The sequence below is a fragment of the Aquarana catesbeiana genome, linkage group LG13, assembly GCF_042186555.1.
Source record: "Aquarana catesbeiana isolate 2022-GZ linkage group LG13, ASM4218655v1, whole genome shotgun sequence".
Classification (NCBI taxonomy): domain Eukaryota; kingdom Metazoa; phylum Chordata; class Amphibia; order Anura; family Ranidae; genus Aquarana; species Aquarana catesbeiana.
This window is the reverse complement of record NC_133336.1, coordinates 236,162,906-236,293,608: the sequence shown is the minus strand read 5'-3', so window position 1 is coordinate 236,293,608 and position 130,703 is coordinate 236,162,906. Positions and strand designations below refer to the sequence as shown.

Genomic DNA, 130,703 nt, shown 5'->3' with positions numbered 1-130,703 from the left:
TTTCCCTCCACTTCACAATTATGTGCCACTTTGTGTTGGTCTATCACATAAAATCCCAATAAAAGACATTTACGTTTTGGGTTGTAACATGACAAAATGTGGAAAATTTCAAGGGGTATGAATACTTTTTCAAGGCACTGTAAATACCAGGCAAGGAATGGGTGGTAATAGCATGAAAACAATTTGTGTTTCTTAAAGCTGCCTGCCCACTAACATGCCAAAAAAACATAAATACCAATCCAGGAATGGGTGGTGATAACATGAAAACGTTTCATGTTTCTTGAAGCTGTCTGCCCACCAGCATGAAGAAATATACATAAAATATGGTCCAGGAATGGGGTGACGGTGGCGGTGATGGTATGACAACATTATTGTCTGCCCACCAGTATGTAAAAATAGACAAATACTGGTCAGAGAAGGCAGGTAGCAGTTGTGGTAATAGCATGAAAATAATTTGTACTTCCAGAAGCTGTCTGCCCACCAACATGCAGAAATACATATACAGTAAATACTGGGCATAGAAGGGGGTGGTGATGGCATGAAAAAATGTTTGGATTCTAGCAGCTGTCTGCTCACTGGCATGCAGAAAAACACATAAATACTGGGCAAGAAAGCTGGTGGTGATAACATGAAAACATTTTGTGTTTCTTGAAGCTGTCTGCCCATCAACATGCAGGAATAGACATAAATACTGGGCAAGTAGGGGTGGTGGCCAGTGCTGGGACAGGTTACCTCAGCACCCAGGGCAAAGATGCACAACTGTGCCCTCTTTACGCTTGGCATAGATAGGAGGGTACTGCCCTGTGTGCTGTGCTCAGGATGGCCACTCCTCCCTGCCCTGTGTGTTGTGCTCGGGGGGCGACTGCCCCCCCTGCCCTGTGTGCCGTGCTCGGGGCGCCCTCCCCTCCCTGCCTTGTGTGCTGTGCTCAGGATGGCCACTCCTCCCTGCCCTGTGTGCTGTGCTCGGGGTGGCCACTCCTCCCTGCCCTGTGTGCTGTGCTCGGGGTGCCCGCCCCTCCCTGCCCTGTGGTGTGGTGCCCCTCCCTGCCCTGTGGTGTGCTGCCCCTCCCTGCCCTGTGTGCCCTGTGTGCTGTGCTCGGGGCGCCCGCCCCTCCCTGCCCTGTGGTGTGGTGCCCCTCCCTGCCCTGTGTGCCCTGTGTGCTGTGCACGGGGTGCCCGCCCCTCCCTGCCCTGTGTGCTGCCCCTCGCTGCCCTGTGTGCTGTGCTCGGGTTTGCCCGCCCCTCCCTGCCCTGTGTGCTGCCCCTCGCTGCCCTGTGTGCTGTGCTCGGGTTTGCCCGCCCCTCCCTGCCCTCTGTGCTGCCCCTCCCTGCCCTGTGTGCTGTGCTTGGGGCAGCTGCCCCTCCCTGCCCTGTGTGCTGTGCTTGGGGCAGCTGCCCCTCCCTGCCCTGTGTGCTGTGCTTGGGGCGACTGCCCCGTGTGCTGCCCCTCCCTGCCCCATGTGCTGCCCCTCCCTGCCCTGTGTGCTGTGCTTGGGGCGGCTGCCCCTCACTGCCCTGTGTGCTGTGCTTGGGGCGACTGCCCCGTGTGCTGCCCCTCCCTGCCCCGTGTGCTGCCCCTCCCTGCCCCGTGTGCTGCCCCTCCCTGCCCTGTGTGCTGTGCCTTCCTGACCTGTGTACTGCCCCTCCCTGCCCTGTGTGCTGCCCCTCCCTGCCCTATGTGCCCTGTGTGCTGTGCACGGGGTGCCTGCCCCTCCCTGCCCTGTGTGCTGTGCTCGGGTTCGCCCGCCCCTCCCTGCCCTCTGTGCTGCCCCTCCCTGCCCTGTGTGCAGTGCTTGGGGCGACTGCCCCGTGTGCTTCCCCTCCCTGCCCTGTGTGCTGTGCTTGGGGCAGCTGCCCCTCCCTGCCCTGTGTGCTGTGCTTGGGGCGACTGCCCCGTGTGCTTCCCCTCCCTGCCCTGTGTGCTGTGCCTTCCTGCCCTGTGTACTGCCCCTCTCTGCCCTGTGTGCTGTGCTCGGGGCACCTGCCCCACCCTGCCCTGTGTACATGCTGTGCCTGGGGCGGCCGTCCCTACTGCCCCACCCTCCCTTTGCCAGGCCTCAGTGCTGGTTCTGGTGATGATGACATGAAAACATTTAATCTCACTAAAAGCTGCATTCCCATTGACATGCACCATAGAAGGAGGGGGCCGGCGGGGGGGGGTTACGGCTTGCTACATTACAGTGAGTGATAACATGAAAACCTGCACCATTCATTATACAAGAGGGGGGTCATTAGACGGATGTAAATGTCACGAATCCCGTTTCTCAGGCAAAATAATTGACATTTGCCATAGGTGGGCCGCGGCAAAATCATTTTCTTTCTTTTTTTTTTTTCTTCTTCTTCTACAGAACCGCCAAGACTGATGAGCCTATTATTGTGCCGCCCTCCCGGGGGGCAAAGCTGCTCGGCCGCTCGCTTGAACGCACCGCGCTCTATTTTCTAGGTGAAAGGGCGCGCTTCTCCTGTTTTCACGCTGGCTCCCAGCTCCCTGGTGCTCCTGGCCGAATGCCGGGGGGGTGACCGACCTTGTGTACCGGAGGAAGGTGGGGGGGGCCACTGGAGGAAGAAGGGGGGGTGGTAATAACAGGCCGATGGGGTTTCCATGGAGACTAAGTCCTCGCAGCTCTGTGGGCCAACAACGGATCTGGACTTGGAGTGAGGAATCAAGTTGACAAGACGAAGGCGCTGACCCCCCCGCGACCTCCAACCGCGAACGCAGATAGACGCCACTTAACCAATTAGGTGCGCGATTGGCTGGTGGCGCTCCGCTGATAAAGAGCCGTTAACCCCGCGTGACCCGCTTACTCAGTCACCTCCGCCGTCAGCTGGGATCTGTCTCCGTAACGTCACCCCCCCCAGATTCTTTACGGGATGGCGGCAAAAAAAAAAAAGCGCTCAAGGTCTTCCCGTAAGACCGCCTTTACCAGAACGGCGAGCGATTCCTCAGTTCCGTAGAGCAGTTTCCAAGACGGAATTACTTATAAAGACTTAAACAATCCCCCCCCCCAATACGGGTCAGACAACGCAATCAGCATTCTTGATGAACGGCTGGAAATCACTTCCAGGAAAGTCACCTGGAGATTTTGTGATGGGGATCAGCAGCCAGGCAATCCACCCGACTCTACCGATCGATTTTATATATAAAACTGCTGGTCCACACCACAAAAACGCACTCTAGATCCATTCCGGATGCGTTTCTGCATGCGCGTTTTTAACGCATTTTTGGCGCATTTTTGAAGCTTTTTTTCTTAATTTTCTCCTGTTTTTTTTTTTTCATTGTGCTGGGGTCTGGTGCATTTTTGGTGCGTTTTGATGCGTTCCAATACATTCCACTACGAGAAAAATGCAGCATGTTCTAGACATGTGCACTGACGAAAAATGTGTTCAATTTAGTTTCATTCGTTTTTTTGATTTTTGTTTTTTTGTTTTACGGGTCATTCGTTATGATCGTAAATTTGTAAAATTGTAAGTTTGTAAAATTCGAAAATGCAAAAATAAGAAAGAATATCCGAAAATTCGAAAGAGCGAAAATCTGAACATAAGAACGAAAATCTGAAAATTTGAAATAATAACTAACTAATAATAACTATTACTAAATTATTAAATTATAGGTATTGGAATTTTCTTTCAAAATTGGCTGTTAGTGAACGTAACGAATACGAATTTATCTGAAGTTACGAATTATCCGAAATAAGGAATGTCGCATCTAAACAAATGGAACGGAACAAATTAATAATAAATAATAATAAAAAGTTTTTATTATTATAATTGTTATTTATTATTATTAATTTGTTACATTTCATTCGTTCCATTCGTAATTTACTCGTTATTAATAGTTATTATTAGTTAGTTATTTAGTAATTATCAGATTTTCGTTCTTGTGTTCGGATTTTCGCTCTTTTGAATTTTCGGATTTTCGTTCTTGTGTTCGGATTTTCGCTCTTTTGAATTTTCGTTCTTTCGGATTTCCGAATTTTTGGATTTTCACATTTTTGGATGTTCGAATAAGTTATTATTTCGGATTTTCGAATTTTCGGATTTTCGTGTTTACTTTTGGATTTTCTAATTTTTGGATTTTCGTATTTTTGTTCTTATTTTCAAATTTTCGTTCTTACTTTCGTATTTTTGGATGTTCGAATTAGTTACTTTTGAAAGGAAAATTTGAAAGAAAATTCCAATACCTATTATTTAATAGTTAGTAATAGTTATTATTAGTTAGTTATTATTTTGGAATGATCAGATTTTCGTTCTTATGTTTGGATTTTCGCTCTTTTGAATTTTCGGATTTTCGTTCTTATTCTGGATTTTCACATTTTTTGGATTTTCGGGTTTTCATTCTTATTTTTGGATTTTTGCTCTTTTGAATTTTCGTTCTTACTTTCGGATTTCCGAATTTTTGGATTTTCACATTTTTGGATGTTCGAATTAGTTATTATTTCAGACTTTCGAATTATCAGATTTTCGTTCTTGTGTTCGGATTTTCGAATTTTTGGATTTTCACATTTTTGGATGTTCGACTTAATTAGTTATTATTTTGGATTTTCGAATTTTCAGATTTTCGTTCTTGTGTTCGGATTTTCGCTCTTTTGAATTTTCGTTCTTACTTTCGGATTTCCAAATTTTTGGATTTTCACATTTTTGGATGTTCAAATTAGTTGATATTATTTCGGATTTTCGAATTTTCGGATTTTCGTATTTACTTTTGGATTTTCTAATTTTTGGATTTTCATATTTTTGTTCTTACTTTCGTATTCTTTGTATTTTTGGATGTTCAAATTAGTTACTTTTGAAAGGAAAATTTGAAAGATAATTCCAATACCTATAATTTAATAGTTAGTAATAGTTATTATTAGTTAGTTATTATTTTGAAATGATCAGATTTTCGTTCTTATGTTCGGATTTTCGCTCTTTTGAATTTTCGGATTTTCGTTCTTATTCTGGATCTTCAAATTTTTGGATTTTCCGAATTTTTGGATTTTCACATTTTTGGATGTTCGAATTAGTTATTATTTCGGATTTTCGAATTTTCAGATTTTCGCTCTTTTGGATTTTCGGATTTTCTAATTTTTTTGGATTTTCGGATTTTCGTTCCTATTTTCAGATTTTCATTCTTTAGAATTTTCGGGTTTTCGTTCTTGTTTTTCAATATTTCCACATGAATGAATTTGTCGAATTTTCGTTCGAAAAATGAATTCGTAACTAATCGAATTGCGCCATGTGTAGAGCCGGATATCAGAGCTCATGTTGGGCTTGGATCTTGCATCTCTTTGCCTGACAAATCTGGGACAGCTTAGTAAAAAGCGTGACCGTCCTGACAAATCTGGGGCAGCTTAGTAAAAAGCGTGACCGTCCTGACAAATCTGGGGCAGCTTAGTAAAAAGTGTGACCGTCCTGGCAAATCTGGGACAGCTTAGTAAAAAGCGCGGCCATCCTGGCAAATCCGGGACAGCTTAGTAAAAAGCGCGGCCGTCCTGGCAAATCCGGGACAGCTTAGTAAAAAGCGCGGCCGTCCTGGCAAATCCGGGACAGCTTAGTAAAAAGTGCGGCCCTCCTGGCAAATCCGGGACAGCTTAGTAAAAAGCGCGGCCGTCCTGGCAAATCCGGGACAGCTTAGTAAAAAGCACGGCCGTCCTGGCAAATCTGGGACAGCTTAGTAAAAAGCGTGACTGTCCTGACAAATCCGGGACAGCTTAGTAAAAAAGTGCGGCCGTCCTGGTAAATCTGGGACAGCTTAGTAAAAAGCGTGACCGTCCTGGCAAATCCAGGACAGCTTAGTAAAAAGCGCGACTGTCTTGGCAAATCCGGGACAGCTTAGTAAAAAGTGTGACCGTCCTGACGAATCCGGGACAGCTTAGTAAAAAGCGTGACCGTCCTGACAAATCCGGGACAGCTTAGTAAAAAGCGCGGCCGTCCTGGCAAATCCGGGACAGCTTAGTAAAAAGCGCGGCCGTCCTGGTAAATCTGGGACAGCTTAGTAAAAAGCGTGACCGTCCTGGCAAATCCAGGACAGCTTAGTAAAAAGCGCGACTGTCTTGGCAAATCCGGGACAGCTTAGTAAAAAGCGTGACCGTCCTGACGAATCCGGGACAGCTTAGTAAAAAGCGTGACCGTCCTGACAAATCCGGGACAGCTTAGTAAAAAGCGCGGCCGTCCTGGTAAATCTGGGACAGCTTAGTAAAAAGCGTGACCGTCCTGGCAAATCCAGGACAGCTTAGTAAAAAGCGCGACTGTCTTGGCAAATCCGGGACAGCTTAGTAAAAAGCGTGACCGTCCTGACAAATCCGGGACAGCTTAGTAAAAAGAGTGACTGTCCTGACACTTGCACAAGGTCACAACCTAAGCCTTAGGGCCGGTTCGCACCAAACCGCGGTGCAGGAAACCGCAGGTGAACTTGCTGCCTTTGCGAGTGCATGTGGGTGCCAAGAAATTGTGAATTACGCCCCAAATGGTGAACGCAAACGCAGCCCGTTCACGTGCACTAAGTTGAGCTGTACAATGTGGTTTGGTAGAGCGTGACCTGCTTGCACTACTTTTTCCGTGTTCCGGTGCGCTTCGCACACCATTAAAATAAACTGGCTGCAAAACCGGACCGCGCAGCAACATGCACATTCTAAAGTCCGCCAGCCCTTTATCCTTTTGTTATTTGTATTAAGTTTTGTTTTATTGCAGTACAAATTGGAAACTTTACAGCCACCCCTATATAATGTATGCATGTATATACAGGAGATAGTGTACATATATGTGAAGCTATGCAGAAAGCTTTTAAAGCACACGCACAGGACAAATCATATCCACCCCTCTGCTCCCATTTAAATCATTTATCTTGCTACATTGTATACATTTGGTATACATTGTATATACTTTGTCTCAGGGCTCTGTCCTTCTTCCAGCAGCTGCTGTTCCATGTCCTATAACAAAGCTTTATTTGGCCAGCGGGCATTGTCCCCGTCCGTACACGGCTACGCTCTGCCAAGCTAAACAGACCCATAAGCCCCGGGAGCAGACTGTTCTCTCCATAGAAATCCAGATGGCAGAACTGCGGGTCCTTCCTGGGGGCGACCACCGAGCTCTGCGGGGGGAAACAAGATCACTTAGCTGAGGACGGCCGGGTCACCCAGGACTGGGGACGGGCCCAGCCAATTCGGCAAAATTTGATTTTGCCGACCAGAAATTCTTCATTTCGCTCGCCGACCTGCCTCATCTGCGTCATTTGATTGAAAGAAAACATATACACTGTGTATATATATATATAGATAGATAGATATGGAATGAATAGATAGATAGATATGGAATGAATAGATAGATAGATATGGAATGAATAGATAGATAGATAGATAGATAGATAGATAGATAGATAGATAGATAGATAGATAGGAAGATAGATAGATAGATAGATATAGATAGATAGATAGATAGATAGATAGATATGGAATGAATAGATAGATAGATAGATAGATAGATAGATAGATAGATAGATAGATAGATAGATAGATAGATAGATAGATAGATAGATAGATATGGAATGAATAGATAGATAGATAGATAGATAGATAGATATGGAATGAATAGATAGATAGATAGATAGATAGATAGATAGATAGATAGATAGATAGATAGATAGATATGGAATGAATAGATGAATAGATAGATAGATAGATAGATAGATAGATAGATAGATAGATAGATAGATAGATATGGAATGAATAGATAGATAGATAGATAGATAGATAGATAGATAGATAGATAGATAGATAGATATGGAATGAATAGATAGATAGATAGATAGATAGATAGATATGGAATGAATAGATAGATAGATAGATAGATAGATAGATAGATAGATAGATAGATAGATAGATATGGAATGAATAGATAGATAGATAGATAGATAGATATGGAATGAATAGATGAATAGATAGATAGATAGATAGATAGATAGATAGATAGATAGATAGATAGATAGATAGATATGGAATGAATAGATAGATAGATAGATAGATAGATAGATAGATAGATAGATAGATAGATATGGAATGAATAGATAGATAGATAGATAGATAGATAGATATGGAATGAATAGATGAATAGATAGATAGATAGATAGATAGATAGATAGATAGATAGATATGGAATGAATAGATAGATAGATAGATAGATAGATAGATAGATAAATAGATAGATAGATAGTATTCGGTGACCCTCCTTAGTCTGGGATGAATGGGTGGACGGGGGTTGGATGAGGTTGGGAGTTGTTCAGACTGTAGAACAAGTGAAGTCATTGTTCCGGGACACACATCTAGAACTCTGAGGACGGGGTCGCAGTCAGATTGACCTCCGGGGAACAACACAGTCTATGTACATCTCTCCCAGCACAGAATTCTCTAGAAAGGTTACAGATCTGTGAGCTCCCCACACTACAGACAAGAGATCCATCCAGCCAGGGAATGACAGTGCTGTCCAGGAAGTGCTGCAGCTGCGGTAAAGTCAGGAAATCCACCATTATTCAGCAGGACTTTTACTGCTCCGCTAATCAGGACTGCCACCTCCGGTCTAATGATCCTGCTGTGAGTGTGGGGCGTGGCTCAAGGAGTGGGCGGTGCCGGAAGCCCTGGAACACTCGGATAGGCTGACCTCGTCTTGCCTTTTATTGTGTAAAGTGCAGCTTTGGGGATCACTAAACAAGAAGGTGCAGAATGTAGTTACCCCGACCAATCAGGTGTAAGTATAATAAAGTGAAAGGGTGAATGGTGAAATCTGGTTGGCTGCGGTAGTTTATCGCGCTTGCATCCTGCTGGAGATAAAAAAAAGGTGACTCTGCGATCTTAGGGTGGGTTTCCAGCCTGCGAGGGGTTAACCATCAGGACCCCCCAGCGAGGCGCCCGGACGGGGGGGGTTATTTTTTTTTTTCTCTGTTTTTTTTCCCGCGTTTGACACACCTGATTGGACATCTATGCCGGCATCTGGGTCCTTCCGCCTCATTAGCCGGCGGGATGCTGGCTTACATAACGCAGGTTCTCACAGATGCCGCCAGCTGATGCCAAAATGCGCGGGGCAACCGCGCCGGACGCGGCCATTGATATCCGGCCGGAATGAGCGCCGTCCTTTATGTCCCGTCCAAGGCGATTTCAGCCAATGACCTTTTTTTCGGCGAAGTACTTGGCAGACGAGAAACTGCCAAACGCAGAATTAAAAATTGAAATCTCTGACAGTTAGTGGGATTTCGGACATTGCCGTCACTTTTTAGCGAAAAAAGTGGTTCAGGTCGCAAAATGGCCGTCGCGGTGATGTCATCGGTCCCTTGCGGTTGCAGTGTGTGGTTTAAAAATTCCGACTGGCCAATGTGCATTTGTTTTAAGTCTATAAACCTCTTCGGTCAGCAGTCCTGACTGTTTATTGTTACCCCCCCCCCCCCCCCCGGGAGAAAAAATTCCTTTCCCCACCTCTGTCCCGCGCTTTTGTTTGTCAACCTTCCTCCACGCTGAGACGTTCAGCTGTGTCAACGCAACGCCGCGCCACGGCCTCCCCACCTGCCGATTCCCAGCGGAAAGCCTGTTCTGTCCTAATCACTCCGGAAACATCAAAAAGTTGGCCGCGACCTGAGCGAGCAAAGGGGTCGCCGAGTCACCGCGGGGAATCCCAGCCCAACGCCAATTAAAACTCACAGAGAACAACAAAAAAAAAAGAGGCAAAAAAGGGAAAAGAGCCCGGCGGATTAAATAAGACGAAAATTCATTAAAAACAGATTTTATGTCCTGACTGAGCACCGGAGACAGCGAGAAATATAGAAGATAGATAGATAGATAGATAGATAGATAGATAGATAGATAGATAGATAGATAGATAGATAGATAGATAGATAGATAGATATGATATAGATTATATATAGATACATAAATAGATAAACATGATATAGATCAGTGGTTGGTAACTTATGAGCTAAAGGAGGCCTCAAATGTGGCCCCTGACATCACCGAAGGGCCGCATATAATGATCAGTATATGTATTGCTGGAGAGGAGTTCAGGCACTGGAGACTTGATAGAGGAGATGAGGGTCAGAGAGTGAAAACGGGATAGAGGAGATGAGGGTCAGAGAGTGAGTACAGGATAGAGGAGATGAGGGTCAGAGAGTGAGGACTGGATAGAGGAGATGAGGGTCAGAGAGTGAGGATGGGATAGAGGAGATGAGGGTCAGAGAGTGAGGACGGGATAGAGGAGATGAGGGTCAGAGAGTGAGGACAGGATAGAGGAGATGAGGGTCAGAGAGTGAGGACAGGATAGAGGAGATAAGGGTTTAGAGAGTGAGGAGAGGATAGAGGAGATGAAGGTCAGAGAGAGGAAAGGATAGAGGAGATGAGGGTTAGAGAGTGAGTATGGGATAGAGGAGATGAAGGTTAGAGAGTGAGGACCTGATAGAGGAGATGAGGGTCAGAGAGTGAGGACCTGATAGAGGAGATGAGGGTCAGAGAGTGAGGACAGGATAGAGGAGATGAGGGTCAAAGAGTGAGGACAAGATAGAGGAGATGATGGTCAGTAGGGGTGCAACGGATCAAAAAACTCACGGTTTGGATCGTTCCTCGGATCAGGAGTCACGGTTCGGATCATTTTCGGATCAACAAAAAAACATCTCCCCTACTGCAATAATATCCACAATCTCCCCCACTGCTGTAATATCCAGGTCATCTCCCCCACTGTAATAATATCCACATCTCCCCCACTAATATCCACATCTCCCCACTGTAATAATATCCACATCTCCCCACTGTAATAATATCCACAATCTCCCCCACTAATATCCACATCTCCCCACTGTAATAATATCCACATCTCCCCACTGTAATAATATCCACATCTCCCCACTGTAATAATATCCACATCTCCCAATAGAAGCCGGCCGCCAAGCCGGACAGATCAGATCCACGATGGGGGGTTAAGGGGTGATGACGTTAGAGCGCGCCGCCGCTGGGTGTACCAAGATGGCCGGAGCTAGGCCAAAGCCGTGGCCTTTCCTAAGCCCGAGGCAGCGGCACGCTCCGCGGAGCACATGTGTACTGATCCGAACAGCGTGAACCGTTCGGATCACAGATCGCTGAAGATCCGTTGCACCCCTAATGGTCAGAGAGTGAGGACCTGATAAAGAAGATGAGGGTCAGAGAGTGAGGACCTGATAGAGGAGATGATGGTCAGAGAGTGAGGACAAGATAGAGGAGATGATGGTCAGAGAGTGAGGACAAGATAGAGGAGATGATGGTCAGAGAGTGAGGACAAGATAGAGGAGATGATGGTCAGAGAGTGAGGACAAGATAGAGGAGATGAGGGTCAGAGAGTGAGGACCTGATAGAGGAGCTGAGAGTCAGAGAGTAAGGACAGGATAGAGGAGATGAGGGTCAGAGAGTGAGGACCTGATAGAGCAGATGAGGGTCAGAGAGTAAGGACAGGATAGAGGAGATGAGGGTCAGAGAGTGAGGACCTGATAGAGCAGATGAGGGTCAGAGAGTGAGGACCTGATAGAGCAGATGAGGGTCAGAGAGTGAGGACCTGATAGAGCAGATGAGGGTCAGAGAGTGAGGACCTGATAGAGGAGATGAGGGTCAGAGAGTGAGGACCTGATAGTGGAGATGAGGTTCAGAGAGTAAGGACAGGATAGAGGAGATGAGGGTCAGAGAGTGAGGACCTAATAAAGGAGATGAGGGTCAGAGAGTGAGGAAAGGATAGAGGAGATGAGGGTCAGAGAGTGAGGACCTGATAGAGGAGATGAGGGTCAGAGAGAGAGGACCTGATAGAGGAGATGAGGGTCAGAGAGTGAGGACCTGATTGAGGTGATGAGGGTCAGAGGCTGCAGACCTGAAAGAGGAGATGAGGGTCAGAGAGTGAGGACCTGATAGAGGAGAGGACGGTCAGAGACTGCAGACCTGATAGAGGAGATGAGGGTCAGAGAGTGAGGACAGGATAGAGGAGATGAGCGTCAGAGAGTGAGGACCTGATAGAGGAGATGAGGGTCAGAGAGTGAGGACCTGATAGAGGAGATGAGGGTCAGAGAGTGAGGACCTGATAGAGGAGATGAGGGTCAGAGAGTGAGGACCTGATAGAGGAGATGAGGGTCAGAGAGTGAGGACCTGATAGAGGAGATGAGGGTCAGAGGCTGCAGACCTGAAAGAGGAGATGAGGGTCAGAGAGTGAGGACCTGATAGAGGAGAGGATGGTCAGAGAGCGAGGACCTGATAGAGGAGATGAGGGTCAGAGAGTGAGGACCTGATAGAGGAGATGAGGGTCAGAGAGTGAGGACCTGATAGAGGAGATGAGGGTCAGAGAGTGAGGACCTGATAGAGGAGAGGACGGTCAGAGAGTGAGGACCTGATAGAGGAGATGAGGGTCAGAGAGTGAGGACCTGATAGAGGAGATGAGGGTCAGAGAGTGAGGACCTGATAGAGGAGATGAGGGTCAGAGGCTGCAGACCTGAAAGAGGAGATGAGGGTCAGAGAGTGAGGACCTGATAGAGGAGAGGATGGTCAGAGAGCGAGGACCTGATAGAGGAGATGAGGGTCAGAGAGTGAGGACCTGATAGAGGAGATGAGGGTCAGAGAGTGAGGACCTGATAGAGGAGATGAGGGTCAGAGGCTGCAGACCTGAAAGAGGAGATGAGGGTCAGAGAGTGAGGACCTGATAGAGGAGAGGATGGTCAGAGAGCGAGGACCTGATAGAGGAGATGAGGGTCAGAGAGTGAGGACCTGATAGAGGAGATGAGGGTCAGAGAGTGAGGACCTGATAGAGGAGAGGACGGTCAGAGAGTGAGGACCTGATAGAGGAGATGAGGGTCAGAGAGTGAGGACCTGATAGAGGAGAGGATGGTCAGAGAGTGAGGACCTGATAGAGGAGAGGACGGTCAGAGAGTGAGGACCTGATAGAGGAGATGAGGGTCAGAGAGAGAGGACAGGATACATTGTTGGTGGGAAGATGCTGCAGAAGACGATATGAATCTGGGAAGATGTTACATGAGGCTGGTAGAGATCGATGCTATTACCCCAACCAATGTTCCCACTACAGACTGCCGAGGGCCGCACATCATATACCAATACCAAAGAGCCACAGGTTGGGCACCAGGGATATAGATATATGGATAGAAAGATAGATAGATAGATAGATAGATAGATAGATAGATAGATAGATAGATAGATAGATAGATAGATAGATAGATAGATAGATAGATAGATAGATAGATAGATAGATAGATAGATAGACAATCCTGGTCACGGTGTCATCTGTACTATGTATAGTCTCCGGTGGATTTTGGTTCATTCTGAACACCGGTGTTGATGATAAATAGGTCGGGAGTCGCTCGGAGCGATTCTATAATGGGCAGAAATGTCACAATGGGTTCTTCTCGGGGGAGACGTGTTATCAGATCATTATCAACCTCCCACCAATCATCATCACCCTCATCATCCTCCGATCTGTGTGTGTAATTGGAGATGTGGGATAAGTAGTACCGGAGTACGGCACAGCTGGGGGTGTAATGTTAATCATTGATTGGAGATGTGAGTTACAGTGCTTTGAAAAAGTATTCATACCCCTTGAAAATTTCCACATTTTGTCATGTTACCACCAAAAACATAAATGTATTTTATTTGGATTTTATGTGATAGACCAACACAAAGTGGCACATAATTGTGAAGTGGAAGGAAAATGATAAATGGTTTTCCAATATCGTCTACAAATAAATATGTGAAAAGTGTGGGGGGTACATTTGTATCCAGCCCCCCTTTACTCTGATACCCCTAACTAAAATCTAGAGGAACCAACTGCCTTCAGAAGTCTCCTAATTAGTAAATAAAGTCCACCTGTGTGTAATGTAATCTCGGTATAAATGCAGCTGTTCCGTGAAGCCCTCAGAGGTTTGTTAGAGAACCTTAGTGAACAAACGGCATCATTAAGTCCAAGGAGGCCAAGGAACACACCTGACAGGTCAGGGATAAAGTTGTGGAGAAGTATAAAGCAGGGTTAGGTTATAAAAAAAATATCCCAAGTTTTGAACATCTCACGGAGCTCTGTTCAATCTATCATCTGAAATTGGATAGAGTATGGCACAACTGCAAACCTACCAAGACATGGCCGTCCACCTAAACTGACCGGCCGGACAAGGAGAACATTCATCAGAGAAGAGCCAAGAGGTCCATGGTAACTCTGGAGGAGCTGCAGAGATCCACAGCTCAGGTGGGAGAATCTGTCCACAGGACAACTATTATGCCGCGTGCACACGGTCGGACTTTTCGACCAGACTTGTCCGACGGACGCCGACGGACCAAATCCGGCGGACAATCCGATCGTGTGTGGGCTTCATCGGACCTTCAGCGGACTTTTCCAGTCGCAAATCCGATGGACTTTAGATTTGGAACATGCTTCAAATCTTTACGTCGTAACTCCGCCGGACCCAGAAATCCACTCGTCTGTATGCTAGTCCGACGGACAAAAACCCATGCTAGGGCAGCTATTGGCTACTGGCTATGAACTTCCTTATTTTAGTCCGGTGTACATCATCACGTACGAATCCGTCGGACTTTGGTGTGATTGTCCGTTCATTAGAAAGTCCGTCGGAAGTCCGCTGGAAAGTCTGTCGGACCCGTCCGGTCGAAAAGTCCGACCGTGTGTACGCGGCATTAGTTGTGCTCTCCACAAATCTGACCTTTATGGAAGAGTGACAAGAAGAAAGACATTGGTGAAAGAAATCCATAAGAAGTCCTGTTTGCAGTTTGGGAGAAGCCATGTTGAGGACACAGCAAACATGTGGAAGAAGGTGATCTGGTCAGATGAGACCAAAATTGAACTTTTTGGCTTAAAAGCAAAACGCTATGTGTGGAGGAAAACTAACACTGCACATCACCCTGAACACACCATCCCCACTGTGAAACATGGTGGTGGCAGCATCATGTGGTGGGGATGCTTTTCTTCAGCAGGGACAGGGAAGCTGGTCAGAGTTGATGGGAAGATGGATGGAGCCAAATACAGGGAAATCTTAGAAGAAAACCTGTTAGAGTCTACAAAAGACTTGAGACTGGGGCGGAGGTTCACCTTCCAGCAGGACAACGACCTGAAACATACAGCCAGAGCTACAATGGAATGGTTTAGATCAAAGCATATTCATGTGTTATGCCGCGTACACACGGTCGGACTTTTCGTCTACAAAAGTCCAACGGACGCTGACGGACTAAAGCTGGCTGGTAATCCGTTCGTGTGTGGGCTTCTCCGGACTTTCAACTGACTTTTTTAGCCTCAAATCCGATGGACTTTAGATTTGAAACATGCTTCAAATCTTTACGTCGTAAGTACGATGGACCCCGAAATCCGCTCGTCTGTGTGCTAGTCCGACGGACAAAAACCCATGCTAGGGCAGCTATTGGCTACTGGCTATGAACTTCCTTATTTTAGTCCGGTGTACGTCATCACGTACGAATCCGTCGGACTTTTGTGTGGTCGTGTGTAGGCAAGTCCGTTCGTAAGAAAGTCTGCCGCAAGTCCGCCGAAGGTACGTCGGAAGTATGTCGGACAGGCTGTCGGACTTTTGTAGACGAAAAGTCCGACCGTGTGTACGCGGCATTAGAATGGCCCAGTCAAAGTCCAGACCTAAATCACATTGAGAATCTGTGGCAAGACTTGAAAATTGGTGTTCACAGACGTTCTCCATCCAATCTGACCGAGCTTGAGATATTCTACAAAGAAGAATGGGCAGAAATGTCCCTCTCTAGATGTGCAAAGCTGGTAGAGACATCCCCAAAAAGACTTGAGGCTGGGGGTGGAATGTGGCATCAGCTGGCATTCTGCACCTAATTCCGCCGCCGTCACCTCCCATCTATCGGAGATGTTGCGTCTTCTGCGCTGCAGACAAGACATAATGGAGGAAGAATGAAGTTGGCGGCTCGGTGATGAGCGTCTGCCCTCCGCACCTGACTCACCTCTCTATTCACTGATTGGGAGAGGAAGAACTTTGTAGACTGGATACACACCTGGCACCTTTTATATCAACAGATCGGAAATCTTTTACAAGGATGAACTTGCCTCGGAAGCTTGCAATCTAATTTGGGGTTCTTGTGCACAGGCTACAAAAAGGGGCATTTATCCTGCATTTGTGACACCCACCGAGTGCCCACAAGTGTCTGCATAGAGGCAATACAATGTGCCCACTGTCACCAGAAGAGGAAGTCAGGGGAAAGGTTCCAGTGGGGACACACCTGTCTAGAAGGCCCTCCCCAATTTCGGAGAATTTCCTCTCACTTCCTGCCGTGTCACTGGGACAGGAAGTGAAGGCCGATCCCCCTCATATGACACACGCAGGAGAAAAAAAACCTGACAGAGGTTCAACTTCTAACTATGCTCTTCTCCAGGGGTCTCCAAACTTCTCAGTGCAAGGGTCACATCATAATTTTTACTCATTTTCATGGGCTGACACAATTCTTACATCAGGGTCCCCATCAGAGTCCCCCCTTACATCCAGGCCCTATCAGAGTCCCCCCTTATATCCAGGCCCCATCAGAGTCCCCCCCTTACATCCAGGCCCCGTCAGAGTCCCCCCTTACATCCGGGCCCCGTCAAAGTCCCCACTTACATCCAGGCCCCATCAGAGTCCCCACTTACATCCAGGCCCCATCAGAGTCCCCACTTACATCCAGGCCCCATCAGAGTCCCCCCTTATATCAGGGTCCCCATCAGAGTACCCGCTTACATCCAGGCCCCATCAGAGTCCCCCCTTACATCCAGGCCCCATCAAAGTACCCCCTTACATCCAGGTCCCATCAGAGTCCCCCCTTACATCCAGGTCCCATCAGAGTCCCCCTTACATCCAGGCCCCATCAGAGTCCTCTTCTTACATCCAGGCCCCATCAGAAACCCCACCTACATCCAGGCCCCATCAGAGTCTCCCCTACATCCAGGGTCCCCATCAGAGTCCCCCCTACATCCAGGCCCCATCAGAGTCCCCCCCTACATCCAGGGTCCCTATCAGAGTCCCCCCTACATCCAGGGTCCCTATCAGAGTCCCCCCTACATCTAGGCCCCATCAGAGTCCCCCCTACATCCAAGCCCCATCAGAGTCCCCCCTACATCCAGGCCCCATCAGAAACCCCACCTACATCCAGGGTCCCTATCAGAGTCCCCCCTACATCCAGGCCCCATCAGAGTCCCCCCCTACATCCAGGGTCCCTATCAGAGTCCCCCCTACATCTAGGCCCCATCAGACTCCCCCCTACATCCAGGCCCCATCAGAGTCCCACCTACATCCAGGCCACATCAGAGTCCCCCCTACATCCAGGGTCCCTATCAGAGTCCACCCTACATCCAGGGTCCCTATCAGAGTCTCCCCTACATCTAGGCCCCATCAGAGTCCCCACTACATCCAGGGTCCCTATCAGAGTCCCCCCTACATCCAGGCCCCATCAGAGTCCCCCCTACATCCAGGCCCCATCAGAAACCCCACCTACATCCAGGCCACATCAGAGTCCCCCCTACATCCAGGGTCCCTATCAGAGTCCCCCTACATCCAGGCCCCATCAGAGTCCCCCCTACATCCAGACCCCATCAGAGTCCCCCCTACATCCAGGCCACATCAGAGTCCCCCCTACATCCAGGCCCCATCAGAGTCCCCCCTACATCCAGGCTACATCAGAGTCCCCCCTACATCCAGGCCCCATCAGAGTCCCCCCTACATCCAGGCCCCATCAGAAACCCCACCTACATCCAGGCCACGTCAGAGTCCCCCCTACATCCAGGCCACGTCAGAGTCCCCCCTACATCCAGGCCCCATCAGAGTCCCCCCTACATCCAGGCCACATCAGAGTCCCCCCTACATCCAGGGTCCCTATCAGAGTCCCCCCTACATCTAGGCCCCATCAGAGTCCTCCCTACATCCAGGTTCCATCAGATTTCCCCTTTACATCAATGTCTCCTGTAGAGTTCTCTTTACATCAGAGTCCCCCTTATATCCAGGTTCTCAGTAGTTTGGAAGCCCCTGCTCTATGCTATCTGAGCTAAAAATAGTGCTGGCTACAGATTTAATCTGACCTCCGGCCTTCCCTTCAGTCTTGCACACTTTTACCGGCTCCTCTCCTGGACTGAAACGGCTTCCTCTGATTTCACCGCACACTGTGAGCTTCTCACCATGTGCATTAGAAGCTGCAGCAAGTCAAATAAAGCCCCGCCTCATTTCCAGGTTGGCGGACGTCCAGCATCATCTAGATTTCCCCCCTCCCCAGCTTGTCTGTCCCTGGCATTCATTGGATTTCAGTTCTTTCAATTACGGAGACTCAGCATCAGATGTGGGCGATTATATGTAAATTTATTTGCATAACTCCTCCCACTGCTTGCATCAGGGCTGTGGGCTCTGGAGAGGAGTACTGAGGATGTTTTCAGGAAGCTCTGTACAGCCCCCTGCTGGCCCCTCCCACCAGCCATGATCTGCCTGCATTGCATAGAGAAGCACAGAGACCCAGTGATGACATCATCTGGTCTAAAATAAGATCTGTAATGGAAACAGAAGGGTTAATATTGTTATCATATTGAAGATGGGAGGCGGGGGGGGACCAGAGAAGGCAAAATATATGTATTTATATTGTATGGCGGGTATATATGTGTGTTGTATGGCGGGTATATATATATATATATATATATATGTGTGTGTGTTGTATGCAGGGTATATAAGTGTGTTGTATGGCGGGTATATACTGTCTATGGTATGTATATGGCTCCTTTATATGTGTTATGTGTTTGGCCGGAGTGGCCCTTTATGGGCGCTGGCCCCGTGTGTCTCCGGTACGTCTCCTCACATGAATTCTGGGTAATATGTGTTACATGATGAACTGCCAGGAACTGAACTCGGGCTGGGTGATCACCTCCCCCGTCCTGCCCCGGGGCACCTTCAGCTGGTAGGCGCTGGGATGATGCGTCACCTTTGGCTTGCGGTGGGCCGGCTGCCCGGGAACACAGGAACCTTCCTGATGCTATTCTGGTAATGTCAGAGGTCAGTGCAGGGCAGAGTTACACTGAGATCTCCTCCATACACTGCCAGAGATCAGGGTGCACCTGCCGGGATCAGCATTTTACCTCCCGTGTGCGGCCATTCCCCCCACATACTGAAGATAAACACAACAAATCAGATCCCATAATGCAGTGGGAGCCTGCACTCCACTTACTGACACATTGAATATCTATCTATCTATCTATCTATCTATCATCCATTTATCCCATTCATCTAATTTTCTCCATCAAGTCTATCTATCTATCGATCAATTGATCTATTGGTCTATCTATCAATCTATTGATTGAGTGGTCTACCCATCTATCTATCTATTGATCGATAGATAGGTAGATAGATGGATAAACAGACAGATCTATCGATCAATAGATAGATCTCGATCAATAGATAGATAGACCACTCGATCGATAGATTATCGATCAATTGATCTATTGATCTATTGATCTATCTATCTATCTATCTATCTATCTATCTATCTATCGAACAATAGATAGATAGACCACTTGATCGATAGATTGATAGATAGACCAATAGATCAATTGATCGATAGATAGATGGATAGACTTGATTGAGAAAATGATAGATGAATGGGATAAATGGATGATAGATAGATAGACAGACAGCTCTATCTATCTATCGATCAATAGATAAATATTAATCAATAGTTAGATCTGTTTGTCTATCTATCTATCTATTGATTGATAGATCTGTCTGTCTATCTATCTATCGATCTACTGATCAATAGATGGGTATCGATCAATAGATAGATAGATGGATAGACCACTCGATTGATAGATAGACCAATAGATCAATTGATCGATAGATAGATGGATAGACTTGATAATAATTGATGAATGGCATAAATGGATGATAGACAGACAGATCTATCCATCGATCAATAGAGGGATATTGATCAATAGATCTATCTATCTATCTATCTATCTATCTATCTATTTATCTATCTATCTATCTATCTCTCTATCTCTCTATCTCTCTATCTATCTATCTATCTCCTCTCTGTCATTCATCTATTTAATCCATTCATGCACTGAATCTCTCTCTCTCTCCCCCTCCCCCCCCCCCCCCCTCTCTCTCTCTCCCGGTAGATCTATAAATATGTATGCTGGGTATACATGTATATAAAGTAATGATATGGCCCCGGGTGGTGGGTGAGTCGGGCTCCTATTACAGGGGGGTTTGGTGGTTGTGTTCGATGCGAGGGACGGGCCTTCAGAATATTAAATGTAAAATTGGCAGCCGGTAGGAATCCCGTCACCCCATCCTCAGCCTCCAGTCCAAGCCGACTACAGCCGGCGAGAGCAGCAGCTGGTCCGGTGGAGGCGGCGAGACAGTCCCGGATCCACAGACTGCCAGATCTCATCTCGTCACGGCGAGACGCCACGCCGCGCAGACCGCCGCAGTCCACGCCGAGCTCCCCTCCAAATACATAGCGACTCTGATATTAAAGTAGATGTAAACCCTCACTGGTTTGCTCTGTGTATCATAAACAATTGCCATTTATATAATAAAATTCCAGCGTTCACCTTTTTTTTTTTTCACCCTTTGTTCCATCTCAGTGCTGCTGATCCCCTGCAGCCTATTTGCAGCCACTTCCTGTCTACAAGCTCTCCAGCAGTGGCTGTATGGCATTTCTCAGGGCGGGTTTCCTGATAGTGACAGCAGTGGGCCATGCCTGTGTAATTGAAATGGACGATCGTGGTCTCCATCAGGAACCTGTAGGACAGGGTGACAACGCAGAAGTACAATTGGGAGATCACCAGAGAGTGTTGTCACTGGATAACAGGAAGTGCCTTCACATGGATCTTCATGGCAGGATCCTCAGGGATTATTTTAATAAAAGCTTCAGATTTAGAGGTATTTAAAGTGAGCTTTAAAAACTGGTGCTGCAAGAGCACAAGTGCTATACAATAATACAAATAATAATAATTATCATTCATAATTATTACTATTTTTATTATTTTTATTATTATTATTATTATTATTATTATTATTATTATTATTATTAATAATAATTATTAATATAATTTTTTTATCTATTAATTAATAATACATAATAATAATGCATACATAGTTGCTAGTTGCACAGTCAGGTTGAAAAAACCCTTCTGATTCATCCAAAAAAAAATATAAAAAAATACAATCCCATAAACACAATCCTTCACCCACAGATGATCCAGAGGAAGGTGAAAAACCCCAGCAAAGCATGATCCAATTTTCTACAGCAGGGGAAAAAATTCCTTCCTGATCCCCCAAGAAGCAATTGGAACCAACTTTACTTTTAATTAATTAAAAAATTAATTAAATTTGATATAATTTTAAAATATGTTATTATTATTATCATTATTATTATTATTATTATTATTATTATTATTATTATTATTATGTTATGTTAGTGCTACTATAATAAACTATAAACTATAATACAATGTAATATATATATATATATATATACATTTTAATTTAATTTAATTTTTTACATTTTATTATAGTAATAACATAATAATAATAGTAACAAAAAAATATATATATATATATACAATATCTCACAAAAGTGAGTATACCTCTCTCACATTTTTGTAAATTTTTACATTTTTGTAAAATTTTGTAAATATTTTATTCTATCTTTTCATGTGACAACACTGAAGAAATGACACTTGTCTACAATGTAAAGTAGTGAGTGTACAGCTTGTATAACAGTGTCAATTTGCTGTCCCCTCAAAATAACTCAACACACAGCCATTAATGTCTAAACCGCTGGCAACAAAAGTGAGTACACCCCTAAGTGAAAGTGTCCAAATTGGGCCCAATTAGCCATTTTCCCTCCAGGTGTCATGTGACTCGTTAGTGTTACAAGGTCTCGGGTGTGAATGGGGAGCAGGTGTGTTAAATTTGGTGTTATCGCTCTCACTCTCTCATACTGGTCACTGGAAGTTCAACATGGCACCTCATGGTAAAGAACTCTCTGAGGATCTGAAAAAAAGAATTGTTGCTCTACATAAAGATGGCCTAGGCTATAAGAAGATTGCCAAGACACTGAAACTGAGCTGCAGCACGGTGGCCAAGACCATACAGAGGTATAACAGGACAGGTTCCACTCAGAACAGGCCTCGCCATTGTTGACCAAAGAAGTTGAGGTCACGTGCTCAGCGACATATCCAGAGGTTGTCTTTGGGAAATAGACGTATGAGTGCTGCCAGCATTGCTCCAGGAGTTGTAGGGGTGGGGGGTCAGCCTGTCAGTGCTCAGACCATACGCCACACACTGCATCAAATAGGTCTGCACGGCTGTCGTCCCAGAAGGAAGCCTCTTCTAAAGATGATACACAAGAAAACCTGCAAACAGTTTGCTGAAGACAAGCAGACTAAGGACATAATGGATTACTGGAACCATGTCCTGTGGTCTGATGAGACCAAGATAAACTTATTTGGTTCAGATGGTGTGAAGCGTGTGTGGGGGCAACCAGGCGAGGAGAACAAAGACAAGTGTGTCTTGTCTACAGTCAAGCATGGTGGTGGGAGTGTCATGGTCTGGGGCTGCATGAGTGCTGCCAGCACTGGGGATCTACAGTTCATTGAGGGAACCATGAATGCCAACATGTACTGTGATATACTGAAGCAGAGCATGATCCCCTCCCTTCAGAGACTGGGCCGCAGGGCAGTATTCCAACATGATAACTACCCCAAACACACCTCCAAGACAACCACTGCCTTGCTAAAGAAGCTGAGGGTAAAGGTGATGGACTGGCCAAGTATGTCTCCAGACCTAAACCCTATTGATCATCTGTGGGGAATCCTCAAAGGGAAGGTGGAGGAGCGCAAGGTCTCTAACATCCACCAGCTCTGTGATGTCATCTAATATATTATTATTATTGTTACTATTATTATTATTATTATTATTATTATATTATGTTATTTCAATGTTGCAAAACAAAGATCGGAAGCTCTGCCTCCCCAGAATGATTTTGCCCCCTTTACATTTCCATTATATAGAATTTTCTATAATTTGTTCCATAGATAGTTCCCATTGACATCTTTGTGGTGCGTTAACGCTCGTATGATGCATTTTGCGTGTTGTAGCATGGACGCTGGGGTGTGCGCTGTGAAGACGATGCGTTGTAATGACTCATTGCACTATTTCCTTTTTTTTTTCAACATTATTGGCATTGTCACATTCAATTTTATAGACGGTAGCGCGTTATGATTTTGGCGTCGTGCATCACTTGTGGCGCTGACAAAAAGTACAGCATGTCCTACTTTTTACAGATTACACCAATGCATGCTGTGAACTGAACTTGAGGCAAATTGCCTTGTATATGCCCAGGGCAATTCAACGGATATATTGTAAATGAGCCCTCAAAGTTAGAACACCCCCTCTGGTCAGTGACTGGAGACAGCTCTCAGCCAAAGAGCTGACAATCAAACCCTTTTTACTGCAGCCCATAGATGTAATCGGGCTGTTAATGATCCAACACCTTCCTCTGGTTAGTGACTAAGGCTGGGGAGCTGAGAGTTAAACCCTTCCATGCTAGAACAAAACATAGACCTAATGGGCCCTTAAGGATCCAACACCCCCCTCTTGTCTGTGACTGGAGCCAGCTCTGGGCCAAGGAGCTGACAATCAAACCCTTCCATGTTATCGCAATGCAGATATAAATGTACCCTTAAAGATTTAACATTTCCCTCTGGTCAATGACTGGAGGCAGCTCTGGGCTGAGGAGCTGACAATCACACCCTTCCATGTTACTGCAACATATAGATGTAAATAAGCCCTTAAAGATCCAACACTCCCCTCTGGTCAATGACTGGAGCCAACTCTGAGCCAAGGAGCTGACAATCAAACCCTTCCATGTTGCTGAAACAAGAGATGTAAATGGACTCAACACCTGCCTTTGGCCAGTGACTGGAGGCAGCTCTGGGACAAGGAGCTGACAATCAAACCCTTCCATGTTACTGAAATGCATAGATAAATGGGTCCTTAAAGATCACCCCACTCTGGTCTGTGACTGGATCCAACTGTAGGCTGAGGAGCTCACAATCAAACCCTTCCATGTTACCTCAACACATAGATGCAAATGGGCACTTAATGATCCAACACATGCTCTGGTCAGTTACTGCAGCCAGCTCTAGGCTGAGGAGCTGACAATCAAACCCTTCCATGTTACTGAAATGCTTAGATAAATGGGTCCTTAAAGATCCAACACCCCCCTCTGGTGGGGGTGTTGGGCTGGAGCCAACTCTAGGCTGAGGAGCTCACAATCAAACCCTTCCATGTTACTACAATGCATAGATGTTAATGGGCCCTTAATAACCAACACCCCTTCTAGTCAGTTACTGCAGTGAACTCTGGGCCAAGGAGTTGACAATCAAACCCTTCCATGTTACTGAAACGCATAGATAAATGGGTTCTTAAAGATCCAACACCCCCTCTGGTCAATGACTGGAACCAACTCTAGGCTGAGGAGCTCACAATCAAACCCGTCCATGTTACCGCAACACATAGATGCAAATGGGCCCTTAATGATCCACCACATGCTCTGGCCAGTTATTGCAGCTAGCTCTAGGCTGAGGAGCTGACAATCAAACCCTTCCATGTTACTGAAATGCATGGATAAATGTGTCTTTAAAGATCTAACACCCTCCTCTGGTCTGTGACTGGAGCCAACTCTAGGAGGAGGAGCTGACAATCAAATCCTTCCATGTTGCCACAATAAATAGATGTAAATGGGTCCTTAAAGATCCAACATCTCCCTCTGGTCAGTGACTGGAGCCAACTCTGGGCCAAGGAGCTGACAATCAAACCAGGGGCGTAACTACCACCATAGCGACCCATGCGGGCGCTATGGGGCCCGCAGCCGAGTGGGGCCCAGTGAGGATGAGAGCACCGCCGGTACAGTCTCCCAGCCAGGGGAAGAGAGAGGAAAGGAAGAGGCGAGCTGTCCGCATCAGCAGAGAGCTGAATTGCCCGATGCAAGAGCTTTCATTAGAACTTCCAGTGTTCCCGGGGCTCACGTCACATAGCCCCACCTTTTGGCCCGGTGCCTTTGATAGACAGAACGCCGATCCAATGCGGGACATGTGACGTCATCAAAAGCGTCGGGCCATGAGGTGGGGCTATGTGACGATGAGCCCCGGGAAGACAGGAAATTCAAATGAAAGCTATTACAGCGGGCAATCCCGCTCTCTGCTGATCCGGGTGGCTTGCCTCTTCCTCTGCATAGGTGGGGCTGTATGGGGCACAGGTCACGCTGTATGGGGCACAGGTCACGCTGTATGGGGCACAGGTCACGCTGTATGGGGCACAGGTCACGCTGTATGGGGCACAGGTCACGCTGTATTGGGCACAGGTCACGCTGCATTGACACTAGGGCAGCTGTGGGGGGGGGGGGGGGGGGGGCTGTTTGCAGGGGGGCCCCATACAACATTTTGCTATGGGGCCCTGCTATTTCTAGTTACGCCCCTGAATCAAACCCTTCCATGTTGCTGAAACACGAGATGTAAATAGACTCAACACCTGCCAGTAACTGGAGGCAGCTCTGGGAAAGGAGCTGACAATCAAACCCTTCCATATTACTGAAATGCATAGATAAATGGGTCCTTAAAGATCCAACACCGCCCTCTGGTCTGTGACTGGAGCCAACTCTAGGCTGAGAAGCTTACAATCAAACCCTTCCATGTTACTGCAATGCATAGATGTTAATGGGCCCTTAATGACCAACACCCCTTCTAGTCAGTTACTGCAGTCAACTTTGGGCCAAGGAGCTGACAATCAAACCCTTCCATGTTACTTAAACACATAGATCAATGGGTCCTTAAAGATCCAACACCCCCCTCTGATCAATGACTGGAACCAACTCTAGGCTGAGGAGCTCACAATCAAACCCGTCCATGTTACCGCAATGCACAGATGCATATGGGCCCTTAATGATCCACCACATGCTCTGGTCAGTTACTGCAGCTAGCTCTAGGCTGGGGAGCTGACAATCAAACCCTTCAATGTTACTGAAATGCATTGATAAATGGGTCCTTAAAGATCCAACACCCCCCTCTGGTCAATGACTGGAACCAACTCTATGCTGAGGAGCTCACAATCAAACCCGTTCATGTTACCACAACGCATAGATGCAAATGGGCCCTTAATGATCCACCACATGCTCTGGTCAGTTACCGCAGGTAGCTCTAGGCTGAGGATCTGACAATGAAACCCTTCTATGTTCCTGAAATCCATGGATAAATGGGTATTCAAAGATCCAACACCCCCCTCTGGTCTGTGACTGGAGCCAACTAAAGGCTGAGCTCACAATCAAACCCTTCCATGTTACTGCAATGCATGGATGTAAATGGGCCCTTAAGGACCAACACCCCTTCTAGTCAGTTACTGCAGTCAACTCTGGGCCGAGAGGCTTACAATCAAACCTGTCCATGTTACCGCAATGCATAGATGTAAACGGGCCCTTAATGATCCAACACGTTCTCTGGGCAGTTACTGCAGCCAACTTCGGGTCGAGGAGCTGACAATCAAACCCTTCCATGTTACTGAAACGTCTAGATAAATGGGTCCTTAAAGACCCAACACCATCCTCTGGTCTGTGGCTGGAGCCATTTCTGGCCCAAGGAGCTGACAATTAAACCCTTCCATATGACCGCAATGCATAGATGTAAATGGGCCCTTAATGATCCAACACCCCCTCTTTTCAGTGACTGCAGCCAACTCTAGGCCGAGGAGCTGACAATCAAACCCTTCTATGTTAGGTAGGCACTTCTATTTCCGCACAACGTCTCTCTGGCCCGAACAGCTGGCATTGCAAACCTTGCCCGTCACATAGATTGCTGCCGCCAATAACGCAGAGATAAAACGGTTCTGAGATTGCAGCTTCAAAGGCAACATGCCATTACTAATACACTCTGCTTAGAAATAAATAACGCATTAAAGATCTTTTTTTCCTGGAGGGGATAAAGGAGTTTTTGTTTTTCTTGTTTCAGGAGGATGTGTTGGAATGTATTAATGTTGTTTACGCAGCTGTGTGCAGCATCACCAGGTCCGTCCTCTCTACATCTGTGCAAGGTCTGGAAGGCCAAGGAAGATGGGGTCAGTGGGGGGCTGGGGGGGGGCTCCCCAGATGGGGGGAGGGTAAAATTTCATGGATCTTGAGGGTCCTACAAGCAGATCCAAATCTCATGTATGAAATTGCACATTAGTAAACTGGATTTTTAAGGTGGACCTGTCACCTGTAGTGGTGACTGTAAGGGGACAGTTGTCACCAGAACTGGTAACCTTATCAGAAGATTTCCCCACACTTCCTGCTCTGGTGACAAACTGCAACATTTTAAAATTCCCATTACTTTCTATCTCGGTGATGATGGTCACCAGAATTAATAGGAAGGGAGAATTCCCCCAGCTGGGATACAAAGAGCCATAATGCTGACAGGGGTTCTAACCATTCCCTACTCCATCCCAAACTAAAAATAAAGTTTTGGCTTAAGGTTCACCTAACAACTAGAGCAGCCTTTCTCAACATTTTTACCCCAGAGGAACCCTTAAAAAAATTTCTAATCTTGGGGAACCCCCCTCAAAATCAAATATATGGTAGTCAGTGGGAAAATTGTCTTTACAATAGTTGCCAGTAGGAAGAATGCCCCTTTACAGTGGTGATCACCAGGAAGAATGCCAATCCTACATTGGTGCTTACATTGGTGGTCACTGGGACAAATGCCTCTTACATTGGTGGTCAGTAGGAAGAATGCCCCCCTTACAATTTTGGTCAGTGGGAAGAATGTCCCTTACATTGGTAGTCAATGGGAAGAATGGCCCTCTTACATTGGTGGTTGGTAGGCGGAATGCCCTCCCTGCGGTGGTGGTCAGTAGAAAGTTTTCCCCCCTTACAGTGGAGGGTCCGTAGGAAGAATGCCTTCATACAGTGCCGATCAAAACATCACCCTTACAGACATCTAAAAAAAGAATTGGGCTAATGCAAATGGCTCTGTCAACTGGCATTGACCTTAGAACCATGAAGGCACCATCAAACGCAAGTTCAATTTGCCACAGCTCAAGCAACTTCTAGAGGAACCTTATTGTTTCATGAAGCAAGAGTTGATAATGGCTGGCCTCCAGAAACCAGCAGCGAGGTCTTCATGTTTTGAGCTCCTGAGTCTGTAAATATGCTAATACAAGAGGATCCCACTCTTCTCACAGTGGTGGTTGGTAGGCAGAATGCCCTCCTTGCAGTGAGGGTCAGTAGAAAGGTTTCTCCTCTTACAGTGGAGGTCCGTAGGAAGAATGTCCTCCTTACAGTGGTGGTCAAAACACCACCTTTACAGACATGTAAAAAGATAATTGGGCTCATGCAAATGGCTCTGTCAACTGGCATTGACCTTAGAACCATGAAGGCACCATCAAACGCAAGTTTAATTAGCTACAGCTCAAGCAACTTCTAGAGGAACCCTATTGTTTCATGACAGAGTTGGCAATGGCTGGCCTCAAGAAACCATGCTCTTGTTACATTGGTGGTCAGTAGGAAGAATGCCCTCTTACATTGTTGGTCAGTGGGAAGAGTGTCCCTTACATTGGTAGTCAATTGGAAGAATGCCCTTCTTACATTGGTTTTTAGGCAGAATGCCCTCCTTGCGGTGGTGGTCAGTAGAAATGTTTCCCCTCTGGGGGTCTGTAGGAAGAATGCCCTCCTTACAGTGGTGGTCAGAACACTACCTTTATAGACAGCTAAAACGATAATTGGGCTCATGCAACTGACTCTGTCAAGTGGCATTGACTTTAGAACCATGGAGGCACCATCGATTGCAAGCTCAAGCAACCTCTGGAAGAACCCTATGGTTCCATGAAACAAGGGTTGAGAATGGCAACGGTTGGCCTCAAGAAACCAGCGGTGAGGTCTCTATGTTTTGAGCTTCTGAGTCTGAAAACCTGCTAATACAAGGGGATCTCACTCTTCTTACAGTGCGGGTTAGTAGGAAGAATGCCTTCTTACATTGGTGGTCAGTTGAAAAAATGTACCTTACATTGGAATCAATGGGAAGAATGCCCCTCTTACATTGGTGGTTGGTAGGCAGAATGCCCTCCTTGCAGGGGTTGTCAGTAGAAAAGTTTCCCCTCTTAGAGTGTAGGTCCATAGAAAGAATGCCCTCTTTACAGTGGTGGTCAAAACACCACCTTTACAGAGTCTGGAAACCTGCTAAGACAAGGATATCCCACTCTTCTTACAGTGGTGGTCAGTAGGAAGAATGCCCCCTTTCATTGGTAGTCAGTGGGAAGAAAGCCCCCCCTTATATTGGTGATCATTGGGAAGAATTCTCATCCTACATTGTTGGTCAGTAGGAAGAATGCCCCCTTATATTGGTAGTCAATGGGAAGAATGCCCCTTACATTGGTGGTTGGTAGACAGAATGCCTTCCTTGCAGTGGTGGTCAGTAGAAAGGTTTCCCCTCTTACAGTGGAGGTCCATAGGAAGAATGTCCTCCTTACAGTGGTGGTCAGAACACCACCTTTACAGGCAGCTAAAAAGATAATTGGGCTCATGCAACTGGCTCTGCCAAGTGGCGTTGATTTTAGAACCACGGAAGCACCATCAACTACAAGGTCAATCAGCCACAGTTCAAGCATCCTTTGGAGGAGCCCTCTGGTTCCATGAAACAAGGGATGAGAATGGTTGGCCTCAAGAAACCCACGGTGAGGTCTCCGTGTTTTGAGCTCCCGAGTCTGCAAACCTGCTAATACAAGGGGATCCCACTCTTCCTCTTCTTATTCTATCGAAAATGCAACAAGAAGAATAAGACTACCCCAAGGTAGGTGGGGAACAGAATTGAGAACTATGGCAGGGAGACCTCCATACTATTAGATTTATATGAAGATTTGGTGGATGTCTGTGACCAACATACTCCAGCTCCAACCCCAATATCCCTTTTTGGGGGGTTGACTGGAAGTTTTTTGGGCCCCCTTAGATCCCCTCCTCAGGCAATATACAATTGGATAAACCCTGAAAAAGAGATTTAAGGAGTTCCGAAAATTTGCATCTTTAAAAACCTTGAATTAGCCATCAAAAGCAATCACTTCACTTCAAACTTTCTGCATTGATCGCTAACACAGTGCAACACTCCACTACCACTCAAAACAGGCGGCAAATTGGAAAAAAATGCGGCGAAAAAACTTCTTTAATTCTCTTCTTAAACGCAGAACTTCTGAGGAGCGTAGAACGCGCTGGGCTCCAGTCGCCCCTCCCCGCCGTGTCTCGCTGCATTACACACAAAATAATCTCTACGTCCGATGACAAAACATTTTCTGCCCTGTCCGTTCGCTGTTCCAGGGAGATTGACATCCGGTCGAATGATTTTGTTGGAAGAAGTTCAATTGGATAAAAGAAGAAAAATGTATTTGGGTTCATTCCACGGAACAGTGCGGGGGACAGAATATGACAAGATGATGTGCAAAGGGCAGAAGATGATAATGTCCAATCGTGTTTACATTCGTTGAACTGCAACGATAAAATGTGAATTATAACAGGAAAAGAGAGATAGATTGAAGGATGGATGGATGGATAGATAGAAAGATAGATATAACGATTGATGATTGATAGATAGATAGATATGGAGTAGATAGATAGATAGATAGATGATAGATTTACATCATACATGTACATACATTACATTTATGCAAGCGCATCATTTATGTTTTTGGGAAGAAGAGGAAAGGGAGAACAATGGAGAACAGTTCTTTGGGTGCAAAAATGCAGAAGAAAACGCTTGTGTTGTGCGTTCTGCAATCAGACGTAGAGCGGAGTAATAAGGCATAGAGTGGAGTAATAAGGCGTAGAACAGAGTAGCAAATTATAGAGTGGAGTAGTAAGGCACAGAGCAGAGTAGTAAGGTGTAGAGCGGAGTAGTAAGACGTAGAAAAGAGTAGTAAAACGTAGAGCAGAGTAGTAAGACGTAGAGCAGAGTATTAAGGCATAGAGCGGAGTAATAAGGCGTAGAGTGGGGTGGGAAGGCGTAGAGCAGAGTAGTAAGGCGTAGAGCAGAGTAGTAAGGCGTAGAGCGGAGTGGGAAGGCGTAGAGTGGGGTGGGAATGTGTAGAGCGGAGTAGAAAGGCATAAAGCAGAGTAGTAAGGCGTAGAGCAGAGTGGGAAGGCATAGAGTGGAGTAGTAAGGCGTAGAGCGGAGCAGGAAGGCGTAGAGTGGAGTGGGAAGGCGTAGAACGGAGTAGGAAGGGTAGAGCGGGGTAGGAAATAGCAGAGCGGAGTAGTAAGGCGTAGAGCGGAGTGGGAATGTTTAGAGCGGAGTAGTAAGTCGTAGAGTGGAGTAGGAAGGCGTAGAGCAGGGTAGGAAGGCATAGAGCGGAGTAGGAAAGCATAGAGTGGGGTAGGAAGGCATAGAGCGGAGTAGTAAGGCATAGAGCGGAGTAGTAAGGTGTAGATTGGAGTAGTAGCGTGTAGAGAGGAGTGGGAAGGCGTGAAGTGGGAAGTCATAGAGCGGACTAGGAAGATGTAGAGCAGAGTAGGAAGGGGTAGAGCGGAGTAGTAAGGCGTAGAGCGGAGTAGTAAGGCATAGAGCGGATTGGGAAGGTGTAGAGCGGGGTGGGAAGGCGTAGAGCGGATTAGTAAGGCGTGGAGCAGAGTAGTAAGACGTAGAGCGGAGTAGTAAGGTGAAGAGCAGAGTAGTAAGGCGTAGAGCGGAGTAGTAAGGCGTAGAGCGGAGTAGTAAGGCGTAGAGCGGAGTGGGAAGGCGTAGAGTGGAGTAGTAAGACGTAGAGCGGAGTAGTAAGGCGTAGAGCAGAGTAGTAAGGCGTAGAGCGGAGTGGGAAGGCGTAGAGTGGAGTAGTAAGGCGTAGAATGGAGCAGGAAGGCGTAGAGCGGAGTAGGAAGGCGTAGAGCAGAGTGGGAAGGCATAGAGCAGAGTGAGAAGGTGTAGATCGGAGTAGTAAGGCATAGAGCGGAGTAGTAAGGCATAGAGCAGAGTGGGAAGGCGTAGAGTGGAGTAGTAAGGCGTAGAGTGGGGTGGGAAGGCGTAGAGCAGAGTAAGAAGGCGTAGAGCTGAGTAGGAAGGCATAGAGCGGAGTGGGAAGGCATAGAGTGGAGTAGTAAGGCGTAGAGCGGGGTGGGAAGGCGTAGAGCAGAGTAGTAAGGCGTAGAGCGGAGTAGAAAGGCATAGAGCAGGTTAGGAAGGCATAGAGTGGAGTAGTAAAGCGTAGAGTGGAGCAGGAAGGCGTAGAGCGGGGTAGGAAGGCATAGAGCAGAGTGAGAAGGCGTAGAGCGGAGTAGTAAGGCGTAGAGAGGAGTAGTAAGGTGTAGAGCAGAGTAGTAAGGCGTAGAGCAGAGTAGTAAGGCGTAGAACAGAGTAGTAAGGCGTAGAGTGGAGTAGTAAGGCATGGAGCGGATTAGGAAGGCGTAGAGCGGAGTAGTAAGGCGTAGAGCGGGGTGGGAAGGCGTAGAGCTGACTAGGAAGGCATAGAGCGCAGTAGTAAGGCGTAGAGCGGAGTAGAAAGGCATAGAGCAGGTTAGGAAGGCGAAGAGCGGAGTAGTAAGGTGTAGAGTGGAGTAGGAAGGTGTAGAGTGGAGTAGTAAGGCGTAGAGCGGAGTGGGAAGGCGTGGAGCAGATTAGTAAGATGTAGAGTAAGTTAGTAAGGCGTAGAGCGGAGTCGTAAGGCGTAGAGCGGATTAGGAAGGCGTAGAGTGGAGTAGTAAGGCGTAGATCGGAGTGGTAAGGCGTAGAGCAGAGTAGGAGGGTGTAGAGAGGAGTAGTAAGGCCTAGAGAGGAGTAGTAAGGTGTACAGCGGAGTAGTAAGGTGTAGAGTAAGTTAGTAAGGTGTAGAGCAGAGTAGTAAGGCGTAGAGCGGAGTGGGAAGGCATAGAGCGGCGTAGGAAGGCGTAGAGTGGAGTAGTAAGGTGTAGAGTAAGTTTGTAAGGTGTAGAGTAAGTTAGTAAGGTGTAGAGCGGAGTAGTAAGGCGTAGAGCGGAGTGGGAAGGCATAGAGCGGAGTAGGAAGGCGTAGAGCAGAGTAGTAAGGCGTAGAGTGGAGTAGTAAGGCAAAGAGCGGAGTGGGAAGGGATAGAGCAGAGTAGTAAGGTGTAGAATGGAGTATTAAGGCATTGAGCGGAGTGGGAAGGCATAGAATGGAGTGGGAAGGCGTAGAGTGGAGTAGTAGGCGTAGAGCGGAGTAGTAGGGCGTAGAGCAGAGTAGTAAGGCGTAGAGCAGAGTAGTAAGGTGTAGAACAGAGTAGTAAGGCGTAGAGCGGAGTAGTAAGGTGTAGAGCGGATTAGGAAGGCGTAGAGCGGAGTAGTAAGGCATAGAGCGGGGTGGGAAGGCGTAGAGCAGAGTAGGAAGGCGTAGAGCTGAGTAGGAAGGCATAGAGCGGAGTAGTAAGGCGTAAAGCGGAGTAGAAAGGCATAGAGCAGGTTAGGAAGGCATAGAGCGGAGTAGTAAGGCGTAGAGCGAAGTGGGAAGGCGTGGGAAGGCGTAGAGTGGAGTAGTAAGGTGTAGAGTGGAGTCGGAAGGCGTGGAGCAGAGTAGTAAGGTGTAGAGTAAGTTAGTAAGGCGTAGAGCGGAGTAGTAAAGCGTAGAGCGGATTAGGAAGGCGTAGAGAGGAGTAGTAAGGCGTAGAGCGGAGTAGTAAGGTGTAGAGTAAGTTAGTAAGGTGTAGAGCAGAGTAAGGCGTAGAGCGGAGTGGGAAGGCATAGAGCGGAGTAGGAAGGCGTAGAGCGGAGTAGTAAGGCGTAGAGTGGAGTAGTAAGGTGTAGAGTACGTTAGTAAGGTGTAGAGCGGAGTAGTAAGGCGTAGAGTGGAGTAGTAAGGTGTAGAGTAAGTTAGTAAGGTGTAGAGCGGAGTAGTAAGGCATAGAGCGGAGTAGTAAGGCGTAGAGCGGAGTAGTAAGGTGTAGTGTAAGTCAGTAAGGTGTAGAGAGGAGTAGTAAGGTGTAGAGCGGAGTAGGAAGGTGTAGAGCGGAGTAGTAAGGCGTAGATCGGAGTAGTAAGGCGTAGAGCAGAGTAGGAGGGTGTAGAGAGGAGTAGTAAGGCCTAGAGAGGAGTAGTAAGGCGTAGAGCGGAGTAGTAAGGTGTAGAGTAAGTTAGTAAGGTGTAGAGCAGGGTAGTAAGGCGTAGAGCGGAGTGGGAAGGCATAGAGCGGAGTAGGAAGGCGTAGAGTGGAGTAGTAAGGTGTAGAGTAAGTTAGTAAGGTGTAGAGCGGAGTAGTAAGGCATAGAGCGGAGTGGGAAGGCATAGAGCGGAGTAGGAAGGCGTAGAGCAGAGTAGTAAGGCGTAGAGTGGAGTAGTAAGGCAAAGAGCGGAGTGGGAAGGGGTAGAGCAGAGTAGTAAGGTGTAGAGTGGAGTAGTAAGGCATTGAGCGGAGTGGGAAGGCATAGAATGGAGTGGGAAGGCGTAGAGTGGAGTAGTAGGCATAGAGCGGAGTAGTAGGCATAGAGCGGAGTAGTAATGCGTAGAGCAGAGTAGTAAGGCGTAGAGCAGAGTAGTAAGGTGTAGAACAGAGTAGTAAGGCGTAGCGCGGAGTAGTAAGGTGTAGAGCGGATTAGGAAGGCGTAGAGCGGAGTAGTAAGGAGTAGAGCGGGGTGGGAAGGCGTAGAGCAGAGTAGGAAGGCGTAGAGCTGAGTAGGAAGGCATAGAGCGGAGTAGTAAGGCGTAAAGCGGAGTAGAAAGGCATAGAGCAGGTTAGGAAGGCATAGAGCGGAGTAGTAAGGCATAGAGCGAAGTGGGAAGGCGTGGGAAGGCGTAGAGTGGAGTAGTAAGGCGTAGAGTGGAGTCGGAAGGCGTGGAGCAGAGTAGTAAGGTGTAGAGTAAGTTAGTAAGGCGTAGAGCGGAGTAGTAAGGCGTAGAGCGGATTAGGAAGGCGTAGAGAGGAGTAGTAAGGCGTAGAGCGGAGTAGTAAGGTGTAGAGTAAGTTAGTAAGGTGTAGAGCAGAGTAAGGCGTAGAGCGGAGTGGGAAGGCATAGAGCGGAGTAGGAAGGCGTAGAGCGGAGTAGTAAGGCGTAGAGTGGAGTAGTAAGGTGTAGAGTACGTTAGTAAGGTGTAGAGCGGAGTAGTAAGGCGTAGAGTGGAGTAGTAAGGTGTAGAGTAAGTTAGTAAGGTGTAGAGCGGAGTAGTAAGGCATAGAGCGGAGTAGTAAGGCGTAGAGCGGAGTAGTAAGGTGTAGAGTAAGTTAGTAAGGTGTAGAGAGGAGTAGTAAGGTGTAGAGCGGAGTAGGAAGGTGTAGAGCGGAGTAGTAAGGCGTAGATCAGAGTAGGAAGGCATAGAGCGGGGTAGGAAGGCATAGAGTGGGGTAGGAAGGCGTAGAGCAGGATAGGAAGGCGTAGAGCGGAGTGGGAAGGCTTAGAGCGGAGTAGTAAGGCGTAGAGTGGAGTGGGAAGGCGTAGAGCGGAGTAGTAAGGTGTAGAGCAGAGTAGGAAGGCATAGAGCGGGGTAGGAAGGCATAGAGCGGGGTAGGAAGGCGTAGAGCGGGATAGGAAGGCGTAGAGTGGAGTGGGAAGGCGTAGAGCGGAGTAGGAAGGCGCGGAGCGGAGTGGGAAGGCGTAGAGCGGGGTAGGAAGGCATAGAGCGGGGTAGGAAGGCATAGAGCGGGATAGAAAGGCATAGAGCGGAGTGGGAAGGCGTAGAGTGGAGTAGGAAGGCGTAGAGCGGAGTAGTAAGGAGTAGAGCGGAGTAGTAAGGAGTAGAGTGGAGTAGGAAGGCGTGGAGTGGGAAGGCATAGAGCAGAGTAGGAAGGCATAGAGTGGAGTAGTAAGGCATAGAGCGGAGTAGGAAGGCATAGAGCGGAGTAGGAAGGCATGGAGCAGAGTTGGAAAGACATAGAGCAGAGTATTAGGGCGTAGAGCGGTGTAATAGGGCGTAGAGCGGAGTAGTAAGGCGTAGAGCGGAGTACTAAGGCATAGAGCGGAGTAGTAAGGCGTAGAGAGGAGTAGTAAGGCGTAGAGCGGAGTAGTAAGACGTAGAGCGGAGTAGTAAGGTGTAGAGTAAGTTAGTAAGGTGTACAGCGGAGTAGTAAAGCGTAGAGCAGAGTAGTAAGGCGTAGAGCGGAGTAGTAAGGTGTAGAGTAAGTTAGTAAGGTGTAGAGCGGAGTAGTAAGGCATAGAGCGGAGTAGTAAGGCGTAGAGCGGAGTAGTAAGGTGTAGAGTAAGTTAGTAAGGTGTAGAGCGGAGTAGTAAGGTGTAGAGCGGAGTAGTAAGGTGTAGAGTAAGTTAGTAAGGCGTAGAGCGGAGTAGTAAGGTGTAGAGTAAGTTAGTAAGGTGTAGAGCGGAGTAGTAAGGCGTAGAGCGGAGTAGTAAGGTGTAGAGTAAGTTAGTAAGGTGTAGAACATGCTCATCTTGCTCAGGGGATTTTCTCCCAGCTTAGTGAATGTGGTGAGAAGTCCCTTTGCACAGAACAGCCAATCACGTGTCCAGATAATTACAAAACTGGGATTTTTGCTGGCCTGTGATTGGATGAATGAAGTCGGCACAGTTTCACCTCATGCACTAAGCTAAGGGAAAATTCTCTCTGCACAATGAACACGCTCTACTCCTTTAACCCCATAACATTCTCACACATGGAAAATAGATACATGACAACACCCTTCTGGGCAACAATGTTGCAAAATCTCCCCCGGAGAGAAATGCGTCGCAGATTTTCGCGAATTCGCCAAGGAAATGTGGGAATGGCGATTATTGTGAAGAATGGAGAGAGAAGAGTAATTAATTGCAGGAAAGCGAATGATGGACAGAGATGAGGAGAAGTGAGGGGAGAGGAGAGGGGGGACATGTATAGAAGATAAATTTAGAAATAAGGGCAGAGAGAGAAGAGGAGAGGAGAGGAGAGAAGAGGAGAGGAGAGGAGAGGAGAGGAGAGGAGAGGAGGAGGAAAGGAGAAGAGGAGGAATTGGAAGTGACAGACGGAGAGGAGGGAGACAAACACTCACAGGGACAACAAGGGACAAGGGGGGGACCAGGAGGAGGGGGCTGTTTTTTTGGAAATCTTCCGCCAAACTTTTTCCAGTTGGCATTGGGACTGCAGGGGGGTAGAAGGAGGTCCTGAGTCCCCCCAGAGAGGGAGGAGATTGTCTTCAACAAGTGATCCTCTTCTCCCCCCAGAACAATCATCCGCCTGCTACTCCCAAATCTTCCCGAGTCACTCCATCCCAGGGACCCCTGAGAACAGAGCACTGAGGGGCCACACCATGGGCAGAGGGGTGAGTCCAACATCCCATCATTTCTATTTACATGAACGGAGAGATTGTGTGTGTTATATATGTGTGTGTGTGTGTGTATGTGTGTGTGTATGTGTTATATGTGTATGTGTGTGTATATGTGTTATATGTGTGTGTGTATGTGTTATATGTGTGTATGTGTTATATGTGTGTGTGTATGTGTTATATGTGTGTATGTGTTATATTGTGTTTTATGCGTGTGAGTATGTGTTATATATGTGTGTCAGAGTATGTGTTTTTTATGTGTGTGTTATATGTGTATGTGTATGTTATGTGTGTGTTTGTATATTATATGTGTGTGTGTGTTATTTATGTGTGTGTGTGTTATATGTGTATGTTATTTATGTATAGGTGTGTTATGTGTGTATGTTATGTGTGTGTGTTATATGTTTATAAGTGTGTTATGTGTGTGTCTGTGAGATGTGTTATATGTGTGTATATGGTGTATGTATTTGTGTATGTGTGTGTGTTATATGTGTGTGTATGTGTTATATTGTGTGTGTGAGCATGTGTTTTATGTGTGTGTTATGTTGTGTGTGTATGTTGTGTGTGTATGTGTTATATTGTGTGTTTTATATGTGTGTGTGTATGTGTTATATGTGTGTGTGTGAGTATGTGTTTTATGTGTGTGTTATATTGTGTGTTATATGTGTATGTGTGTGTATGTTATGTGTGTACATTATATGTGTGTGCGTGTTATATATGTGTATGTTATATGTGTGTGTGTGTTATATGTGTATGTTATTTATGTATAGGTGTATTATGTGTGCATGTTATGTGTGTGTGTTATATGTGTGTGTTTGTGTGTGTTATGTGTTTATAAGTGTGTTATGTGTGTGTGTCTGAGATGTGTTATATGTGTGTATATCTGTGTGTATGTGGTGTATGTATTTATATGTGTGTGTATTTGTGTATGTGTGTGGTGTGTGTGTGTGTCTAAGGTATAGGATGTATGTTGTTGTATGTGGTGTGTGAGTTATGTGTGTGTGTGAAGGCTCCAGGGAAGGAGAAGAGAGTGAAGATGTAATGAGTGGAGTGCGGAGGAGAGTGGGGGGGACCGCCGCTGGCACTTTGAGAAGCACTACTACAAGGAGGTTATAGGATGGGGGAGGGAGAAATATCTATCTATCTATCTATCTATCTATCTATCTATCTATCTGTCTGTCTGTCTGTCTGTCTGTCTGTCTATCATCTGTCTATCTATCTATCTATCTATCTATCTATCTATCTATCTATCTATCTATCTATCTATCTATCTATCTATCCCTATAAACAATATCTCAATGTTGGTAAATACTGGATTTTAAAGCACCTCTAATGGCCTCTAATATCTCTCCATCTGTCAGAACTCTACATTTACTATCTATGTGTATTCACACTCCCAGTCTTTGTTTTATTCTCTATAATACGATCGGTTGTAGGGTGTGTGTACACCATCTAGCATTTATTGAGTACAACAATAAAAACAAACAGAATTCCCATACAGCTGATCACAGAGCCTTTTACAATGTAAATACAGATAAAGAGTAAAAAAAAAAAACAACAATAAATGAAGACTTCACAGCTAGGACAGCAATATACATGATCCCCAAAATACACCCTCCGGGGACCCCGGATCTATAAATAGAACATCAAATGTTTACACGATATCAGTGATGGCTATAAATACCCACACACAATGTTTACACAAATGATGGTGAATATTTCTATCCAGTGCTATCCTCCAATACACCAACCGTTCTATAGGGGTTGCAACAAGAGGAGTGAGACCATCCCATGGTGGGTCAAGAACAGAGCTATATATATTATCTCTAGGACAAGACCGGAAATATAAAGATCTATCTATCTATCTATCTATCTATCTATCTATCTATCTATCTATCTATCTATCTATCTATCTAAGGCTGGCCATACATTATACAATTTTCTTGTACAACTTTCCTTTAGATTTACCAAAACCATCTAATATGAGGTCACATCTAAACACTTTCTATTTGTATCCAATCAGGGAGGCCCTTCCATTACATAGCTGAAGGTAAATCTAAAGGAAATTGAAAAAGAAAATTGTATAATGTATGGCCAGCTTTACTATTGGCATATTATCTATCTATCTTTCTATTTGGCCATGATCTATCTAACTATTAATATATTATCTATCTATCTATTGATTTATAATCTATCTATCTATCTATCTATCTATCTATTTGGCCAGTATCTATCTGTCTAACTATTGATATTATTATTATCTATTATTATTACATTATCTATCAACATAATAACTATCTATCTATCTATATATCTATTTATCTTTTTATTTGGCCATTATCTATTCGTCTATCTATCTATCTATCTATTGACATTTTATCTATCTATCTATCTATCTATCTATCTATCTATCTATCTATCTATCTGTCTAACTATTGATATTATTATTACATTATCTATCTATTGACATAATAACTATCTATCTAGTTATCTTTTTATTTGGCCAATATCTATTTGTCTATCTATCTGTATAACTATTGATATGTTATCTATCTATCTATCTATCTATCTATCTACCTACCTATCTATACAGAGCTTTGAAAAAGTATTTATACCCCTTGAAATTTTCTACATCTATCTATCTATCTATCTATCTATCTATCTATCTATCTATCTATCTATCTATCTATCTATCTATCTATCTATCTATCTATCTATTTGGCCATTATCTATCTGTTTAAATATTGATATTATTTTCTATTATTGATAGTATTATTGATATTATTATTACATCATTTATTTATCTATTTACATAATATCTATCTATCTATCTATCTATCTTTTTATTTGGCCAATATCTATTTGTCTATCTATCTGTTTAACTATTGATATATTATCTATCTATTTATTTATCTATCTATCTATTGACATCATATCTATCTATCTATCTATCTATCTATCTGTCTGTCTGTCTGTCTGTCTGTCTGTCTGTCTGTCTGTCTATCTATCTATCTATCTATCGATATTTCTATACTCTCAGCCCACTTGGGAGATATAAGTAGCTTAGAGGGAAGAATTGAATCTCCATTTCGGACCCGACATCCAATCATCAGCTGTATTTCTTTGGTCCCTATATAACCTCCCTGCTGATGAAATCTTATATTTGGTGTAGTGCGCGGTGTCATGGCTCCTCTCTCTTTTATTCCAATCTCTGGACGGATCGGACGCTTTGCTGGCCTCTAATAACGGAATGTTGTTCCCAAGAGAAGAGCGTCGGGACCCGCAGCAGTTCGCTGATCAGAGAGAGTGGTGTGTCTGAACAAATATATAAAGCAGCAAATGATGGATTCATTCCCTAAATTCAGACCGGCAGCTAACTAAAAAAGTTGGAGTAGATAAATAGGAATTGTTTTACCTAGAAAAATATTTTTTTAAACTCTGTCTGGCCAGTATTGTGATCCAGACACCCCTACCAGAAAGCACAGTCAGGAAGATCACTGATCTACAGCCTCCTTAGAAAGGATGCAAGCCATTGTCCAATCAGCAGGCTCCGGGGGTGGAGCGGTGACACGGGAAGCTACGTTCCCCAGTTTGGGAATATATCAGTCGTCTGCCTGGCTGTGCAGTGTAGCTGAAGTGTATGAATCACAATACTGGCTGAACAGTATAAAAAAAAGTGTTTTGCAGATAAAACAGTAAATGTGTGCTTCAGCTTTGGAATTAGCCTTTGACTGGAGTTATCCTTAAAGGTGACCTTTGACTCCAGGATTGGGGATTGTGTCCAGCGTCTTGGCCCTCCGTCCCGCTGACGGGTCGTTCCTCAGGATCACAGCATTGACCTTAATTGAGTGGGCAGTTCCCGCAGGAAGTGCATGCCCAGCATGGCAGGAACTGTTTTCGTTTTGGTGAAGGGTTAGGATCCCTATCAGGTTTTTACTGCTATCCTGTGCTCCGTTGGGAAGATTTCCCCATTATTTCCTGTCAGGGCCGGGACAAGGGGTGGGCAGGAGGGACGGCTGCCTTGGGCACTGTGGTATTATGTTAGGTGGGGGGCACCATGAGGAGATTGAGGGGAGGGGATTCGCGTTGGCAGGGAGAATATGAGCGGTGGCAGGGGGTAGAAATCGTTTTAAGAGGGAAAATTTGGGGAGGTGTTCTAGGAGTCAGGGCCAGGACAAGGAGTGGGCAGGAGGGACGGCTGCCCTGGGCACTGTGGTATCATGTGAGGTGGGGGGGCACCATGAGGAGATTGGAGGGGAGGAGAAATTTTCTGGGGGGGGGGTGGCAGGGAGTAAGAATTGTCCTAGGAGGGGAAATTTTGGGGTGCGTGCTAGGAGTGGTGATTTGGGGGGATTAGTGCTAAAAAAAAAGGTGATATGGTGGGGGGGGGGGGATTTGTGCTAGGAGGGGAAATTTTGTTGGAAGGAAATTAGTGCTAGTAGGGATAAATAGGGGGTATTTGTTCAGGGAGGGGAAATGTGGAGGGTGGGGGATCTGTGCCCATTATGAGGGGTTCCCACCATCCCTGTGCTGAGTTCCCAGGTCTGTACACCTGCTGTGCCCATTATGAGGGGTTCCTACCATCCCTGTGCTGAGTTCCCAGGTCTGTAACCTGCTGTGCCCATTATGAGGGGTTCCCACCACCCCTGTGCTGAGTTCCCGGGTCTGTACATCTGCTGTGCCCATTATGAGGGGTTCCCACCATCCCTGTACCGAGTTCCCAGGTCTGTACACCTGCTGTGCCCATTATGAGGGGTTCCCACCATCCCTGTGCTGAGTTTCGTGGTCTGTACATCTGCTGTGCCCATTATGAGGGGTTCCCACCATCCCTGTGCTGAGTTTCGTGGTCTGTACATCTGCTGTGCCCATTATGAGGGGTTCCCACCATCCCTGTGCAGGGTTTCTGAGAGTCTGTTGACCTGCTGTACCAGGGCGACAGTTTGGGTCTGCAATTTTCCACCCTTCCCCCATACAACTTTAGATGGAACATTTGGAATCCTCATCTATGATGTAGGTGTTTGTTGGCTTCCCACGAACGATACAACAACCTTGGCCATTCCTCGGTCCCAGAATAGCTGCGTTCTCACAGAATGAGATGTCCTGGAGGAATTAAGGGTGAAGTGTGTGGGGGGATAGGCTGAGCTCGGGGCAGGATGCAGAAGGTGGGTCAGGGGAGCTAAGAGAGCCACCCAACCGAATGATTTCCCATCAGATATGGCCGAGATTTCATCCCGGGACACAGAAATCACAATATGTTCTTTCCATTAAAACAGCACAATAATGAAGAAAAAAACATACTTGGATACATTGTTACATAATTATGGAAAGTCTATCTATCTATCTATCTATCTATCTATCTATCTATCTATCTATCTATCTATCTATCTATCTATCTATCTATCTATCTATCTATCTATCTATCTATCTATACTATATTGGCAAAAGTATGGAGACACCTGCCTTTACACACATATGAACCTTAATGACATCCCAGTCTTAGTCTGTAGGGTTCAATATTGAGTTGGCCCACCCTTTGCAGCTATACCAGCTTCAACTCTTCTGGGAAGGCTGTCCACAAGGTTTAGGAGTGTGTCTATGGGAATGTTTGACCATTCTTCCAGAAGCGCATTTGTGAGCTCAGGCAATGATGTTGGACGAGAAGGCCTGGCTTGCAGTCTCCACTCTAATTCACCCCAAAAGGTGTTCTATCTTGTTGAGGTCAGGACTCTGTGCAGGACAGTCAAGTTCCTCCCACCCCAAACTCGCTCATCCATGACTTTATGGACCTTGCTTTGTACACTGGTGCGCAGTCATGTTGGAACAGAAAGGGGTCATCAAATTGTTGGGAGTTGGGAGCATCAAATTGTCCAAAATGTCTTGGTATGCTGACGCCTTAAAGGGGTTGTAAAGGTTTGTGTTTTTCACCTTAATGCATCCTATGCATTAAGGTGAAAAAAAAACCTGGCAGTCACCGGCCCCCCCAGCGCCCCCCCCCCCCCCATTTTACTTACCTGAGCCCTAGAATTTCACCTGCGCTCCTCCTTTTCCTGGGGTTCCCGGCTCTTGATTGGATAGATTGATAGCAGCGCAGCTATTGGCTCTCGCTGCTGTCAATTAAATCCAATGAAGCGGCCGCTGGGGGGGCGGGGCCGAGTCCGGCATTCGTGTCTATGGACGCAAATGATGGACTCGGGAGCGCGCCCACAAGGTGACCCCCTCGGGACAGCGCTTCTCCTAGGGAGGTTATCTGATAAGAGGAGGAGCCGCGAGAGCAGCCGGGGGACCCCAGAAATGGATGATCGGGGCCCACTCTGTGCAAAACAAGCTGCACAGTGGAGGTAAGTATGACACGTTTGTTATTTAGGAAAAAAAAAAACGCAAATCTTTACAATCACTTTAAGAGTTCCCTTTACTGGAACTAAGGGGCCAAGTCCAACCCCTGAAAAACAACCCCCACACCGTAATCCCCCCTCCACCAAATGATTTGGACCAGCACAAAGTAAAGTCCATCACGTATGCATAGCACTTTCAAGGAAGGGAGGCACGCCCCGCCAGCACGCCGCTTCTGCTGCCATTAGTCATAGCAGAAGGCGATCAGCGGCTGCCGGCCAATGGATGCAAAACAAAATCAAAGAAATTCCTGGTAAATTCCCGGCTCAACTTACCGACCAGCCCCGCGAACCAACCGAATTGTCCTGTTTAACAGCCTGCGCTAACCACTTGCTTACCGGGGACTTAAACCCCCCTCCTGCCCAGACCAATTTTTAGCTTTCAGTGCTGTCACACTTTGAATGACAATTGCGCGGTCATACAACACTGTACACAAACTACATTTTTATCATTTTTTTTCACACAAATAGAGCTTTCTTTTGGTGATATTTAATCACCTCTGTGGTTTTTATTTTTTGCTAAACAAACAAAAAAAAAAACTGAAATTTTTGAAAAGAAAAAAAAACATTTTTCATAGTTTGTTATAAAATTTTGGGTAATTTTTCTCCTTCATGATATTCACTGATAAGGCAGCACTGATGGGCACTGATGGGGTGCACTGATAGGCACAGATAAGGCGTCACTGATGGGCACTGATAAGACGGCACTGATGGGCCCTGATGGGTGGCACTGATGGGCACTGATAGATGTCACTGATGGGCACTTATAGCTGGCACTGATGGGCACTGATAGGTGGCACTGATGCGCACAGGTAGGTGGCACTGATGGGCACTGGTAGGTGGTATTGATAGGCAGCACTGGTGATAAGGCACTGATTGCTGACATTTATAGGTGGCATTGTGGGCAATGATAGGTGACACTGTGGGCACTGATGGGTGATACTGTTGGGCACTGGTAGGTGGCCCTGGTGGGCACTGGTAGGAGGCACTGTTGTGCACTGGTAGGTGGCACAGGTGGGCACAAAAGGCGACACTGATGGGCACTGATAAGGCGACACTGATTGGCCCTGATTGGTGGCGCTGATGGATGGTACTGATGAGTGGCACTAATGGTCACTGGTAGGTGGCACTGATGGGCACTGATAGGTGGCACTGATGGGCACTGGTAGGTGGTATTGATAGGCAGCACTGGTGATAAGGCACTGATTGGTGACATTTATAGGTGGCATTGTGGGCAATGATAGGTGACACTGTGGGCACTGATGGGTGATACTGTGGGCACTGGTAGGTGGCCCTGGTGGGCACTGGTAGGCAGCACTGTTGTGCACTGGTAGGTGGCACAGGTGGGCACAGAAGGCGACACTGATGGGCACTGATAAGGCGACACTGATTGGCCCTGATTGGTGGCGCTGATGGATGGTACTGATGAGTGGCACTGATGGGCACTGGTAGGTGGCACTGATAGGTGGCACTGATGGGCACTGGTAGGTGGTATTGATAGGCAGCACTGGTGATAAGGCACTGATTGGTGACATTTATAGGTGGCACTGTGGGCACTGATAGGTGACACTGTGGGCACTGATGGGTGGTACTGTGGGCACTGGTAGGTGGCGCTGGTGGGCACTGGTAGGTGGCACAGAAGCCTCTGCAGAGGCTCTCCACGATCGGGGCTGATGTCCCTCTCACAGCCGCCGGTGATCGTTTTTTTTTTTTTCTCGTGAGGAGAAAAAATAGCTGATTACCGGCTCTGTTTACATCACATGAACAGCTGTCATTGGTTGACAACTGATCACGTGGTAAGGGGTCGGGATCATAGACTGGCTGATCACAGAGTGCGCCGGGCGAGCACGGGAGAATGTCTATGGACCCCCCCGGCAAAGTAGGTCCGCGCTGCAGCCGGCGGACGGGAAGAGGTTGGAAACGGGTTTAGTTTGCATACATTTGCAAATAAATGCGTAAGCTACGGAGCCCCATCAAGGCACCCCGATGGATGTCCGCCGGCCCCCCGCCGATCATCGAGGAGAGACCCAGGACCGAGCTCTGTCTATGTAAACAATGCAGAGCTCCGTCCTGACAGCGGGGGATGGGCTGGATTTTCTTTCCCTGCGAAGCGCATCCCTTCGTGAAATCGCCTCACACAGCGCACAAAAAACACCGGCTAGGCACACATTTAACCCTTTGATCGCCCCTTTCCCAGTACAGTGACAGTGCATATTTTTAGCACTGATCACTGTCTTGGTGTCACTGGTTCCCATAAAGTGTCAGCTAGTGTCCGATCTGTCCGCTGCAAAATATGGCAGACTCGCTATAGGCTATTCGCCGACATTACTAGTGTAAACGAAATAAAAATTCCATAAATCTATCCCATAGTTTGTAGACACGATGAAATTTTGCCTAAACCAATCAATAGGCACTTAATGGGATTTTTTATTTATTTTTTTACCAAAAATATGTAGAAAAATACATATTGACCTAAATTGATGAAGAAATTGGATTGTTTGTACATTTATTGGATATTTATTATAGCAGAAAGTAAAAAATGGTGTTTTTGTTTTTGAAACTGTCGCTCTTTTTTTGTTTATAGCGCAAAACATAAAAAACACAGAGGTGATGAAATACCACAAAAAGAAAACTATTTGTGGTGGAAAAAAGGGACATAAATTTTGTTTGGGTACAGCGTCGCACGACCGCGCAATTGTCAGTTAAAGTGACGCAGTGCCGAATCGCAAAAAATAGCCTGGTCATGAAGGGGGGGGGGGGTCAAGTAGTTGATTTTTTCGTGCCAGTTCTTTTAAAAAATAAAATAATAAAATATTGAGTTATTTTCAGTGACTGGTTCTCTTTAATATTTTCATGTCAGTTATTTTTAGTGACTGGTTCCCTTTAATATTTTCATGTCAGTTATTTTTAGTGATTGGTTCCCTTTAATATTTTCATGTCAGTTATTTTTAGTGACTGGTTCCCTTTAATATTTTTGGGTCAGTTATTTTCAGTGACTGGTTCTTTAGTGTTTTGTGCCAGTTCGTTTTAGCTTATAAAAAATTAAATAAAAAAATATTGAGTTATTTTTAATGACTGGTTCTCTTTAATATTTTTCTGTCAGTTATTTTTAGTGACTGGGTCCCTTTAATAATTTTGTGTCAGTTATTTTCAGTGACTTGTTCTCTTTAATAATTTTGTGTCAGTTATTTTCAGTGACTGGTTCTCTAATGTTTTGTGCCAGTTCTTTTTAGCTTATAAAAAAATAAAATAAAAAAATAAAATAAATAAATATTGAGTTATTTTCAGTGACTGGTTCTCTTTAATATTTTCATGTCAGTTACCATTATTTTTAGTGACTGGGTCCCTTTAATATTTTTGTGCCAGTTATTTTAAGTGACTGGTTCCTTTAGTATTTTTCTGTTACATAGTTAGTCAGGTTGAAAAAAGACCCAAGTCTATCCATTTCAACCTCAACCTGTTAGTTATTTTTAGTGACCGGTTCTCTTTAAAATTTTTGTGTCAGTTATTTTCATTGACTGGTTCCCTTTATTATTTTTGTGTCAGTTATTTTCAGTGACTGGTTCCCGTTAATATTTTTGTGTCAGTTATTTTCAGTGACTGGGTCCCTTTAACATTTTTGTGTCAGTTATTTTAAGTGACTGGTTCCTTTAATATTTTTCTGTCAGTTATTTTTTGTGACTGGTTCCCTTTAATATTTTTGTGTCAGTTATTTTCAGTGACTGCTTCTCTTTAATAATTTTGTGTCATTTATTTTCAGTGACTGGTTCCCGTTAATATTTTTGTGTCATTTATTTTCAGTAACTGGTTCCCGTTAATATTTTTGTGTCATTTATTTTCAGAGACTGGTTCTCTAGTGTTTTGTGCCAGGTTTTTTAGCTTATAAAAAATAAAATAAAAAAATATTGAGTTAGTTTCAGTGACTGTTTCTCTTTAATATTTTTATGTCAGTTGTTTTTAGTGATTGGGTCCCTTTAATATTTTGGTGTCAGTTATTTTCAGTGACTGGTTCTCTTTAGTGTTTTGTGACAGTTATTTTTGGCTGATCAATACAAAAGAAATATTGATACAGAATAAAAAAAACATACACATAATAGGTACTGTATACCTTTTGAAAACCAACCACTTCAGAGATCCAACACTTCTTAATGTAAATTAGGAATATCCCAGTTTACACAAATCCCAGAACACCCCTTTCAAAACTGTATGTGGGATATACTGTATGCATCAAAAATGTATGGGGTATATACTGTATATAAAAAAATATAGGGTGTTCCTTTCCACATTAAAGAGATCTGGGCCTCCTAAGTAAATGACTATAATATCCAGGTCCAGGCCACTCTGGATGCATATACAGTATAATTCAAATATAGAAAGGGGGTGAACACTTTGTATTTCTAAGGTGGCTTTCTCCATATTCAGCTTTGCATCACAGATAGTTGATTCCTATTTATTGGAATCCACCAACCTTCACCGCCAAAAAAACCTGAGCGTTGGCATTGTAAGAGCAAATCAAGGTTAAAGTGCCAGTAGTAGTGCCAGGGTAGTGAACGGGGTAATTAGGATCATATAATATCTCTTCAAAATGGTAGAGAGTCGAAAAGTCTCAATTCTCTAGCAGTATTCAACCTGTACCACGGAGGATAAGGCCCCAACATGTAATGTACATACAGGGACCACCAAGAATCAGCATCCAAGGTATTCAATCACTTATAAATTGCAGGGAACCACAAAGATGGAGACAAGCATCAGCATCATGGATTAGCTATAAAACTAAAGTCAAGGCAGATCCCTCACTGCACCGTCCAACCTTGACGTTAGGGATATCTATAGAATGTGAGAAGCATCTCCAAATTGTAAGGAGGACCTAATGAGAGGTGGATTGGAGGCCTGACTGGTTTCAATGGGAAAACCCAACTTCATCAGAGGCTCTCCAGAAGTTGTTTGTTCCCGACGAAACATCCAAGGTACTCAACCAACCATAGGTAGCAGGGAACACATAAAGATGGAAACAAGCTTCAGCATCATGGATTAGCTGTAAAGATAAAGTATAGGCAGATCCCTCACTGCACCATCCAGCCTTGAAGTTAAGAATATCCACAGGAAATGAGAAAGATCTCCAAATTGTAAAGAGGCACCATTACAGGATCCCAGGAGAGGAGAGGTGGATTAAGATGTCTGAATGGTTTCCTTGGGAACACGCAACTTCTTCAGAAGCTCACCAAGAGAACCTACGATGAAGCTGGGTGTTCCCAATAAAACCAGGATCCAGTCTCTAATTATCTCTAATTATCTATCTATCTATCTATCTATCTATCGATCTATCTACAGTGGGGATCGAAAGTTTGGGAACCCCAGGTAAAAATGTGTATTAATGTGCATAACGAAGCCAAGGAAAGATGGAAAAATCTCCAAATGGCATCAAATTACAGATTAGACATTCTTATAATATGTCAAAAAAAGTTAGATTTTATTTCCATCATTTACACTTTCAAAATTACAGAAAACAAAAAAATGGCGTCTGCAAAAGTTTGGGCACCCTGCAGAGTTAATATCTTGTACTGCCCCCTTTGGCAAGTATCACAGCTTGTAAACGCTTTTTGTAGCCAGCCAAGAGTCTTTCAATTCCTGTTTGAGGTATCTTTGCCCATTATTCCTTACAAAAGTCTTCTAGTTCTTTGAGATTTCGGGGCTGTCTGTCACGCACTGCTCTTTTAAGGTCTATCCATAGATTTTCAATAATGTTGAGGTCAGGAGATTGTGAAGACCATGACAAAACCTTCAGTTTACGCCTCTTGATGTAATCCCCCGTGGATTTTGAGGTGTGTTTAGGATAATTATCAATTTGTAGAAGCCATCCTCTCTTTAACTTCAGCTTTTTCACAGATGGTATCAAGTTACCATCCAAAATTTGCTGAAATTTTATTGAATCCATTTTTCCTTCTACTCATGAAATGTTTCATGTGCCACTGGCTGCAATACAACCCCAAAGCATGATTGATCCACCCCCATGCTTAACAGTTGGACAGAGGTTCTTTTCATTAAATTCTGTGCCCTTTCTTCTCCAAACGTACCTTTGCTCATTCCGGCCAAAAAGTTCTATTTTAACCTCATCGGTCCACAGAACTTGTTTCCAAAATGCCTCAGGCTTGTCTATATGTTCATTTGCAAAGTTCAAACGCTGATTTTTGTGGTGAGGACGTAGAAGAGGTTTTCTTCTGATAACTCTTCCATGAAGACCATATTTGTACAAGTATCTCTTTATAGTGGAATAGTGTACCACAACTCCAGTGTCTGCCAGAGCTTTCTGGAGGGATCGTGCAGTCAAACGTGGGTTTTGAATTGCTTTTCTCACAATCCTGCGAGCTGTTCTGTCTGATATTTTTCTTGGTCTTCCAGATCTTGCTTTAACTTCCACTGTTCCTGATGACTGCCATTTCTTAATTACATTCCGAACAGAGGATATTGACATCTGAAAACGCTTTGCTATCTTCTTATAGCCTTCTCCAGCTTTGTGAGCGTCAACTATTTTCAGTTTCAGTTTTCTAGACAACTGCTTAGAAGAACCCATGGTGCTGATTGTTGGGGCAAGGTCAGATGAGTCTGGCCATTTAAAACCTTTGAGATTGACATCACCTGGTCTTCCCAGACGATGATTGAGAACAATCCATGACACTGGCAGGTCTCGGCTTTGCAAAGGGAGCAGTGCATGCTATAAATTCTGCAGGGTGCCCAAACTTTTGCAGACGCCATTTTTTTGTTTTGTGTAATTTTGAAAGTGTAAATGATGAAAATAAAATCTAACTTTTTTTGACATATTATAAGAATGTCTAATCTGTAATTTGATGCCATTTGGAGATTTTTCCATCTTTCCTTGGCTTCGTTATGCACATTAATACACATTTTTACCTGGGGTGCCCAAACTTTCGATCCCCACTGTATCTATCTATCTATCTATCTATCTATCTATCTATCTATCTATCTATCAATCTATCTACTGTATCTTTCTAATTCTCTATCTATTTAGTTATCTACTTATTTTTCTCTATCTATCCATCTGTTTATCTACAGTGCCTTGAAAAAGTATTCACACCCCTTGCAATTTTCCACATTTTCTCATGTTACAACCAAAAACGTAAATGTATTTTATTGGGATTTTATGTGATAGACCAACACAAAGTGGCACATAATTGTGAAGTGGAAAGAAAATAATAAATGGTTTACAATTTTTTTTTTACAAACAAATATGTGAAAAGTGTGGGGGGCATTTGTATTCAGCCCCCCAAGTCAATACTTTGTAGAACCTCCTTTTGATGCAATTACAGCTACAAGTCTTTTTGGGGATGTCTCTACTAGCTTTGCACATCTAGAGAGGGACAGTTTTGCCCATTCTTCTTTGTAGAATATCTCAATCTCTGTCAGATTGGATGGAGAGCGTCTGTGAACAGAAATTTTCAAGTCTTGCCACAGATTCTCAATTGGATTTAGGTCTGGACTGTGACTGGGCCATTCTAACACATGAATATGCTTTGATCTAAACCATTCCATTGTAGCTCTGGCTGTATGTTTAGGGTCGTTGTCCTGCTGGAAGTTGAACCTCCACCCCAGTCTCAAGTCTTTTGCAGACTTTAACAGGTTTTCTTCTAAGATTGTCCTGTATTTGGCTCCATCCATCTTCCCATCAACTCTGACCAGCTTCCCTGTCCCTGCTGAAGAAAAGCATCCCCACCACATGATGCTGTCACCACCATGTTTCACGTGGGGATGGTGTGTTCAGGGCGATGTGCAGTGTTAGTTTTCCGCCACACATAGCATTTTACTTTTAGGCTAAAAAGTTCAACTTTGGTCTCATCTGACCAGAGCACCTTCTTCCACATGTCTGCTGTGTCCTCCACATGGCTTCTCACAAGCTGAAGACAGGACTTCTTATGGTTTTCTTTCACCAATGTCTTTCTTCTTGTCACTCTTCCATAAAGGTCAGATTTGTGGAGAACACAACTAATAGTTGTCCTGTGGACAGATTCTCCCACCTGAGCTGTGGATCCCTGAAGCTCCTCCAGAGTTACCATTGGCCTCTTGGCTCTTCTCTGATGAATGTTCTCCTTGCCCGGCCGGTCAGTTTAGGTGGACGGCCATGTCTTGGTAGGTTTGCAGTTGTGCCATACTCTTTCCATTTTCAGATGATGGATTGAACAGAGCTCTGTGAGATGTTCAAAGCTTGGGAGATTTTTTTATAACCTAACCCTGCTTTATACTTCTCCACAACTTTATCCCTGACCTGTCTGGTGTGTTCCTTGGCCTTCATGACGCTGTGTGTTCACTAAGGTTCTGTACCAAACCTCTGAGGGCTTCACAGAACAGCTGTATTTATACTGAGATTAAATGACACATAGGTGGGCTCTATTTACTAATTAGGTGTCTTCTGAAGGCAATTGGTTCTTCTAGATTTTAGTTAGGGGTATCAGAGTGAAGGGGGGCTGAATACAAATACCCCCCACAATTTTCACATATTTATTTGTAAAGAATTTTGAAAACCATTTATCATTTTCCTTCCACTTCACAATAATGTGCCACTTTGTGTTGGTCTATCACATAAAATCCCAATAAAATAAATTTACATTTTTGGTTGTAACAAAATGTAGAAAATGTCAAGGTGTATGAATACTTTTTCAAGGCATACCTATCCCATATCTATCTATCTATCTATCTATCTATCTATCTATCTATCTATCTATCTATTTCTCTCTCTCCGTCATCTTGGTGAACACTAGTCATCTCTCTAGCTCCATGTGACATGGTGTCTGACCCAGTTTCTGTGCGGCGTTCTATGTCAGGGCATCTACAGAGAAATACTTTATAGTAAAGATCTTCCAATATCGGTTTGTGGAAGAAGATCTTTGCAGTTGCTAAGATATCTGACATGTATACCATCCGGCTGTTCTTTGTTCTATGGTCAGCGCTGGTCACAGTTGGGTTTATGTAAAAAGAATTCTAAAGCTAAATTCCCAATTCTACTTACAGAGGATCTATGACTCCCCCACCCCCCTTTCCACCACACATAAACCTTATTTATTATTATCGATCTATGTATCAATATAAGGTAGGTTGACTGATGCGGACTCTGGAGCTGGGAGTTAGGAGCGTGAGGCCTCCTGAGTTCTCACAGCTGCTACCCCAACACATGCCGTCTTCCGACTCTTAAGTCTACATAACTGTATTACACACAGAGCCCTGCGATGGTTTATATTCCTGTAGTAGTGGAGGAATCTGCTTTGTCGGGCTGGTATGCACACTCAGGAGACGGGGGGAGTCCTATCACCGTGATAGCAGCTAGAAAACTGCACAATCAACAATGATAGGAAACAATACAATAGAATGAATACGTAAAATAAGTCAATCGTTCAATTATAAGTAGCCAAAAAAAATGTTTGTTTTTGGAGGGATAAAAAAAAGGTGGAGCGGTTTTCTCCATGTTAACCAAAATTTCTCCCGTTCTGCAGGAGGGCCGAGAGTACTCGCCGGCGGCGACCAACGCCGACAACGGCGGGGGGAAGAAGAAGATGAAGGAGAGAGAGATGGATGAGCTGAAGAAGGAAGTGACCATGGTGAGCATAAGGAACAGTCTAATTAAAGAAAAACAAAAAACTGCTGAAATAAAAACAATTAACCAGGCCCAGCCTCCCCTTTGTTCAGCAGGCTGGTAAACTTACTAAATGAAGAACAGTACCGGGCCAAGCTGGCCACACATATTGCAATCTAATTGTACAATCTCCTTTGGATCTATAGACAACTATGTAATGCAAAGGCCCGCTTGATTGGATTGTTACAAATTGATACAAATGTTTCCTCCTGTCTTTAGGTTACAATCGTTAAATGGGTGTGTGGACAAGGGATTATAGCGGTGCTAGGGTCAGGAAGATTAGAGAAGAAAAGATAAAACAAAAAATACTAAAATTACAAATTTTATTAATAGTCTATCATAAATACAATGTACATTATAAACAATTCATACAATAATTATACAAATTTTGTGGATACATGTACTGTAAGTGACCCTAAGAATGGTCAAGTGGGCCAGATGGCAAGTGGCCGTTGAAGGAGGGGGGGCTCATTTTCCTACATGTTTCGCCAAAACATTGGCTTCTTCAGGGAACAGGAGCTCATAGGGTGGATATATATAAAAAATTCTGTGTGGTGGACATAAAAACACATGTTAGAAATATTAATTTGACCAAACACTGCATAGTAAAAACAATAACACATTGTAACTGTGGCTGGACATTCATGCAACCCTAAGCTCCACACCACTAAACGGAACTGCGGACATACCTGGGGCGTCAGTGCCCAAGACGGGAGGGAAGAGAGGGAGAGGGGGAACACAGCCACCCAAGGGGATCCCCACAGGGGAGCAGGCAGACCGCGCCGTAAATTATGCCTGCAGGGGGCATACAGTAGACCTGGCAAAGGAATGTAAAGATAGTCATGTGTCATAATGCACTGTGGTAGTTATTCCAGGAATAGAGGGTTGCGCATATGTGCATTGTATTAAAAAGAGAACAAAAAATATATGTATATAAATAGGTATAAATGTATCTATATCTCTGGAAAAGGTGCGGACTTACATGTATATCTAAAAGCTGTAGAGAGGCAAGGTCAGGAAGTGCCTATGATATATGTATGCACACAGCAAGGAAAGGACATCAAGGTTGAACCATATCTGCAGACCACTTAAAGCAGGCCTAATTGGAAAAATGGGTAGTGTTAGGGGTCTTGCTGTTGTTAACTGGGGCCAGATATGGTAGTTTATGCCTATACTTACTTGATGGTATCTGCTGTAAGAAAAGATTCTCATAGCGGTACATTCACAGGTATATAGTACCGGTGCTGGGATGAAAAAGGGATAAAAATAACAGTGGATCCTATATGAAATATAAAGGAAAAAAGGAGGATCAGAAAGGTAGGGAAATGGAAGCTTTAAAATGTACTTGGGCACAGGTGAGGCTAGTGAAAAGGAATCTATTACCTAATTCATCATGAAGCACACCGTGTTGCTTGAGAAAATCAGTGTTAACCACCAGAGTAAGAGGCCGGTCCAAAGTAAGTTCTAAAAGGTATATAAAGGAGTAATAAATAATTCATGTAAACAACATGAAGTCAGGGTGTTTTGAAAGACAGAAGTTTACCTTGTAGCTGTGTGCAGAGCGAATGCAGGCACGTCCCTCGTCCATGGGAACTGAGGGACTGGCCGGTTACTCATATACCCCCCACACCTGAACAGATGATGATCAGGTGTGCGGACGCTAAACGAGGGGTAGCCACGGCTGTGCACTGCACGGTGCCTAGGAACTACGAGTTCCATCATGCAACGCGCGCACATGCTCAGATCTCACGGACCGTGTGGCGATTGGAGAGGCGAACACCCCTGGAATGGGAAGTACCAAGGTGTCATCTCACCCAATCTGCCGATGGAATAAAGGACCAGAGGGTCCTTGTCGTACTGGGACCCAGTGGTTCTCTATGCACACTGCACACATTGTGGCTGGATGTCGTGTGCTGACACACAGTAATTCCCACCCTCCCCAGTGGCCCCTGTGGATCGTTGGGCAACCTTTGGGATATCCTCCCATCCTGTGTCTCGGCGCACTACACTTCGTGCCCCTTTGTTCCCCGCCACTGGACTGCGGTTGTCCCTGGTGCCTTGGCTAGCCCCACGACTGGGGGGATTATCTGTGGCGTGGGTGGTGGGCGGCGGCTCCGCGGGCTCTCCCGGTTTGGGGGTGACATGGCTAGCGCTGTCTTTGCCTGTACGGACGCCAAGGCGCAGACAACTGTCTGCCCCTGGGTGCCCACGTCTGTTCTCAGACCCTCTGGTCCTTTATTCCATCGGCAGATTGGGTGAGATGACACCTTGGTACTTCCCATTCCAGGGGTGTTCGCCTCTCCAATCGCCACACGGTCCATGAGATCTGAGCATGTGCGCGCGTTGCATGATGGAACTCGTAGTTCCTAGGCACCGTGCAGTGCACAGCCGTGGCTACCCCTCGTTTAGCGTCCGCACACCTGATCATCATCTGATCAGGTGTGGGGGGTATATGAGTAACCGGCCAGTCCCTCAGTTCCCATGGACGAGGGACGTGCCTGCACTCGCTCTGCACACAGCTACAAGGTAAACTTCTGTCTTTCAAAACACCCTGACTTCATGTTGTTTACATGAATTATTTATTATTCCTTTACATACTTTTTAGAACTTACTTTGGACCGGCCTCTTACTCTGGTGGTTAACACTGATTTTCTCAAGCAACACGGTGTGCTTCATGATGAATTAGGTAATAGATTCCTTTTCACTAGCCTCACCTGTGCCCAAGTACATTTTAAAGCTTCCATTTCCCTACCTTTCTGATCCTCCTTTTTTCCTTTATATTTCATATAGGATCCACTGTTATTTTTATCCCTTTTTCATCCCAGCACCGGTACTATATACCTGTGAATGTACCGCTATGAGAATCTTTTCTTACAGCAGATACCATCAAGTAAGTATAGGCATAAACTACCATATCTGGCCCCAGTTAACAACAGCAAGACCCCTAACACTATCCATTTTTCCAACTAGGCCTGCTTTAAGTGGTCTGCAGATATGGTTCAACCTTGATGTCCTTTCCTTGCTGTGTGCATACATATATCATAGGCACTTCCTGACCTTGCCTCTCTACAGCTTTTAGATATACATGTAAGTCCGCACCTTTTCCAGAGATATAGATACATTTATACCTATTTATATACATATATTTTTTGTTCTCTTTTTAATACAATGCACATATGCGCAACCCTCTATTCCCGGAATAACTACCACAGTGCATTATGACACATGACTATCTTTACATTCCTTTGCCAGGTCTACTGTATGCCCCCTGCAGGCATAATTTACGGCGCGGTCTGCCTGCTCCCCTGTGGGGATCCCCTTGGGTGGCTGTGTTCCCCCTCTCCCTCTCTTCCCTCCCGTCTTGGGCACTGACGCCCCAGGTATGTCCGCAGTTCCGTTTAGTGGTGTGGAGCTTAGGGTTGCATGAATGTCCAGCCACAGTTACAATGTGTTATTGTTTTTACTATGCAGTGTTTGGTCAAATTAATATTTCTAACATGTGTTTTTATGTCCACCACACAGAATTTTTTATATATATCCACCCTATGAGCTCCTGTTCCCTGAAGAAGCCAATGTTTTGGCGAAACATGTAGGAAAATGAGCCCCCCCTCCTTCAACGGCCACTTGCCATCTGGCCCACTTGACCATTCTTAGGGTCACTTACAGTACATGTATCCACAAAATTTGTATAATTATTGTATGAATTGTTTATAATGTACATTGTATTTATGATAGACTATTAATAAAATTTGTAATTTTAGTATTTTTTGTTTTATCTTTTCTTCTCTAATCTTCCTGACCCTAGCACCGCTATAATCCCTTGTCCACACACCCATTTAACGTTTGATTATTTAGGGGATGAGGTGCTGTATCCTCTGGTACCATCTAGCCATCTTTACTTTCTTTAGGTTACAATGTTTCAGTTAATCTAAGGAAATTGTATAAGCAGTGGTCTGCAAACTGCGGCCCGGGGGCCAGATGCGGCCCTTTGCTTGCTGTTGCCCAGCCCTTGGGGCACTATTTCATCCACTGACACCAATGAAGGGGCACAATTCTTCCCAATGACACCAATGATGGGGCACAATTGCTACCAATAACACCAACCATGGGGCACATTTACACCCAATGACACCAACAGTGGGGCCCAATGACACTAATGATAGGGCACAGCTCCTCCCAGTGATACCAACAATGGGGTCCAAAGACACTAACAATGGGGCACAGTTCCTCCCAGTGACACCAACAATCGGTCCCAAAGACGCTAATGATGGGGCACAGCTCCTCCCAGTGACACCATCAATGGGGCCCAATGACACTAATGATGGGGCACAGCTCCTCCCAGTGATACCAACAATGGGGTCAAAAGACACTAATGATGGGGCACAGTTCCTCCCAGTGACAACAACAATGGGGCCCAATGACACTAATGATGGGGCACAGTTCCTCCCAGTGACACCAACAATGGGACCCAATGACACTAATGATGGGGCACAGCTCCTCCCAGTGATACCAACAATGGGGTCAAAAGACACTAATGATGGGGCACAGTTCCTCCCAGTGACAACAACAATGGGGCCCAATGACACTAATGATGGGGCACAGTTCCTCCCAGTGACATTATCAATAGGGCCCAATGACACTAATAATGGGGCACAGTTCCTCCCAGTAACACCAACAATGGGGCCCAATGACAATAATGATGGGGCACAGTTCCTCCCAGTGACAACAACAATGGGTCCCAATGACACTAATGATGGGGCATAGTTCCTCGCAGTGACACCAACAATCGGACCCTATGACACTAATGATGGGGCACAGCTCCTCCCAGTAACACCAACAATGGGGCCCAATGACACTAATGATGGGGCACAGTTCCTCCCAGTGACAACAACAATGGGGCCCAATGACACTAATGATGGGGCACAGCTCCTCCCAGTAACACCAACAATGGGGCCCAATGACACTAATGATGGAGCACAATTCCTCCCAGTGACACCAACAATGGGGCCCAATGACACTAATGATGGAGAACAGTTCCTCCCAGTGACATTAACAAGGGGGCCCAATGAAACTAATGATGGGGCACAGTTCCCCCTAGTGTCACATCAACAAGGGGGCCCAATGATACTAATGGTGGGGCACAATTCCTCCCAGTGACACCAACAATGGGACCCAAAGACACTAATCATGGGGCACAATTCCTCCCAGTGACACCAACAATAGGGCCCAATGTCACTCATGATGGGGCACAATTCCTCCCACTGGCACCAACGATGGGGCATTATTTACTTCCACTGATCCCGGGACATTTTCTACCCCCGATAGCCACAGTCCAGGCCCCTTAAAGTTTACAGGAGAGTAAACTGGCCCTTTGTTTAAAAAGTTTGGAGACCCCTGGTATTGACCATGTACCAATAGATTTTAACATGTTATGGCCAATTTAAAGGAGACTGCACAATCAGATTGTAATGCGTAATTTACCACCAATTTAGGAGTTTTTGAAGCCCACCATTGAAGATTATGGACAAGTTGACAAAGTTATTTCGTTTTTTTCCCTTCCCCAGGAAGATCACAAGCTCTCCCTGGACGACCTGGTGAAAAAATACGGCACGGATCTTTCCAAGGTAAGCCATGAAGCCCCCCCCCCCCCATTTAAAATTGCGACCGACCCTCATCAGAAATGTTGGGTTGTGTCAACCATGTTGTCCTGTATCTTTTTATGTTCCCACGCAATCATGTCCCCATTTTTTTTTTTTTTGCACGACAGGGTTTGACAAACACCCGCGCCAGCGAGATCCTGGCCCAAGAAGGACCCAACGCCCTCACCCCTCCGCCCACCACCCCCGAGTGGGTGAAGTTTTGCCGCCAGCTCTTTGGCGGCTTCTCCATCTTGCTGTGGATCGGCGCCACCCTCTGCTTCCTGGCTTACGGGATTCAGATCGCCATGGAGGACGAGCCGATCAACGACAACGTCAGTATGATGCATGAAGAATATCTGATCTTACCATCATTTCATTCATGGTTAACCCCGCCCACGGTCTGCCCACTGACTGGGTGTCCCCTCCCACTTGCCAGAGTAGTCCCACCTCAGGGACCGCCCACTTGTGGCCTCCAAACCCCATAATGAATGCCTTATTGAGTTGGTGTGCAGTAACTGAAATGAGGGTGAGATTGTGATCCCGGGACACTGCCCTGGACACAGAAAAAGGACTGAGGTCCAAGAAAAAGGACTGATCCTCCAAATCTGGGATAATTGGCATCTATGAACTATGGCTATACTCATAATCATAGGTGTGTGGAGCCTATTGCATTAGGGTGTACACCCCAAAGCTCAAACACACATGAACTCCACCTGCTGTCACAGGGAGGAGACTCTGGTGGTGGGAGACAGTTGATTGGGAACATATTATGTTACACCCTACATACGTGTTCCTAAAATTGAACCTAGCCTTTATTATAATGGGGGCATTTACACTGGTCACTGGCACCCCCAACCTCTCACCTGGTGCAACCCCCTGGATAATGTTAATGCACATGGGGTTCTTAGGGTGTGCCCGGGTACATCCGGCACACCCTGTGCGCATACCTATGCTCATAATGATCCCATACCTTCCAACCTTTTGAGATGGGAACGTGGGAAACCTATCAGTGAAAATATGTAGGCATAGGACACACACCCTGCCATGTCACCTTAAAGGAGAATTATACAAAAAAAATCAATAGTTAAACCCACACGTGCTTTTTTTTTAACCACTACGTTCCCTTTATACTGACTTTTGACATTTACAAATGCAGCAATTTAGAAATTGGGTGAAAGGTTTAGCAAAAGTGAGTTTTATCTGGCTCCACCCCTCCCCCCGCAGAAGTTGGGGGGTGGCATTATGAAGATCCCTAAGGATTCTGCTAATCTTTCTTTTCTCTGACTACTCCTTTAGAGGAGTTTTTAGCCATAAAAAAGAAAATGTGTACTGCCAAAGCAGTTGAGGATTTATATACTTTGCATTGCAGCAAAGTGTCATTTCTTCAGTGTTGGCACAATGGAAAAGGTATATTAAAATATTTGCAAAAATGTGAGGGGTGTACTCACTTTTGTGAGATACTCTATATGCTCTCTCTCTCTCTATATATATAATATTTATAATATATATATATATATATATATATATATATATATATATATACACCGTATATATATATATACTTTACACATACATACTGTACATACATATACACACACGCACGCGTTTGAGCTTTGAGGTGCACACCCTAATGCAATAGGCTGCGCACACCAATGGGTCCCTCTATTGAAGGAATTAGAGGAGAGGTCGGGCTGTGATCAGTTCACTCATTAAACGGGCTCTACATTCAGCCAGGTCCTCATACAGCAGCAGTGTCGCACAGTAATTGAAAAAAAGATGACAATGGTCCTGATTCATAAATCTTCAATGGCACTTTAAAGGGTTCTCAGTAGCACTTAAGGCGTGCTAAAATGACAGAATGACCAAAGGGCCGCTTTAGCATGCTTTAAGATTTAAGATGCTTTAAGTGCTGTTTAAAGTTTGACAAAATGGGACTTATGTGTGGCCAAGGGTTCAAATCTCTTGTACTGTTTCCACAGCTGTACCTCGGAGTGGTTTTGGCTGCTGTCGTCATCGTCACCGGATGCTTTTCATACTACCAAGAAGCCAAGAGCTCCAAGATCATGGACTCCTTCAAGAACATGGTGCCCCAGGTAGGGAGAGGCGAGTCCTATGGTGATATTATGATAGATAGATAGATAGATAGATAGATAGATAGATAGATAGATAGATAGATAGATAGATACCAAATAAAAAGATAAATAGATATATAGATAGTTATATAGATAGATAGATGTATAGATAGTTATTATGTCGATAGATAGATAGATAGATAGATAGATAGATAGATAGATAGATAGATAGATAATATATCAATAGTTATACAAATAGATACTGTATATAGCTTCTTGTATTTTATTGTATTGTTTAGAAATAAGTATACAAGCTTAGAAAGTTTCTAAAACATTAAAGTTTCTTTACAATAACTAACATGAATGAACTTCCATGTATGTAAGTAAACTTTAACCAGACAATGGTCAGTCTGGTCGGTTTGGTCAGTCTAGTTGGGTCAGTTACATGTGTGAGTTTTTTTTTTCCGCTATTCCAGCAAGCTCTGGTGATCCGCGAGGGGGAGAAGCTGCAGATTAACGCCGAAGCTGTGGTGGTCGGTGATCTGGTGGAGGTCAAAGGCGGGGACCGCGTTCCGGCAGATATGAGAATCATCTCCTCTAATGGCTGCAAGGTGAGACATGGCCGCTGCTTGTATGTGGGATAGTTGCAGACGATGGTCTCATCGTCATTGTAAAAATATCATCTCTGGATTCTAAAAAAAACACCTCGTGGAGTTTCAGTGATCATGAGATCGGTGAGGAATCAGCCCAGAACTACACGAGAGAATCTTGTAAATGATCTCAAGGCAGATGGAACCATAGTCACCAAGAAAACAATACACTACTATGTGAAGGACTGAAATCCTGCATCGCCCTGCTCAAGAAAGCACATGTACAGGTCCTTCTGAAGTTTGCTAATGAACATCTGAATGATTCAGAGGAGAACTGGGTGAAAGTGTTGTGGTCAGATGACTTCAAAATCGAGATCTTTGGCATCATCTCAATTTGTGTGTTTTGAGGAGGAGGAGGAATGCTGCATATGACCCCAAGAACACCATCCCCAACGTCAAATGTGGAGGTGGAAAAATTATGCTTTGTTTTTCTGCTAAGGGGACAGGACAACTTCACCGCATCAAAGGGACGATGGCTGGGGCCATGTACCTTCAAATCTTGGGTGAGAATCTCCTTCCCTCAGCCAGGGCATTGAAAATGGGTCATGAATGGGTATTCCAGCATCACAATGACCCAAAACACACGGCCAAGGCAACAAAGGAGTGGTTCAGGAAGAAGCACATTAAGGTCCTGCTGTGGCCTAGCCAGTCTCCAGACCTTAATCCCATAGAAAATATGTGGAGGGAGCTGAAGGATCAAGTTACCAAACATCAGCCTCGAAACCTTAATGACTTGGAGAGGATCTGCAAAGAGGACAAAATCCCTCCTGAGATGTGTGCAAACCTGGTGGCCAACTACAAGAAACGTCTGACCTCTGTGATTGCCAACAAGGGTTTTGCCACCAAGTCATAGTCATGTTTTGTGAAGGGGTCAAATACTTATTTCACTCTTTAAAATGCAAATCAGTTTATAACTTATTTGAAATGCGTTTTTCTGGATATTTTTGTTGTTATTCTGTCTCTCACTGTTAAAATAAACCGACCATTTAAATTATAGACTGATCATTTCTTTGTCAGTGGGCAAACGTACAAAACCAGCAGGGGATCAAATACTTTTTTCTCTCACTGTATATATATATATATATATATATATAATCTCCACTGTTAAGAAAATTAACTGACTTTTTTTTTATGAAGCGCATCTAACTGCCAAGCTCATGTGCCAACATCTCCACCAGCTAGCTACTATGCTGTAATGTACTGATCAGCACTGCAGGCTAAACAGACTCAGAATGAACAGGCAGCATGTAACCTGCTGGGGGCAACCTTTGTTTCTTCACAAACTGCTGGCTAACCTCTGTGTCACCCCTTCTCCATATAAACTGTCATTTGAATATGGAGCCCCTCCTCTTTCTTCACTTGTATCTCTTATATCTGGTAAGAGCTGTCAGGAAACGGCCCCGGTGATTGACGTGAACATAACTGGGGATTTCCGTAGACACCTCCAATTAAAACAAAATGCTCTGACCACATTTTAGCCTTTGACTATTGATTTGGATTCTTCAAATTTTGCTTATACAATCTCCCGAAAGGGTAAGTCCACCCAAAACTAATCTTTCAAGGTCTGGTAGATTACTATTTGGAGCTCCTCCCATTCTCAGTGTTGAATTTTTATATTTAAATCTAGTTATTAAGGAATCAACAAAAAGAGTGAGAGCACTTCAAGGTGGGCAGGAACACCCCAAGGTGGGCAGTAAAACCCCAAAGTGGGCGGGAACACCCCACGGTGAGCAGTAAAACCCTAATGCCGCGTACACACGGACAGCCCGTCCGACAGACTTTCGACTGACTTTTGGCGGACTTGCGGCAGACTTTCTAACGAACGGACTTGCCTACATACGATCACACAAAAGTCCGATGGATTCGTACGTGATGACGTACACTGGACTAAAATAAGGAAGTTGATAGCCAGTAGCCAATAGCTGCCCTAGCGTGGGTTTTTGTCCGTCGGACTAGCATACAGACGAGCGGATTTCTGGGTCCGGTGTAGTTACGACGTAAAGATTTGAAGCATGTTCCAAATCTAAAGTCCGTCAGATTTGCCGCTGGAAAAGTCCGGGGAAGCCCACACACAATCGGATTGTCAGCTGGCTTTGGTCCGTCGGCGTCCGTCGGACTTTTGTAGACGGAAGTCCGACCGTGTGTACGCGGCATAAGGTGGGCAGGAACACTCCAAGGTGGGCAGTAAAACCCCAAGGTGGGCGGGAACACTTCAAGGTGTGCAGTAAAACCCTAAGGTAGGCAGGAACACTCCAGGGTGGGCGGGAACACTCCAGGGTGGGCGGGAACACCCAAGGTGGGCAGTAAAACCCCAAGGTGGGCAGTAAAACCTTAAGGTGGGCAGGAACACTCCAAGGTGGGCAGTAAAACACTAAGGTGGGCAGGAACACTCCAAGGTGGGCAGTAAAACCCCAAGGTGGGCGGGAACACCTCAAGGTGGGCAGTAAAACCCCAAGGTGGGCAGGAACACTCCAAGGTGGGCGGGAACAGTGTTGTTAAATATGGCAGGGAGAGCTCCACGCGACATATCCCAACACATTCCACCCATAACTGGCACATTTCTTTTGTGTGGACTGTCCTCTGAACATGCATGGTTACTTTGAGTTTGCTAATCCAAGCCCTTTCCACCAGGTGGATAATTCTTCGCTGACCGGGGAGTCCGAACCACAGACCCGCTCACCGGAATTCACCCATGAAAATCCTCTGGAGACCAGGAACATCGCCTTCTTCTCAACCAACTGTGTGGAAGGTGAGGATGGGGATGGAAGGGAGGCAATGAATATGGTTCAGAGGTATAGATGTGAGGAACCTGGGGTAGCTGCTTACATTTTGGAACAGCCTTTCTCAACAAGGGTTCCATGGAACGCTAAGGTTCCTCCAGAGGTTGCTAGGGATTCCTTGAGTAATTAGCAATTTCATCTCTAAATTCAGTAACCTATGACACTAATGATCTTTTTATCCATTTGTAAGGTGGCACCAATAACCACCTAAAGTAAGGGACATTCATCCCACCGACCACCAATGTAAGGAGTATGCTTCCCATTGACCACCAGTGTAAGGGGACCCCTTTCCCAGCAATCACCAATGTGAGGGACAATTATTATAATTATTATATTATTATACAGGATTTACAGTATATGGCGCCAACAGTTTGCGCAGCACTTTACAATATAAAGGGAGACAATAAAGCGGCAATACATTCCAATACAAGAGGGTTATAAGGGCCTTGCTTCTGTGAGCTTGCAATCTAATAGTGAGAGGCTGGTGAATCAAAAGTTAGTAACTGTGAGGGATGAACTGATGATGGAAGTAGAAGATTCAGTTGTTAGCTAAAGGTAGGATAGGCCTTCCTGAAGAGATGAATTTTCAGGGATCGCCTAAAAGTGGACAGAGTAGGAGATAAGGGGACAGATGGGGGTAGTGAGTTCCAGATGGGAGAGGCTCTGGAGAAGTCTTGGAGACGAGCATGGGAGGAGGAAACAAGGGAGCTAGAGAGCAGGAGGTCTTGGGAGGAGCGGAGAGGATGGTTTGGGTGATATTTGGAAATAAGATTGGTGATGTAGCTCGGGGCAGAGTTGTAAATGCCTTTATATGTTGTTAGTGTTCATACTGACCACCAATGTAAGGAGTATGCTTCCCTTTGACCACCAGTGTATACGGGGGCCCCTTTCCCAATAACCACCAATGTAAAGGACATTCAAACTAAGTACTACCAATGTAAAGAGTATGTTTCCCATTGACCACCAGTGTATGGGGAACCCTTTCCCAATAACCACCAATGTAAGGGACATTCATTCTACAGACCACCAATGTATGGAGTATGCTTCCTATTGACCACCAGTGTAAGGGAGCCCCTTTCCCAATATTTAACCAATGTAAGGGGGTCCTTGCCAATCTAAAGGAGCCCTTCTGCACTGGTCACCGAGGTAGAGGAGCTCTCCAGTGACCTCCAATTCAAGGAACTTTTCACTGACCACCAATGTAAGGCACCTCCTCACTGACCACCAATATAAGGGAGCTCTTCACTGACCACCACTGTAAGGCAACTTTTCACTGACCACCAATGTAAGTCAACTTGACTTTTTGCTGACCACCAATGTAAGGGAGCTCTTCAAGTCTTCACTGTCTACCATTCTAAAAGACATTCTAATGTATCCACCAGTGCAACAGGGCACTTCTCCCACTGGCCACCAGTGTATGGGGGCCTCTTTTACAATAATCACTATTGTAAGGTGGTCCTTCTCTCTCTGATGACCAATCTAAAGGGGCCCATGTTTACTGACCACCGGGGTAAGAGAACTCTTCATTGACCTTCAAGGTATCAAAACTCTTTACTGACCACCCATGTCAGGGAGCTCTTCGCTGACCTCATATACATTTCTTTTTTGGCTATTATTATTATTTGTTTCATTTCATTATTATTACTGATAATAATACCCAATTATCCCCAGTGTAAGGTGGTCCTTCTCCCACTGACCATTAATCTAAAGGTGGCCTTCACCACTGACCACCAAAGTAAAGGAGCTCTTCCATGACCTCCGATGTAAGCAACTTTTCACTGACCTCTAAGAAAGCTCTTTATTGTCCACCAATGTAAGGGAGCTCCTCCCTAACTACAAATTATTCTTCCCAGGGACTACTAAAGAAGGTAGCATTCCTCCCACTAACCACCAGTGCAATGGGGTAATTCTCCCACTGACTCCCAGTGTAAGGGTACCCCTTTCCCAATAATTAACAATGTAAGGAGGTCCTTCTCCCATTGACCATGAGTCTAAAGAGGCCATTCTCCACTGACCACCAGGGTAAGGGATCTCTTCTTTGACCTCCAATGTAAGGAAGCTCTTCATTGACCACATTGTAAGTAAGCTCTTCAATGACCTCCAATTAAGGAAACTCTCTACTGACCTCCAATGTAAGAAAACTCTTTAATGACCTCCAATGTAAGGAAGCTCTTCTTTGACCTTCAATGTAAGGAAACTCTTCACTGACCTCCAATGTAAGGAGGCTCTTCACTGACTACTAATATGAAGGAACACTACAATTTTCTCGATCTACATTTTTTTTTTTGGCCATTAAACTTCACTGATCATTAATCACTGACCACCAAAGTAAGGGATCACTTCCATGACCTCCAATGTTAGGGATTTTTCACTGACCACCAGTTTAAGGAAGCTCTTTATTAACCACCAATGACTACCAGTGTAAAGGTAATTCTTCCCAGGGACTACTAAAGTAAGTAGCATTCCTTCCACTAACCACCAGTGCAATGGGGTAATTCTCCTCCCGACCACCAGTGCAAGGGGGCCCCTTTCCCAATAATCCCCAATATAAAGGGGTCCTTCTCCCATTGACCATCAGTCTAAAGAGGCCCTTCTCCACTGACCATCGGGGTAAGGGAGCTCTTCTTTGACCTCCAATGTAAGAAAGCTATTCAATGACTTCCAATGTAAGGAAACTCTTCACTGACCACCAATGTAAGGAGGTTCTTCCATGACCTCCAATGTAAGAAAGCTCTTCCATGACCTCCAATGTAAGGAGGCTCCTCTTTGACCTCCAATGTAAAAAACTCTTCACTGACCTCCAATGTAAGGAGGTTCTTCACTAACTACCAATATGAAAGAACACTACAAATTTCACGATCTACATTTCTTTTTTGGCCATTATTATTTGTTGCATTTAATGAATAATGCTGAAAATTATTTTATTATTTGGAGCAGCCCTGGATGCAAATTAACCACGCCACATTCCTTATTCTTTTCTTTATTCCTACATCTCAGCTCACTGTATCCTGAGCTGTAGATATAGTCATTATTATCTGGGGTTCTCTGAAACTCGAAAGTTATTCCAAGGGTTCCTCTGAGTTATATATACTGAGAAAGGCTGTATTAGATTGTTAGCTTTGGCGGTTTTATGTCTCAGCTCAGCTATTCTATCCTGTGTTCAGCAGCTGTGAAGCCTATTGAAGCTCCTCCAGGGTGCACAGCAGGTCATGGAGGACCAACACAGGGTGCTATTCTCTCTTCTCCAACCATGACAGTCCCTCTATTGAACACACAGAGAAACTCAATGGCGGCTTTTGAAACTTTTCCCAGTTCACAGCCAGAGAGCCTCCAAAAAAAGAAAGAAAAGAAATGATGGATGTCCGGAGACGGAGAACAAAGCCGGAATGTGAGTCCAGCAGTGGAACAAAACAGCCTGCTGAGAGGCCAAGGACTCATTATGCAAATATCTCCTAAAGTGTACCTGTCTCCACGCAACCATGTAGGATTATTCGAGAACTCCGATGAATAATCCCTGCACTACTGTGTGACTAGGCATGCTCAAAACGGAGAGTTTTTTACTTCAATGCCATCGGGAGATTTCATTGAAATTTCATAATTTCGCCATATTTCTCTGGATCCAATGGGGAAGTTGGAATTAAAGGGGTGGGGGTTTAAAGCCCAACTACGGCCATCTCTTCAGATTTGCGCAGTTGCACATGTTCCTCTCCTGGACTATAATGGCCTACTCTGATTTCACTGCACACTGTGAGCATTAGAAGCTGCAGCAAGCCAGATACAGCCTGCCTCATTTCCTGGCAGGAAGATGTTCAACATCATCTAGCCCTTTCCTCCCAAGCCTGATTATCCCTGGCCGGCCCCCTTTCATTCATTGGGTTCCAGACAGTTCATGGAGGCTCAGCATCACATGTGGGTGTTTACCTATGTAAATGCAGCCTGCCTAGGAGAGCCCAATCCTCCAGGCTGTCATCCAGGGCCATCTTTAATATTGATTGGACCCTGGGCAAAAATTTTCTTGGGCCCCCCCTAATGCAATTTCACTCTCCACCTGCTCTGAGACATACAATAAATAGCAGCTAGACTTAAAATCAGTTTACTGTATCAGATCAGACAGCAATTGCAATTGGTTGGCAGTGGTTACAGCATATCATTACTGCTTACTGACTGGTTGCTAGAGGTTACAGCACACATTACAGCTCACTGATTAGTTGCTAGAGGTTACAGCAAATGATTTCTGCTTGTTAATTGGTTGCTAGAGATTACTGTACAGTAATACTGCTAAATGATTGGTTGTTAGAGGTTACAGCACATCATCTCCTCACTGCAGGGGGGCATGATATACTTATGAATGGCACCTTTATTTACATATCAATGCCGCCGGCCGCAGCTATTTACTTATGAATGCGGCAGCTAGTTACATATAAATGCCGGTTATTTACATGTAAACACAGGGTCTGCAGGTGAGTCATCTGTACACAAAAATAGGGCAGAGCTGGGCAGCATTAGTACCAGCACTTCACACTGAGATATCGGGACACAGCATGGGACTAAAACTTCAAGGGACAAGGGAAATTAAACTGGGATAGTTGGCAAGTATGAGGCAGCTGCTTTGGGCCCCACAACAATGACAGGGGCAGCTGCCCCTTTTGCCCTGCCTTAAAGACGGCCCTGCTGTCATGCACACTTCAAGGCGTTTTGATATGTGCAAAACTCCTCCCACTGCTTGCCTCAGGACTGAGGGCTCCCATTAGAAGAGTACTGAGACAGGGTGGGTGAATTTAGTTTTAGCCTTAACAAGTTCTTTTTTTTTCTTTACGTATAGGAACTGCACGAGGTGTTGTCATAGCCACTGGCGACCGCACTGTCATGGGTCGCATTGCTACACTGGCTTCAGGCCTTGAAGTAGGACGCACGCCCATTGCCGCAGAAATTGAGCACTTCATTCACATCATCACGGGTGTGGCAGTCTTCCTGGGGGTCTCGTTCTTTGTCCTTTCCCTCATCCTTGGCTACTCCTGGTTGGAGGCTGTCATCTTCCTCATCGGGATCATCGTGGCTAACGTGCCAGAGGGTCTTCTGGCCACTGTCACGGTGAGGATTCACTACCTTCAGAGCTGCAGCTCTGGAGATGCAATAGAGAGAATTAGACTCTGCACAAGTGTTGAGGTGGTCCATGACCCAGTGTTTTGTTTTTGACATTCAAGGTGTGCTTAACGCTAACAGCCAAGAGGATGGCCCGTAAGAACTGCCTTGTGAAGAACTTAGAAGCTGTGGAGACCCTTGGGTCCACCTCAACCATCTGCTCTGATAAGACCGGGACGTTGACACAGAACCGGATGACCGTGGCCCACATGTGGTTTGACAATCAGATCCACGAGGCGGACACCACCGAGGACCAGTCAGGTTTGTCATGACATAAATACTTGTCTCTTCCTACCCCGACCTTTGTCTGCCAGGAGGACCACCAAAGGACATTCTATCTTTGACCATTGCTCCCTTATGAAGTTGTTGCTGATTGCTAGTGCGGTTCGTTTTGTTCTGAATCGAAATTCGGACAAATTTTTCATTATTCAAAAATTCTGTTGTATCTGAATTTCCGAATTACAGTATTAATGAATTTAAACGAATCCGAAATAACTAAATTAATTTTGTCCGAAATTCAAATTCGAATCGAATTCGAAAACAAATTCGAAGACAAGAAAAGTATAAAATAGAATATAAAATAAAGAAATAGAATAGAATAGAGTAAAACAGAATATAAAAAAAGAATATAATGAAATATAAAGTAAAGGAATAGAATATAAAATAATACAATAGAATATAAAATAAAATAATAGATAAGAATATAAATAAATTGAGTAAAACCGAATAGAATATAAAATAAAAGAATAGAATAAAAGAGAATAGAAAATAAGGGAATAGAATAGAGTATAATTTAATAGAATATAAAATAAAAGCATAGAACAGATTAGAGTAAAACAGAACAAAATAGAACAGAAAATAAAAGAATACAATAAATAAAATGGAATCAATTAGAATTGAAAAAATTGGAATATAATAGAAAAAACAATAGAATAGAATAGAATAAATTATAAAGAATATAACCGTCTTTCGAAATTCGAATTTCAAATAGAATAAATTTGAATTTCAAATTGAAAAAATTCAAATTTTGAATAGAATAAATTAGAATAGAATACAATTAAAATAATAGAATAGAAAAGAATAGAATAGAAAAAAACAATAGAATAGAATAAATTAGAAAGAATATAACCGTCTTCTGAAATTCATATTTTGAATAGATAAAATTCTAGTTTGAATGCCAATTCAAATTTGATTCAAATTTTCCGAATTTGACCAAATTCAGGAAAATTCTAATTGAATTCAAATGAAACAAATTCCAAAAAACAAATTTAACTAATTTAACGAAACAAAATTATTTAAATAATGAATCCAAATGAAACAATTTTTTTTTTTTTTTCGTTCTGCACAGGTCTACAGATTTTTTCCCTCCTTAATCTGTCCCCCCCTTACAACGTTGCCAAACATTCTTGGTTATTCTTGGTCCCTTGACAAAGGGTAGCTCCAGGGTTGTCAGGGCTGCATCTTACCAAGGGTTGACTGACCGATTTGCATGCAACCAATATAGTACCTCGCGGTGACGTGGTGATTTTTAATTTTTATTTCCAGGAACCACTTTTGATAAACGCTCACCCACCTGGACCGCCCTGTCCAGGATCGCTGGCCTCTGCAACCGCGCCGTGTTCAAAGTGGGCCAAGAAAAGACACCCATTTCCAAGGTAAGCTTGTGAATGTTTTTTGTGTGGAGAACTTTGGATCCCTAAACCAGATGGATGTGTCAACCTTTGATCACAGTGCTCTAACCTGTGAATGTTACACTACTCTGATTGGCTAAGGCTTGGTCTAGCCTTGCAAAGATCTGATGGTTATAATCTTGTTGCTTAGACCTAACCAGAGTTTTAGGAGGTACCTCATCCCTAATAGAATGTAATCAAAGAATGTGGAATGAGACTTTTTTAAGTACCAAATAACCATAATACGTTTAAAAAAAGTATATTTTTAATTAATCAAGCTTCAAAATTGTTACCATACATATAACAAATTGCAATCAAACACATGTTATCTGCATCATATGATTCCCTCAGTAAAGATGTCTTCAATATCAGCCTGAAAATCCTCAACGCGTTTCAACTCATAAAGTCTTTATCAGGAGGTAAACAGTATATTACAAAACCAAATGATGCACTGGCAAAAATAAGAGGGTGCAAGTCCAAAGAAGATGGGTCAGATAAGATGCAAGGGATATAAGCACAGCCACACCACAAAAGATAACAAAATAGGTGACCTAAAACCTATTTAGGGGAGACCTACGAAAAGTAGGGGCTTGTAGAAGTCTTAAACTGATAATGATAGGTAGCAAGGCCAAGGGCTCACAGTAATGCCTTGATGGTAACAAACGGATTCTAGCAGAAGCAGCAGGCTCTTTTGTTATCTTTTGGGGTTGTGGCTGGGCTTATATCATTGTACCATTGAGGCTTTCCAGTGACCCCTTGGCCTTGCTACCTATCATTATCAGGTTGAGACTTCTACAACCCCCTATTACTTGTAGTTTTCCCCTATAAAGATTTTAGGTCACCTCTTTCGTTATCTTTTGGGGGTGTGGCTGGGCTTATATCCCTTGCATCTTATCTGACCCACCTGGTAGGACCTTTTTGGACTTGCACCCTTTCTTTTTTGCCAATGCATCATTAGGTTTTGTAATCCACTGTTTACCTCCTGATGAAGACTCTTTATCAGTTGAAACGTGTTGAGGTTATTCAGGCTGATATTGAAGACAAACCTAAAGAAGTACCTAAAAAAAAAGTTCCGTTCCACATTCTTTGATTTTGATCTGATTTCTGATTGGTTGCAGGTTTTTCTAACCTGTGAATGTGTAATTGGCTTGTGAAACCCTTAAAATTCTGTGTGTTCCTCTTGTTGGACACAAGTAAGGCCGAGTCATTTTCTTGCTGCACAGAGAGATACAGCAGGGGATGCCTCCGAGTCGGCTCTGCTCAAGTGTATAGAGCTCTCCTGCGGCTCTGTGAGGAAAATGAGAGACAAGAACCCGAAAGTGGCTGAAATTCCGTTCAACTCCACCAACAAATACCAGGTGAGTGCAGTCCATGAATGACCCCGCCACTGCCAGCCTGTAGTTATAGTAGATGCACAGGAAGAGAAAAGCAAGCAAAGTATTTCATCAATGTTAATTGGTGCTAATATCGGAGCAAGTGAGATAAGACAGGAAGCTGCCGGATACAGGGCTGAGACAAGGGGTGGGAAGGAGGGACATGTGCCCTGGGCGCAATGGTTTATTGCAGGGATGGCCAGTTGCTTCTGTTACAAGGCTGACTGGAGTAGTGACAGCGACATCACTGTTAACCCTAACCCTAAGTGGGGGGGGCGCAGTTTGGCATCTTTACCCTGGGCGCTGGATGACCAAAAAGGCTCCCATCACTGCATAGCACACCACAGCTAGGTAACCAGGCTCACAGCATTCCTGCACAAAGACTCCCATCATTGCATAGCACACCACAGCTAGGTAACCAGGCTCACAGCATTCCTACACAAAGGCTCCCATCACTGCATGGCACACCACAGCTAGGTAACCAGGCTCACAGCATTCCTACACAAAGACTCCCATCGCTGCATTACTCACTACAGCCAGGGAACCAGGCTCACAGCATTTCTGCACAAAGACTCCCATCACTGCGTTGCACACCACAGCTAGGTTACCAGCCTCACAGCATTCCTGCACAAAGACTCCCATCACTGCGGTGCACACCACAGCTAGGTAACCAGGCTCACAGCATTCCTGCACAAAGATTCTCAACCAGCATTGCATCACATGAGCCTAACAAACAACAAACACATGTAAACCTATATGTTGATTGCTTAGCCCTGAGGCACAGACACATTCACTTAGACAGCCGATAACTTTTTTCTTTTCCCTCCGCAGCTGTCCATCCACGAACATGAGGATAGCAAAGAGGGCCACCTGCTGGTGATGAAGGGGGCTCCAGAAAGGATTTTGGACCGCTGCTCCAGTATCCTGCTGCACGGAGTGGTGCACCAGCTGGACGAAGAGATGAAAGATGCCTTCCAGAATGCCTACTTTGAACTGGGAGGACTGGGAGAGAGAGTGTTGGGTGGGTTTGAAGCATATGCTATGATCTATACATAATAGACTGTACACCAGCCAGCTTTTTAAGCTCAAAAGAGAGCCTACCACTTTTCTGCAGACAGTAACGTTATTTTAGGCACTAGCCTTGCTTTTTCCCCTCAGTTATGAAGGTTTTAGTTGATAGGTATTTTTTATTTTTTATTTAATGCTTAAGGTGTGTTTTGTATCTTTTTGGCTATTTTGCAATGAACATTGCCATTAATATGTATGCAGTAAGGGTGCACAAAAAGAAAAATCACTTAGCTTCTGTTATAGCTGGTCCACAATTTCCTCTTTGAACAGGACTTGGACAGGACTTAATTTCATGCTTAAGGTGTGTTTTGTATCTTTTTGGCTATTTTGTAGTAAAGAAAAGAAACCAAAAACCCTGTAGTATATTAATGTGATTTTGCTAAACCAGAATGCTGCATATACAATGAACATTGCCAATAATATGTACAGTGATACTTCGATTTGCGAGTAACGTGCTATACAAGTGTTTCTCAAGACAAGCTATATTTTTTTTAAACTAACTTGATTTGAGAGTGCTGTCTCGCAAGATAAGCAGGACTCAAGCCGCTGGTGTATATATTACCGTATGTGACCAGAGGTACGGGGGCGCTGGTAGCTCCCAGCGCTTCCTGGAGAACTCGGAGACGCACGGAGATGCTCTGAGACACTGCCAGTTGGGTGGGGTGTGCGTAACGTGCGTCAGAGCACCCAAAAGTTTCAACAGTTCCCAAGTGTCTCTGAGCGTCTCCAGCGCCCCGCACCTCTGGCCACATACAGTATGGCATACACCAGCACCCCCTCACCTCTGTCCACTACAGTACTGCATACACCAGCAGCGGTTGTGGAACAAATCATCTGACTTTCCATTATTTCTTATGGGGAAACTTGCTTTGATATACAAGTGCTTTGGATTACAACCATGCTTCTGAATGAAATTATGCTTGTAATCCAAGGTATTACTGTATGTAGTTTAGGTGCACAAAAAAAACAGCTTCCGCTATAGCTGGTCCAAAATTTCCTCCTTGAACAGGATTGGACAGGACTTAATTTCATGCTTAAGGTGTGTTTTGTATCTTTTTGACTATTTTGCAGTAAAGAAAAGAAACAAAAAACCTTGTAGTATATTAAAGAGCAAGTAAACCCTGGTGAGTTTTCCTTCCTTTCTAATTCCCTGCAAAGTAAAGGCATAATGTGCTAGTATGCATCGCATACTAGCACATTATGTGACACTTACCTGCAAACAAAGCCTGAGTCGTCCCCACTGCAGGCTGCATCCGTCTTCACCCATCTTCCTTCCGGGGCCACGGACTCCGGCTCTGTGGAGTGGCCGAAACCATGTGACGTCACTCCTGGGCATGCACGCAGGAGCTGCCGGTCACGGCACACCCTCCTGCAGAAAATGGCACAGGCGGCCTATCCTTCAGAGCGCATGCGCAGGAAACAGTAGATATCTCCTAAACGGCGCATGTTGAGGAGATATTTACAGTACCTATAGGTAAGCCTTATTCTAGGCTTACCTATAGGTACAATTTACAAAAAGAGGTTTACAACCTCTTTAATGTGCTTTTACTAAACCAGTATGTTGAGTATACAATGAACCTAGCCAATATTATGTATGTAGTAAGGGTGCACAAAAAAAATCACTTAGCTTTTGTTATAGCTGGTCCACAATTTCTTCTTTGAACAGGACTTGGACAGGACTTAAAGGAGAACTATAGGCAAAACTTTTTTTTTTCATTTTGGATAGAGCAAGGGAGGATTATAACCCCTGTCAGATTTTTTTCCACCATCCTTGTCCCATTGCAGAGATTTCCCTTCACTTCCTGTCCCATAGCCAAGCAGGAAGTCAGTGAAAATCCCTGCTGTTTAAGAGAATTCCTTGGGGACCCCCAGATCCCCAGAACTGGGGTCACCATTGGATTGTTTCCTCTCTATTACTTTTCTGGGGATAACCCAAAATTTGGGGTTTTCTTTTACTTTCACTTTCAATGATAATGGTAAACAGGACAAATAGAGGGGGGAATCTCCCTAATGGTGACACAGACAGCAATAAAAAATGACAAACATTCTAATCCCTCTCCACTCTATCCAAAACAAAAAAAGTTCTGCCTTCAGTTATACTTCAATTTCATGCTTTAGGCTCGGTTCACACTGGGGCGACTTGTCAGGCGACCTAGTCGCCTGACAAGTCGCCTCCCGTTCTGTGCTATGGAACCGTTCTAATCGGAGCGACGCAAGTCGCTCCGACTTAGAAAAAGGTTCCTGTATTACTTTGGGGGCGACTTGGGGCGACTTGCATAGACTTCTATGCAGAAGTCGTCTCGCAAGTCGCCCCGGCAGTCGTTTGCAGGTCGCCTCGCTGAGGCGACCTGCAAGTCGTGCCGCCCATGTGTGAACCGAGCCTAAGGTGTGTTTTGTATCTTTTTGGCTACTTTGCAGTAAAGAAAAGAAACAAAAAAACCCTGTATTATATTAATGCGCTTTTACTAAACCAGAATGCTGCATATCAAATGACCATTGCTAATAATATGTATGCAGTAAGGGTGCACAAAAAGAAAAATCACTTAGCTTCTGTTATAGCTGGTCCTCAATTTCCTCCTTGAACAGGACTCGAGGCGTCACACATTCAAAGGAAAGCAGTATGTTGGTCTGGTTCCCTAGTGTAGATGTTTGCCCTTTATTTATTCCCACATGGGCATAACCCTTTCTACTCCCATTTCTCCCAATTATCCCTACAAACACAAATCCCCCCCCAAAAAAATCCCCTCCTAGCAAAAATCCCCTCCCCTTCTACCATATCACTTCTTCTAGCACAAACCCCCAAATCCTCCCTCCTAGCATAAATCCTCCTCCCCCATCCCCCCTCCCAACACAAATCACCACTCCCCCTGAATTTCCCCTCCTAGAACCATTCTTACCCTCCCCACCCCCAAAATCCTCCTCCCAAAACAAATCTCCGGTCCCCCCCTCACATAAGACAACAGTGCCCAGGGCAGCCGCTCCCATCCACCATCCTTGTCTTAGCCCTGCCCATAATCTTATCTCTGCTCCCCCATTGCTACCTTTAGACATGAAGGCATAGAGAGGAACCTCAGCCCTGCGTAAGCTCCGACTGGAGCAACTCTGAGCTTTTACAGGTCCCATGTAAAGGTCTTCTGCTTCTTCTTTCTCCATCAGGGTTCTGCCAGTCTTATATGTCCGCTGAGAATTTTCCACGTGGCTTCAAGTTTGACACGGATGAAGTCAACTTCCCCCTCACCGGCCTGTGCTTCATAGGCCTGATTTCCATGATTGACCCACCCAGGGCTGCTGTACCAGATGCCGTTGGGAAATGCCGCAGTGCTGGGATCAAGGTACGCACCGAAATATACAGAGACCAGGCTGCAGACATTCAAGTATTTGCTGGGAGGAGGAAAGGGGGAGCTGAGCTGCTGAGTCTCTGGTTGGGTTAGGGGCAGGGAGGGGGGCAGAGCAGGGGGAGCTGGGCCACTGGGAGGGGGAAATGAGTGGCTGGGGAACTGGAGCAGGGGAAGCTGATTTGTTGAGTCCCTGCTGGGAGGGTAGAAGGGTGAGCTGAGCTGCTGAGTCACTACTGGGAGGGGTAGCAGGGGGAGATAAGTTGCTGGGAGAGAGAGCAAGGGGAGATGAGTTGCTGAGTCACTGCTGGGAGGGGGAGCAGGGAGAGATGCGCTGCTGAGTCACTGCTGGGAGGAGCAGCAGGGGCAAAATGAGCTGCTGGGAGGGGGAGATGAGCTGCTGAGAGAAGAACTTCAGTGCTTTTGCTGTAAATAGTGAGGATGAATTTCTCCACAGTACCTGCAGCTACAAAAGTCAGGGAGGTCTTGTTTTAAAGCTCACTGACAGCTCCATAATAATTTGTAAATCAGTAAATGATAAAAAGCCTGGCCGCGGGTTCACTTCAAAAACTCAAGCTTTATCGGTAACAGAACCATAGACAGAAGACACGTTTCACTGCTGGAGGACTTGTGATTTTGTTGGGCAGATCTCATGCTTTGGGAATGAGGAGAGTCTATTAAAAAGAACTTTCCAACCTTTATTCCTGACAGAGCTCCTAATGATTGCTGGGTTACATCTGGGAGGTAAATCTGCAAGTTCTGTCGGAGTTCAGAGAACATTCCCCGAGGTTTTCCTGATTTCCTCGTTGGGTATAAATGAATCCTGACCTAGATTAGGCTTGATGTAATTTACATTGCTTATTAAATATACTTTGAATTTTAGGACGCAGTGCCACAGGGTGATCATATATGGAGTAGCATCCCTAAAATACGTTTGAAGGATAGATTTAGCTCATTTGGTTGACAGGCAGCTCTGTAAAAATGAATATTTGCTTAAATCTCCAGCCTTCCCTTCAGTCTTGCACAGTTGTACCGGCTCATCCCCTGGACTGAAATGGCTTCCTCTAAATTCACCCCACACTGTGAGCTTTTCAGTGTTCAGTAGAAGTTGCAGAAAGTCAGATAGAGCCCTCCTCATTGCTTAGCTGGAGGCCACCCAGCATCATCTAGCCCTTTCCTCCCCAGCCTGACCGTCCCTGGCCTGCCCTTTTCCATTCATTGGACTACCTATTGCCCCATTTATGGCTACTGATCTCAGGAATGGACTATGTAGTATGTAGATAGAACCGGGTCACACCATGGCATTAATTACTTCTGCCTTCCAGGTCATCATGGTGACTGGCGACCACCCAATTACCGCCAAGGCCATTGCTAAAGGCGTGGGTATCATCTCCGAGGGTAACGAGACTGTGGAGGACATCGCCGCTCGCCTTAACATCCCAGTCAATCAGGTCAATCCCAGGTAAGTGAATACATTCCCAGGACCAAAGCATTAACTTTAGTAGAGTGTTATCAATCTATAAAATCTTATATACTGTATATATACATATATATATATATATATATATATATATATATAAAAAACAGGGGTGGGCTAGGCTGGGCTGAGGGGCAGGGTGGCAATTGCTGACAATTTTTTTTCGGGCTGCCTGGGGGGGGGGGGAGCTCTGCCACATTACACAGAACGGGGATCTCCAGCTTGCCCGCCGCTGTAATGCCAAGTATCGGCTCCTATGATAGACAGCACACTGGTTATGTCTATCATAGGAGCCAAGACTTGATATGACCACGGCTGCACTGGGTAAGCGGGAGACACCAGCTCTGTGTAATACAGTGGCTCTCCTCTCTCTGCATTGCAGGCTGCATTTGATGGGCACTGGTAATGCAGAATTGGATGGGCACTGGTAAGGCCTACATTGGATGGGCACTAGTAAGGCTGCATTGATGGGCACTGGTAAGGCTGCACTGGATGGGCACTGATCAGGCTGCATTGATGGGCACTGGTAAGGTTGGGCACTGATCAGGCTGCATTGGATGGGCACTGATGAGGCTGCACTGATAGGCACTGGTGAGGCTGCTTGATGGATACTGGTGAAGCTGCATTCATGGGCACTGATCAGGCTGCATTGATGGGCACTGGTGAGGCTGCATTGGATGGGCACTAATCACACTTCATTAATGGGCACTGGTGGGGCTGCATTGGATGGGCACTGATCAGGTTGCATTGGATGGGCACTGGTGAGGGTGCATTGGATGGGCACTGGTGAGGGTGCATTGGATGAGCACTGATCAGGCTGCATTTAATGGGCACTGGTGAGGCTACATTGGATGGGCACTGATCAGGCTGCATTGGACGGGCACTGGTGAGGGTGCATTGGATGGGCACTGATCAGGCTGCATTGGATGGGCACTGGTGAGGGTGCATTGGATGAGCACTGATCAGGCTGCATTTAATGGGCACTGGTGAGGCTGCATTGGATGGGCACTGGTGAGGGTGCATTGGATGGGCACTGATCAGGCTGCATGATGGGCACTGGTGATGCTGCATTGATGGGCACTGATGAGGCTGAGCTGATAGGCACTGGTGAGGCTTCATTGATGGGCACTAATCAAGGTGCATTGATGGGCACTGATCAGGCTCCATTGATGGGTACTGGTGAGGCTGCATTGATGCATTATTTTTGTTAAACCTCCTTTGTTGCTATTAACATTACATTATGTTACCACATTGTAACATATTGGTCTTGCTTCATAACATCAAAATCCATTATAAAACCAGGTGGGCATGGATGGTGAGCTGATTCTGTGGTTCAATGGGCTGCCAGCCCTCCCCTGAGTACATAATTAAGGCTACCTTAACACTGGGGTGATGCCGGCATTAGCGGTAAAGCGCCGATAGTCTTAGCGGCGCTGTTATAGTGGCGCTTTTCGACCGCTAGCAGGGCGCTTGTAACCCCCACTAGCGGCCAAAGAAAGGTTTAAAACTGTCCGTGTTGCAGGGCTGCCGAATTGCTTTGCAGGCGCTTTGGCAGTGCTGCCTATTCATTTTAATGGGCAGGGCATTTTGGGTGCGGTGTATACAGCGCTCCCCCACCGCCCCAAAGATGTTGCTTGCAGGACTTTTTTCCCGTCCTGCAATCGCACCGCCCCAATGTGAAAGCACTCGGCCTTCCACACTGGAGAGGCATGAGAGGCGCTTTTCAGGTGCTATTTTTAGCGCTAAAACGCGTGAAAGGGGTCTAAGGGCTCACTTTTAACATCTCACCCTATGGACAATGAAGACGGATATGCTGCCAGCGGGACCCCTGTGAACTAATTAGAACATTGCAGCCTTTCATTAAATGAGTGTGTGCTAATATATCCACAGGTAGGACATTGTCGCCACCCAGTGGCAGATTTTAGGTACTACTTGTGCAACTTTTTAGCTATAATTGTCCCAATACATCCATCAGCCCCATCCCACCAATCAAACTTTTTATTATTTTGACCAAGCCTAGCAAAAGACAATCACTTGCCAGCACAATTGTATTTTTGACTCATATTACAGCACCCTAAACACTTAGATCAGTTGGAAAAAGCTTACCATGTAATGCTGCACGGTGCCTGCACTTTACTGCTCCACTTGTTTTAGTGGATAGCTATAGAATAGATCTGGATACATAGCGAATCACATAACACAATTCTATGGTGTCCTGCCCTTTAAATTGGTGCAGTCTCAGCAGTCGTTCAGTAAGGAAGCTGACTGCGTTGTCTGATAAGTCTATGGCAACAAGAGGGAGCTTCTGCAGTTGAATATGAAAATAGAGAGCATGAGTTGTGTGATGGTGGCAACGAATAGTAAACTTTACAAAACGTTTACTATATATATATATATATATATATATATATATATATATATATATATACTGTCTCTATCTATCTATCTATCTATCTATCTATCTATCTCTCCATCAGGGTGCCGCCCCCCTAATCCAGCCAATCAGGAAGCGGGTCCTGAGACCCGACTGGCCCGGAGTCTTAAGACCAGATTGGCCGCGGTCCTAACTCCTGATTGGTCCGGGAGGAGAAGCGACTGCCGGGACTCGGGAGGAGACTGGCTGGCTGGGGGTGGGGGGTGTTCTGGCTGGCTGTTGAGACTGCGGGCTGCCCCCCCCCCCCCTCAAAAAAAAAAAAAAAAATCGAGCAGCAGCCTCCACTGCTCCTTCCTCCGCTATCAGCACAAGTCACTCCTGACAGGTTTTCCTGACACCAAGAGATAAAAAGGTGACAGGGGAGGGATCTCCAGTACACAGTCTATGATTAACAGCCTCAGCTCTGTTCCTGTGTGCTGTGTGAAGGGGGGTGTCCCTTCCCTCCAATCAGCTTCCCACCCCCTGCTTTCTGAAAGTTCAGACAAGCTATATAAATTATGCACTTTGTACAGAAAACTGCAGATAAACAGGTACATTGTACGTAGGGGGATTTGTTTCATCTCTGTGTACCTGGGGCCAGTCACTGCACTGGTTATGTGGAAGGATTTACAACCACTTTTAATTTACTTTGATACAAAAGTTGTTACATTATAACCAAACCTGGAATAAAATACAGAAGACGTTACGTTGGATTAAAAAAAGAAAAAAATTCTGGTTTGTTTTGTTTTGTTGCAGAGAGGCGAAGGCGTGCGTGGTCCACGGGTCAGATCTGAAGGACTTCACCTCGGAACAGCTGGATGACCTCCTGAAGAACCACACGGAGATTGTCTTTGCCCGCACCTCGCCGCAGCAGAAGCTGATCATTGTGGAGGGTTGTCAGAGACAGGTACACCTTGCTGCCTGGGAACACCCACATTGGCTTGTAGCCAAATCATTCTCTGTATACTTGATCCGGCCCAGAGTAGCCAGAGGGAACACCAATGGCGACAGCCACTGTAGCACAGGGAACACCAATGGCGGCAGCTCTTGTAGCACAGGGAACACCAATGGCGACAGCCACTGTAGCACAGGGAACACCAATGGCGGCAGCTCTTGTAGCACAGGGAACACCAATGGCGGCAGCCGCTGTAGCACAGGAAACACCAATGGCGGCAGCTCTTGTAGCACAGGGAACACCAATGGCGGCAGCCGCTGTAGCACATTGAACACCAATGGCGACAGCCGCTGTAGCACAGGAAACACCAATGGCGGCAGCCGCTGTAGCAAGGGGAACACCAATGGCGACAGCCGCTGTAGCACAGGGAACATTAATGGCGGCAGCCACAGCAGCACAGGGAACACCAATGGCGGGAGCCGCTGTAGCACAGGGAACATTAATGGCGGCAGCCACTGCAGCACAGGGAACACCAATGGCGGCAGCCACTGTCATACAGGGAACACCAATGGCGGCAGCTCTTGTAGCACAGAGAACACCAATAGTGGCAGCCTCTGTAACACAGGGAGCACCAATGGCATCAGCCTCTATAGCACAGGGAACAATGGCGGCAGCCTCTGTAGCACAGGGAACACCAATGGCGGCAGTCCTCGTAGCACGGAGAACACCAATAGTGACAGCCTCTGTAACACAGGGAACACCAATGGCAGCAGCCCCTGTAGCACAGGGAACACCAATGGCGGCAGTCCTTGTAGCACAGAGAACACCAATAGTGACAGCCTCTGTAGCACAGGGAACACCAATGGCGGCAGCCGCTGTCACACAGGGAACACCAATGGCCAATGGTGGCAGCCCTTGTATCACAGGGAACACCAATAGTGACAGCCTCTGTAGCACAGGGAACACCAATGGCGGCAGCCCTTGTATCACAGGGAACACCAATAGTGACAGCCTCTGTAGCACAGGGAACACCAATGGCGGCAGCCCCTGTAGCACAGGGAACACCAATGGCGGCAATCCTTGTAGCACAGGGAACACCATAGTGACAGCCTCTGTAGCACAGGGAACACCAATGGCGGCAGCCCCTATAGCACAGGGAACACCAATGGCGGCAGTCCTTGTAGCACAGAGAACACCATAGTGACAGCCTCTGTAGCACAGGGAACACCAATGGCGGCAGCCGCTGTCACACAGGGAACACCAATGGCCAATGGTGGCAGCCCTTGTATCACAGGGAACACCAATAGTGACAGCTTCTGTAGCACAGGGAACACCAATGGTGGAAGCCGCTGTCACACAGTGAACAAAAATGGCGGCAGCCGCTGTCATACAGAGAACACCAATGGTGGCAGCCGCTGTCACACAGGGAACACCAATGGTGGAAGGCGCTGTCACACAGGGAACACCAATGGTGGCAGCCGCTGTCACACAGGGAACACCAATGGTGGAAGGCGCTGTCACACAGGGAACACCAATGGCCAATGGCGGCAGCCCTTGTATCACAGGGTACACCAATAGTGACAGCCTCTGTAACACAGGGAACACCAATGGCGTCAGCCCCTGTAGCACAGGGAACATCAATGGTGGAAGCCGCTGTCACACAGTGAACAAAAATGGCGGCAGCCGCTGTCATACAGGGAACACCAATGGCGGCAGCCGCTGTCACACAGGGAACACCAATGGCGACAGCCTTTCTTGCTGCTCAAACTCTGACTGTGGTCTCCTCTGCAGGGCGCCATTGTGGCGGTGACTGGGGACGGCGTCAATGACTCTCCGGCTCTGAAAAAAGCTGATATCGGTGTGGCTATGGGCATAGCGGGGTCGGATGTCTCTAAACAAGCTGCAGACATGATCCTATTGGACGATAACTTTGCCTCCATTGTGACAGGCGTGGAAGAAGGTTTGTAGAACCAGAAGTGTGTATGACTCTGGTGAGGACATTGGAGTGTAAGCTCTTCTGGTGCACAGAAGATATAAATCTCTGTAATTAAGTGTAATAATAAATGTATAATTAGTTCACTGGCACAGCTGATTTGGTTCTTTTTTTTTTTTTTTCATCACAGGTCGGCTCATTTTTGACAACCTGAAGAAGTCCATCGCCTACACCCTGACGAGTAACATTCCGGAGATCACGCCCTTCCTATTCTTTATCATCGCCAACATCCCTCTGCCTCTGGGCACCGTCACAATCCTATGTATTGATCTGGGCACAGACATGGTAGGTACATATATGAAAGTCTCACTTACTAAAAGAAAGGAAGAAGCAGCACAAGGAGCCCCCCGGGGCAGGGAGCATGCTGACAGGAGGAGAGAGCAGAGTGACAGGGAAGATAAGCTCATCAGTTGGCTGCTTCTCCTTTCACTTTCCGGTCATGGGGCTGGGGAGGGATCAGACCTGTAAGTGTTACTGAACTGCAGCAGAGAAAAATCATGTCTCCTGCCTCTCAGTGTCACTGTTCCCCACTTTGTGCGGTGGCTACCTAGTCATGGTGGCGGGATGAAGTGTCACGTGACCCAATTTCTTTTCTTTTTTTTACGCACTAGGTGCCCGCCATCTCACTGGCGTATGAAGCTGCCGAAAGCGACATTATGAAAAGGCAACCCAGGAACCCGCGAACGGACAAACTGGTGAACGAGCGCCTAATTAGCATGGCATATGGGCAGATTGGTAAGTCTAGGCAATCTAAAGGCTTTATGAGAGCCTGTTACACATTGATGAGAAACCGCTACGTCTTTTCAGTTGAAGGCCAACTTTTGGCTAAACTAAGAAGTCAGCAGTGGCAATACCTTTAGTGTATAACTTTGTCCTGCAGTACCACTTTTTGGCCACAAGATGCCATCAGTTTTCCTATTTGACTGATGCCCAGAAGATGGAAGGAAAGACTGTGATTAGTGCCTGATGAAGGGAGAGCTGAGCCCCTGTAATGCGTTGGTTTGACCTTTTGATACCTTCTGAGGACACAGACAGCAAAACAATCCTGATGGAAGTTATAAACCTTCCACGTTACTGGAAAATGCATTTTTTCTTCAGGGTTACACTTATCGCCCTCCTGCATTCATAATAATTGCACGCACCTCTCCATGTGAGTTCCCCCGCAGTACCTCTTATTGGCCACAAGATGCCCCCAGTTTTCCCGTTTGACTGATGCCCAAAAAGACGAAAGGAAAGACTGTGATAGCTCCCGATGAAGGGAGAGTTGAGGCCCCCGTAATGCGTTGGTTCGACCTTTTGATACCTTCTGAGGACACAGACAACAATACAATTCTGATGGAGGTTATACACCTTTCACACTCTACTGGAAAATGCATTTCTCTTTACACTTTTTGCCCTCCTGCATTCATAATGAGTGCACACACCTCTCCACATGATTTCCCCCATAGTAACACTTATTGGCCACAAGATGCCCTCAGTTTTCCTGCTTGACTGATACCCAGAAGATGGAAGGAAAGACTGTGATAGTACCCGATGAAGGGAGAATTGAGCCCCCAAAATGCGTTTTTTTTTTGTTACCTTCTTATACCTTCTGAGGACACAGACAGCAATACAATCATGATGGAGGTTGTGAACTTTCCACACTCAACTGGAAAATGCATTTCTCTTCAGGGTTGCACTTATCACCTTCCTGCATTCATAATGAGTGCACACACCTCTCCATGTGATTTCCCCCGCAGTACCTCTTATTGGCCACAAAATGCCCTCAGTTTTCCTGTTTAACTGATACCTGGAAGACAGAAGGAAAGACTGTGATAGCTCCTGATGAAGGGAGACTTGAGCCCCAAAATGCGTTGGTTTGACCTTCTGATACCTTCTGAGGACACAGACAGTAATACAATCCTAATGGAGGTTATAAACCTTCCACATGTTACTAGAGAATGCATTTCTCTTCAGGGTAACACTTATCACCCTCCTGCATACATATTGAGTGCACACACTTCTCCATGTGATTTCCCCCGCAGTACCTCTTATTGGCCACAAGATGTCCTCAGTTTCCATGTTTGCCTGATACCCAAAAGATGGAAGGAAAGATTGTGATAGCTCCTGATAAAGGGAGAGTTGAACCCCAGAAATGCATTGGTTTGACCTTCTGATACCTTCTGAGGACACAGACAGCAATACAACCCTGATGGAGGTTATAAACCTTCCACATGCTGCTGGAGAAAGCATTTCTCTTCAGGGTTACACTTATTTCCCTCCCGCATTTCTAATGAGTGCACACACTTCTCTATGTGATTTCCCCTATAGTAACTCTTTTTGGCCACAAGATGTCCTCAGTTTTCCTGTTTGACTGATAGCCAGAAGACTACTGCATTCATAATGAGTGCACATACCTCTCCATGTGATTTCCTCCGCAGTACCTTTTATTGGCCACAAGATGCCCTCAGTTTTCCTGCTTGACTGATACCCAGAAGATGGAAGGAAAGACTTTGAAAGTACCTGATGAAGGGAGGGTTGAGCCCCCGAAATGCGTTTTTTTTACCTTCTGAAACCTTCTGAGGACACAGACAGCAATACAATCATGATGGAGGTTGTGAACTTTCCACACTCTACTGGAAAATGCATTTCTCTTCAGGGTTACACTTATCGCCTTCCTGCATTCATAATGAGTGTACACACTTCTTCATGTAATTTCCCCCCATAGTACCTCTTATTGGCCACAAGATGTCCTCAGTATTCCTGATGCCTAGAAGACAGAAGGAAGGACTGTGATAGCTCCTGATGAAGGGAGGGTTGAGTCCCCAAAAATGCGTTGGCTTGACCTTCTGATAACTTCTGAGGACACAGAGAGCAATGCAATCCTGATGGAGGTTTTGAACCTTCCACACTCTACTGGAGAATGTATTTCTTTTCAGGGTTACATTTATCGCCCTCCTGCATTCATAATGAGTGTACACACCTCTCCATGTGATTTCTCCCCCGCAGTACCTCTTATTGGCCACAAGATGTCCTCAGTTTTCCTGATGCCCAGAAGACAGAAGGAAAGACTGAGATAGCTCCTGATGAAGGGAGGGTTGAGTGCCCGAAATGCGTTAGTTTGATGTTCTGAGGACACAGACAGCAATACAAACCTGATGGAGGTTGTGAACCTTCCACACTCTACTGGAGAATGCATTTCTCTTCAGGTTTACACTTATTGCCCTCCTGCATTCATAATGAGCTCACACCACAACTCCATGTGATTTCCCCCCCGCAGTAGCTCTTATTGGCCACAAGATGTCCTTCGTTTTCCTGATGCCCAGAAAAGAAAGGAAAGTCTGTGATAGCTCCTGATAAAGGGAGGCTTGAGTGCCCGAAATGCGTTGGCTTTACCTTCTACTCTTTCAGCAAGAGTAACCTATCCTGGACTCATCACAAACTTGTAACGCTCTCATCTTTCCTTTACTTCCTGTTCTCTCTTACACCCGTCACCTGAACAGGAAGTGAGCGGAAATCCCTGTTAAGCGAACACAGGCAGCAATACAATTGCGATGGAGATTCTTCTACACTCTCTGGAAAATGTGATTCCCCGCAGCTTCCATTTTTTAATTAGCGCAGCTTTCGAAGTGAGAAATAAAGAAAAAAAAAAAAGAAGCCGCCTTTATTTTGCAGGCATGAGCTGCAGAGATGGATTTCCCCGCCTACGGAACTAAATTACAGATTACAGCCGAGTGGCGAGGGGCGCAGCGGATGCGGGGAGCCGTGCGTTTTTTTATTAAAACTCAGTCAAACATAATTCTGTGAATAATACAAACGTTCCTAATTGTCAGGGCTTTCTTTGTATCGCAGCCACTAAAATAAATGTTATTTGTGGGATTAATCGCTCCCCGCCGACCAGTGCTGTGTCTTGGCCTAGGCCGACAAGGCCTAGGCCTAGGGCGGCACTTTGCGGGGGGGCGGCGGCTTTTTGCCGCCCCCCCCACGTGAAACCCCCCCCCAACTCGTCCTCCCCACGTCCCGAATAGATTCGGCCTCCCGCGGCCAGCTCCCGCTCTGATACAGCCTCCCGCGGCCGGCTTGCCTTATTATGTATTGTGCACTCATCAGTACTGGCACAGTATGGGCACGTACTTTGGCCGAGGGAGGGAGCGACTGCCGCCCCCACAAAACGGACCATGACAGACTGTCAGCTTGACTGATGGAGGCGGAGCCTAATGCTCCGCCTACCCACCTCTGCAGTCCAGCTCGGGGAGTCGGGATGTGTCTCTTTGGTTACCAGAGGAGGAGGAGGAGCGAGAGAGAGGACGACGACGACGGCGGGAACCCTCAGGTAATTGATTTAAAAACTTGTATACTGTAACCCAGGCAGCCACTGTGCCCCCAAACGCATCCACTCTGCCCCCAAACGCAGCCACTGTGCCCCCAAACGCAGCTACTGTGCCCCCAAACACAGCCACTGTGACCCCAAAGGCATCCACTCTGCCCCCAAACGCAGCCACTGTGCCCCCAAACGCAGCTACTGTGCCCCCAAACACAGCCACTGTGCCCATCAATAGCTGCCACTGTGCACATCAAACGCACCACTATGCCCATCAATTGTCACCACTGTGCCCCCAAACGCAGCCACTGTGCCCCCAAACGCAGCTACTGTGCCCCCAAACACAGCCACTGTGCCCCCAAACGCAGCTACTGTGCCCATCAATAGCTGCCACTGTGCCCCCAAACACAGCCACTGTGCCCATCAATAGCTGCCACTGTGCACATCAAACACACCACTATGCCCATCAATTGTCACCACTGTGCCCCCAAAGGCAGACACTGTGCCCCCAAACGCAGCTACTGTGCCCCCAAACACAGCCACTGTGCCCCCAAACGCAGCTACTGTGCCCATCAATAGCTGCCACTGTGCACATCAAACGCACCACTATGCCCATCAATTGTCACCAATGTGCCCCCAAACGCAGCCACTGTGCCCCCAAACACAGCTACTGTGCCCCCAAACGCAGCCACTGTGCCCCCAAACACAGCCACTGTGCCCATCAATAGCTGCCACTGTGCACATCAAACGCACCACTATGCCCATCAATTGTCACCACTGTGCCCCCAAAGGCAGCCACTGTGCCCCCAAACGCAGCTACTGTGCCCCCAAACACAGCCACTGTGCCCCCAAATGCAGCTACTGTGCCCATCAATAGCTGCCACTGTGCACATCAAACGCACCACTATGCCCATCAATTGTCACCACTGTGCCCCCAAACGCAGCCACTGTGCCCCCAAACGCAGCCACTGTGCCCCCAAACACAGCCACTGTGCCCATCAATAGCTGCCACTGTGCACATCAAACGCACCACTATGCCCATCAATTGTCACCACTGTGCACATCAAACGTAGCCATTGTGCCCATCAAACGCAGCCACTGTGCCCATCAAACGAGGCCACTGTGACCATCAATTGCCACCACTGTGCCATCAAACGCAGCCACTGTGCCCATAAAACGCAGCCACTGTGCCCATCAATTGCCACCACTGTGCCATCAAACGCAGCCACTGTGCACATTAATTGCAGCCACTGTGCCCATTAATTGCTGCCACTGTGCCCATCAAACGCAGCCACTGTACCCATCAATTGCCGCCACTTTTCTATCAAATGCCTCCACTGTTCCCATCAAATGCTGCCACTGTGCCCATCAAACACAACCACTGTGCCCATCAATTGAAAGAGGAAGGGGTGTGGTTTACAGGGCGTGTCTTAAATAGGAAGGGGTATGGCCTTGACAGGAAGGGGTGGGTCATATTTAAATGAGGGGGCGTGAGTTAAGTCAGGCCTAGGGCAGCACAAAACCTAAATACACCACTGCCGCCGACGACATGGCAGGGTACGCGAGAGCGCTTAGAAAATGAGCTCAGTTCTCTTTTGAAATTGCCCTTTTTTTTAAAGAGAAAGATCGCATTTATTATAGAAGACCTGTGCTGAGACACAAAGGCTGATAATGCTGACTTCTGCCTGAAAATGCTAAGTGCTTGGCTGGGCTTTGAGGCGCCGGCCCTGGAACAAGCATGCAGAGGAGGAATGACAAAGGGAGGCCCAAAACCCTCATTTGCATTTTAAATCTGACCTCTGGCCTTCCCTCCTGTCTTACCGGCTCCTCTCCTGGACCGAAATGGCTTACACTGATTTCAACGCACACTGTGAGCTTCTCACAATGTGCATCTCATTTCCTGGCTGCAGGATGTCCAGCATCATTTAGCCTATTCCTCTCCAGGCTGACTGTCCCTGGCCCACCCCTTCCCAGCCTGGCTGTCCCTGGCCCACCCCTTCCCAGCCTGACTGTCCCTGGTCTTCCCCTTACCAGCCCGACTGTCCCTGGCCCGCCCCTTCCCAGCCTGACTGTCCCTGGCCTACCCCTTCCCAGCCTGACTGTCCCTGGCCCGCCCCTTCCCAGCCTGACTGTCCCTGGCCCGCCCCTTCCCAGCCTGACTGTCCCTGGCCCGCCCCTTGCCAGCCTGACTGTCCCTGGCCCGCCCCTTCCCAGCCTGACTGTCCCTGGTCCGCCCCTTCCCAGCCTGACTGTCCCTGGCCCGCCCCTTCCCAGCCTGACTGTCCCTGGCCTGCCCCTTCCCAGCCTGACTGTCCCTGGTCTTCCCCTTCCCAGCCTTACTGTCCCTGGCCCGCCCCTTCCCAACCTGACTGTCCCTGGCCCGCCCCTTCCCAGCCTGACTGTCCCTGGTCTTCCCCTTCCCAGCCTGACTGTCCCTGGCCCGCCCCTTCCCAGCCTGACTGTCCCTGGCCCGCCCCTTCCCAGCCTGACTGTCCCTGGTCTTCCCCTTACCAGCCTGACTGTCCCTGGTCCACCCCTTCCCAACCTGACTGTCCCTGGCCTGCCCCTTCCCAGCCTTACTGTCCCTGGTACGCCCCTTCCCAGCCTTACTGTCCCTGGTCCGCCCCTTCCCAGCCTGACTGTCCCTGGTCCGCCCCTTCCCAGCCTGACTGTCCCTTTTCCGTCCCTTCCTAGCCTGACTGTCCTTGGCTCGCCCCTTCCCAGCCTGACTGTCCCTGGTCCGCCCCTTCCCAGCCTTACTGTCCCTGGCCCGCCCCTTCCCAGCCTTACTGTCCCTGGTCCGCCCCTTCCCAGCCTGACTGTCCCTGGTCCGCCCCTTCCCAGCCTGACTGTCCCTGGTCCGCCCCTTCCCAGCCTGACTGTCCCTGGTCCGCCCCTTCCCAGCCTGACTGTCCCTAGTCCGCCCCTTCCCAGCCTGACTGTCCATTTTCCGTCCCTTCCTAGCCTGACTGTCCTTGGCTCGCCCCTTCCCAGCCTGGCTGTCCCTGGTCTGCCCCTTCTCAGCCTGACTGTCCCTGGCCCGCCCCTTCCCAGCCTAACTGTCCCTGGTCTGCCCCTTCCCAGCCTGATTGTCCCTGGTCCGCCCCTTTCCAGCCTGACTGTCCCTAGTCTACCCCTTCCCAGCCTGACTGTCCCTAGTCTGCCCCTTCCCAGCCTGACTGTCCCTAGCCCGCCCCTTCCCAGCCTGACTGTCCCTGGCCCGCCCCTTCCCAGCCTGTATTTCCCTGGCCCACCCCTTCCCAGCCTGTATTTCCCTGGCCCGCCCCTTCCCAGCCTGACTGTCCCTGGCCTGCCCCTTGCCAGCCTGACTGTCCCTGGCCCGCCCCTTCCCAGCCTGACTGTCCCTGGCCTGCCCCTTGCCAGCCTGACTGTCCCTGGCCCGCCCCTTCCCAGTCTGACTGTCCCTGGTCCCCCCTTTCCCAGCCTGACTGTCCCTGGCCTGCCCCTTCCCAGCCTGTATTTCCCTGGCCCGCCCCTTCCAAGCCTGACTTTCCCTGACCCCGCCCCTCTCATTTATTGATTTCAGTTCTTTCAATCTTGGAGGCTTAGCATTACATGTGGGTGTTACCTACGCAAATACAGCCTGCCTAGAAACGCCCACTCCACCTGCTTGCAAAAACATTTGTGTTCTGTAAAAAAAGACTATATAAAAGCTATGGTGCAGCGCAAGGCTCAGACAGGTCCTCATTGGCTATCAGCCTCTGCGAGTGCAGGCAGGGATGTAGTTCAGCCTAGGCCATGTCCAATGTGTTTCGCCCTTGCCATGGGCAGGGATGTAGCTCAGCATAGGCCATGCACCAACGCGTTTCACCCTTGCCATGGCTTTTTTTTATTCTATTAAAATAACAAACATGTTATTCTTACCTGCTCTGTTGCAGTCGGTTTTGCACAGAGCAGCCCAGATCCTCCTCTTCTGGCTGGAGCTCCTGGCTTCTCCCTCCTGTTGAGTGCCCCCACTACAAGCAGCTTGCTATGGGGGCACCCGAGCCGAGCTGCAGCTCAGTGTATCCATTCAGACACCGAGCTGCGGTTCGGTCCCACACCCTCTCTCTCCTGATTGGCTAATTGAGTTTGATTGACAGCAATGGCGCCGCTGCTGTGCCTCAGCCAATCAGGAGGGAGAATCCCAGATGGCGAGGCACTCTTGGACATCACTGGATAGAGATGGGGCTCAGGTAAGTGTTAGGGTGGCTGAGGGGGGAGCTGCACAACGAAGGGCTTTTTATCTTAATGCATAGAATACACCTTCTACCTTTACAACCACTTTAAGCCTCATGGGTGGGACGAAACGCGTTGAAAGTGTGTGGCTTGGACAGAGCCCAGGCTGGGTCTGTTTTCACTTTTCATACATAGGGTTTTGTTGTGAACCTTCTTCTATTGCATTCCAAAACTGCTGGTCATGTGATGCCATTTGATTGTATACAGATCTCTCAGTATGATGTGTTGTGACATTCTGATGAAGTGTATCTAAAACCATTTTTTTTTTTTTTGGATAACGTAGGTAAAGGTTAGATCCCCAGTCAGGTTTTTATTGTTGTCTGTGTCCCTGCTGGTGAGATTAACTCTGAGTATTTCTCCCGGTGACCACTGTCAGAAACTCATGGGAAATCCAAAATGTTATAGTTGTCACCAGAACAGGAATGCAGGAGAATGCAGGAGAAATCTTCCACCAGGGACATCGGATTTGGGGACACTTTGGAGAGATTTACTGTCATTTCCTGTTGTGTCTCTGGGACAGGAAGTAAAGAGAAATCTCATCACAGCAGGGGACACAGCAAAAAAAAAAAAAAATCTGACATGGATTCTAACCCCTCTCTACTCTATCCAAAGCTTTAAAAAAAAAACTTTGGCTTCAGTTCTTCTTTAAACCCTGATGAAGAGTGAGTTGAGCCCCTGAAACGTGTTGGTTCTACCTTCTAATCTTTTATTAAGATTAATAAATCTATACTGGTCTTATCCGTAACTTGTAGCACTCTCATCCTTTATATATACAGTAATACCTTGGATTACGAGCCTAATTCGTTCCAGTAGAATGCTTGTAATCCAAAGCACTCTTATATCAAAGCAAGTTTCCCCATGGGAAATAATGGAAACTCAGATAATCCGTTCCACAGCCACTGCTTGCCTATGCAGTACTGCATGTGGCCAGAGGTTCAGGGGTGCCAGAGGCGCTTGGAGACACACAAAGTGTTTCTGAGTGTTTTCGAGCGTCTCCGAGCGTCACCGGCGCCCCCGTACCTCTGGCCAAATGCGGTACTGCACACCCCAGCGGCTTGAATCCTGCTCGTCATGCGAGACAAAGCTCGCAAAGCGAGTCAGGATTTTTTTTTTTTAAATAGCTCATATTGCGAGACACTCGTAAGCCGCGTTACTCGCAATCCGAGGTTCCACTGTACTTTATACATGGCAGTTCTAGAATACACCACAAGGTGGTGTCGTTGTACAGAATCAGAATCAGAATACTTTATTCATCCCAAAGGGAAATGATTGAATCCCAAAGGGAAATTACAATTATTCTAATCTAAGGGGTCTGTTTAGGGCAGCACAGTGGCTAAGTGGTTAGCACTTCCGCCTAGCTAGCGCTAGGTTTGAATCCTGACACTACCTACCTGGAGTTTGCATGTTCTACCTGTGTCTGCAGGGGATTCCTCCGGATACTCCGGTTTCCTCCCACATTCCAAGGATAGGCTGGTAGGTTAATTGGCTCCTGTCTAAATTGGCCCTATTGTGTGTAATCTAGGGACCTTAGATTGCAAGCTCCTTGAGGGCAGGGACTGATGTCAATGTACAATATATATATATATATATATATATATATATATATAGCGCTGGTCCTATATAAGTACCTGTAACAAATAAATAATATTTTGTGGATGTCTCCAGCATTTGCACGGGCACAAGCAATGGCCATCATATTATTTGTATTATGATTATCTCCTATGATCATCAGCCCCATCTAGTGCCCATAATGAGGTATTTCTCTGAAATACCTTAATAGAAAAAAAAGTACTACATTATGGCCACTAGATGGAGCTGGTGTTCATATTACCAACAATACGGTGATCATTTGTTGTGCAAAGGCTGAAGACATCCGTATGGGGAATTATTTTGTACATAGACCCCCTTTAGTAAATGATCCGCCCCTGTTGGCTCTTCCCCCATTGATATTGTCTGTCTTTTCAGGTATGATTCAGGCTCTGGGTGGCTTCTTCACCTACTTTGTCATCCTGGCGGAAAACGGCTTCCTGCCTTCTCGGTTGCTCGGGATCCGATTGGACTGGGACGATCGCTCAATGAACGACGTAGAAGACAGTTACGGACAAGAGTGGGTATGTACGGGAACTCCGACAACCCGTCAATGCTACTAATATAAACCAAAACTTCAACCAAACCGAGCGAAACATGGACCGACCACATTACAACTGTCGATTTTCCTGTTGCAAGTTGGAGGCGGAGATTTGAGACTGGCCATACATGTGACAATTACAAACAGTTTGTAATCAGTAAAGTGATCCAAAGTGATTTTAAGAATAAAGATAAAGTGCTGTTTAAATAGAGCATCATCTAGATCTTTACACAGATAGAGTAGGAAGGGGTTCAATTTCCTATCAAAAACAAACAAAAAGAAGTTTTGCCTTATATACACTTTAAAACCTCGAAAGAATAATTGCCAATGAATAGAACGCAAACAAAAAAATGTTTTGTTTCGTTATTTACATAAATTAGTTTAATTCAGTTTCAAAATTTATTTTGTTTATTTGAATTTGAATCGATTTGAATTTTTTAAATTCCATTCGATTTCGAATCAAATTCCATTCGAATTCCATTGGAATTGCATTCAAATCAAAATCCATTCGAAATATAATTTATTCTTTTTGAAATAAAAATTTTGGAAGATGGTTATATTCTTTCTAATCCATTCTATTCTATTGTCTTTTTTCTATTGTATTCTTTTCCTTTCTATTCTATTCTATTCTATTTGAATTCAAATTAACTCTATTCCAAATTAAAATTTTGGAAAACGGTTATATTATTATATTCTTTCTATTTCATTCTATTCGAATCTATTCTTTTCTATTGTTTATTCTATTCTATTCTTTTCTATTCTATTCAAATTCGAATCAATTATTCTATTCAAAATTCAGAAGATGGTTATATTCTATTTTATTCTATTCTGTTCCTTTATTTTCTATCCTATTTTATTCTATTCTATTGTTTATTCTATTTTTTTCTATTATATTCAAATTTGAACTCTATTCAAATTTTACATTTTGGAAAACGGTTATAATATTATATTCTTTCAATTCCATTCCATTTCATTCTATTCTTTTCTACTGCTTATTCTATTCTTCTATTCTATTTAAACTCAAATTATTCTATTCAAATTCAAATTTATTCTATTCGAAATTCACATTTTGGAAAACAGTTATATTATTATATTCTTACTATTCCATTCCATTCCATCCTATTCTGTTCTATTATTTTATTTTCTATTCTATTATTTTCTATTCAATTCAAATTCTAATTTATTCTATTCGAAATTTGAATTTCAGAAGATGGTTATATTCTTTCTATTTAATTCTATTCTATTCTGTTCCTTTATTTTCTATTCTATTATATTCTGTTCTTTTATTTTCTCTTTTATTTCGTTCAGTTTTGCTCTATTCTTTTTTTTTTCTATTCTATTTTTTTTTTATTCTTTTATTTTGTATTCTGTTCTGTTTTACTCTATCATATTCTATTCTTTTATCTTCTATTCTATTCCTTTTCAATTTTTTCCTATTCTATTCCTTTTTTTTCTAATCTATTTTATTCTCTTTGGAAATTAGAACTTGATTTGAAAACTATTCCAATTCGAACTTCGTCCGAAATTTCGATTCCTTATTTCGGATTTGTTTAAATTCATAACTGTTGTAATCTGAAATTTCAGGCATTACAGTCCGAATTTCCGAATAAACAAAAAAAAATTTGTCCAAGTTTCAATTCGGAACGAAACAAACCGCACAGCTCTAATCAACAGCAATAGTTGGTAAACCAGGAACCCCGGTCATGTGACTTTCTGCCGCGTCCAATCAGGGGTTTCTTCCACTTGCAAAAAATTGCTAATTATTCATTCTATTCTTTTTTCAATTGCAAAATAATTGAAATGATTGATTGGATTTTGACATGCATGGCCAGCTTATCCCCTGACTGGTCGATATGGGCAACGCCCATTTTTAAAGTTTTTATATGTCGGGTGGCGCCATTCATTTAGTCTCCTGCCATTTTTTTCCCCCAGACCTACGAGCAGCGGAAGGTGGTGGAATTCACGTGTCACACGGCGTTCTTCGCCAGCATCGTGGTGGTCCAGTGGGCCGATTTGATCATCTGTAAGACCAGAAGGAATTCCGTCTTCCAGCAAGGAATGAAGTAAGAATAGGGGAAGGCAGGGGAAAAAAATGACCAATCGACTTAAAGGGGACTTACAATCAAAAATTCAGGTCGGCCAATCCCCTTTGTGGCTGTGTTAAAAAAAAAATTGGCAGTTGAACCTCCCTAGGCACTTCCTGGGATTCTCCGGATTTCATACGGCTCCCATCTCGCTGTTATTTCCTCCTGTTACCTGCAGGAAACATCGGGTCCTGCGTGAGGCACCTATTGGCTGCTTGGGAAGAGGCAGCCAATCAGTGTCTCCCCTTTACTTTACGTCCGCTCTTATCTAAAAGGGGGAGGGGCCAGTCAGAATCCAGAGAACTCTGCTCCAGAAAAGCGATAAGTATGGGGGGGGGAGGTTGTATTTGCATTTCTGTAATGGTAGCAGCAAGGGGGTCGTATTTATGGCCACCTCTGACCAGACCCGTCTCTCCTCAGGAACAAGATTTTGATATTTGGGCTCCTTGAAGAGACAGCGCTCGCTGCTTTCCTGTCCTACTGCCCGGGGATGGATGTGGCCCTTCGAATGTACCCTCTCAAGTGAGTAGATCCTTGGTCCCCACAGGGGCACTTGCATATAGGGGACACATTGTAAAAGAAAAGGCAACGCACCTACCCTTTCTGGCAGCCCGTGTCTTTTAAAACCAGCTTTTACTGTAATATTCACTTTCAATCTAGAGATGTCCCCTGCAGTACTTTTATTCTTCCACTAGATGTCCTCGTTCTGATGGCCAGCAATATTCACTTTCAATCTAGAAATGTCCCATGCAGTACTTTTATTCTGCCACTAGATGTCCTCGGTCTGATGGCCAGCAATAATCACTTTCAATCTACAGATGTCCCCTGCAGTACTTTTATTCCTCCACTAGATGTCCTCGGTCTGATGACCAGCAATATTCACCTTCTATCTTAGAGATGTCCCCTGCAGTACTTATATTCTTCCACTAGATGTCCTCGTTCTGATGACCAGCAATAATCACTTTCAATCTAGAAGTGTTCCCTGCAGTCACTTTATTCCTCCACTAGATGTCCTCGGTCTGATGACCAGCAATAATCACTTTCAATCTAGAAATGTCCCCTGCAGTAATTTTATTCCTCCACTAGATGTCCTCAGTCTCATGGCCAGCAATAATCACTTTCAATCTACAAGTGTCTCCTGCAGTAATTTTATCCTTCCACTAGATGTCCTCGGTCTGATGACCAGCAATATTCACCTTCTATCTTAGAGATGTCCCCTGCAGTACTTATATTCTTCCACTAGATGTCCTCGTTCTGATGACCAGCAATATTCACTTTCAATCTAGAAATGTCCCCTGCAGTAATTTTATTCCTCCACTAGATGTCCTCAGTCTCATGGCCAGCAATAATCACTTTCAATCTACAAGTGTCTCCTGTAGTAATTTTATCCTTCCACTAGATATCCTCGTTCTGATGGCCAGCAATATTCACTTTCAATCTAGAGATGTCCCCTGCAGTACTTTTATTCTTCCACTAGATGTCCTCGGTCTGACAGCCAGCAATATTCACCTTCAATCTAGAACTGTCCCCTGCAGTATATTTTTCAGCCACTAGATGTCCTCAGCCGTGTAACCAGCATCATTCAACCCACTTCCTTGAATTCAATAGGGGTTTTAAAAGGGACTTTAAAGCTGGACTCAAGCCAGAAGATGAAAAACAAAGAGCCCGTTAAAAAGATAAAATAACAAAAAACAGCTTTTGCTTCAATCCAGAGATTTATTCTGTCACACCCATTTTCTGCCACTAGATGGCCCCAGTCTGATGGCCAAGAGCATCATTCATCTGATTCCTGGACAGTGAAAAGAGCTCACCTCTCAGTCACTCTGCTTTCTCCTGCTATCAGCATGCTTGTGGCCAGCACATGAACTCATTGGCTCCTTGTGCTGCTTCTTTCGCTCACATCCCAGCCCTGCTGTACAGGGATACCTGGTCACGTTCAGTTACTTATACTGCTTGGATTTTTAAAAAAGACATTGAATGATGTATTGATGATTGCAGAGCTGCATTTTGTGTCTTTTAAATCTGCCCAGAGTTCAGCTTTAAATAAAAAAAATGTTTTATATAGATCTGAACATAAGGCCAATAAGAGGAAAAGAGGTATCAAAAGTAGGAGAGTCCCCATCATATGAGGGAGGGAGGATATATACATGATAATAGGGTAGTCATGGATTCTGTAGGAGCTTACTAATGCCTCCTTGGTGCAGTTACCTATATGTCCAGCAGGGGTTGCTGCTAGCTTCCTATTATTACACATGAATAGCCGAACGGAATGACCAATGCTCATAATTCCGGCTGTGTATTTAGCTGTTCAGCTGGGGTTCTGCTTGAAATTAATTATGATAAAAAAAATTAAAAAATAAATTAGTTATGATAAGAGCACTAAATACATAAGTCTGACCAAAGACAATATCCTCTATGCAGGCTCTAATAATGACAAACACCCACAATGCAGACCATGTGATCTTTGCCTAGGATGAAAATGATATGTAGGAGCTCAGGGCAGCAATTTTTTTTATCCAATGCATTAAACAGACGTTTCTTTTCCTTTCCTCTTATGACAGGGTGACGTGGTGGTTCTGTGCCTTCCCGTACAGCTTACTCATCTTTGTGTACGACGAGGTGCGCAAATTCATCTTGCGTCGTGACCCCGGAGGTAAGGACGACCGCAACTCGGATTTCCTGACCTTTCATGTAGACAGATATTATTATATCACTGAACCTTTTTTTTGCACAGAGGACTGGCTCATCCCGACACCTTTATTCTCTGTACAGCACTGCGGTATATGTCAGCGCTATATAAATGTATACTAATAGTGTGTGACTGTGGGGGGGGGGCATTAGAGTGTAAGCTCCTCTGGTGCAGAGACTGATGTGAACAGCTCAGTCTTCCATGTACAGCACTGTGGTATATGTCAGAGCTTTTTTAAGTGTTCAGTATAATAATAATAGTGTGTGGCTGTGGGGGGACATTAGAGTGTAAGCTCCTTTGGTGCAGAGACTGATGTGACTGGCTCAGTGTTCTCTGTACAGCACTGCGGTATATGTCAGAGCTATATTAATGTATAATGATAATAGTGTGTGACTGCGGAGGGGACATTAGAGTGTAAGCTCCTCTGGCGAATGGCTCAGTGTTCCCTGTACAGCACTGCGGTATATGTCAGAGCTATATTAATGTATAATAATAATAGTGTGTGACTGTGGGGGGACATTAGAGTGTAAGCTCCTCTGGTGGATGTGAACAGCTCAGTCTCCCATGTACAGCACTGCGGTATATGTCAGAGTTTTTTAAATGTACAGTATAATAATAATAGTGTGTGGCTGTGGGGGGACATTAGAGTGTAAGCTCCTATGGTGCAGAGACTGATGTGACTGGCTCAGTGTTCTCTGTACAGCACTGCGGTATATGTCAGAGCTATTTAAATGTATAATAATAATAGTGTGTGACTGTGGTGGGGACATTAGAATGTACCCGTTGATATGCCACTAGCCGCTGTCGTCCCCCCCCCCCGCTGTCTTCTGGGAGACACACGGGTCCCAGAAGAAACCAGGGACCAGTGGGAACGTGCAGCGCATGTCGAGCATGCGCATGCGCAGTAGGGAGCCAGGAAGTGAGACCGCAAGGCTTCACTTCCTGATTCCCTTACCGAAGATGGCGGCGGCAGCATCCGAAGACCGGGGGACGGATCGGCCTCGGGTGCCAACATCGTGGGCGCCCTGGACAGGTAAGTGTCCATATTTTAAAAGTCAGCAGCTGCAGTATTTGTAGCTGCTGACTTAAAAAAAAAATTTGGTGGAACTCCGCTTTAAAAAAATCATACAAATATACAGCTTATTAAAAAAAACATATTTACTAAAAAAATAAACAACATCTACATGTACGCTTACATCAGCAAGTAAAGGAAAAGGTTTCCTGACAAGATAACATAGAAAGAAACATATTTTATTGATAACAAAAAAGAGACCACAAACCCTGAACCTCAACATAAAAACAATCCAGGCTAAGAAACCTTTTGAGAATTAATCGCCATCAGGATGCGATTCCAAAACCCCCTCATTAACCCCTCCCCCCACATCATTCACCCCGACTTCCACATCATTCACCTTGCATTCTGCACCAGCCACTCTTATTCCCTTCCCACCTCCCCCTCCACCATCATCCAATCCATCCCTCACTCCACCCCTTGGTGTCTGCCGACCTCCAGCCGCACTTCAGCCACGCCGAGGAGGAGGGGTTGGCACCACCATACATTCTGGTCCAGCGCCCTCCGCTGCCTTCACTATACTAGGAGAAACAATAGGTGCGGACACAGCCTTGACAACCACACTTTCTGACACTGACTGGGGAATCACAGACTGGGGGGACACTGACACCACAGAGGGCCTCACAGACACAGATTCTGAGGGGACTTTTTCCTGAGATCTTCTTTCATGACAGCAAGTTTCTGTTCCTCCTTAGCAATGCGGCAAAGTCTGTTCACCGCTTTATCCTGGAAGACTGATAAGGACTAAGCATGCATAGGGACAGGCCCAGGATTCGTTGCAGCTTGAGCACATGGAGTAGGCCTCAGTGCCTCTGGAGAGCCTCCACCTTCATCTCCCCCCACCCACTGCATGGTGGTTGGGGGAGAAGCCTGCAGGGCAGGCCCAGGCTTGATGTTTCCTCCAACTGAGAGCAAAGCAGAGTGACCCAACAGTACCTTACAAAACAGCACCACCTGTTGGAGAAGCTCCTCTGGTGCAGAGACTGATGTGAATGGCTCAGTGTTCTCTGTACAGAACTGTGGTATATATCAGAGCTATATAAATGTATAATAATAATAGTGTGTGACTGCGGGGGGGGGCATTAGAGTGTAAGCTCCTCTGGTACAGAGACTGATGTGACTGGCTCAGTGATTTTTGTACAGCACTGCGGTATATGTCAGAGCTATATACATGTATAATATTAGTGTGTGACTGTAGGGGGACATTAGAACATTGCTGTGATCCTGAGCTCCATGATTCATTTTCAAGCATTCCCTGTGGTCCCATCTTTTAGCAGGAGATTAAAACTGAAATGTTAGATGTCTCAATCACAGTGGCCATGACAGTGTTTACATCCATGGAGTAGGTGGCCCCATTCTAACATTACACAACTTAACATTACACAGATTATTCTCCTGGAAAGTCTCATCAGTCATGTAGGACAGTCCCTGGGCTTCTAATTTAGATAAGCTTTGACATTTATCATGAAAGAAACGCTCAGAGGTTTACTTATGAAAAAATATGCTGTGCTGATGTCTTCTGCATTCATAAGTTTTTGTGAATAATCCCTGTCATGTGTCTATTATATGTATTTCCTATGATCGTCAGCTCCACCTAGTGGCCATAAAGCGGTATTTACACAATTGAGGTATTTCAGGAACATACCCCATTATGGCCACTAGATGGATTTGTTGGTCATAGGAAATCCAAATTATCCCCCTGATATGTCTAATATGTGTATTTCCTATGATCGTCAGCTCCATCTAGTGGCCATAATGAGGTATTTTCTGAAATACCCCAGGAAATACCACATTTTGGCCACCAGATGACGCTGACAATACAATGGTACCTTGGATTGCGAGCATAATTTGTTCCAGAAGAATGCTTGTAATCCAATGCACTCGTATAGCAAAGCGAGTTTCCCCATAGGAGTCAATGGAAACTCAGATAATTCGTTCCACAGTGACTGCTATTGTATGCAGTACATGTGGCCAGAGGTGGGGGGGCGGAGACACTTGAAAACACTCAGAGACCACTCGGAGCCGCTCAGATGCACTCGGGAATGGAGTGTTTCCGAGTCTTTCCGAGTGTCTCTGAGCGGCTCCGAGCGGCCCCGAGCGGCACCGGCGTCCCCCCCACCTCTGGTTAAATGCGGTACTGCACACCCCATTGGCTTGAATCCTGCTCGTCTTGCCAGACAACACTCGCAAACCGAGTCAGGATTAAAAAAAAATAATAGCTTGTATTGCGAAACGCTTGTTAACCACGTTACTTGCAATTCAAGGTATTTATGTAATAGGAAATGCAAATAATCCCCCTGATATGTCTAATATGTGTATTTCCTATGATTGTTAGCTCCATCTAGTGGGCATTATGCAGCATTTTCCTGAAAAACTTTAGAAATACCGCATTATGGCCACTAGATGGACTTGCGGATCATAGAAAATGTAAATAATCCCCCCGATATGTCTAGTATGTGTATTTCCTATGATCATCAGCTCCATCTAGTGGCCATAATTCAGCATTTTCCTGAAATACTATAGAAAATACCACATTATGGCCACTAGATGGACTTGCCAATCATAGGAAATGCAAAAAAATCCTCTGATATGTTTAATATGTGCATTTCTCATGATCATCAGCTCCATCTAGTGGCCATAATGCAGTATTATCCTGTATTACCGCAATCAGGAAAATACAACATTATAGCCACTAGGTGAAGCTGATGATCATAGAAAATATACATATTAGACACATTAGGGGGATTATTCTCATTTCCTATGATCAGCAACTCCTAGACTTGACCCCCTTCTTGACTCCTGACTAGACCCCCTAAGACTTATGTCTATCATGACCAGGACCCGATCTTCGGGGTCAATAAATGTTTAAAAAGGTAAAGGTCTATTTTATAAAAAGCAGCACTGAGTTGTCTATTTTTGTTTCAGTTTCTGATAATTCTGATTTTTATTATTATGTTTCCAGGATGGGTGGAGAAAGAGTCGTACTATTAAAGACTTGGCATGCCAAGAAGGAACCAGGAACCATCTGGGACGGAAGAATGCTGATGCTGTGGATTAGTTGGTTTCATAATACCCTAAGCATTCATTTTTTTTTATCCTGCTGTGTAAGCTCAAGGGTGGGGGTGGGAAAAGGTTAATGACATGAGCGGGACATAAGCAGTCAAGTCAACTATCATTTTTGGTCCTTAAAGCTTCCCGTACTCAGCAAAGGTCAACTTTAGCCTTTCAAGAAATTTTACGTTTGCCTGGGAACTTCCTACTTTTTTCCAAACAAAGGTTTTTATCCAAATTTGCACTCTTTTCACTAGAAATTGTCAATTTTTGTAAGAATACTCCAACCAAATTTACCATCGATATTGCAGGACTTCCTAAAAATTTGTTACCATTTAATTCTGGTTGAATTCTATCTAAAGCCAAAAGTATTTTTTTTTTAGTTTTGGATGAAATGTGGAAGAATTACTATCTGTATCTCTGTTCGGGAGATTCACCATTTATTTTTGCTGTGGTGGTCATTGTCATAGGGGCATAATGTGGTGGGAAGTCCAAAAATTCCAAGGCTTTCACCAAAACAGGAGGTGGCAGCTAGCATTTCTCTTTGCTGTGAAGAGATTTTCTTCCTGGTGTCCTGACAGATAATGATGGAAAATCTCTTTCAAAAAAAGACCTAATGGTGGCTCCAACCCTTCACCTCTCCAATCCAAAAAATTTAAAAAAATCGACTTTAGATAGACAGTCACGGGCCAATGCTGAAGCCTTCTAAATTACAAAATTGGAACTCCAATAAGCCACCAGCATACCACCAACGGAGTTAAAAAAATAAAAGCATGAAACCTTTTTTCAAACAATCTGTCAAACGGGAGGACCAAACGGGAGGACTTCCAGTCGTCATCATCCATTGGATTTTCTATGCCGCCAAGTAAAGCATTTTTAGAACATTTTTTGAGTGTCCCTTAGGTGGTGTCCAGGGATACTCCACATCTTAACCTCAAAGATGGTGTAGAAGTTGAGTTGGTTGTTCATCTGCCTGATTGGACAACCGCCTTCCATGATTAAGGCCTTGGGAACCACATACATAGCTGCTGGTGTTGGTCAATAACCAATAATATAGAAGCCTTCAGAGATGGAAGAAATGCTCAGTTCACCCACCCCTTGAGTTAGTTGTTCAATTCTCTAATTGGACAACCTCCTCCAATGGTCGAGGCTTAGGAAACCATACCCATACCTGCTGGTCTCAGTAAGTAACCAATGATACGGCAGACTCAAGAGATGGAAGAAACACTTGGTTTATCCACCCCTTGAGTTGGCTGTTCAGTTCTCTGACTGGACAACCTCCTTCCATGGTTTAGGCCTAGGGAACCACACACATACCAGTTGGTCTATGTCAATAACCAATAATATGGAAGCCTTCGGAGATGGAAGAAATGCTCAGTTTACCCACCCCTTGAGTTGGTTCTCTAATTGGACAACCTCCTCCAATGGTTAAGGCTTAGGAAACTGTACACATACCTGCTGGTCTCAGTAAGTAACCAAAATTATGGCAGCCTCAAGAGATGAAAGAAATGCTTGGTTCATCCACCCCTTGAGATGGCTGTTCAGTTCTCTGATTGGACAACCTCCTTGCATGGTTGGGGTCTAGAGAACCACACACATACCTGCTGGTCTCGGTTCGTAAATCAATAACCAATTATATGGCAACCTCCAGAGATGGAAGAAACTCTCAGTTCTTGGAGGGAGTTGACGTTTCAGACTACATTGGCAGCATTGGGTGGGGTTATCAAGGTAAAGGGCACACCTGCTTTGGCAACATTCAGTAAATGTTCCTCTTGGCGATGTATTGAATGTCAATAATGAATGTGGTTGATGTCCTCCTTAAAGGGGAGCTGTGAGGATTGAAATATAGGATCTACCATGCCTGACTTAGTTTATAGGGACTGTAGGCTCCAGGATGAATGAAGACCTACAACTTTAAAAGCCAAGCCAGCCATGGCACCTACAATTTCCTTTCCTGACAGGTGCCTTTTAACTGCACACAAAGGTGTCAGCCATTTTTAGAACCCAACTCATATTTTGCTAAGCCATCAGTGATGTCAGCAGGTTCTTCTGTTAGGTCAACAATTCCCAGGAAGTTAATAGGTAGAGGCATTGTTCAAGCGACAAAATGGTGGCCGATAATGGGTTTGCATTAATTTCTGTACAACTAACCAGGATGACCCGGTACCCCCTTTTCCTTCTAGGTGATCCATACAGTGTCTTGCCTTACTTTTTACAGTCTGCTGTCCTATATAACCCTGTACTTTATATAATGTCTATGTTTGTAAAGATTACCTTGTCACATTGCTCTGTGTGTTTATTTATAGCGTCTTAACAGGTTTTGTTTGCTCTTACTCACCAGTCCACCCCACTTGAAAACATGGCAAACTGGGAACCTCTGCTTGCAATGCATGGGGGAAATTCTCAGACACGCCCACTTTAACCTCCTTCCATACAGAACTTCCAAAATTGTAAGACATTGCTGACATCCGTGAGTGACATGGGAAGTAGAGAGAGAGAGAGAACATACACAGGGCTTATTTCAGGAAGTACACACCCAGTGACCCTGTGAGGTGCTTTAGGAACTCTGCCTGCAATGTAGCCCGAGGGCCTGATACATTTCTCACATTCATTTCCCAGTTCACAAGAAACAGATCATTATTCAGGGGATGAGGAGCTCTGGATCACTCCGGGTGTATTTAAAAGGTTCTAATTTTTTAGGTTGGAGCCAAGTGGCAGGTCCTTGAAATCTATGTATAAAACAATTGCTGTACGAATGGGACAAACATTCACAAAAATTGCCATAGTTTGTCTGACATGATTACTTCCAATGGTCGCATGTGCCATCTAGCGGTAGTAGTAGTTAGTAGTTCTTTAAATACCTCAGTCAAGAAGAAACTGTATAGTGGCCACTAGATGGCGCTGTCATAGGTAATTATCATATTGGGAAATTATGTCGATTCTTTTTGTTGAGGCTGTGCAAATGTTTGACGCAATACATTTTTTTTTAATAAATAGATTTTCTGAGAATGGTCCTGGTCTTTAGGAAAAAGGGTAGGAGAGCCACTCCATGTACTGTATAAAAATTCTAAAATGTAAGATCGCCAAGGCAAATTCAACGCATTTCATCAGTTGCCCCCTTCTTCAGAGCTTATGAATGTACAGTATGAAACCATAGATAAAATCAAAAAAATGTCAGATAAAATGTCTTATCTAAAGCAACAATAATAATTTTATAATATTTTTTTGTATCAGACATTGATTATATCTGCGTATCATATGGTTTTATATATTCATAGCTCTGAAGAGGTGGGACAACCATCGAAACACTTTGGTTTTTCCTTGACGATCTTGAATAAAATATCTTTCTGGACTATTATACATGGAGCAGCCTTTCTATGTTTTATCCTATATAGAAAACAGAGAGTAAGTTACGCATTTGGGCCCCTTGAACACAGGAAATTCTCTGCTACTCTGTCACTCCACCCCACCCCCACTTGAGAACTGGGAGTTGAGGACAAAACAAGCTGTCCATGCTCATAAATTGAATGCAGAGAAAGCAAGCCTCTGCACATCTGAGGGTATCACTAGTATCCATGTTTATTGTATCCACAAACATGACTCTGACAGTACCTGCCCTAGGACCCCTATACAACGTGTTTCCCCCACAAGGACTTAATTATAGAGATTGTTCTTTACTAAGAAGGAGGTCATCATACTGCAGGGGTCACTAATATCCATGTTTATTGTGCAGAATATCCACAAACATGACTATGACAGTACACGCCCTAAGAACGCCCTTAACAACACGTTTCACCCATAAGGGCTTAATTGTAGAGAGCTTTTCTTGTTCTTTATGGAGAAGGAAGTCACCACACACCAGAGGGATCACTAATATCCATGTCTATTGTGGAGGATATCTACAAACATGACTCTGACAGTACCCGCCATAGGACTGACCACCCAACGCATTTCGCCTTAATTGTAGAGGCCTTTATTGTTCTTTACAAATAAGCAGGCCACTGGACACAAACATGGCTCTGACAGGACCTGCTCTTACCAATGCTTTTCACCCACTGGGGCTTACTGTCAGAAACCATGAATCAGCCTGAGACAGAAGTACAGTTAAATCTCACTTGTTTAATAATAATAAAAAAGGGTAAACAGTGTAAACGTAGTCAAAACATAGCCAGAGTTCAGGAACCAGAAGGGATAGTCAGACAAGCCAAAACGTCAGGGAGCCAGAGATGAGCATAGTTGAACAGCAAGCAGGATCTGGAGCCAGAGATCATCTGGGCTGAACGGCTTAAGTAGGCAGGACTGGCAAGCAGTATATCATCAACAGTTGAGTCACTGTGGAGAGATAGGAGCTGGCAATTAGCCAATAGCTGAGTGGCCAGCTCAGAGAAAGAGCCCAGCCCTGACAGTACCCCTCCTCAATGACCCCTCCCCCTCGGATGTCTATGGAAATCACGAAGGAGGACAGGTGCATGTACGTCTGAGGATGAGACCCAAGAGCGTTCCTCCGGACTGTACCCTTTACAAGACAACTTCCCCTCCAGTGGGGACTGAATTTATCTATCCCCAAAAAATTGTCTTGGAGGGGTCCCTATTATGGGCAGTTAAATAGTGCTTAGATACCAAATGTTTGGCGAACCCCTTCATAATATTGTTGATGTGCTCATTTATGCAAACTTGGAGGGGGTGTTTCGTCCTGCCCACATACTGCAGTCCACAAGGACACTGCAGTAAGTAGACTACCCCCTCAGTAGAACACGTGATGAAGGGCTCTATCTTGTGTTCCTTGGACGTGTGGCTGGAAACAAAGCTTGTCTTTCTCTTAGCTCTACTTCCATTAAGAGAACACACTTGACATTGTCTACATTGATAATAGCCCGTGAGTTCTCTAAAAAATTGAGGTTTATTGTTTGGGGGTTAAGGACATTGGGAGCCAATTTATCCCTCAAGGAGGGAGCACCCCTAAAGACCACCCGAGGTTTGATTGGCAAGATGGTATTTAGTATTCTGTCATTGCCTAGAATATGCCAATATGTTTGACATTCTGATGTTGATTAGAAAAACTTGTGATAAATGGAGTTTTGAAAACATTATCCATAACCTGTTTGGAAGATCTTTCTTTCAATAAATCTGCCCTGTCTAAAAGCATAACCTGATTGAGAGTGTCGGACAAAGACTTTTTGGGGTACCCTTTGTCCAAAAATCTCTGTGTAAGGGTCTCAGCTTGCACCAAAAATTCCTCAGGGTCAGTGCAATTACGCTTCAGCCTCATATACTGGCTCTTAGGTACTGACCTGAGCCAGGAGGCATGGTGGCAACTATCCCCTGGAATGTAAGAATTTCTGTCGGTAGATTTACAAAATGTAGAGGTGATAAACGAATCACCCCTGACAGAAATTTTAAGATCCAAAAAGTTAATCTCCCTACAGTTTGCCTCATATGAGAGATGTATCCCCCTATTATTTAAGTTGAGTGAATCCATAAATTCATACAGGGAAGTCTCACTTCCATCCAAAAGAAGGAGGATATCGTCTATGTATCATGCCCATAGGACCACCTCTGGTCTCCCCTGAGCATAGACGACATCCTCCTCCCACTGAGCATAAATTCGCCAGGCTTGGGGCATATTTAGCTCCCATAGCGACATCCCTATCCTGGCGAAAATACTGACCATCAAACCAGAAAAAATTGTGGGTAGCAGCGAACTCAAGAAGTTCCATAATTAAGTTGACCTGTTCTCTCAGGAGACTGGAGTCCCAATCCAAAAAATATTTAACAGCACCCAAGCCCAGTTCATGAGGGATGATCATGTACAGCGAGGTGACGTCCACTGTCACCAAACACATCCCTTCACGTGGTTACCATCTTGATAGGAGATTGATAACATGGCTTGTATCCTTAACGTATGAGGGCATGGTGCGTACCAAAGGTTGTAAGAAGAAGTCTATGTACTTGCCCACCTGGGACATAACGGAGTCAATACCGCTAACTATTGGGCGACCCAGGAGGGCAAGTGAGACTCTTATGGATCTTTGGTAGATAGTATATAATAGGTACCCTTGGTGCCTTAGGAACCAAGAATACCCTCTCCTTCCTTTTTAAAATGTTTTGATTGAATCCTTTCTGAACAATACTCTCAAGTTCCTCTTTACATCTCCTGCCCGGATTGGAGGACAAAGGAGTATATGTATCCACATCCCCTACTGTCCTATTAATTCCTTTCATGTAGTCTTTTTTATCAAGTATAATAATTCCTCCACCCTTGTCCGCTGGCCGTATAACCAGCTCCTTGTTAGCACATAGTGACTTGATGCCTTTCTCTAAATCCCTTTTCATTGTAACATGTTTTAACTTCATATTGTCCAAATCTCTCAACACCACATCCCTGAAAACCCTCAATGAGGGAGCAAGGGTGTCAGAAACCATAAAATCAGACCGAGACAGTAGTACAGTTAAATCACACTTGTTTAATAATAAAAGTAAAGAGAACAAACCTAGTCAAAACATAGCCAAAGTTCAGTAACCGGAACGGATAGTCAGCCAAGCCAGAAATCAGGGATCAATGTAGTGGAACAGCAAGCAGGATCTGGAGCCAGAAGGGATGTCAGCAAAGCAAGTCTTTAAACAGGAACGCAGGAGAATGTCTCTAGAGATGTGACCAAGGCGAAGGCAGAGATCCTCTGGACTGGACACCTTAAGTAGGCAGGACTGACGATCAGGAAATCATCAACAGCTGAGTAACTGTGGAGAGATAGGAGCTGGCAATTAGCTGACAGCTGAGCGGCCAGCTCAGCGGAGGAAGGGCTGAGCCCAGCCCTGACAAAGGGCCCCCGGTGGGTTGAACAGTGATGAGTTAGAGAGACCGAAATGTTGATATTCAATAGAGGGTTACCCTATTATCTTTGATAGGTTTAGAAATCAAATACCTTTGGATATTTCGTTTGCAGACATACTTATGGACAGCATATATATAGTAATAGTATAGTTATATAGTAAGCATGTATATGCTTACTATCTAAAGCGGTGCGTCAGTACGCTGACCGTGCAACAGGACAACGTCAGAATAATGACGAAACGCGCTGGGAGGAGTGACGTGCCGACGTCACCGCGCTCTTTACGTCCCGTTTGCACGGGCGTTTGTATTTTTTTTAAATTGAATTTTGTATATGCTTTGTATACGCTTTGCAAGCGATACTGCTTTTATATTTGAATAGACAACCATCTGGTTTTATCTATGGCGATTTTCCCTGCCCTTTCTTTCTGAGTTGACTTCGCCTCATCGCCACTTGTACCGTGTATGGGTCCACAAGCTGTACCTTCAACCACCTTCCCGACCAAACGGCTTAATACATCATGTGACCAGACCAGACATCCGAAGTCTTTGGAGGAAAAGGCCCTGGCTGGGTATTAGCCACAAGTGTCTAAACTTGTGCCGCTGGTAAGCGCGCACTTTGTGCGGTGGTGGATTCACTTTGTTCGTTTCATAAAGTCACAAGATTTTCCCTGAACTTTTGGCTGCTGGTCCGTTCTCCATTGGAGGAACCCTTAAAGTTTTCATTGTTTATTGGAGGACTTTAAATAAGTCACATGCTTCATTGTTTGGGCCTTTTTTTATCACTTTTTATTCATTTATTTTGTTTTATGTTTGCATATTTAGTTAACATATTGCTTTAAGAGCGCAGCCCATTTTTTTATCTATTTATTTATGAGCATGTGTGGAGTAGGGTTCTGGAAATATTCGATGAAGGTAGGTGGGAGTGAATTTGCTGAACAGCTTCAGTAGCTCAATTGCCTAATATTGCTCCTTAATTGGCTGTATTTAGCCATCGCGGCAGCCACCTTATCCGCAAACAATATCCCACGTTTTAATTAGATGCGGTGTTCCTAAGTGACAGCGATGGGCTGAGGAGTGCTGGTTCACCGATATCTCGGCTCCGTCTATTAATACCCCGGCCCAGCTGGCAGCTGTGATATGTAGCACTCTCTGAAATAAGGTACGAGGCTGGCCGGGCACGGATAAAGTGTGCTTCATACCAATCCCATATCATTACACCTCCCATATGGGGGCCCCTCCATACATCCAGGGAGCCGCGACCTTTTCTGACCTCACCTGTCCACTGCACAGCACTACACCAAAAACCGATCACCGCTCCATCAAAAAACGATCACCGCTCCATCAAAAAACGATCACCGCTCCATCAAAAAACGATCACCGCTCTGTCCAAAAGCGATCACTGCTCCATCCAAAACCGATCACCGTTCGATCAAAAACCAATCACCGCTCCATCAAAAAACGATCACTGCTCTGTCCAAAAGCGATCACTGCTCCATCCAAAACCGATCACCGCTCCATCAAAAAATGATCACCGCTCCGACCAAAAGCGATCACTGCTCCATCCATAACCGATCACCGCTCCATCCAAAACCGTTCACCGCTCCGTCCAAAACCAATCACCGCTCCGTCCAAAACCAATCACCACTCAATCAAAAACCGACCACCGATCCATCCAAAACCAATCACAGCTCAATCAAAAAATGATCATCGCTCCGTCCAAGACCTATCACTGCTCCGTCCAAAACCAATCACAGCTCAATCAAAAAATGATCATCGCTCCGTCCGAGACCTATCACCGCTCCGTCCAAAACCGATCACCGCTCAATCAAAAACCGACCACCGCTCCGTCCAAAACCGATCACCGCTCCGTCCAAGACTTATCACCGCTCCGTCCAAAACCAATTACCACTCAATCAAAAACCGACCACCGCTCCGTCCAAAACCGATCACCGCTCCGTCCAAGACCTATCACCGCTCCGTCCAAAACCAATCACAGCTCAATCAAAAACTGATCATCGGTCCGTCCAAGACCTATCACCGCTTCATCCAAAACCGATCACCGCTCCGTCCAAAACCAATCACCACTCAATCATAAACCGATCACTGCTCCGTCCAAAACCGATCACCACTCAATCATAAACCGATCACCGCTCCGTCCAAAACCGATCACCACTCAATCATAAACCGATCACTGCTCCGTTCAATACCAATTTTGGATGGGGCGGTAATTGGTTTTGGACAGAGCAGTGATCGGTTTTGGGACGGAGCAGTGATCAGTTTTGAACGGAGCGGTGATCAGTTTTGGACAGAGCAGTGATCACTTTTGGACGAAGCGTTGATAAGTTTTGGACAGATCGGTGATCAGCTTTGGGTGGAGCTGTGATTGGATTTGGATGTAGCAGTGGTTTTGGATGGAGCTGTAATCAGTTTTGGTCATTGCTTCTTCCAAAACTGATCACCGCTCCGTTCAAAACTGATAAGAAGAAGGTAGAGAAGGAAACGCCACCTAAGTGTAGTATTAGAGACAGCTTTTAATGGCACAGATAAAATCACACTTACAGGAAACAGTTAATACAACTGACCTGCCTATCCAACCCTTCTCACTTTGTGGAGTGCTCCCCCGGAAGTGATCCCGTGATCCGTGACCTCAGCCCCAGCTTCTTCCTGATGGCCACAGGATCTGCTCCAGGCTGAGCAGCAACAATGACTGCAGCTTCCCATCACTGCATAGAAAAAGGGATCCGTATCTGAGGCTTCCCTACGGACCACTGACACACAAATGAGCCTATGTATTTCCTGTTTCCTGTAAGTGTGATTTTATCTGTGCCATTAAAAGCTGTCTCTAATACTACACTTAGGTGGCGCTTCCTTCTCTACCTTCTTCTTGCCTAAACACAGAGCCAGCTCTCTGAGGACAGCTTGAACTATTTATTTTGACTTATAGCTTATTTAGCGGAACATTTCAGCCAGTGTGTGCACTTACGTACTTGCACTTACAGTTACTACCACCTTGTTCTCATCCAAAACTGATCACCGCTCCGTCAAAAAATGATGACCGCTCCATTGAAAGCTGATCACCGCTCCGTCCAAAACTGATCACTCCCTCCAAAACTGATCACTGCTCCGTCCAAAACTGATCACCACTCCCTCCAAAACTGATCACCACTCCGTCCAAAACTGATCACCGCTCCGTCCAAAACTGATCACCGCTCCGTCCAAAACTGATCACCACTGCCTCCAAAACTGATCACCACTCCCTCCAAAACTGATCACTGCTCCGTCCAAAACTGATCACCACTGCCTCCAAAACTGATCACCACTCCGTCCAAAACTGATCACCGCTCCGTCCAAAACTGATCACCGCTCCGTCCAAAACTGATCACCACTGCCTCCAAAACTGATCACCACTCCGTCCAAAACTGATCACCATTGCCTCCAAAACTGATCACCGCTCCGTCCAAAACTGATCACCACTCCGTCCAAAACTGATCACCGCTCCGTCCAAAACTGATCACCACTGCCTCCAAAACTGATCACCATTGCCTCCAAAACTGATCACCGCTCCGTTCAAAACTGATCACCACTCCGTCCAAAACTGATCACCGCTCCCTCCAAAACTGATCACCACTGCCTCCAAAACTGATCACCACTTCCTCCAAAACTGATCACCGCTCCGTCCAAAACTGATCACCACTGCCTCCAAAACTGATCACCACTGCCTCCAAAACTGATCACCGCTCCGTCCAAAACTGATCACCGCTCCGTCCAAAACTGATCACCGCTCCCTCCAAAACTGATCACCACTCCGTCCAAAACTGATCACCGCTCCCTCCAAAACTGATCACCACTCCGTCCAAAACTGATCACCGCTCCCTCCAAAACTGATCACCACTCCGTCCAAAACTGATCACCACTCCCTCCAAAACTGATCACCGCTCCGTCCAAAACTGATCACCACTCCGTCCAAAACTGATCACCGCTCTGTCAAAAACTGATGACCGCTCCATTGAAAACTGATCACCGCTCATCCAAAACTGATCACTGCTCATCCAAAACTGATCACCGCTCCCTCCAAAACTGATCACCACTCCGTCCAAAACTGATCACCACTGCCTCCAAAACTGATCACCGCTCTGTCAAAAACTGATAACCGCTCCATTGAAAACTGATCACCGCTCATCCAAAACTGATCACCGCTCATCCAAAACTGATCACCGCTCCCTCCAAAACTGATCACCGCTCCGTCCAAAACTGATCACCGCTCCGTTCAAAACCGATCACCGCTCCGTCCAAAACCGATCACCGCTCCCTCCAAAACTGATCACCGCTCCGTTCAAAACTGATCACAGCTCCGTCCAAAACCAATCACCACTCCATCCAAAACTGATCACCACTCCGTCCAAAACTGATCACCGCTCCCTCCAAAACTGATCACCGCTCTGTCAAAAACTGATCACCGCTCCGTCCAAAACTGATCACCGCTCCGTCCAAAACTGATCACCGCTCCGTCCAAAACTGATCACCGCTCCCTCCAAAACTGATCACCACTCCGTCCAAAACTGATCACCGCTCCCTCCAAAACTGATCACCACTCCGTCCAAAACTGATCACCGCTCCCTCCAAAACTGATCACCACTCCGTCCAAAACTGATCACCACTCCCTCCAAAACTGATCACCGCTCCGTCCAAAACTGATCACCACTCCGTCCAAAACTGATCACCGCTCTGTCAAAAACTGATGACCGCTCCATTGAAAACTGATCACCGCTCATCCAAAACTGATCACTGCTCATCCAAAACTGATCACCGCTCCCTCCAAAACTGATCACCACTCCGTCCAAAACTGATCACCACTGCCTCCAAAACTGATCACCGCTCTGTCAAAAACTGATAACCGCTCCATTGAAAACTGATCACCGCTCATCCAAAACTGATCACCGCTCATCCAAAACTGATCACCGCTCCCTCCAAAACTGATCACCGCTCCGTCCAAAACTGATCACCGCTCCGTTCAAAACCGATCACCGCTCCGTCCAAAACCGATCACCGCTCCCTCCAAAACTGATCACCGCTCCGTTCAAAACTGATCACAGCTCCGTCCAAAACCAATCACCACTCCATCCAAAACTGATCACCACTCCGTCCAAAACTGATCACCGCTCCCTCCAAAACTGATCACCGCTCTGTCAAAAACTGATCACCGCTCCGTCCAAAACTGATCACCGCTCCGTCCAAAACTGATCACCGTTCCGTCCAAAACTGATCACCACTGCCTCCAAAACTGATCACCACTCCCTCCAAAACTGATCACCGCTCCGCTGATCACCACTCCGTCCAAAACTGATCACCGCTCCGTCCAAAACTGATCACCACTCCGTCCAAAACTGATCACCACTCCCCCAAAACTGATCACCGCTCCCTCCAAAACTGATCACCGCTCTGTCCAAAACTGATCACCGCTTCGTCCAAAACTGATCACCGCTCCGTTCAAAACCGATCACCGCTCCGTCCAAAACCGATCACCGCTCCCTCCAAAACCGATCACCGCTCCGTTCAAAACTGATCACAGCTCCGTCCAAAACTGATCACTGCTCGTCCAAAACTGATCACCGCTCGTCCAAAACTGATCACCGCTCCGTCCAAAACCGATCACCACTCCATCCAAAACTGATCACCACTCCCTCCAAAACTGATCACCACTCCGTCCAAAACTGATCACCGCTCCATCCAAAACTGATCACTGCTCTGTCCAAAACTGATCACCGCTCCGTCCAAAACTGATCACCGTTCCGTCCAAAACTGATCACCACTGCCTCCAAAACTGATCACCACTGCCTCCAAAACTGATCACCGCTCCGTCCAAAACTGATCACCGCTCCCTCCAAAACTGATCACTGCTCTGTACAAAACTGATTACCGCTCTGTCAAAAACTGATGACCGCTCCATTGAAAACTGATCACCGCTCATCCAAAACTGATCACCACTCCGTCCAAAACTGATCACCGCTCCATCCAAAACTGATCACTGTTCCGTCCAAAACTGATCACCGCTCATCCAAAACTGATCACCACTCTGTCCAAAACTGATCACCGCTCATCCAAAACTGATCACCACTCTGTCCAAAACTGATCACCGCTCCGTCCAAAACTGATCACCGCTCTGTTCAAAACCGATCACCGCTCCGTCCAAAACCGATCACCGCTCCCTCCAAAACTGATCACCGCTCCGTTCAAAACTGATTACAGCTCCGTCCAAAACTGATCACCGCTCGTCCAAAACTGATCACCGCTCCATCCAAAACCGATCACCACTCCATCCAAAACTGATCACCGCTCCCTCCAAAACTGATCACCGCTCTGTCAAAAACTGATCACCGCTCATCCAAAACTGATCACCGCTCCGTCCAAAACTGATCACCACTCCATCCAAAACTGATCACCACTCCGTCCAAAACTGATCACCGCTCCCTCCAAAACTGATCACCACTCCATCCAAAACTGATCACCGCTCCCTCCAAAACTGATCACCGCTCTGTCAAAAACTGATCACCGCTCATCCAAAACTGATCACCGCTCCGTCCAAAACTGATCACCGCTCCCTCCAAAACTGATCACCACTGCCTCCAAAACTGATCACCACTCCCTCCAAAACTGATCACCGCTCCGCTCTTCACCACTCCGTCCAAAACTGATCACCGCTCATCCAAAACTGATCACCGCTCCGTCCAAAACTGATTACCGCTCCGTCCAAAACTGATCACCGCTCCGTTCAAAACCGATCACCGCTCCGTCTAAAACCGATCACCGCTCCGTCCAAAACCGATCACCGCTCCCTCCAAAACTGATCACCGCTCCGTTCAAAACTGATCACAGCTCCGTCCAAAACTGATCACCGCTCGTCCAAAACTGATCACCGCTCCGTCCAAAACCGATCACCACTCCATCCAAAACTGATCACCACTCCGTCCAAAACTGATCACCGCTCCCTCCAAAACTGATCACCGCTCATCCAAAACTGATCACCACTCTGTCCAAAACTGATCACCGCTCCGTCCAAAACTGATCACCGCTCTGTTCAAAACCGATCACCGCTCCGTCCAAAACCGATCACCACTCCATCCAAAACTAATCACCGCTCCCTCCAAAACTGATCACCGCTCCGTCCAAAACCGATCACCACTCCATCCAAAACTAATCACCGCTCCCTCCAAAACTGATCACCGCTCCGTTCAAAACTGATCACAGCTCCGTCCAAAACTGATCACCGCTCGTCCAAAACTGATCACCGCTCCATCCAAAACCGATCACCACTCCATCCAAAACTAATCACCGCTCCCTCCAAAACTGATCACCGCTCTGTCAAAAACTGATCACCGCTCATCCAAAACTGATCACCGCTCCGTCCAAAACTGATCACCGCTCCCTCCAAAACTGATCACCACTCCATCCAAAACTGATCACCGCTCCCTCCAAAACTGATCACCGCTCTGTCAAAAACTGATCATCGCTCATCCAAAACTGATCATCGCTCCGTCCAAAACTGATCACCGCTCCCTCCAAAACTGATCACCACTGCCTCCAAAACTGATCACCACTCCCACCAAAACTGATCACCGCTCCGCTCTTCACCACTCCGTCCAAAACTGATCACCGCTCCCTCCAAAACTGATCACCGCTCCGTCCAAAACTGATTACCGCTCCGTCCAAAACTGATCACCGCTCCGTTCAAAACCGATCACCGCTCCGTCTAAAACCGATCACCGCTCCGTCCAAAACCGATCACCGCTCCCTCCAAAACTGATCACCGCTCCGTTCAAAACTGATCACAGCTCCGTCCAAAACTGATCACCGCTCGTCCAAAACTGATCACCGCTCCGTCCAAAACCGATCACCACTCCATCCAAAACTGATCACCACTCCGTCCAAAACTGATCACCGCTCCGTCCAAAACTGATTACCGCTCTGTCAAAAACTGATGACCGCTCCATTGAAAACTGATCACCGCTCATCCAAAACTGATCACCACTCTGTCCAAAACTGATCACCGCTCCGTCCAAAACTGATCACCGCTCCATCCAAAACTGATCACCGTTCCGTCCAAAACTGATCACCACTTCCTCCAAAACTGATCACCACTCCCTCCAAAACTGATCACCACTCCGTCCAAAACTGATCACCGCTCCGTCCAAAACTGATCACCACTCCGTCCAAAACTGATCACCGCTCCCTCCAAAACTGATCACCGCTCCCTCCAAAACTGATCACTGCTCTGTCCAAAACTGATCACCGCTCCATCCAAAACTGATCACCGCTCCGTTCAAAACCGATCACCGCTCCGTCCAAAACTGATCACCGCTCCGCTGATCACCACTCTGACCAAAACTGATCACCGCTCCGTCCAAAACTGATCACCGCTCCGTCCAAAACTGATCACCGCTCCCTCCAAAACTGATCACCGCTCCCTCCAAAACTGATCACTGCTCTGTCCAAAACTGATCACCGCTCCGTCCAAAACTGATCACCGCTCCATTCAAAACCGATCACCGCTCCGTCCAAAACCGATCACCGCTCCCTCCAAAACTGATCACCGCTCCGTTCAAAACTGATCACAGCTCCGTCCAAAACTGATCACCGCTCATCCAAAACTGATCACTGCTCTGTCCAAAACTGATTACCGCTCTGTCAAAAACTGATGACCGCTCCATTGAAAACTGATCACCGCTCATCCAAAACTGATCACCACTCTGTCCAAAACTGATCACCGCTCCGTCCAAAACTGATCACCGTTCCGTCCAAAACTGATCACCACTCCCTCCAAAACTGATCACCGCTCCGTCCAAAACTGATCACCACTGCCTCCAAAACTGATCACCGCTCCGTCCAAAACTGATCACCACTCCGTCCAAAACTGATCACCGCTCCGTCCAAAACTGATCACCACTCCGTCCAAAACTGATCACCGCTCCGTCCAAAACTGATCACCACTCCGTCCAAAACTGATCACCGCTCCCTCCAAAACTGATCACCGCTCCGTCCAAAACTGATCACCACTCCGTCCAAAACTGATCACCGCTCCCTCCAAAACTGATCACCGCTCCCTCCAAAACTGATCACTGCTCTGTCCAAAACTGATTACCGCTTTGTCAAAAACTGATGGCCGCTCCATTGAAAACTGATCACCACTCATCCAAAACTGATCACCACTCTGTCCAAAACTGATCACCGCTCATCCAAAACTGATCACCGCTCCCTCCAAAACTGATCACCGCTCCGTTCAAAACCGATCAACACTCCATCCAAAACTGATCACCGTTCCCTCCAAAACTGATCACCGCTCCGTCCAAAACTGATCACCACTGCCTCCAAAACTGATCACCGCTCCGTCCAAAACTGATCACCACTCCGTCCAAAACTGATCACCACTCCGTCCAAAACTGATCACCGCTCCGTCCAAAACTGATCACCGCTCCGTCCAAAACTGATCACCACTCCGTCCAAAACTGATCACCGCTCCCTCCAAAACTGATCACCGCTCCCTCCAAAACTGATCACTGCTCTGTCCAAAACTGATTACCGCTCTGTCAAAAACTGATGGCCGCTCCATTGAAAACTGATCACCACTCATCCAAAACTGATCACCGCTCATCCAAAACTGATCACCGCTCCCTCCAAAACTGATCACCGCTCCGTTCAAAACCGATTAACACTCCATCCAAAACTGATCACCGTTCCCTCCAAAACTGATCACCGCTCGTCCAAAACTGATCACCGCTCGTCCAAAACTGATCACCGCTCCATCCAAAACTGATCACCACTCCATCCAAAACTGATCACCACTCCATCCAAAACCGATCACCGCTCCGTCCAAAACTGATCACAGCTCCGTCCAAAACTGATCACCGCTCTGTCCAAAACTGATCACCATCCTAACATCAGATATCTCCACCGCTGGTCCACACACCACTGGAGGGAGCGGGATGACTCCAGAAAGAACACTTTCAGTGCAATTTTGGATCTGAAGAAAAATTTTACATGAAATTTCAGCACAAATATAACATTTTCATATCAATTAGATATAGGGTCGTCTGCTGTAGTTAAAGGTGGCCGTACACATATCAATTTGAAATATGATCAATCAGAAGTTATCTATTAAAAAAAATCACTAACGATCTAATATATTTAAAAAAAACAGTATTGTAATGAATTATTAGTATTTAATATATATAATTATTATTATAATTAAAAATAATATTTATTATGAATAATAATTATTGTCACAGACCTAGCCAGAACAGAGGCTGTTGGAGAGGACTGTATGCAAGCCTGTTGCCCACCGATTATGGGCCCTAGCATTTGGGGGAATGGTGCTCTCTGTGAGCTGTATGCCTGGGGACCCTGGGGTTGGTGTTACTTTGGATTCAGCTCCATGTCCCCCCAAAACACACAGACTCTGGAACCCTTTATATGCCATATTAGAATGATAAGACTGAATTATACTGTTGGGACACATCCTGTGAGGAGATGCTAATGTCATCATCTCCACTCACCTGTCTGATGTCAGCTATAATGGGTTTAATGTAAATAAGTTTAGTCTAGGTTCTAAAGGTATTCAACTCATTGTTGTTTGTTCTAATTAACCCTGTGTTGATGTTTATGGTAATGTGTGTTAATTGAATGAGCTGATCACATTGTCCTCTATACAATGTAGGAGACGGGACGACTCCTATTAGAGCTCATGTTAATTAGGTTAATTAGGTTATGTTTGTATTGTTAATTGTAATTAGCTCCAGCTATTGTGTTTATATTCCTGTGTGAAGCTCGGTGACCACAAGTCTGGGCAAAAGGTCATGTCTCAGCCACCTAGGCTGTATAAAGGATGAGATAATTAGCTCATGTTAATTAGGTTACGTTTGTATTTAGAGTAATCTTCGCCTGTGTATATAAGACTGTATTCTGGTTCTGAATAAAGTGAGTCCATGTTAGCAGTGAAGCAAGTGTCGCCTTGTTTTCTGCTCAGAAAGAGGTTGGAATATCTGATATCTGTATACAGACTGGGAGGAAGTGGTATATGACGGAAGCACTCAAGCGGAGTGTGGGGCGTTCCGTGACATTGGTGGCAAGCAGCGGGAAAGCTTCCTACAGTCTGGGACATCCAAACTTCCATCTGGATCCAAGGTCCAGATAGCAGGAGAGGAGAGGTACAGATACCAGCCGCCATGGATGAGGAATTCAGAAGGAGGTTGCGAGAGATGCAGATACAGCACAGAGGACCAGTATCGGAGCAGGTCCTGCTGGGATGGTGTGATTCTATTCGCTGCAAACTCTGGAAGGAAGCGCTAGCCCGTGAGCAGCGACACCAGGGAAAAGTTCTCCCCTCCATCGAGGAAAGGTACTGGTCGCAGTACGGACTGCGGGTGCGGTTTTTGGGAGAAAAACCGCACAAGAAGCAGACAGCTGAATTAAGCAGGCTGGTCTGGGCAGAGATAAAGCTGGATGAGAGCTACAGAGCCCTCCGGTGGCATGTATCCCAAGCATGTCCCTGGATAGCGGATGACAGCCCAACGGAAGGCTTAAGCTACGGCGGCTTGGGACTGTTGTTTGTGAAGCTGACAGGGGACCCTAACTTTGGGAGTGATTTGGAGTGGCGGGTGGACGAAATCATGGATTTCAGAGAAGGGCTACTGAACATTTCGGAAGTGCACTGGGCACAGGAAGATTTGGAGTTTCTGGCCGTTCAGGAATGGGAGCTAGAGATCGCCTACAGACGGCTGCTAGACATTGCTCAGTGCCAGGGCTGGGCTCCCTTTGCCTGGGACTATCAGGAAATACCAGCTGAAGATCTGGTAACTGAACAGAGGGTCCAAGACCTCTGTCCCACACTTTTACCAGTTCCAGAGACTGGGTATTTAATAGACGTTTCTGTAGAGGAGGAACCACCTGGCAAACCCCCAGCAGAAGTGCTGGCAACCGGACAGAGGGTCCAAGACCTCTGCCCCACACCTGCAGCAATTGTGGAGGCTCAGGCTGAGAAGATGGCAATCACTTCCCAGCAGCAGATACAGGGGGAGAAGGGAGAGGAGGTGTGTGTTGTCCCTCCCCAACAGTTGGCCAGGGTGGAGGAAGTGGGCTTTCCTCCCCAGCAAAGATCCGTGTACCTGGGAGACAGTACCATCAACATGTCGTCCCAGCAGCCAGATGAGGGAATGGAAAAGGAAGCAGCCGGCTCACCTCCCCAATGGCAGCTACACAGTTTGGGAGTGGAGGAAGCCAGCCTCCTGCCCCAACAGTTAGCCGGAGCAGAGGATGCGGAGTCCCCAGCAGAAGTGCTGGCAACAGGGCAGAGTGCTACCAACCTCTGCCCAGCACCGGCAACAACTACAGAGTTCCAGGGAGGCGGGGCAGTCGGCCTCCCTCTCCAACAGTTAGCCGGAACAGATGGTGTGGGGTTTCCAGCAGAAGGGCTGGCAACAGGGCCGAGGACTGCTGGACTCTGCCCTCAACTAACAGAGGATGGATTTCCTGTGAAGGTGGATGGGACTTCAGTCTCCACCTGTATACTCCAGGGATGCTGGGCAGTGGGCCCAGATCCCCAACAGCATGACAGAGTTAGCCCAGACACCCTGTCCTCTCTCCAGCGGCAGAAAGGATTCCAGGGAGAAAGGCCAGTCCAGGCCTCTCCCCAGCGGCAGATATGTCCTCTGAGAGAGGCAGAGGTTGGCTGGGTGAGTAATGCTTTGTTTGGAACAATTTATTTGGGGTACTGTGTGGGTACAGGCAGTAGAGGACTGGAGCTGTTTACTAACTTCGGAGTCAACCCGTCTGGGGTCTCCTCCTGTGTTAGTCTCCTGCCGAAAGGGGAGAAATGTCACAGACCTAGCCAGAACAGAGGCTGTTGGAGAGGACTGTATGCAAGCCTGTTGCCCACCGATTATGGGCCCTAGCATTTGGGGGAATGGTGCTCTCTGTGAGCTGTATGCCTGGGGACCCTGGGGTTGGTGTTACTTTGGATTCAGCTCCATGTCCCCCCAAAACACACAGACTCTGGAACCCTTTATATGCCATATTAGAATGATAAGACTGAATTATACTGTTGGGACACATCCTGTGAGGAGATGCTAATGTCATCATCTCCACTCACCTGTCTGATGTCAGCTATAATGGGTTTAATGTAAATAAGTTTAGTCTAGGTTCTAAAGGTATTCAACTCATTGTTGTTTGTTCTAATTAACCCTGTGTTGATGTTTATGGTAATGTGTGTTAATTGAATGAGCTGATCACATTGTCCTCTATACAATGTAGGAGACGGGACGACTCCTATTAGAGCTCATGTTAATTAGGTTAATTAGGTTATGTTTGTATTGTTAATTGTAATTAGCTCCAGCTATTGTGTTTATATTCCTGTGTGAAGCTCGGTGACCACAAGTCTGGGCAAAAGGTCATGTCTCAGCCACCTAGGCTGTATAAAGGATGAGATAATTAGCTCATGTTAATTAGGTTACGTTTGTATTTAGAGTAATCTTCGCCTGTGTATATAAGACTGTATTCTGGTTCTGAATAAAGTGAGTCCATGTTAGCAGTGAAGCAAGTGTCGCCTTGTTTTCTGCTCAGAAAGAGGTTGGAATATCTGATATCTGTATACAGACTGGGAGGAAGTGGTATATGACGGAAGCACTCAAGCGGAGTGTGGGGCGTTCCGTGACAATTATTATTTATTAATTAGTTTAATTCATACAATCAATTAATTTAACTTTCCATGAGATTTCAGCATGAAAGCAACATTTTTCTAATAATTAGATATAGGGTAATCGGTTGTAGTTAAAGCGGAGCTCCAGGCTCCCTCAGAAAAAAAAAATAAACTCAGGAGCTACAATTACTTTAGCTGCTGACTTTTATTATTAGTACACTTACCTGTCCACGAATCCAGTGGTGTCCTCGAACGAGCTGATTTTTCAAATGGCTCTCTGGTGCTGCCGCCGCCATCTCCACTAAGGGAAACTGGCAGTGAAGCCTTGCAGCTTCACAGCCGGTTCCCTACTGCGCATGCGCGAAGCGTGCTGCTGCACTTTGTGAATGGGCCGGCTGCAGGGGAAAGAGGAGTGGGCCAAAATCAGGTACCCACTCAGGGGCGTAGATAAGGGGGGGGGGGTCAGGGGTGTTCAAACCCCCCAGAGAATCCCGGCAAAATGCCCAGACAGTGTCCCTGCTGTTTAGCCTCAGCATCAGCACAGTAGAAGCAATCAGAGTTTTGGAGTTTTTTGGGTGGAGCTCTGCTTTAAAGGTTACCATACACGTATTGATTTGTGAATAATTATTAATGAACGATGCAATATATATAAGCAATTGTCTTTTAAAAAAATGATCAGTAATAATCTATTCATTTTTTTTTAAGTATTATTATAGTTAATTATTTGTATTTATAGTAATAATTATAATAATAATAATTATTATTCTTTATTATTATTAGAATTATTATTTTTTAATGAATTAGTTATTTTGTTTAAAACATGTAATCAATTAATTTAATTCTCCATGAGATTTCAGCATGAAAGTAAAAATGTTATATTAATAATTAGATATAGGCTAATTTGCTTTACCTAAAGTGATTGTAAACGGTCACCTTGTAAAGCAACCCATTCCGTTTCAAAACACCTTTGTAAAGATATAAAAAAAAAAAAAGATAAATATCTTTTTTCCCCTTTTTTTTATTTTTTATAGGCAATCACATTCCCTCTGTTCTTAGCTGCCTAAGATCTGGGGGGAGGAGAAGCAACAGCACACTGAGCTTCCCAGTGAATGGCTGTGAAGGGGCAGGGTGTGGGGGTGTCAGGATATATCTGATCATTGGAGGAGAGCAGGCTGAGTTTCCAGCACAGCTAGAGAACTGACCACTGTGTGCTCTCCTGCTTGTTCTACAAGGTGACCGTTTACAATCACTTTAGGTAAAGCAAATTAGCTTTAATAGGAAAGCAGAGGGATCACCAGGGATGTCACACAAAGGAAGCAATACAAAGAGAATAGGAGACTTTCCCATACAAGTACATGGTACAGCAGACACATATCAGGAATATGAAGTGAATGCTTTAAGGTGGCCATACACATATTGATTTGTGATCAATCATTATTGAATGATGCAACACACACACTGTCAATTGGAAATATGATCAATCAGAAATTATCTATTACAAATGACCACTAACAGTCTAATTAAAAAATGTAGTTTATGTATTATTATTATAATTAATTATCTGCATTCATTATAATTATTAATACAATTAATTCATATTATTATTAATTTATTTTTGGTATTAGTTTAAATCATATAATCAATTAATAATTTAGATTTCTATTAAAGATTTTTGTAATAATAATTAGATATAAAGGGAAATCTGTTGTACCTAAAGGTGGTCATACACGTAACGATTTGTGAATAATCATTATTGAACGATGCAACACGTACGGGGTCAATTGGAAATCTAATCAATCAGAAATTATCTAATAAAAATGATCACTAACAGTCTAATTAAAAAAAAATTATTGATGTATTGTTATTATTATAATTAATTATCTGCATTCATTATAATTATTAATACAATTAATTCATATTATTATTAGTTTATTTTTGGTATTAGTTTAAATCATATAATCAATTAATTTAGATTTCCATTAAATTTTCAGCATGAAAGATTTTTGTATTAATAATTAGATATAAAGGGAAATCTGTTGTAGCTAAAGGTGGTCATACACGTATCGATTTGTGAATAATCATTATTGAATGATGCAAAACATACGGGGTCAATTGGAAATATAATCAATCAGAAATTATCTATTAAAAATTATCACTAATGGTCAAGAGTACCTTCACGACCTTGCATCACAAAACTCATCGATACAATAATAAAAAAAAAAATTCCCCCTTAACCTTTTTTCTGTTTACTTTTTGTAAGATATAAGAAAATTTAATAAAGAAATTGGAAAAAAAAAAAAGATCACTAACAATCTCATTTAAAAAATGTAATTTAATGTATGTGAAATTATAATATTTGTATTTATAATGATTATTATTAAAATTCATTATTATGATAATTATTATCAATTAATTTATTAGTTTAATTCATATAATCAATTAATTCAATGTATTAATAATAATTATTCTGATTCATTTATTTATTGAATTTATTCATTTAATTCATTTAATCATTCTATATTAATATCGCTGTTTAACACAAATGCAGATAATCGATTGATAAAAAATGTTCCTGGCCAATCGGCGCTGTTCCAGGGAAGAAAGATCACCACCTGAGGTCTCTTCTGATACCCAGTAGGGATTTTAAAGCTAAACTCCAGGCAGAAGATAAAAATGAACAGCCTGTAAAAAAGATAAAATAACAAACCCTGCTTTTGCTTCAATCCAGAGATTTCCCCTGCAATACTTCTTTTCTGCCACCAGATGTCCTCAGTCTGCTGACCAACAGCATCATTCGTACTGGACCCGCCCTCAGCCCGTGATTGGACAATGAAAGAAGAAGCAGCACAGTGATGAGCTCATCTCTCTGTCACTCTGCTCTCTCCTGCTATCAGCATGCACCTCCCCTCAGCCTGTGATTGGACAATGAAAGAAGAAGCAGCACAGTGATGAGCGTATCTCTCTGTCTTTCTGCTCTCTGCTCCTAACAGCATGCTGGTTGTCAACCCATGAACTGATTGTCTCCTTGTGCTGCTTCTTCCTCTCACACTCCAGCCCTACTATATAGGAATTGATTGAAAAGCAAGATATTTGTTTTTTTTTTTTGAAAATATTTTTTAAGCAGGTATTAAAATCAAACCATATATGGCCAACATAAAGGTGTGCTTGAACATTTTTCCCGGGCTCGCACATCCATTGGCAGACCCAGGACCAGGTGGTGTGTGCCCCCCCCTCCGGGGTAGAGGGTAGAGGGGAGACCAGCAGATATCCATTTGCCGACCCCCCTTCCTGCTAATGACCCAGAAGCGATGTGCAGTGCCAGGAGCTAGTCATTTACAGCCCAACCCCAGCACAAATGTCCCCCCCCCCCAAAAAAATCACCCCTCCTAGCACAAATCCTCTACCCCTCAAATTTCCCTCTGAGTATACCTCCCCCCCTCCAAATCCCCCTGCTGAAATCCCCCCCCACCTAGCTCAAATCTTTAACCCCTCCGTCCCCCAAATCCCCCCAGCAAAAATGCCCCCCCAAAACAAATCACCCCCCTCCTATCACAAATCCTCCACCCCTCAAATTTCCCTCTGCGTATACATTCTCTCCCCCCCACTCCAAATCCCCCTATTAGCACAAATCCCCCCTACTAGCACAAACACCCCCAATCATCCCTACTAGCACCCCCCCAAAAAGATTATTGGGCATTAAGCTGCATGATTACCTGAGCATAAATTCATAAATTCCCCCTCCTCCCAGTATAAATCCGGCCCCCTGCTGAAATTCCCCCACCCAGCACAGATCTTTAACCCCTCCGTCCCCCAAATCCCCCCAGCACAAATGCCCCCCCTAAAAAAATCACCTCCCTCCTAGCACAAATCTTCCACCCCTCAAATATACATTCTCTCCCCTCCCCACCCCAAATCCCGTTTTTAGCACAAATGCCCTCAATCATTCCTACTAGCACACCCACCCCCCCCCAAAAAAATAATTGGGCACTAAGCTGCATGATTACCTTCTGAGCATAAATCCCCCCTCCTCCCAGTAAAAATCCGGCCCCCCTGTTGAAATCCCCCCACCCAGCACAAATCTTTAACCCCTCCGTCCCCCAAAATCCCCCCCAGCACAAATGCCCCCCCCCAAAAATATCCCTTTCAAGTGCACATTCTGTCCCCCCCCACTCCAAATCGACTCCCCTAGCACAAAAGTCCCCCCTATAAGCACAAATCCCCCCCCAAAAAAATGTCTCCTCCTAGTACAAATCCCCTCTACCATATCACCTCTTCTAGCACAAACCCCCCAAATAAACCCTCCTAGCACAAATATCCCCCCTCCTAGCACAAATCCTCTTCCCCCACCCCCCTCCCAACACAATCACCCCAAATCACCACTCCTAGCCCCCCCCCCCAAATTTCACACACACAGAACAATTCTTACCCCCTGCTGCCCCCCAAACTCTTCCTCCCAGCACACATCTCCTTCCTTCTCAATCTCCTCATGGTGCCCCCCCCCATCTCACATGATACTACAGTGCCCAGGGCAGCCGTCCCTCCTGCCCACCCCCTTGTCTGGGCCCTGGTTATGTGTAAAACCTTACTTCAAGGTCCTGGTCACCTATGACTAAGCCCAGTGGTCGGGGGCGAAACGCGTCAGTACCATGTCCTGGGAGGAGTCGAGGTTGAATCCACTGTCTTCACTTCTTACCCGGGCTGTTTCTTCAGAGTGCGCCGTCCCATCCTTCCTCCTGGGTCCTGGTGTCACTTTACCCAGCCAATATGGCGAGGAAGACGCTGATGGAACGCAATCTAAGGGTGACTTTTAGACCCCGGAGGTCTCAATAAAGAGAACCTGTCACCAAAAAAATGCATGGGATAAAAAGAAAAAAATTTGTAAAAAGAAAAAAGTGTAAAAAATGTTAGTTCCGCCTAAACAGTTAAAGTCCCCCCCCCCCAAAAAAATATTTTTAAGCCCCCCAACTCCCAATGTATGAACATAAATGCATGCCATGGGGGGGGCGCCTATGCACTAAAACCTCAATTGCACTACACATGTTCCATATCGCTGAGCACGGCAGAGTGAGATCGATAATTCTTGTCCCGTTATTCACCTGATGACTTGTAGGGGCTATTAAAGTGCCACCTATGGATAATATAGGGTACTGCACTTTGTTGCTGTCTCACAGGCGCACACAGTTTTCAGGCTTGGCATGTTGGGTATCTACATAGTCAGTTCCAGGGCTTTCTAGTTCCAGGAAAAAAAGTAGAATATGCTGCACTTTTCCTGAACTGGAACGTGATAAAACGCATAAAAAATGCACCGGAATGCACTGGAACGCATCGAAAACACACCAGACCCCAGTACAGTGGAAAAAAATGGAAAAAAAAGAAGAAAAAAGCATCTGGAATGCATCTGTAGATGCATCAAAAATGCATCGGAACGCGTAAAAAAACGCGTTAAAAACACACATGCAGAAACACATCCGGAATGGATCTGGAGTGCGTCTTTTTTGTGGTGTGAACCAGCCCTTCACACCTAGGAGTTCCAGATCGTGGGCGAAATCACTGCGATTCGCTAATTGCCGCAAAACGCGGGGTGCGCTTGCGATCCCGTTACTTTCAAAGACACGGTAATTTTGCCGCAATTGTCTCGGCAAAATCTCTCAAACCAAATCGCGGGAAGCCTGTCACCCAAAAGAACTTCTGGAACTTCTTTCGGGAGAAAAACGTCCTGCGATTTTGTTTGTGTGAGTAGTCCCTAGAATTGGTGTAAGAGCGACAACCTCAGCTTGGACTCCAGCCAGGTCATGCATTTTGACGCGTTTCGCTCCGTTATGGGGATCATTGCATTGCATAGAAAAGCACAGAGACATCACTGGGTCTAAAGTAAGGTATGCTGTGAAAACAAAAAAGGGTCATTTGTACCTGTTCCCACCCCTGCTATAGACGAAAGATGGCTACAGTGCGGGAGGGCGTGCATGGACAACCTCTCGTGCATGAGCTGCCTGCGCGCCCCCTGCGGCATGAAGGTGGTACTCTCTGTGATCACAGACCAGGGTGAAGGGCCAATGACAGCTGATCACAGAATGTAAACAAAAAACAGGTATCAGCTTTTTTTTCCCCTCACGCTTACAGCATGAGGAGAAAAGAATAAAGCCGATAACCAGATTCTGCTAAAGGGACATCGGTGCCAACATTTGCCCAGCAGTGCTGCTAATCATTGCCCAGCAGTGCCCCCTATCAGTGCCCATCAGTGCTGCCAATCAGAGCCTCATCATCAGTGTCACCTAACAGTGCAGCCTACAAGTGCCCATCAGTGTCACCCATCAGTGCCCTTCAGTGCCTCCTATCAGTGCCACCTCTCAGTACCATTCACTGCCTTCTATCAGTGCCCATCAGTGCCATCTATCAGTGCCATCTATCAGTGCCCTTCAGTGCCACCTATCAGTGCCACCTCTCAGTACCATTCAGTGCCTTCTATCAGTGTCCATCAGTGCCATCTATCAGTGCCCATCAGTGCCACCTCTCAGTGCCCATCAGTGCTGCCAATCAGTGCCTCATCATCAGTGTCACCTAACAGTGCTGCCTACAAGTGACCTTCAGTGCTACCTATCAGTGCCCATCAGTGCCTCCTATCAGTGCCCTTCAGTGCCACCTATCAGTGCCCTTCAGTGCCTCCTATCAGTGCCCATCGGTGCCACCTCTCAGTACTCTTCAGTGCCTTCTATCAGTGCCACCTATCAGTGCCCATCAGTGCCACCTCTCAGTACCCTTCAGTGCCTTCTATCAGTGCCCATCAGTGCCACCTCTCAGTGCCCTTCAGTGCCTTCTATTAGTGCCCTTCAGTACCGCCTTATCAGTGCCTATAAGTGCCACCTATCAGTGCCCATCAGT

At 45.6% G+C, this 130,703-nt stretch overlaps 1 protein-coding gene across 1 annotated transcript; it reads left to right on the top strand.

Moving 5' to 3' along the window:
• Positions 1 to 36,864: 36,864 nt before the first annotated feature.
• LOC141116998 (sodium/potassium-transporting ATPase subunit alpha-2) lies at positions 36,865 to 105,593 on the top strand. The gene is made up of 23 exons (XM_073609555.1): positions 36,865 to 37,206; positions 53,099 to 53,203; positions 58,803 to 58,862; positions 59,006 to 59,209; positions 60,857 to 60,970; positions 61,426 to 61,560; positions 64,231 to 64,348; positions 69,202 to 69,470; positions 69,584 to 69,782; positions 71,067 to 71,176; positions 72,415 to 72,549; positions 73,396 to 73,585; positions 76,789 to 76,964; positions 78,293 to 78,429; positions 81,614 to 81,764; positions 83,544 to 83,712; positions 83,876 to 84,030; positions 84,357 to 84,480; positions 94,250 to 94,395; positions 96,345 to 96,475; positions 96,917 to 97,018; positions 99,058 to 99,149; positions 103,220 to 105,593. Exons 1-23 carry the CDS (start codon positions 37,195 to 37,197, stop codon positions 103,246 to 103,248), a joined length of 3,063 nt encoding a protein of 1,020 aa, XP_073465656.1. The 5' UTR covers positions 36,865 to 37,194; the 3' UTR covers positions 103,249 to 105,593.
• The last annotated feature ends 25,110 nt before the right edge of the window (positions 105,594 to 130,703 follow it).

Bases quoted from the DNA above. Each gene is read 5' to 3' on its own strand.
- LOC141116998 (XM_073609555.1), top strand. The intron at 58,863-59,005 runs GTAAGCCATGAA...TTTGCACGACAG, and splicing joins ACGGCACGGATCTTTCCAAG to GGTTTGACAAACACCCGCGC. The intron at 97,019-99,057 runs GTGAGTAGATCC...CTCTTATGACAG, and splicing joins CTTCGAATGTACCCTCTCAA to GGTGACGTGGTGGTTCTGTG.